This window comes from Leptonotus elevatus, chromosome 13 (genome assembly GCF_054856555.1).
Source record: "Leptonotus elevatus isolate MCC_2025b chromosome 13, RoL_Lele_1.0, whole genome shotgun sequence".
Classification (NCBI taxonomy): domain Eukaryota; kingdom Metazoa; phylum Chordata; class Actinopteri; order Syngnathiformes; family Syngnathidae; genus Leptonotus; species Leptonotus elevatus.
In genome coordinates, this window is record NC_141251.1 from 21,360,126 (window position 1) to 21,504,304 (window position 144,179).

General features: G+C 40.3%; 1 protein-coding gene across 1 annotated transcript; it reads left to right on the plus strand.

Moving 5' to 3' along the window:
• Window positions 1-9,042: 9,042 nt before the first annotated feature.
• Window positions 9,043-100,339, plus strand: meis1b (Meis homeobox 1 b). Its single transcript, XM_086092861.1, has 13 exons — window positions 9,043-9,669; window positions 10,611-10,831; window positions 11,505-11,646; window positions 11,791-11,841; window positions 12,001-12,051; window positions 13,962-14,108; window positions 24,608-24,719; window positions 51,522-51,667; window positions 72,780-72,856; window positions 90,356-90,414; window positions 91,382-91,471; window positions 92,467-92,571; window positions 99,722-100,339. The coding sequence occupies exons 1-12, from the start codon at window positions 9,658-9,660 to the stop codon at window positions 92,523-92,525; spliced, it is 1,167 nt and encodes a 388-aa protein (XP_085948987.1). The 5' UTR covers window positions 9,043-9,657; the 3' UTR covers window positions 92,526-92,571; window positions 99,722-100,339.
• Window positions 100,340-144,179: the final 43,840 nt, after the last annotated feature.

Here is a 144,179-nt window from a genome sequence, read left to right on the forward strand (position 1 = left end):
CCAAAAGAAAGATTAGAGTATTTTCTATCTGTTTACGTTTTGCAGTAATTAGCATTAAACTATAGCTAAGTTTCATCATTATTGACAAATCTGTTTAGAACTGTGGAGAAATTAGATTGTTTCCCAGCTTGCCCTGGTTGATCTCTTATACTCTGCTGCCACCTGCTGGCCGTTTTTTTAATCACTACCATTGCTTCACCCGTTTTCTGCAGTTCAGAGGCTGCACCAAAGCCTTCTGTATGCTCTAGCATAAAAAAAACATTAAATGTTTTTTATAAATACGTCTTTGGGACACTTAAAACATTTAAAATAGAACGTATTTATACGTTTCTGGGAGCAAATGAGTTAAAGATACACGGCTAGAAATTACCAAACTAAGCATGTATGCTAAGGTTAGCTTGGGAAGCTTTAGAATTACACTTCACAGTCTCCACTTTGCTGCACAAACCAGGATTTCTTGCTGTCTTCTCCTATCAAATACAAAACTTCAATGTTTTTGTAACATTTCAGGCTTGATGCTCTTCTTAAATATATAATTTCCATCAAAGTATCAATTAATTAGCGTTATAATTCTCATGTACATCTTGTCTCTCCTCCCTTGAAAACTTTTAAGAAAAGTTGTTCTTGTATTTGTATTTGTGTAGGGAGGAGGGGTGCAAGGGAGTAGTGGGGGACGTCAAAGTGTTGCAGATGACGGTTGGCGGCGATGAGCAAAAAGGTCCCGAAGAAGAAGAGCGAGCGAGGGCCAGCGCAGTGCCATGGAAGGTTGCTGCTAATTCTTCCATATCTAAGCCTCTTTGCACAAACTCCCTTTGTCTTCCAAGTCGCTGTCATTAGAGCCTAATCCTATCAATCTGAGGCCACGGGGTTCAGCATCCTCAGCTCCACCGGCCGGCCCCTTACACACACACGCACACACGCACACACACCCACACACACACACACGCACACTCATCTAGAGAAGCCACCAGATACTCCAACAACAGTTTGTCTTGAACAGCTGCAACACTTTGTCATCCACGTCACTTCTGGTGTCTCGAGATGCACCAATACCACGTTTTTAAAGGACTAACATTTGAGTATGCGTCAGTACAAATACTTGATGGTGCCATTGTGTTTTGCAGTTTTGATGACAATGTGTTCTGTAGGCTTAATCAGTTCATGCAACAAGTCTCAGTTTGATGCCAGGATACATGTGCTTGCAAAAATGTGAGTTTTCAGGCATGGTTTAACCAACATGCAGAGAGGTGGAAAAACAACTTCCCAAGGGTATTCTAGTTTTATTTTTTCAGGCATGTTGATCTCTATTGTTGTAAGAGTAATAACAAACACAGTGATTCCAAGACCTAACAATGACATAATTAGATCAGTCAACCATGTCCGTCCCAAAAGCCATTCAAACTTTTTAAGATGTGTGACCTTTATCGTGTGTGTGTGTGTGATGGCGACACATCAATTCCCCTCACATTCCGGCACAGCCCGTTCTCCCTGGGCCATCATCATCACTCTGGTCTTTATTTCAGCGCGGACGACGGGCTCAAGATTAGTTATTGATCAGCCGGCATATAAATTATGCTCAAGTGAAAGCCAACAACACAGAGGCTATGGATTGGCTATTGACCCACTCCGATTTATCATCCCATTTTCACAGCGCCACCGACGCCCTGCCAGGGGCCTGAAGAAATGGCCGAATAATGAGTGGAGGGGGACGTTTACGACCAAGCCCGTACAGTTACTTTCACCTTTCAGATGTCAGAAACTGCAAAAAACATGCCGCATTGAATGTGGCGTCCAGACTGAGAACTGCTAACAAATAACAAAAGATTTACATATACGAAACATTTGATCCAAAATGAGATTGAGGGCAGCTGCAGCGGAGACAGTGGGTGTAATACTGCAGCACCTGTAAGTATATGTCACAGCAATAGGGTAAGCTAATATATATTGTTATTGTTGACATTCCTAGTTGTCTATCCTCAAATGTCATTTTACATTCCAGAGGAGAATAAAGACAGCAAAAAAAGAAGAAGATTTTCCTATCTACAAAAAGTCAGAAAGATGTGATATTATGTAAATGATACCAAACTTAACGATGTGTTGAGTGAAGTTACTGACAACCAAAACATGGTTAATTCTGTTGAAAAATCTAAAATTTTTGACTTTAATTAGGCTTTTCTGGCCAAAATTAACAATAGGTAACAGCTGGGAGGAAAACACACATCAATTGCGAAGATTCTCTAGGTGTCCTCATTGGCAACTTGTGATTTTCTTTCCCTCAAACAGACCCCTGCTGTTTGGCGTCTCGAGGCCGAAAAGAAGACTGCATAATTAACGCCATGCAGGTGTGCCGCCATAACAAAGCACGTCAAGATGGATGCTGTCACATGCTAACGACGGTCGTCATAATTAACGGACAGACAGCTTTGACAGTTGGCACCGCTTTTGTGAGCCGCCGTCGGATATTCTGAGCTGCGATCGCCAGCTCAATCCCTCACGCTTGGGAAGGTTCCTTATTGGGATCATGTCAGCATCACATCGTGTCACCTCCGACCTCTCGGTGAACTTTGCCAGAGATAACTTTGAGAGGGGTGGCTTTGGACACAATACCTAACCAGTACAGTATATGCAGATCTGTTATTGTTAGGATCCATGCATTATTCAATCAGAAATTAAGGACAATTAATGTTAGTAATTCAGTTCAAGAACTTAATTGATTTTTTAAAATATATTTTTCTGTTGAAGTGAGAAAACAATATTGTATTCACACCAATGTTTATTTTTATTTTTTTAAAGTCGTTTTAATAATAATAATAATAATAATTTGGTGCAAGCGGAAAAAGAGTAAGAAAAAGCTACAACAATATTAAAAATGTATGTTTCTAGTATTTATTGGAATTTTATGATAACAGTAAATCTAATAATTGCAATCATTAATAATTTAGTACAAGTTAAACATCTACAGAATTTAAAAAAACACATATATTTTAAATAATCTGCACCAATATTTAGTGACACTGACTTAAAAAAAAAAATTCAAATAAAATTTCTGATTAATCAATAAAAAGTAATAATAATAATAATGCTTCATTCATCTACACATATTTTAAGTGTAGTATGGGGGAGGGGGGGTCTTTTATCTGCACCAGTATTTGTTGGATTTAATAATAACAGTAATAATAATAGTAATAGTATTCTGTAAAAATCGTTTTTTTAAGGAAAGATTAGGTAAAAAATGGTATCCTTGTAATATTTTGGGGATTTTTTAATAATATAATAATGCATAATTTAGTTTTTAATTCATAATTAAAATGTCATCTAAATATTTAATGCTCATTACAATAAGCAACCAAATATCAATGAAAATTTAAGACAGTGCCTGTCTACAGAAAAAAAAAATCTGCTTTCATCCTAAAATTCATAACATAATTTACCAGACTGCCATTCCACATTCAGCCACCAGGGGCGCTCACACCTCAGTTTGGGAAGGGGTGTTCTCAGGCAACCAGAAAACAACAACAAAGAGTTAAGCCATAAAAATTGAAAGCAGTGACAGAGTACAGTTGTAAAAAGCTGATGAATACGCGGCTACATTCTTATATTTTCATATTAGCTAAACAGTCTTCCAAAAATAAGAATAATCTGGCATTTGCTTTAAAGACCCATCTGCTGCACAGTCAAGCAGAGGGGCTTTAAATATGAAATTATTACTCGGTTTTGGAAAATTAAAAATCTTTCCCTCGACTAAAAATAGTGCTTTTAATAGTGCAATAAAACTTGACGTTTTTGTGAGGTTTTATGTTGTTAAAAGTTTCATATTAGGAGTATTAATAGTGGGGATTGTATCCTAAATCATGATAGGATTGTGCATTATTTGTCTGTCATTGCTAGTGGTATCACAATACGGCCATTGGACGATAACTCATGCAGTGGGAAAACACCATCTATGCTACATCACTGCACATTTATTGTATATAACTAAAGTAAACTTTGTATAAAAATTATGTGGAGTAACTTGTAATATGATATCTTGATATTTTTCCAATGGTGCACTCTAAAAACAGTTGGGTCAAAAATAGCCCAACTATGGGTAAAAAATGGACCGATCCTCTACTTGGGTCAATTTGACCCAACTTTGAGTCAAGCAATTAGTCTTTTAGAGTGAAACAAGTCATGAATATTGGTCAGATCCTTTACTTGGGTCAAAAAATTGGGTCATTTTATACAAAATGTTATATATTTCATATATATAAATTTTATAAAGTGGATCGGCCCATTTTTTATCCATAATTGGGTTACTTTTGACCCAACTGTTTTTAGAGTGTGTCACGATACTGCAATAACTCATTTACTGTATATAACGGTGTTCACTTACTGTATATAACTAAGAAAGCTTTGAGTTTAATTTTTAAAATAAGGCAATTCACTGACGACATATGGTGGTATTGTTATTTAACCCCGTGAAGATGTCCTATCTGATCTCAAATCGTATGATTTTTTTTTAAGTCCGCCAGGCTTTTGCCACTTACACTCACTGCCATGAAAAGATGAATCTTCACACCTCCCTCCTCTTTCTCCCCCTTTCTTGACTCACCCTCTCTCCTCACGTCCTTCCGAACTCCTTTCTCACATCCCTCCCTATCCCTCCGAGGTGCTGATCAATTCACAGCCTCCCTGCGAGGTGTGACCACCCCTCACCCGTGCTCCCCGTCTGTCCTCAACACTTTTTGGGGAGGGGGAGAGGGCAAGAGATGATCTTCCTTGCGTGCGAGGCCATGAGCACACCTGAAACAAAAGCTACAGCGGCAAATGTTTGGCGAGGATGGAGGGAGGGAGGGCGGTAGGGGGAAGGGTAAGAGGGGTGAGGGTCATTCAAACCGTGCCTACTTACATTAGTTCCTCTATAATCTATACATCAAAAGTGTCTGTTTGTGGGGTTAGCAAAGCAGATGTGAATCTCATGTAGATTTGTGTGTTTGTTCAGGTGTGATGGACTGATGTTTTTGCACTCCTTATTATCAATGACGCCACACCATGCAGAATGTTTGACGCCTGGCGTGCACACTTCACAATTTGGAACTGGGGTTCCACAAATCAAAGCATATTAACAACTCTTTGTGTGAAAGAACACAGGATGCTTTTTTCCCCTTCCTGCCAAGTAAGCAAATTAACTTCACGGACACGCTTGACATTTGCAGTGAAAAGACAAACACACACAAGAGGCTCCGTTAAGACTTTTGAATTTTTTATTTGTATCAAAGATTAGCGGTCAAACAAACAGAGTTTATTGACACTAGACAGCTGCACCCTGTCAAAATATCCAATACAGAAATTACATAAAGTTGATAATACTCAGTTTTTGTATTATTTATTACAACATACATTCAATAACATGAATACATGCATACGTGTATATACACATACATAACAATATTCCACTGTGCATTACTGTTATTTGCTCCGCAAAATTTAGTCTTGGCAAAATATAGTTCTTATATTATTTTTTCTATTCTATTGTTTTAATTGTTGATAACACAAACTTGGAGTTACTTGTAACCCCAATTTAGTTAGAAAAGCCTTTCTACCCTATTCTAATCTATTATGATATTACATTACATCAAAAAGCACTGTACAAACTAAGTTATATTAGTAGTAGTAGTAATAGTAGTAGTAGTTTGCTAACTTTATTTTTTTTTCTAAATTCCAATCAGATAAGATCAGTATAAAACTGCACATTATCATTCTGAGAATTGTTAGCTTTGCTGCTAACAAAAACATTAGGGATAGCTCTCATTATGGCACAGTGCGGTTTTACATTGATCATGCAAACTTGTAATTGTTTTTCATTAATTACAGCATTATACATACATGGAGAAAAATGTGTGTGTGTGTGTTTTTCATATGGCATCTCCAACCCACCCACCCCCCTTCAATTATCTACTTTTTTATTAATTTTATCTGTATTCCATAATATATTTTGTTCAATCTGTAATATACATTTATTTGTTCCGTATCTCTTACTGAATACCTCTTATACAAAAACTGAGTATTGTAAGTAACGTACTGCTTTGCACATCTTGTGAGACTGTGTGGGGGTTCCTAATATTGTGGTTGTGAGGCCATCCAGTGTTTACATTGCAATGGGGTTGCTTGCTTGCACTGTGGCTGTCGTTCCCAACTGCTCCGCGAGGAGGCGCACACGATTAAGTATTCATGCGTGTGAAAAGTCAAAGGAGAATCGCACTCAAAACGCTTCAAAAAGAAGCCAACAAGACGTTATTAAAATGCAGCTAAACACCAATAATGTAATCATTTAAAACATAGATGGCGAGATCATTCATCAAACCAAAGGTAATATTTGTATTATTATTTTACACCTAAAAAAACTTAATAGTGTTTAATATTACAATGATGATCAATGGATTAAATTAAAAACAAAACACTACGTGAAAAAAAAATCTAATTATATTGCTATTTAAAATACGGTTATTTTGACTTGATTTAAGTTAGTCTCTCAAAGTAAAACTGACAAAAAAATATTTGATTTGACTTTATCTACTATTGAGATCAAGGCTGAGAACTTTAGTTTGAGAGTCGGGGTGCATGTTTGCACACTGCAACACATTTGACCTCACTTTGACTCTTGCCAGCGACCAGTTGTTCCTGTGGTATGTCAAAAATGCAAGCAAACCTCTTCGAAAATCATTTAATTTTTTTTTTTGTTAATACCCCCATCCCCCCCGAAGCACATCTTAAACGCAACACAATTATGACTTTTATGTGTCTTTTACGTTTATGACTTTTATTTGTCTTTTACGTTGATTTTATATTGACGCCTGTGTTGTCTTGTTGAAGCCCTTAAACGAGGGTGGAGAAAGTGGAGCACCTAATGACTTTAAAATGCCTTTGGCGTCACTTTACTGCAACGCCAGCTGCTCGTATAGGACCCCCTTTTGTGTCCATGTATATAGACCCCCTATAATTCCACTAAAACACACTACGTAACAAGTTAGTCACACTTAATATGCTTTAAAAAATAAAAATATGTATATGAATCATACTCACTGATTATTCCCAACTCTAGTAGATGAACGGTTTGGTTGTGCGTAAAGGTCCGTACGTCCTGTTCGGCTCCGAGAGGCTGACTGAAGAAAGAAGATCAAGAAGGAGAACCTTGCACGCCTCCTCGCCGCGTCTCGTCGCCCCCAGCCCGGCCTTCTCTCAGCCGGAGTCCCCGCTGAATGTGACGGACCACTTCCAGCCACCAAAGCAGTTACCCACCCGCCCCCACATTAATGTTAGCATAATTATCATGATCAATAAATACATTTAGGTATTATAATGACGTCATGCAGTGGACTGTTTAAAAGTCCATATCGTTTTGTACACAGAGATGATGACATTCATTGCCCTTTGCACCTTCGCTCATTTATGTTCTACATTATAAATAATGCATATACTGGGAAATATGACGTCACTATTACTGCTATCAATCTATCGACCTAACTATACGCGTAAATCACGCTTAGTGCACTACTTAATCTGCATATTTACTAATTTATATACGCTACAGTAATGCATATGATGGGAATTGTGATGACATCACAAATCAAAGTCCTAGAAAAAACATCTTATTGCATTTACTACTTTAAATTAATTTAAGATGATGACGTCACTTGCTAGTGGGATCTAGCTATATGCAGAAATCACATTTATTGCATTTTATTTTACTACCTTAATGCATATACTGTACTAAGAAATATGACGTCTCTACGTCACCTGTATATATTTTACATGTGTGCTGTATATACTAGGAAAGGAACTTCACTTTTCCCCTCTGGTACATGTATTGTATTTTACCAGCTCAAATGACTACTTTATGCTCATATTTAGCAGCATAACATGAAGTTATTTGCGTTATCTTGCGTTTGCATATATGAGAATAACTTCATTTTTTATTTGAGGCAGCAAAATGTAGAGAACAACTTTGTGATAATTAAAATTATTTTAAATTGAATAAAATATATGACAAGGAAGAAAAACATCTAATGGAATAAAATGAGCATGCATAGGCTACAGTTTATTTGGTTGGAAGTGAGGTTAAAAAGTTAAATCGCGCGTGGGACAATTATTTTAAGTGGTGCATTTATTATTTTATTTCCCCATCAATCTGACCATAAACAAGCACCACAATGTTGTAAATAAAGTGAAAGTGTGCCCTGATGATAATGACGATGATGTGCTTGCTTTTGCACCTTTTCGCCAATGTGGCCTCGGAGCAATGAACAATTATTCCGCGGATCGATCGATGGAAGCAGCCAATCAGAGCGCCTCCCTCCAACAGCCCTTATCCGGGGCCCTCTGCCATTGGCCAGAACGCCGATGAACTGGACGGACCCATTCAGCTCACCAGCTGGGGTGGAGAAGAGGGAGAGTTGGCAAATTATTCCCCAATTGTGATTTAACAACAAATTAAGCCAAATAAACGCCTTCTTCAACTATCAACACTTGATGGACTCATTCTTCATTGTTACACGCCGTTAGACTTGACACGCAAACTTGAAAGAAAACTTTGTCGCATGAGGGAGAGAGCCCCCGAAACCTGCCGGACCGGACCAGTTAGGTGGCAAGAATGTCACCCACGCAACTATTACATAACGGATTATTCACAACAATGCGGCCATGTTTTGTGTTATTTAGCACCGTCGATTGTCGGCAAATAATTCGGCGTCTGTTGCGACGACACACCTAGTGAGGTTCTGTTAGTTTGGGACGTAAATAAGCTACAAATGAACACTAAAATGACATGTGTTTTTTTCAATGGACTCTGGCGTTTCACGCCCCCTCTCACCCCTAAATCTGCGCGTCACTTGCTCGGGTCCGTGTGACTTGTTTATGGCCTGCACTACTTCCGGGTTCGAGCGCACACGCACGCACACACACACGCACGCCCCCCCCCCCCCCCCCCCCCCACACACACACACGCACACACGCCGGCTCATTTCTATATACACACGCTACACGGCTCCTTTAAGAAAAGCCCCGAGCCGGAATGATGAATCCTCCTCCTCTTCCCCCACCACCTCCTCCTCCTTCTTCTCCTCCTCTTGAGCTCTTCCACACGTCTTTGCATAAGTAAATCAAGCCGCGGGAGACCGGGCAGCCAGCATTCACCGAAGCCAGGGAGAGACGCTTCATTCCCGGCCGTGATTGGGAGCGCAGACCCGGTGTTCGACCCAGCGGACCAAAGCCAGGAGAGGAACCCCGACGACGAGCAAGCAACGCCAGACACACGGAGAGCATAAAAACGAGCCACGAGAACCTGCGGGGGTCTTTTAAGGCTTCGAATTTATTATTTTATTTTTTTCGGGGTGGTGGGGACTCACAGCGAAAGAGAGCCGAGGACCGACTCTCCTCAGCCGGGTTCAACTTGGCCGGCACCGTGGTGACTGGACCAGAGGGGGAAAGAGCCCCAAAACAACAAACCCAAAGGATTTTTTTTTGTGTTTTCTTTTTTAAATGTAACCACAGAAGCCAGGGAGCTTAATCACCCCCCCCCCCTAAATTTTTGTTTGGATTTGCTAAATTGCCGTGCAAGGCTGGCTTCCGAGCGGATTTAAGTTGGACTCGAATCACGAACGGCGGGCAGCGAGGAGGCTTATGGCTCAAAGGGTACGTACAACCAAAGAAAGCAGCCAAACACGCGTGGACTTGATGAAAAAAGTTACTTTTGCTGTCTTCTTTTGGCAGCCACATTACGCACGGACGAGCTGGTTTTGCTTTGCGCCCCCGCCCCTTTACTCACATACGCACCCATCCACACACACTTCTTTCGTGGACGTGTTTTTGCAGATGACTTGTGACAGCACTGCGTGGATTCTCAGGGTGACAAATCTCAAACATTTGTCTCGTGACTTGAGATCTCCACGCACCACACAACACATCAACACACATTGAACACACACTCTTTGAATAAAATGCACCGAAAATGCTATTAAAAAGCCATATTTTGTAGCGGGGCGACGACAAATATGATTTGATTTACACATTGTGTGTAAAAATCTGTCACGCTGACTTGCTTTTGCACCTCGTCGCCTGGAGGCATGCAGATCTTGTTTTCCAAATAACTTCCCAATCATCATTGGAAGATTCTTAGTTTATTTTTCTAAAGCAGCACTTTATGTATGCAAACATTGATGCTATCTTGCAATAAAATGCATTTTATTTGCAAAGGTTTGTACTATTTTACGCCTTGGGAAAACTTTTAGAAGACACAATTATTTCTTACTTAATTGTGCTAATTCCACGAGTCCCTAATTTGACGTTGCTGCATTAAAGCAAAACTACGTATTAAAAAGTTCGATTTTACGAACAACCACCTGCAGTTTTAATTTAACAAATCTTAAAAGCAACCGTGAGTGTGTTTAAATTAGATCACTTGACATGTCAGCAACTTCAGCTTGCATATTTTCTTTTTTCTGCTTTAAAATGCTTAAAAAGTTGGGATAATTTGCACACTCCCACTTGCTTAATTGAGTCAAACACTACTTGAATAATAATTGCATTTGCGAGTGTGTATAATTCGCGCATGTGTGTGTGTCGCCCCGGTGCAGTACGAAGACTTGCCCCACTACGGGATGGACGGGGTGGGCATCCCGACCACCATGTACGGAGACCCGCACGGCGCGCGCTCCATGCAGGCCGTGCACCTCAACCACGGGCCCCAGCTGCACTCGCACCAGTACCCGCACACGGCGCACACCAACACCATGCCCCCCAGCATGGGCTCGTCGGTCAACGACGCGCTCAAGAGGGACAAGGACGCCATATATGGGTACGAGCTCCGGAGGGATTCGGGTGGCGAGAGTTTCAGCGGGGCACTCGGCTCGCTTTGCCCGGGGACAGTGAGGGCTTGCTGGGCTCGGCGGGTCGCTGAGTCCGAGTGGATCTACGTGTACTTTTTTTTTTTTAACTTACTGCTTATATTTTATAATTTGTGGCAATATACACTTTCACGCATTGTTATAAAACTATATTGCACTTTTAACTTTATCTTCTAATTTTACCCTTTTAATCGAGTGGAAATAATTACAATCTATCGGTAATTTAATTAATGGCAGCTCATTAAAAATGAAATATGCATCACCTTTCACACTGGTGCTGCCTATTTAAAATGTTATGTATTTTTAGACTTTACATCAAATGTTTTGTTACATAAAGTCACTAATTAAAAAATATTTCCCAACCTGTTAGCATTGCTGAACGTCACATATGTATTCTACATAATAAACCCACTATACGTGCGCAGAATTGTGTTGCACTTTACAGTCTGCATGCATGCGTCCATGCAGGGAGGCTCCCCACTGGCGAGTTTCTGCAAAAATAAATATAAATATAAAAGATGGCTGCCTAAATCCAGCCTGCGGTCATCTTGACCCCAGCGTTGAGATTTGCTATTGTGTGCTTATACTCTATAAATGTGCGTGTGTGTGCGTGTTGCCATGCAGGCACCCCCTGTTCCCGCTGCTTGCACTGATTTTCGAGAAATGTGAATTAGCGACGTGCACCCCCAGAGAGCCTGGCGTGGCAGGAGGGGACGTGTGCTCGTCGGAGTCCTTCAATGAGGATATCGCTGTGTTTGCCAAACAGGTCAGCAAGTAGCGCAAAAAATAATAATAATAAATACAAACTTAGATGAAAGTTAATTGGGAGGAGTACATGCCATTTATTCCCACTGATGTTAGTATGTGATGTGCATTTGACATAATTTTCACTTGACTGCTTCATTTTTAGATTCGTGCAGAAAAACCTTTATTTTCATCAAATCCAGAATTGGATAATCTGGTAAGTCGTTGAAAGTGGTTTTATTGTGATATTTGTGTGTTTGCATCTTTGTTAGTGTACATTGTGTTAACAGTGCATGACGTCACTGCATGTGAAGTGTAGGTAAATGAAAATAAGGCACTAGTTATTTTAAATTGTATTATTTTTCAATTTCTGCAGATGATTCAAGCCATTCAAGTATTACGGTTTCATCTGCTGGAACTGGAAAAGGTAAGGAAAAAAAAATCTGATTTCATATATTTTTCTTTATTCCTAATTTGTATAACTATACTTTTGCTGGTCACTTATAATTAGCGTTCAAATCAATTACTGCACGTTTTTTCTCTCCCTTCATCCTCCTTGTGGGTGTTAATCAGCATTACAGGACCGGTTCTGACGAATTTCTGTTCAAGTCTTGCTTTGAGATTTTCAATTAAAACCAAGAGGAGAAGGAGAGGGAAAAAAATGTCCAAAAGTGCACGAAATCTGAGCGTCACGCGGGGGTGGCTGCTGGTGGGATTTTTAACACGCGTGTTGAGTGCGTCGTGGCCCGTGTGAGCTCTCGTGTCACTGCCAATTTTCGTGGATATCTCCATCCCGAGGGTGGGAGGGGGGCAAAGATACAGTCATTTTGCACCGCCCTGGTCGCCAGATTAGGTACACCTGCACCCAAAAGGCCTGCATGCACACATATAGCGTCACAGAATATAATTGTTGAGAAATGTGATTATTATTGTGGCTAAGAGCTGAGTCTGAATATTAGAAACACATCAGAAACAGGACATTCTTGCACCTTTGACACACTTTGTAAAGTTGGGTGTATTTTTCGTCAAAAATACAATAAAGGTGTGTATAATATATTGGCTCGGAATAAATATGAATTGTTAAAAAAAAAAGTTGCCTGGATATACAGTAATCACCTCTACCACGTGTTACAATGTTTATGTGTAATTTCCTCAGGCTTGTTTTGTAGGTTTGATAGCTGTTCCTAATAATTTGATTGGCACACTGTGAAGCAAGATTCATTTTTAGCTTATGAAATCAAGTGCGAGTGTGCCTAATATTTTGACCAGTGATTGGTTTTATTGTTATGAGTTTTTAACATTATGTACTCTCCGTTTGTGTTGCACAGAGTTTTATCATGCCAACTGTTGCAGCGCAATTGTTTTGTGGTGTGGTGTGTGTCAGAGCTGTTCCTAATATTTTGGCTTACAACACAATTATGAGAGAAGGGATTTTAGCTTGACAAGTACAGTGCAAGTGTGCCCATTATTTGGACCAGCGATTGTTTATATCCTTAGAAATAAACATACAAAAAGCTGCTTGAACGCAATCCACTGTCCTTGTGCAAGATTATTTTTATGAGTAATTTCTTGCAGCTTGTTTTATGCTTTGAGGTCTGTTGCGAATATTTTGCTTGAGACACTTGATGACTGCATTTGGCTGGCAATCGGGCCAAGGGTGAAGGGTGTACCCCGCCTACTGCCCGAAGCCAGCTGGGATAGGCTCCAGCGCCCCCCGCGACCCTTGTGAGGACAAGCGGTTAAGAAAATGGATGGAGACATTTAATGAAGTTTCATGGATTTTTTTTTTTTTACTATAATCTACACTAATTGTATTAGATTTATTTTTAAGAGTAATTTCTTACCGGTTGTTTTGTGGCATGAAGAAGAGCTGTTCCTAATATTTAGCTTAGCACACTTTGTGAAGTTTAATTTTTAGTTCGTGAGATGCAGTGCAGGTGTGCCTAATAATTTGACCAGTGATTAGTATTATTTTTATATATATATTTTAGAAAAAAATGTTGCTTTTACTTTGTCTATAATCTGCTCTCCTCTTTGATTTAAACACATTTTATCTAGTAATTTCTTGCAGCTTGTTTGTTCCTCTTCTTTTGGTTAACTACACAAAAATGAGGGAGTGAGCCAACATGTTTGTAATTTTTCCTCACGAACTACAGTGCAGGTGTACCTAATAATTTGACCAATGACAAATCCTATTTTTCAGAAGTGTTCCTTGAATATAACCTACTCTACGTTTTGTGTCAGATTTAATTTTGCAAGTAATTTACCTGCTAAGCGTGCATGTGTTTGTTGTTTGTGTGCACTTGTGTGACGTCCGCCGTCTTTTCGCCCGTGCAGGTGCACGAGCTGTGCGACAACTTCTGTCACCGCTACATAAGCTGCTTGAAGGGCAAAATGCCCATAGACCTGGTCATAGACGACCGCGAGGGGGGCTCCAAGTCAGACAGCGAGGAGATCACCCGTTCCTCTGTGGCCCTCGACCAGGTATGAGCGAGCGAGCGCGCACACACACACTCACACGCGCCCCCCCCCCACACACCCCACGCACGCACGCGCGCGCGCACCCCCCCCCCCCCACACACACACTCCCCACCCCCCATTTCCTCCAATCATCCCCTCCATCGGAATGAGACATTTTCTGCATAAATGCTCTCATTGGCTCATTAAAACTTGACCCGCTTTCCTGTACATTTGTACATTTATGGGGCTCGTACCCACCCTCCCTTCACCTCTCTCAAGCCCAGCAGAGCGCGGTGGCGGCGGAGTGCGAGGAGGCGCACCCCGGTGCTGCTTCTGCTCGGTTCCTCCACTTTTTTCCTCCTCCTACTCCCCCTCCTCCTCCTCCTCCAGTGCATTCACGCTTCATTAGGCGTCTTGTCAGTGTTTCTCCTCAGACATGAGTGCACATTGCTTATCGAGAGACCACCACCACTTCCCCCACTCTCCCACCACATCACAGCCACTTTTATTTGGATTGCACAGCAATGAGGCAAATAGAAGTCAGAGGTGGGAAAAGTGCTTAATTGTGTACTCTTAACGATAAGTGAAAAAAGATAAGTTGCTTGTATAGTGGCACCTTGACATGACCAAGCATGAAACAAATATTTTCAATCCACCCTCCACCAATAAAAAATTTTTTTTTTTGGGGGGGTTATGTGTTTTTAATGGAGAAAGTAGCACTTTGTTTATTGTATTAAAACACAAAAAATAATAATGTCAAGACATGGTTTTATAAAGTGCAATTACTGTAGTATTTGTGTATTGGATGGGTGCCCTTAAGGGGCATGGCCTAGTGAATGACATCAGGAACTGGAATCGGGTTAATGTTGTTGTGAACGGCTGAGTGTGAATTGTGGCTCTTTGCCAGTGTATTCATTTTGTTTTTGCGTCTTGGTTTTCTCGTTCAGTTATTGGTGACTGTGGCTCTCCTTTCCCACATACGAGGGCATACATTATCTTAATTGTACCATTTCTTTTTTCACTTCACTCATATGGTGGCGTAGCTGGAGCTTGCTCGTATAGAAGGAAGAGGAAAAACTGTTTTCTTTTTTAGGGAGTCAAAGTAAAAAGTTGGATAAATAAACATTCAAGTAAGGCATCATCAAGCAACATCTACTTAAGCACAGTAATGAAGTATTTGTACTTGTTTTGTATACCGCCACGGTTCAATGTGTTCACAGGTCCTCCAGAGACAACAGTGTGTGTATATTCGCACATTATCCATACACTGTGTTTATAAATATAGCAGGACAGCAGTAAAATTCTGCATTTGTGCACGACGCAAAGGTGGTTGCTGGTAAATGAAATTAGAGGCACATGCGACATAAAAAAGTCACCAGGCTAAATAATTTAAATCCGTGTGGCGTCCATATGGGTGAGTGGTTGGGAGAGGCTGGATGGCAGGGCTGGAAGAGAAGGCTTTAGAGAGGGAGGGAGAGAGGAAAAGAGAGGGTGGGGTGGGGGTGGGGGGGTTCTTAGTGTGTGTGTGTGTGCGTGATTATGGAAATGAAGATCAGCCTGCAAAGATAACACAGCGCCTTTTAATCCAGAAAGAGAATGAAATAACAAACTCCAAGTGTCTCTTTGAGGGGTCTTCGTGTATTCTCTCGAGGTTTTCTTTTTTTCTCCAAAGTGGCCCTTTTTTCTATTGACAAAGCAGGTCAGCTGAAGCAACCCTCCTGTTGTGTCACGGGTCAGATTGACCCATTTAAAGAATGTTCTTGGAGATGAGAAACTTCAACATGGACAAGGCACCATGTAATGAATTCATTTTACAATTTTTTCAACAATGTTTATAGCTCCCCTCTTACTAATCATCAAAGAGGCCATGGGTCAAATTGACCCAGGGATGTTGTTGCTGTTCCAGAGACACAAACTTAACAGGAGAGTGAAATATTCCTCAGGTTTTAAAGGTGGTGATGATGTTGCTAAACCCTCTGGTTATGCTTGTTTATTTAGTACACCAAAGATGATCATGGGTCACTATGACCCGCTGCAACTTTCACTATCAAAACATTTTGACATTTCTACCCTCCTTTTAGCCTATGGGGTCACTCTCAGGTCAATGTATATTATGACAACGCTGCTGTGCTCCTGAAACAGATAGTAAACCCTCCTGTTATGTTTATTTCTTTGGTTGAAATGTTTATGGGTCAAATTGACCCGCTGTATGTTTAGCACTCAAAATGTCTACCCCTCTTTAGCTGCTAATGTCAATATAATAGAGTCAGTATAATACTTAGTATGCCATGTAAATTCGAAAATATAAAAAAAGTGAATAAACTATTAAAGGTCAATCTGACCATACATAAGTTGATAAAGGATCTTATCAATAGAAAGACAAATAAGTCGTGTTCAGTCTTTAAGTCATTAAAACCCGTCTGGTTAAATGTGCTGGTCAAATTGACCCATGCTGAGATTTCATATTGTACAATACTACATATGTTTTATGTTAATTTTAAACATCCCTTGTAAATTAACAATAAAACATATGTAGTATTGTACAATATGAAATCTCAGCATGGGTCAATTTGACCTGCAATGTAACAGGAGGGTTTTAATTGACTTCAAGATGAACACGACTTATTTGTCCTTTTCCTATTGACGGAATAAGAAGATACTTTTTCAACATAATGCTCACGCATACTTGCAAAGTTCTATACATTTTTTTAAATATACATTTTGTTGTCTATTTTTGCGTGACATCTTATCCGCACTGGTGACATCCTTAACGAATTGGCCTTGTGTGTGTGCGCATTATCTCACCCCCCACCCCCATATGTATTTTTAATATATGTCCCCGGGCATAAAGTTGAAGAGCAAGAGCGGCCTGCAAATTTGCACAAAAGCAGCAAAGTTAACAAGAAGGCACATTTATTCATAAAGCAATTTATTCCGGTGCGAGGCGAGTGTAGCAGAGAAATAAAATGTCAGGAAGAGAGAGTGAAAAAAAGACTTTGAATTTATTCAACTGGACTTTTTTTTACAAGGCTTGACAATGTTTGGGAATTATGCCCCCGCTGTGCATGTGTCACGCCGCTAATATTCTGAATATTTAAGCCGTGTTGTTCTTAGCCTGCCCGAGCAGGCCGGCGAGCAGAGGTGAAAAAGTCAGAGGAGGCTGGTGAATGCGACCAAGCCAGTTTGCTGTGTGTGTGTGTGTGTGTGTGTGTGTGTGTGTGTGCGTGCGTGCACGCGCCTACAAGTGTGTGTGTGTTGAAACTGGCCTGATAAATGCAGCACCCCCTCAGGTGCTGTGTTGAGTGGAGTGACTGGTTAGCACCGGTTGGACTGAGTTAACTGTTTCACCGCTGCTGTTCATTCTGCTCCCCAGAGAGATTCCCAAAACATTCACGTCCACTTGCACACTCTTGCCAATCCTGGGAATTCTTACTGGGGGCTTGAAAATGCTTGAATTGTAATGTTCCATCATTTAAACATGCTTAAATTTGAGATTAATATGCTTTAAAATGTAGGTAAACAGTTTTTCTCGTCCTAAGTAGTATTATCAGTCACAAAACACATTTGCCCCAAATTTTTGTGGGTTAAATAATCATTTAAATCTATTCTGCAAGTTGCAAAGTTACTTTAAAAAGCGTATGAATCCTGACCTAAAAGCACATGAATCACGTTTGGATGCAAAAAGTTGCCACCAGTGCTCTTAATTACAGGGTTGAGGGTTGGCGGAAGGGGCTAACAAAGTGGGAGAGTGAGGCTAATAGCGCAAAGGACTCTCTGGGTGTCTGGAGAGCCTCTCCACTTTATCAAGTGGGGCTGGAAATAATTGGAACTTCCCTTTCAAAATATTCTGGCGTCTGACAAAGTCGATCCGCCCCAGTTCATTTACGAGCCAGGAGGTATTTTGATTACGCCCATATTTTTTGTTTGTTTTTGGAGAATTTAATCCAACCTAGTCCTGCTTTGAGGATGTGGTTTGAGTCACAGATTAGCTGTTACCTTAACGCAAGGACTGCCAAATGGTTGATATGGTGAAGTGAGTGGTGCTCATTTCAAGTCATTTAGACATTACCAAATATGGTTATTTGGCATGTAAAGGGCCACAACAAACCGTACTGGGGTGTATGTGATTTTTTTGGTACAAAATATAAGATTTGTTGTTTGTTTATTTTGGGTGAAAATTCATCTGATATCTTGATTGTGGTTGTGGTAGGGTGTAGTGTCAACTTGTGGAAGCCCCCTACAGGGCGTGTGTGAGAAAAGTAAAATGGTGACCTGGTGTAAAAATTCCTCATTTACATTTGGGATGCGCCAAATGATCAATATAGTGATGGACCATATAGTTCTTGCATATGGCGCAGTATTGATACACCAGTGTGAGGTGCAAGGGGTGTGCCATCTCTGTCATCATATCAAAGGAGTGGCCTTGGGAAAGGCTTGCTTGAGAGCTAAAGTCTTCTTTCAGATATTTTATTTATTTATTTTCACGTAACCTATAATTCAAACACGGTGCATTTTGGGAAAGGTTGGCTTTTTTCCTAACCAAAGAAACGAAATATGAACTTTTTCTCAAGAAAAAATGGGGGGAAAAATGCAACGCTAGAAAAAAAAGTTTAAGTTTGTTGCAGGTTTTAATAGTTAATTTGTTGAATCAGTTTATGTAATCTTGGTACTTTTAGTGGTGTGTGTGTGTGTTTGTGGGATTTGTGCGTCCGGGAAGACTTGTTAATTTTTTAAAGTATTTTTTATTTGGAAATAATTAAATAAATACATATTTTCAATAGATAGATGTAAATAAATCAAATGTAACTATTGTATATATACATTTTTTGATTGATTTTTATTAAATTATTATAAAAAAGTAAAACATTTCTAAGGTGAAATTTATTATTTTTATTTTTAAATAATAAGTTTATTATTTATCTTGGTAATTAATAATCAGATACAAAAAATAACTAATTAAAACTAAACATGATGCCTTGAATATGAAGTTCTGTATCAAATTAAAATTTAATTTAAAAAAATTTGTTTGCATTAAATTTAATTGATCTTTTAGAAGTATTATTTTCTAGTATTTATTTTGGCAATTAATTTGTTGTATCAGTTGTATTTAGTGTAGCTTTAAAACTAAACATGCTGCCATTATTGATGCATGTTTTTAGGTGGGGGGGTTACGGAGGGTGGATGTCTTGATGGGGGTGCGTCCGGGAACGTCCACTTAACCACTATCAGACTATCTTTCGGCAACAATCGGCTATATGCAGTTATGCAACGTGTCTTTCCAGGTCAGCAATGTTGGTTTAGGTAACGCTGCTGGTCAAAGGGTGACCCCCCGCCCCCCCACTTGAGAGGGATGGGGAGGTGCGTCATCCACCATTTTCCTAATCTGGTCGGCTCTGCTATCGCTAATCTATTAGTTTGCCCCCGCCAAAGTCACACGCAGGCTTCTTTTTGTGTGTCTCAAACGGCTCCTCTCAAGCAAACTTTTGAGTCGCAGCGGGAGGGGGTACACGGGGTGGGGGGGTTTGTTGGTAATGGTGGCTTTTGTGGCGGCATAAAGGGGTGGTTTGACCCCCCCATTCTTGCCCTCCCCCCACTTTTTGGGGCGCCGGATTCAACAAGTGGCACAAAAGAGAGGCGACCACGTGACTTGTGTGCGTCTTAGCCTGCTGGAATAGCAAGTAGGTTAATTCAAAGGAGGGTATAGTCAACCCCCCCTTCCCAAAAAAAAGCAAAAGTCCATTTTGTACCCCCAAAGTTGTGACGGCTGACGTGCGGCCATATTTGAAGTTAGAGCAAACAATAACGTGGCTTGTGTGTACTTAGCTAATGGAAAGAAACCCCTAAAACCCTCGCCCCCCCAAACCTAACCCCCTGCAGGCCTTCCACAATGGCCATCGTGCCGAGCTAGGCTAAGCTAATGAGGAAATGGGAAGCACAACATGTCATTCACAAATCTAGTCTTTCCAGGAATGGGGGTCGGGGGTAGTGGAGGGGTCCCAAAGTGTAAACAAGCAACTCAAGGATGCACCAGGTATGCTCTGTTTTATTTATTTTCTTTTTTTGGCGATACTTACTCCAAAAGGTGGCAATGATTACACACAGTATGTAATGCAGTTTGTGTTTTCCTGTCGTAATCTGACGAGACTCACATCCTAGGCAGATATGCCAATCTGACTCACACACGATCACAACATGGATACAATTGATAACAGAACAATAATCACATAGTCAATATTGGGGAGGACGGAAAAAAAATCACAATTAGATTATTTTTCAAAGTATTTCCTTTTAGTGTTGTGGGGAAATAACTGCAGCAGCAAAGCATTATGGGGAATGGAGTTGCGTACGTGTCATCTTCGATTCACATGTACCTCTGTTGAAGAGTTAATATATGTGTGTGTGTACGGTGTGTGTGTGTGTGGGGGGATTATGTATATTTACGCCTGTGTCTCTTAAGTATGCACATATGATTATTCCTGCACCCGGGCCGCCTGTAAATCAGCACAACGTCTCAAAAAAGATTTCAGCACCTCTACCTTAGCCGTTATTATTAATATTATTATGACTGCAAATCAATCGGAGAGGCGACGTTTCTTCTTGCATGAGTGCTTGCTTGCATGAGGGAACCCCCCACCTCCCACCCACGCACACTCACACACATGGAATGAGAGTGCAGTGGATTGGAATGCAGAATCACAATTTCCAGCAAGAAGAATCTTTTCATGGCGAATTAGGGAAGAAAAATGATGATAAAAAAGTGTGTGGGGGTGGGGGTGTGTGTGCTCAACTCTTGATTGGGTGCGTCTGTGCGCTTCCCTGGGCGGCAGATTTAAGAAGTTTAGCAAAAAGCGAGGCAGAACAGAAGCAGGGAAATTGAATTTACTTGACAATTAAGCGTTGGAATACAAGCTAGTGCACATGCAGCAAAGTGTGAGAGGCTGGGATCCAGGGGGAGATGGAGGGATTTAGGGAATATGCAGAGGGAGGAGGAATGGCGGCTCATTAGGAGAACATAGAATAAACCAAGTGTGTCGCTTTGTGTGCAGTCAGATTGTCGCCTTTTTTCTTTGCAGTCCACGTCAGGCCTGTTCAAACTTTGAAATTTGTCACCTTCTGCACTACAGTAAAAACAATGACATTGAGAAGCAGCCTACACACAAAATTGGTGACAAAGCCAATATTTATTTGTGTTAATGTAATATATAACATTGACCATGTCTAAGTAATTTTCCCTGGTACCTTCATTTTTATTTTATATGATTTTTTGTTGTTGTTGCTTTAATACTCCATAATGATCTGAAAATACACTGTTTTTATTTTTTTGATTATATATATTTTTTCCGTATATATATATATATACATATACATATATCTACATATATTAGGGGTGTTAGAAAAAATCGATTCGGCAATATATCGCGATATTACAGCGCGCAGCATATATAAACTTTCCTCCATTGAATTGAAAAGAGAAAATACTCTGTTGTGCTGCATTTGCCAAAGGGTGTGTGTGCACATGCTATGTGTGTATGGGCATGTGTGTGTGATCTCAGCATTAATTGCGCGTCAGATCAGCGCTCGCATCTAAGGGCGGCCTGTGTGATTATAAATAACCACCCCCCCGTCCCCGCGGAGATGCCATCCAACCCCTAGTTGCAAAGTCCCAAAACCCCCCTCCCACCCCCTTCACCGTCCCCCTTTCCCCATTGGGCCTGGCCGGCAACCTCCCAGCAGGCACTGCGCTCTTTTGTTCAATTACAGCAAATGCACAACTTTGCCTCCCAACTCTCCATCCTCCGTGTTCTAATTATATTTTCAAATTAAAACACAAAGAACTTGCAAGTGAGAAGATGGAAGTTATTAATAATAAAAAACAAATTCTAATGCTCTAGTCTTAACTGTCATACAACTGTAAAATTGAGTTAACCGCCATATAATAATAATAAGGTAAAATTGCTCAATTTTTGACAATTTTTTTTGCAGCATTTTTGATAAATTAAACCGTATTATATCTAGAAGCCGGGACAAAAAAAGAAATGCTCTACGTTCTATGTTCTAGTTCCAATTTATTTTCCGTGTGCTGAGGATGTAATCCGTACTACCTGGCATCTGAAAACGCCTCTTCAGTGGCGTTTATCATACAATTTAGAGGGACTTTCATCATCATGGACTCATTTTGGGGGAAACAACAGTCATATTGTGCGTGTAAGCGCACTTATAATCATCCTATAGCCTGCTGACATCAAGCCAAGCCACCAATGTGTTGAATTTGCAGCATCCATCGTGAATATTGTCCTTTTGTTCCCTGGTTTTAACACTCTCCAACTGTCTCCAGTTGCGCGGCATAAAAGGAGACAGATTAAAGCCAGTTGTTTTTCTTTTTTTCCTTCTTTTTGTAATATCCCGCCATTCTACCAATCTTTTCGTCCTAAACCACTTTCCATCACTCACTTTTGTCATATGGGGCCGAAAGCAAAAAACTCAGTATCGGCTCAGTTCTGGCTTTCACAGGTGGTGCGTTGGCTCTACTGTGTGTGTGTATGTGTGTGAGGGATGCCGTGATAGAGCCCGTTTGAAGTCCCGCCAACCCTTTCAGAAGCGGAATAAGAGGTAACATCTGGTTTGGTTGCAGTGCGATGCAGCCGCATTGGAGAAGGCATTTGTGTGTGTCTGTGTACTGATACACATCTGAAGTGTGTGTATGTGTCTGAAAATAACACGGTCAATGAGAGGTTCCCCTGAGTTCAGTCACACTTTGGCAGCGTATACATCAAACTTTCGCTTCAGTTTTTTCACAAATAGTTCTGGGTCTGTTTGAGGAGAACTTCCTCAATTCTGGTCTGGCTCTGAGGGCTACTTCTATACCACAGAAACCTTTCTTCCCTTTTTGGGTTTTTGAAAAGTTTGGACTAAAGACAAGAAAAGGATTCATGCAGAACTGCGGAGACTGGAAACATTTTAACACGGGTTATAGAATGTGACGTATTTAAGTAATGTGCTTTTGTGAATGTGCACTTTTGTCCCTTTCACGTAGCGATTTTATGCCACATTCAGAGACATAACAGTAGAGCCGTTTTTGTCGTTCACAAATAGCCTACTAGAACATCTGAACTTTGGGTTTAATCGGAGGCATATTAACTTGTGGCAGGTGTGCTGACTCCAGCAAGTGAGAGTGTGATTGGATAATTTTGAACAAAGCCACATCCCCAGTTAAGAGGGTGTGCACATTTATTTCACCATTTTATCTCAATAGTTTTTTTTTCTTTTCCTGCTCTAATTATTTTTTCAATTGATCTCTCAGGGGATGGTGGTTCGTTTTTTGTTGTCATTAATTATACATTGGTGCCCTAACCTGCCTGCGAGTGTTGTCATAACTACCACAACATAGATGCCAGTTTCATTAGCCCCCCTATGGCGTTTTGCATTGTGTGTTAGCATTAAGCTAGCACACTTTTGTCAGATAGGTGGTTTATTAAATACACAATGTGTAATTATTTTTGAGCTGTGAATGGAAGCAAACAGCTTGAAGCAAGCAGTTGGTTTCTCTTTTGATTTACACCCTTATCCTGATTTTCTGCTCTACCCTTTAACACAGCTACCGTCCCACCTCTGATACTAGCTCAGAAGCTGGAAATTTAGTGGATCTGTTCCTTTCACACAACAAATTAATGGCTTAACAGGCAGTGTGGCTTTTGTAAGAGAAGCGTCACAAGTACTAACATTTTGCTAGTGTTGTAAGCTAACACTTGTTAGCTCACATTTAATCCATTTTGACATTTAATGGTGTCGCTTTCACACTTTTTACACGTCTAGAGGGCCATATTTCTCGACAAAGCTCTTCCACGTTGCTGTATATATTTGAATGTATTTCTTTGTTGATGACATCACTTTCGCTGGTTGCTCGCTGTTGTGCTTGTTGTCATCTGCTAGCAGTTTGTCCCAAATGGAGACAGACGTGGATCGCATGCTTCACAAAGCTGGGAACTCATGCAACATGTTGGCTCTTTTTTTTTTCTTGCTTTCTGTCTTTTCTTTTTTCTCAGCCCTCATTCCATATGATGGTGTCATGCACACTCGCTTGTGCCTGCATGCCCTTATATGAGTACACTACTTGCCCTGTATGCAAAAAAAAAAAAAAAAAGGCATGACAGCGCTCCATCCACCAAGGCTGAATGACAATAACACAAAGTGTATCCAATTGATCTTGTAATCGATATTGTTCCACTCCAGTCCTGTAGATGGTGATCATGTTTTTTTGTGATCATGTGCCAGTTTATTTTATTGTCAAAATTAAATCAAGATAATAAATAAATAATCCAATAAAGATAAGGAAATAATAACATTTTAAAGTGTTTTTTTAAATGATAAAACTAGTGATTAAATAAGTTGATATTTACAGTTATGATAACAATTAATGGAAAAATTTGCTTTGCACCCACCTTGATTACCACATCCACATCAAAATTGGAACACCTTAACTCAGTCAAGTTCAATAAAGTCGTCCGTTTTCTATTTCTTTGCAGACGTCCTGGAACCGAGACCACGACGACACGGCGTCCACGCGCTCCGGGGGCACGCCTGGCCCGTCGAGCGGCGGCCACACGTCACATAGCGGCGACAACAGCAGCGAGCAAGGTAAGAGCGGCCGCTTTGTTGCATTTGGCGCTCGCCGCGTTACATCAGCCGCATCAAGGTCAACTGGACGGGCGGGCTTGCAGGCTCTTTGCAAGAGTTGCTGCTCAGAAAGCCTTGTGGATCCCCGACACATTCTGAAAGCGACAGTAGGCTGTTGAGTGACTACAGAAGGTTCTGTGCTGGAGCCTTCTGGTAGTGATAGAGAGCGGTAGAGAATGGTTTTATCTTTGACTTGCAAAATAGTGATATGCACAGTCTAATATGCTACAGTAGCCGTGTACCTAACCCTCCTCAATCTCTTCTAAAATATAAAATTGTAGAGTTAGAAAATGCACGGCTAAAAATGACAAAGACACATGCTAATACTAATCTTAGCTTAGCCTGCTGTATTATCCTCCATAGTCTCTAGGTTGTTGCAGTGGTCCAGTTTATCACAGCCCTCAGTCTCCTCACAATTTTACAATTGCAGAGCGGTTGTAATATTTGGGCAGACACCTCACAATTTTACAATTGCAGAGCGGTAGTAATATTTGGGTAGACACCGCAAGAACATGCAAACAGGCCTTAGTGCTGGATGCTCAAAGAATACGAGTATGTTCCACTGTCTCTAATTTGCTGCCGTGGCCTGGTTTCTTAATGCTCGCAATCTCCTCTCAGTTATAAAATAGCCATGTGTTAAAACTTAGCTAGACAAAAAGTAAACTCACATCCAGGAAGCTGCAGGATTATGCTCCACAGTCCCCACATTGTTGCCGTAGTCTGGTTCCTTGCTGCCCTTAGTCTCCACTTGATTGTAAAATTGCCGCATCTTTGTAACATTTAAAGATTACAAAAAGTCAAGTCAACACACGTGCTGACATGCTTTAGCTCTTGACTCTGTTGTATTATACTCCATAAGCTCCACTTTATTGCCACTGCACTCATTCTCATCTTGAAATTTTCAGTATTTTCGTAACATTTAAAGATACATGCATCTCGAAATGACAGCAATTACACCGTAACACTTGCTTATTTTGTTGCTGCACCTGAGCTCTGGATGCTGTAAAATTATATTCTACAGTCTCCACTTTGTTGCAGCGCTCCACTTCCCTTGTCATCTCAGTCTTTACAAATAAAATTGCTGAGTCATTGTAGCGTTTGTGGATACACAACTTGAAAAAACAACACACTTGCTAACTTTCCTTTGTTCTGCATCACCGTCTCCACTTTAATGCAGCGCTCCTTGTAGTATACACCTTGATGGTGAGGCAGTTGAATGACAGTGTCAATCAAAACATTGTTCTCGATGGCACAGCAGAGTTATTAGAGTAGCTAGGGTGTACCTAATAAAATGACCGCTACAGTATAGCGCTAGAGTAGAATGGGAACAAAAGCAAATTCATATATTATTAAAGATGAGTTTGCAGGGTTGCCCGTGGCAGGGAGTAGACGCCGCCGCCATCATGGCTTCCGCTCCAATGAGTGGACAATTTGTGTGCGTGTGTGTGTGTGTGTGTGTGTGTGTCTGTGTTAGCAACACGTATAGTGTCATTATTGTCATTCCTGGTCGCAGACTTGTTTGGAGAAATACCTTGTTCCTCCCGTGTGTGTACTTTTGGTTGGCTTCGCTTTAAGGGTGTACATATGTAGACAAAAAACTGCTTTAGAATGCTTTTAAGTCTGAACATGAAGAGTCGGGAACTTGTTTTCTACACTTTAAGAATGTGTAAAGGGAAAACATTAGCTTAACACTATCAATTTTTTCTTGAATTGATTATCCTATTCATTGTTCGATGGACTAATTGAATAATCTGATAGATTTGGTATCATTTTCTGTTGTGATACGGCCACTGAAAAATGATCAAACCTTATGATGTATTTCGTCGTATGTATTTGTGCAATTGGCTGTTTTTCAGTTATTGCGCAATTGCTGTATCGTGATACAGTCGATATTGTCAAAAAAGTTAACGTCATAATATTGTAACGTGATCAACTGTGAGATCCTCTATCACTAGCAGTAGAGCGCTACAATTAATTATTATTATAGTTATTGTTCTTTTGTTATGTAATGGTAGGAATGCTGAAATGTTACTTTTTAAAACCAAAAAATACAGATACAGTATAGTGATGTTTGATATCATTTTCCGCAGGGTTACTGTATCGATACACCCACATCAGATATCGATCTTGCCACCGGCCATTTATTTTTTTGTGAAACACTTAGCAACTGTTTTTTTGTTTTGTTTACCGTAGAGTTTATATCACACAATGGCCCGTATCCTGATACTGTCAATATATGGTAGTTTAGATATATAGGTACAATTTCGACATGGAGTTTTTCATTGTACATGTATTTTGTATGAGTAGTACTGTATAGTACTGTTGTGTTTATAGTGTTCCAACCTTTTCCTCTATGCTACATACAGTAATTATGACGTAGAGGCACTTCATAAGCTTATGGTGGGCCGCTGTCCAAATATTTTTGGCCCTCTGGTTTGTCTTTCAATTATGGAATTATAGTATATTCCTAAACATCCTTCCACTTTCCAGCTTCTAATCATATACTCGGCTATATCTGCTGTGTTTTCATGCTAAATTCTGCACACTGTTGTGGTTCTGCGGCGTGAGGCGTTCAGGCTCCCTCGTGCTTTTCGTAAGTGACAACGTGCAATATCATAATTATAATTTTAAAAAATGTGAATATATTCTGTCTACTTTGTTATGTACAGTTTACAGGAGGCGTGTCCATATCATGCAATAACATGATTATTTCTTCCTTAATTGGGTTAGAGACTGTTAACATGTGCGTAGCGTTGTGTATTGTCTTGACAGGGTTCATGTTGCATATGTTATTGGGACACGGGTGGTGTGTATTACACACACGCACGCACCCCCCCCCCCCACACCCCCGCGCGCACACACACACACACACACACACACACACACACACACACACACACACACACACACACACACACACACACACACACACACACACACACACACACACACACACACACGCAGAGACAAGAGTAAGTACCAGAGGCCATGTTGGACGCGTTTCAGTATTTATGTGGGTTAAGAGCGCTCGCCGCCGCGTCATATTTGCCTCTGTCAGTCACACTGTAATCCCGCTAAAACAGTTATTTATCTGTTTGTGGCATCCCCCCTCCTCACCCCAAACGCTTTCATCTCCCACCTACTCTCCCGTGTCTCGCTTTCATTTCACTGACGATTGTTGGGCCTCCCACTCGCTCACCGAATCTCCACCTTTTGTTTATCTTCACCTCACAACTTTCTCCATCCTCCTCACATTTGATGCATATCTCCTCCTTCCTCCTGCTTTTGTTGTTTTCGCTCTTGATTTCTTCTCTTCCTTCCACTCTTCCGCCTCTGATTGAGTTCTCCCTGACCTTTTCCCTCTCCCACCTTTCTCATCCCCCCTCACCCCCCTTTCCTCCCGAGAAAGATGTCGGCTGCCCAAGTGCTCCCAGCATTTTTTTCTCTCTCCCTGAACGCCTCACTGGACACCGGTGGAAACATCCTCCACCTCTCTGGTGCCAGGATAAACGTCTGGGAAGGACATAAATAAACTCACATGCAAACCCACCTTAGCGCTGTTTGCTGTTGGATTGTGCTCCACAGTCTCCACTTTGCTGCAGTCACCCTGTTTCTGATTGCCCTCTCTTCTTGATTTTTACAGTTAGAAGGTACATGGCAAGAGATGACAGAAAGTGAGTACGGCTAACTAATACAGTTACCTGGCTAACACTTTGCTGTAGTCGCCTGGTTTCTTGCTGCCCCCAGTCTCCTTTTGGCTATGAAATTGTCACGTCAATGTAATAATAAAGGATACACTCATAAAAATGACAAGAATCAACACACATGCTAGCTTGGCTTAGCACTGGATGCTGCATGGTTAAGTTCCTCATTCTTATTTTTATTGCAGTAGCCCGTTGTTTTGATGCCACATGATTATGCTCCACCCTCTGGTTTCATGCAGTTGGTCGGTTTCTTGCTGCCATTAGTTTCCTCTCGATTATGTAATTGTCACATTCATTTAATGTTTGAATATACAATGCTAGAAATGACAAAAATTAGCACACATGCTAACATAGCTTAGCAATGGGCGCTGCATGATTATGCTTCACAGTCTCTACTTTGTTGCAGTGGTTTTGTTTATGTCTGTCCTCATGCAGTTTCCTATTGATTTTAACATGGCATAATAAGAACAAAGTGTCAAAAAGTGAATGTTAGCTTAATCTGTATCACACTCCGCAGTCTCCACCTTGCCCGGTTTCTTAGGTATTCTCAGTCTTTTAGGGATTCTTAAATTCCCTTTCGGTGCTTTTCAGGCATATAGGGGCTCCCCAGAAAGGCCATTGACGGGGGTTCTCGGGCCCTAACAAGGAGGCTTAGCCGCACTCTTTCGCCTTTAGTGTCACACACTAAGCCTCGCACACTCGAGCGTAATGGCGAGCCTCGCAGGGAGCTGTTTGCCTTGGCTCTGGCCCGCGCTCTCCTCTTTTACAAATGCTGTGGGTAATTGGTGATACATATCTAATATAGCCAGTCATCGCCTCGCTCCCTGGATGCTTCTGACAGGCGGCGGAGGCGGGAGGAGGGAAGAAGGAAAGCTGTGTGGCGTTCCAAAGAAGAGAGCAAACACTCGTCGGTGTGTTCTTGTGTTTCCTCCTTGCACACCAAGCAAGAAGGAGCACTTTATTCCCTCCGCGGGGCCGCCGACGTGATCTGATTTGGACGTTCTTAACATGTCATACGAGTGTAAAAGGGAGTGTTAGTGTTGCCAAAATAAAATCCAAAGAAAAAGTAAAAGGCACAAGCTGGGTTCATCATTTGATAGTCATGAGGGAAGATTGAAGTTCTGAAGTCATTCACTGTAAATGAAGGATAAATGCAAAGTAATCATATTTAAATAATTAGTGTCAAGGAAGTTAACAATGTTCAACTTGTACCACGGTACTGTATGTACCCGTATATACAAATCGGTTAACGGTTACCCCCAAAATTAGCACTTTATTCCCTCCATCCTCTCATATGTGAGCCGTTGGCTTTTACTAGTGCTCGTGGTTGCTAAACAAAGGGGGACCGATGGCGGCGGCTAGATGGCAAACAGCTGGACTAATATTAAGGGACTAATTAACGCCACCATCACCGCCATTGCTGCTGCTGCTGCCGGCGAGGAGGGAAAAAAAAGAAGGCTCTTTGGAGACGCTCCTTTTTAATGACATGTGCCAAACAAATGTGGTGTTTCTTTCAGTACATATATGCCGATGGAATCCAGTGAAATAACTGAGGGGGGAAAATGGCACTAGTAGGCTTGTGGTCAAGGCATAAACACCCGAGCTGGGAATGCGGCGTGGGAGCCACAAAAAAAAAGTGGTTCTCCTAATTGCTCACAGCGAGACGGCGGCAGTGCCGTGTGTAAAAAGCCTCGTTAAAGTTGGGATTTTATATAAAGTCACATTAGCAGGCTTGCGCTTACGCACGCCTTACTTTGGCCACTTCAAAGCGGGGGGAAACACGCTGAATTTGAATACAGCACGAAAGAGAAAAATACAGCCTTCTCCCACTATATCCCAGTTCAACATTCACACTATAGTGGATGCGGGGATAGGGACAGGGGTTGCCCGCATAAAAGTGATGGACATTGAAATACATTAGCTTTGGAAAAAAATAAAAAATAATTTTTTATCCAAATAATTCTTCAATATAAAAAAAATCAATATGTGTTTCCCACAAAAAATCTGGACAAAATCAGAAAAAAAAACCTCCCCCCCAAAATATATTTTTAATTTTATTTATTTAGTTATTTTTTGGTCTGTCTATTATATCTGGTCAATATTAGCGCTTTTAAAATCCAATAACACATAACATAACACAAAGATAATGACATTCAACCCCACCATCCCCATCAAAACTTTGGCCCCTCATTGATCCAGCCGGCCTATTTTGGATCCATACAATCTAACCTCCGCCAAGGTCGGTCGTGGCCGGATCGAGCTCGTCCAATGGTTCGGCTCGGCGTGGCCTCTTCAAAGCGGCAACTAATGGGTGCTGTTGTCCAGCAGACTGGAAGGGAGAACTGAGTGTCTCTCTCTCGCCCCCTCCCCATGATCCTCGCTCGCACACTGTCTCCTCACTTTCGGAATCAAAGCGTGCGGAATTAGCTCCACTTTAACAGGCCATCAGTGTCGAAAGAACACAGGGATCGGTCTTAGCTGGCCGGCACTTAAGCGTAGCTTTGGCGGACTTCCATGCTTCCAATGCAAACATGGCTGCACTTATGAAAGTAATCGTAGATTTTCAGACAAAAATAAGCTATTAGTAAGTCTAAATTTGCCTTGGCCCATGCATGATTACCTCCCTCAAAGAAGTTATGTCATCACGAAACAATTTATCACAGTGGAAACAATGTACTGTAAAGTAAAGTGATCAGTTTTAGAGTCAGTGTGACATCCAAAAACTGCCTTGTATGTTATCGACAAGATGTAGACACACCATATGTACAGGAGGCATGTAATAATAATAATAATGATAATAATAATTTATCAGATTTATATAGCGCTTTTCTAGACACTCAAAGACACTTTACGATGGAATGGATACATTATTAATGCACTCACACATTCACACTACGGTGGCGGTAAGCCACTTAAAGGGACTACCATAGGTGTCAAACACAGCTGATATATGATCAGCTCATCAGCAAGCTCTGCATAAGCCTGATAACGATCCTGCTGACTGGAATCAGCTTGTGTTGGAAGAGGGAAACCTCCAAAACGTGCAGGACTGCGGCCCTCGACCCTCGAGGACCGGAGTTTGACACCTATGGACTACACCGTGGTATTTTAAGCCCTTCCACAGTTAACTATTTTCCTATAATGATGAAATCTTACCTTTGACACAATCGCAATGTAATTTCTTATGAAGTATGAGTTATTTCGCTATTTAAGTCAAACGCTCGGGTCAGTAGAACCCCGCCTCTTCCCCTCTGGCTGCCGCGCCCCTTTCATGACGTTGTCCGAGCCGGCTGCTTCGCGCAACGGCCACGAAACATACAGATTTTTAAAATGGACTCTAAATTTCAGGGGCTGCTACGGTCACGCAAGCCATCAATTCTTGAATAAACATTTGAAACACAACGAGTCCTTGCCGCAAGAAATCATGGAAGAGGAGGGGAGCAGAGAGGTTAGAGGAAAGGAGGAGAAAAAAAAAAGCACAACAGTGGGTCGTGAACCCGCGCTCTATAGCTAATGGGGCAAACGCACTATCCACTAGACCATCCATTCATTTAATTTCATTAGCGCAAATGTTTAATAAAATAATTCAAATGAAGAATAATTGATTGCTTTGAATTCATTTGGACAGAACGTTTATTGATAGAGGCTACTTTTGTCATTATCCCATGGATGGAGGTCTCAGAAAAAGTGGGCGTGCGTTTAGTCCGCAGAGGCGGTGGGGTGGGGGGGCTCACGCAATGACATCAAACCGTGCCAACAGCTCGTTTTCTCAGGTTGGGAGGGGCTGGTGCTTGGAGAGCAGAATAACCTAGAATTTCTCATACAGGGGCGAATGGAGGAAAACACAACTTTGGTTATGTTTTTTTGTGAGGAATTAGCATTTTAACATGGCTAAAAGCTCCAAAAAGTTAATTTTACATGTTGCAGTCCCTTTAAGTAGTCACAGCTGCCCTGGGGCAGGCTGACTGGTGCATGGCTGCCAGTGTGCGCCTACGGGCCCTCCGTCCACCACCACCAAACATTCGAACCTTTCATACACCAGTGTAAGTAGCACTGGAGGCAATGTGTGTGAAGTGCCTTGCCCAATTACACAACGACACATGCCTTTGGGAGAGCGGGGATCGAACAGCTGACCTTCTGATTACTGAACGACCATCTCTACACCATGAGCTACATGCATGGGGATACAAATTATAATTGTTTGGCTAGGGCGGCAATACAGAAATATATTTTTATATTTATTTGTCTCTTTAGTGTCCAGTTATGTTAATAGTGTAATTAAACACGGCAGATAAAGGTGAATAAGCCATAAAAGTCTTCTCATGCTGTTTGCGGCGGCATAAACACTTTTGAGGAAGCAGCTAGTAGCGTTGTTTGTGTGGAATTTAGTGCATGGCAAACTCTGTTTATGAGCTCACCTGGGGAAGAAAAACACTTTACAACTTCTCTGTCAACAGTGGCAAATGATAAACACTATTAAATATTTGATATCGCGAGCAGAGCTATAAAGACGAGCCACTACACGGGAATGTGGGAATATGTGCAGAGGGTGTACCTGATAATTTATCCAGTGAGCGTATATGGATGTGGAGCAGCTTGTGATTACTTTTCACATGATGGTATGGTTGTAAAAGTGAGGTGAAAAAGAGGAACCGGGGGTCAGGTTCTCACGTGGAGGGTTTGCCTTGAGGATGAGCGGAATAACACGAAAGAAGCGCGATTAGCAAGGACAAACAAACGGACAAACAGACAAACGGACACGTATGTTCAGAATCACATCAGAATTGCTGAAATATGCCTACTTTCAGTTCATCCAGCCTCTCCAGTCTGCATTCGTTATGGCTGAGTCACCAAATGATGAGAAACAGCTGTCAGTACAATCAAGTGCAGTTGGACATTACGGAAAATTACAACCACCATGATAATAATAACAACCAGGATTTTTGCATTTATACCCCTCTGACTGAGTGTATCACAACTCAGTATTTTTTAATGCATTTATTTGAATCTTGTTTATGCATATTTTTTTAAAGAACATACATACATATATTTTAGATGAAATTTTTAATTAAAATGTCTTCAATTTATTTGAATAAATAAAAACCCATCCTTAATTTTTAAGTATTAGTAGTAGTTTATGTATTTTTATATGAATAAATAAGCGATCATATGATTTGTATTTATTAAAAAAATATTAAAAACATATGAGAAAAATATATTAAAAACGTAGTTCTGCATTTTTTAAAACAAAATTAGCCTCTTTAATTATTGTAATAAATACATTTAAATTATTAAGGTGTTTTTTTTCATTAATGAATAAAAAAAATATATATTATTTATTAAATGTAATAAGAAAGGCATGATTAACATAAAACAATACAACAAAAATAGCAAATTTGTATCCAAGTGTATGTAATGTATTTAAACAATATATATATATATTCAAATTGGCACACAGGCAGTTATTTATCTATTTTGTATTGGTTAAAGTTAGAGCTGTGAAAAAAGTTGGCAAACTCAGTTTCAGTTGAGTCGATCACAAAAAATGGATTGTAATATATATATATTTATGTCACTCTCTCTCTCTCTCTTTTTGATTTATTATTTTTTTTTTTTTTACAAAATATGCTTTTTAATGTATTTCTACTTAAGATAAATGTAAAAAAATATATATATATCTTGTTTTTTTATTTATTTAAATGAATGCAAATTAATTTTTATTAGTAATTATTTGTAATTTTTATTAGTAATTATTTTTTTCAGGGTGCGCGCCATCAAATCTCATATTTTTAACTCCTATATTGTAATTTTGGGCCTACTAATGATGCATGCACATTCTCGCTCATTTGTTTACAGGAGGCGCTCTTCTTTAATTTGAGAGTGCCAATCCTATATCTAATTGCTGGTGTTTTGCTCAAAGATACTATTTACACACAACAGAGTTCAGCGCGCAGCAAAGCTCATTGTGGAATGGGAACTTGGGTCGCGCAAGGACTCAATTCTTTTATTTAATATTTTGGTGGACACCATAATTAGCGTGCTTCCTTGGCCAAATGACTGAGTGAGAATCCTTTGATTGTGAAAATATAGATATATAACACGGTTCAAATGTGGTATAATGTCCAAGTGAAAGGGTTAGCGTGGAGCTTGCACCCGTGGGAACGCTGAAGTGTCACAGAATGACAGTACGGCAAGCGCAGAAAGACAACATACAGTATGAAGCTGCTATGGAAGACAACATTTGAAGTAAATATCTATGAATCATGAATGTATGACACCAAAAAAAAAGAAAAATATTTATTAACACCAACATGTACAAGCAAACAAAAGTCTCTTAGCTTAATGCTAATGTTATTGAAGTATGCAAGTCATAGTTTTGATATTGTGTCAATATGACCCCACCAAAAGGTCCAGTTGACCACTGTCATGGTCTCATCCACCCCGTGATTGATGGACTAAGTGCTTTTTCTCAATACTTTTGTCCCCATTTGCACTGAATATGTCAAACACACTTGCACATATGTTTATTTAGCCTTTGATGAAGAGATTAGTGTCATCATCAACCTACGCTCTTAAGCCAGCCAGGAGGGGGTCCATGTTGAGGAAATCCAGGATTTCCTGACACGCGGGGCTCTCGGATGGCAAAACTGCGACAATTGCGAGACACCCACGCAGCTCCTGATGGGTCTGTCATGTCCTGGTAAAAATTGGTGAAGGAACAGGAAGTGGTGTTGCCAGCTGGGCTCTTCTTCTTCTATTGTTGTTGTTTATTATCAGGCCCATCACATTGGTCTGGCTTAGAGCTACAAACAGCAAAGTGCTAATTTTAGCTTCCAAAGAGGATGATGAAGGATAAATAGCCTGCTGCCTACCACTGTGCCATATGCTCCTCTCCCTATTATATTGTCTCATGGATATTTGCGCCTCCTCGTTACCCCCAACACCAACACCAACACAGCACACAACACACAACACAACATTTCCCAAGGTATAAAAAGACACTGTTAGGGGATCAAATGCCTTTGGTGCAGGATCAGCCTCAGGAACAAGTAAAGGTTTTTGGATATTTTAGTGGACATGTGGCTATAAAGGGAATACACTTTTCAGTTGCTTGTTACTGGGATGTCAAATTCCAGGAAATTTTACTCATTGGTACTAGTACCAGTATTTGGACCTAAAAAGGCTCTAAGCTGCAGAACCCACCACCAAAAAGTTATTGGGCCTCTCAAAAGTACTTCAGTCCTTGCAGCAGCCTCTTTTGGTATTGATAAATTAGCCTGGAACTAAACTTATGGAATAGTTTCTGCTGTCCAAATTAGGCATGTGCTGTTTATCGGTTTTAAGATATATTGTGGTTTTAGCTCACAAATAGTCTCCTGGATCTCTTGAAAGTACAAAACTCTATTTATTTCTAACCTAAGGACTAAATGTAGACACAAACAGACAATGGTACTCCCAATGGTTTTTGTTTCAGGGTTAAATTTATACAATTCAAATAATATCTGAAGTTGTACAACTCTTTTTTTGTTTGTTTGTTTTTAGTACTTTGGTAAACTTTCAGTCAGATCAGTTTAACGCAGAGAATTCTGCTCCAAAGGTACCTGGACCATAGCCCTACCAGGGTCATCTAAATTACCCTGGAACTAAATTTACACAAAAGTCCTCACGGTCCCAACACAGAATGGTCCTTGGAAAGTTGTGTTGATAATACCTTCTGTGTTGCATGTAAACTGAAATTGGGTTCATCAACTGACTCAAGAAAGAATTTTCCAAAAGTGGTGATAGTAGCGTCGAGGCGTTTGTTTCCCTTTTATTTGCTATCACTTCCAGCTGCAAGGTATCATTCAACCCCCCCCCCCCCCCCTGCCCCCCCACCCCTCTGTAATCTCCTGCAACTTACTTGATATTCCTACTTGTAAATGTGAGCCTGCAGTGGAATAGAGATGAGCACTCTCTCTCTTTCTCTCTCTCGCCCTCGCTCTCCCTGCATTATTCTCTCACAAGCTCGCCCTCAAATTGAAATAATTCAATTTATGGACACAGTTCCAGACCTCCCCGGCTAAGACCATTATGCACGGACCCCCCTTGCCACGCCGCCCCTCTCCTCTTTTTCCAACAAAAGAACGGGAGAATTTACCAGCGGGCTCTCCAAAACGACACCCACGCAAAGCCAATTTCATGCCAGCCCAGAAGACCCGCGAGAGGCGCAATTTTAGCCCCCCCCACTCCCGTTTCCCCGCAGGATTGTTTTTATCATCCGATGTGGGTCGATAGCGCTTTAAATTTATTCTTATGGATTATTTTATCACTTCGCGCCGCCAAATAGAGAGGGCTCCTGCTATGATGTCGCCGGTTTGATCCCCTCAATAATCACCTGATGTTTTCTACTCACTCAGGACAAACCTGACACTTAAAGGTGGAACGATAGCGCCTGCTCTCATGGAAATTTAGTAGGATTTTCTGCCAAAAGGGCACAAATTGGTAAATATACAGTACTTGGTAAATATAAATGGGTAGATTTATCAAATTTGCATGTATAAATGCACCCATACTCCTAGCAGTCACATTTAATGAAGAGAGAGCTTAAATTTGGTCGATTGTTTCCTGAAAAAGTAATAAATTATGCTTCTTTTAAATCTGCAACAAAATATTTCAGAGTATAGAAAAAAATGTTACAATATACAATTAGATAAATTTTTGCACATTGGCTTATTGAAATATATTTTAATTATACATTTTGTATTTAACATTTTTATTTTTAAATTGAAAAATAATTACAAACAAATAAAAGAATGGTATTGCAAATGTATTCATATAATTAAAAAAATATGAATGTTTATGTATACATTTGTCATTTTAACTGGCAGCCAATATATACTTTTTCAAAATTTGACTGTATTACATAGGGAAAATTATTGTCACAAAAAATATATATCTTAAAAAAGAGCAGTGCATATTAATTTTCTTCCCCCAATAATTATAATAAGATATTTTCGGGGGGCGGGGGGCTTAATGAAAAAATTGTACAAAATAAAGTATTGTATTAATTTTAAATATATTTATTTATAAATTATTTAATATTAATATTAATGTAATGGCGAGAGTTTGTGCGTATCAGCAGGGCCAAAGCTTGACCTGAGGCTGACCCTCAGCAAACATGCCCCCCCCCCCCTCCCCCTGCCCCACTGCATCTAACACACCCTCATCCTCACCCTCCTCACCTTCCATTACCTCCCATTAGGCCTGCTCCCCTCCCCTTGTGCTCCCTTTGACATGGATAGCAGCTTTCGGACTTTAAGTGGGAGATAAAGACCTGAGTGAGTTGCGTGTTTAGAGGAAAGCCAGGGCCAGATAACAAATACCTGTAGGTAAACACACAGGAGGGTGGTAGTGGTGGTTAGGGGCGGGGGTGGGATTGGGTGGGGGGGTGTGGGGGTTACAGGGGTGTCTTGGGGGTCTTGTTTTGTTTGTGTGTTTGCAAAGCAACACGAGGCAGGCCACTTGTGGCTTGTGATACACACATTAGGACATAACCCGATCATCCGCTGCTGCTGCGAGTCAGTGAAACTCAAAGAGATAAGAGATGCTCACCTGAGATAACCTCCTGACACAAACACACACTCACACGACGCACACACACGGGTGAGGATCATCCTATTACAGGAAGTCATCCCGCTGCCTCCAGGAAGTGACTCCACAGGGCCTTTCGGGGGGTCATATCACTCAGTCCACATGTAGGAAGTTGGCTTGTAAAAAGCCAGCTCACTTCCTGTTCCTTGGTGAGGCCATGCATGGATGAAGGGACTTGATCGGAAAAAGTGTGAGGGACTTCTTTTGGCTCCAGGGCTAGATTTTGACAATGGTCTTTAGGAAGTTTATAGGTCTGGAGTAAAGTTCTTGTGGATTATATGCCGCCTAAAGTTCCAGGAAATCTTTTGTTTTTAGTTATTGTAGTTCTTCAAACTAAAAAACTCCAATGGTTTCTAGATCTCTCAGGAGCACTACCCTCCTCAAAGCAGGGTCTTCTTTTGACCATGGAACTTAAAATTTAGGCAAAGTTCCCAAAACAACGGTTCTTCAAAAGTTCTTAAACCCTATGTAGAATGCCTGGAACTTTATTTTCTCAGTACTTCAAGGTCTTGGAATCAAAAGACTCCAATCAGATCTGTCCAGAGCTTCACTTTTCACCAAAAGGTTCCAGGACATCCAAAACTTCTTAGTTCCTGTAGTACTAAAAGGCTCCAATCAGATTGGGTCAGTGCTCCAATGGTCCTTGGACCTCTCAGGAGCACTATACCCTTGCCAGGTCTTCTTTTAATTCGAAACATTACTCCAGAACGAAATTAGACACAAGTACTGCGCTTCAAACAAACAATAGTCCTCCAAAAATTCCTGTTTGTGACACCACAGTGTCGTTTGCCGCCCACACGGGGGTCATATCGCTTGGTCCACACGCAGGAAGTACGGCCATAAAACCCCAGCCCACTTCCTGTTTCTCGACGAGTCCTTATCTGGTACGCATGGGGAGACTTGATAGGACTACAAATCCCTCCCGCCTCCCGCCGCATCCTGCGCCCGTCAAGGACGTGCTGACAGCGAGGAGGAAGTTGAAACGTTATATTTAATCCACACACTGCAGCCCCAATGTAAATGAAACAACAAGATGTGAAGCAGCTTAGCAGGTCTGACCTGTTTATCAGTTCCACTTCCCACACTTAACCCTCCTAGTGCCACTTACTCATAATAGCTGGCTCTTTGCACAATAGAAATAACAAGACCGACCAGAAATAATCCAAAAAAGTGAACTGGCACGTGCATGCACAATGTAAGTGTTGTAAGGAATGCGATGACGCCTATCGTCAGGCATCTTGTACAATAGAAATAAATAGAGTGACTACAAATAACGTAGAGTGTACAAAACAGAAATAGAAATCTCAGCCAAGCCTGGCACGGTTCTAAAGATGTGGTATGAAGATGTATTGATGAAATGTGCCTTCTCACGTTCACTCTCACAATTGTTTGGCTGCCTCTTAGATGGCTTTTGACACCTCCAAGCAAAGAGTGGCAGAACGAGAGAGGGGAGTCAAATGGAAAAGGGGGGAGGGTTGAGGGGCAGGAGTGGAGGCCATACAAAAGCCAAGAGCACTTAGCGGCACAATGGCACGGCGGCGGGCCTTTTACCAAAAGTTAGCTGACAAAGTCCTTGAATATGGACGTGGGACAAAGATGGAGACTCTTCGGGCTCAACTAAAATAAAGGGGGAAAACCGTTCCGTTCTTCTCCCCCAATTTGATTTAGTCAAGCTGGCGCTAGAAAAAGATGAGAAAATGACCTCTCCAAGGGTCAAGGACACAGACGTTTACACTGCCAGGACGTTTAGGGGGCATCTATAAAGTTGCGCTGTGGTAAAGCAGGATTTTAGCCCCCACCCCTCACCTATCAGATAATATCAGCTCAGGCTAATAGTCACACTTCCATTAAGATTATTTAGTTGTAACATTTCTGTGATTATTTCAAGTCATTCAAACAGTCAAAAGTATTGTTCACCTGTCAATCTGTAGACCTACTTGATCATGAAGCAAGGCTTGTGACTTTAAATTTCTAGTCGTTCTGAAAACTTTACTTTGGAGTCAGCCAGCCAATCCTCAAACCTGAGTTCAAAATGCTGCCACTTGCCTCTCAACTTGAACACGTAAAAGAGAGCACATAACTGCTATTCTGGATTCCACGGGCTGCCTGTTCACTGAAGAGTTCATTTTAAGATTGTGTTTATTTTCAAATTATGGTGTTTATGTCAAATTTTAAAATGCTCTTTTATTGCCTTAACTCACTGAGCTACTCCAGTCCTGCCTCAGGTCAGCTGACCAGCCTTGGATTTTTTAAAAGCTTCTTTTTTAACCTTGTGGATTGTTTTTGGTTGTTTTGTTGGTTTCTATTGTGCATTTTGGTGTTTAGCGTGAATAACTGGTGAACGAAGTGATCGCTTTTATCATAACAGGTACAATAATTGCCCACATGTGCTTGTGTCTGCTGCTGAAGTTTTCCTTTTCACTCTGTGGATTATTTCAAATCACCCTGTTTATTTATATTGTGCAAGGTGGCAGATATGAAGAGAGAAGTCATCACAGCATATGACCTGACATTGAGTGCATACATGTGCCAGTGTTTAACGTGGATTTTTGACTTTGTGGATTATTTGTAGTTGCTCTGTTTATTGTAGTGGTCATGAATAACTAGAGAAATGAGCATTCATATTTTTTTTGTTAATGACATGTATATGTGCTCAAGTGTTCCTTTTTGGTTTTATGTTTTTTATTTTTTTTATATTCTGTGGATTATTTCTTAGTCACTCTTTTTCTATTGTGCAAGTTGATAGTTATCATGAACAACCTACAACAAGAACAATTGCATTCATTATATTAGTACATTGACATTGTAGATTATTTCTAATCATCCTATTTATTTCTATTGTGCAAGATGGCTGTTTTCATGAATAACTGGCGAGAGGAGCAGTCACTTTCACTATATTGTCATACATTGCGCACACTCTGGACATTTCCTTTGATTGTGGATTATTTCAAGTCATTCTATTTATTTCTATTTTGCACGGTGGCCACTATCACAGTAACACAAAGGCAAGCGAGGGTTAAAAAAAAATCAATAGCTACACAGCAAAAGTGCTTGACATGAAAGGGTGAACTCATCACCCGACAATTCCATTTTAGCTTGTACCGTCGGCCCCTTTCTTCCGGAAGTGGGAATAAAAGCCAGTGACTGTGTTTATGTGTGTAGCCGCGTGTGTGTTTGTGTGTGTGTCATAGGTTTAATGTTGTGTCGCTGGCCAGCGCTCGGGGCCGTTTTGTGGCGTGTCAAGGCAGGCCCGTGGTGATGACCCTTTACGGTGGGGGAAAATGGCACCAAGAGAGCAGTCACATTTACGCTGACATTTTTTGCCGCCACCTATGGCAATGTCAACAGGATCCCCCGCCCTACCCGCGCGCACGCACACACACGCACACACACACTTAGACATGACAAGAGCCATACATTTGATGCCGTTTTAATCTAAATTCCTTAACAGTCGTTATGTCGTCAGTATATACAGAAATAGCGTTGACCTACATTCAGTGATAACACACACACACACACACACACCCCCACCCACACACCCCCACCCACACACACGCGCACACACGCACCCCCCCCCACACACACACGCACACACCAGCTGACCTTTTGCTACAAGCATAAAAGCTTTACACTACCTCCCGTTCATTGTGTGTCTCCATGTCTACATAAGAGTCACACTTTATGTATATAAAGTACATTTTGCACGATTTATGTGTGAAACAAGTGACAGAATCACTACATCGTCATCTCTAGTTGCAAATTTTTAGATCATATAGTGGTTTGCAAAAGTATTAATATTAACCCTTGTTTTTTGTTTTTTCCCCTCCCACATGGTGCTCCAATCAATCAGCTACCAATCGTGATCGGCCGATTCCTGTGGATAAATACTTGATTGCCGTATGTCAATCAATGTCTGTCAATGCTAAGCAAAATTAGCTGGAGAAGCTTCAACATACACCGAGACAAGTTAGTGGAAGATGCTTGGCTTGCGTAAATTAGTGATGGCGAGGCTTAAGTAATGTAAAGTAATGTGTTCATAGAAAAGAATGACAAACAGCTGGGCGCTACCATTGGACGATTCCATCAAGCGTGTGTACTATTATTGTGTAATTAGAAAGTTGCAAAAGTACACTTATTAACCACAACAACATGCCTTATATGTGACTCTGCAGCAAAGCAAAGTTGACCCCATTGCACTTTTTTGTCATGACAACTCCACTCCATCTTTTTTTGTTGGTTTTTATGTTCCGCTAAGTGAAGTCTACCCTGGCAAAGGGATGCGATCTGACCGCATTGCGATCCCAAAATAGTGGCGTGGGCAGGAAAGGAAAGTCTAGACGAGCCGCGCCGCACCGCACCGCACCGCCGTCTTGTTTTGTCCACAGCGCATGTCATTATGCGCAGTCGGGGTGGAGAGGAGATATTTCTCTCGCCTCTCCTCCATCTACGGAGTGAAAAAAATATGCTTTGGTCACAGAGAGTGTTTTGTGTCTAAGTGTGTGTTGTTTGGAATACTTTTAGTTCCCATTTTTGGACCACAGCCTTGTAGAATATCAAATGGGATGGGTGTCTGTTTTTCAGCGCCGTAAAAGGAGAGATGCTTTTGAAAGTGTACCCCTGCTTTGGAATCTCACAGGAATTCCAGCATGTTCAGAATATTTGGGAGATGGGCGGGTCCTGGAGGGTCCCCCTGTATGCACACCACTCACACACCCCCCCCCACCCCCACCCCGCTTTAGAGCTTATGAATGGCCTGAATACAATAAGCGGCACTTTTTTTCTACCCCACCGCCCGCCCCCTACTTCTTGTGAGCACTGCATAACCCTGTGAGGATTGCTGGGAATGCTGTGTGTGTCTATTGAGAAGTTTCTTTCTGTTCACATTGCCTTTATAAGTGTGACTTCCACTTCTTGTGGTCCTAGATATTTTGTAGAGCTGTGAACGAAATCAGTGTTTATTCGAATGGGGATTCGAGTGGGCGTGGAAAAGCACATATCAAATCCAAATTTTTGCATTCTCATCTCAGAATGAAATCTTACAATACCATGGTGTGTACTGTCCTTTTAAGGAAACTCAATGTGTATTACCTAGCTAGGTGGTTCCTTTAGCCATAACTGGATACGAGTGTATGTAAATAGTTAGTTAGCCAGATTATAAGCTTTAAATAAACTGTCTGGCAGTGGAACAAACCTGTGTTGTTAACCTTCTTCTCACCTTGTCACGCATGGTAAAAAAAAAGAAAAGAAAAAGTCGGTTGGCCCAGAGAAAATGTCTCATCAGCTAGTTATCTTAGCTTTAGCATGTCGCTAATGCCAGTCGGTGTGGAGGATTTATTTTCTACACCAATAGGCACAATAATTGACTTGGATTCTACCTTTAGCTACAATGTGGAGCAGGATCCTCGTTAAAGTAAGCCATTTTAAACTAAAACATTTTTTTTTTGATGTGAAAGCAGTAGCCTGTCGCTGTGCTTTCCAGTTCAATGTTTAAGTTCGCTAATAAGTGAATGTGAGGCTTTGTAATGCTCTTAGGGTACCCACCGTATGATGTTCTTGATACTTTACCATTTTCATCAAAATTGATTTTTCATCAGTTGGACTATGACATTTTTGTTGTTTTTCTTCAGAAAAGCACAATATGCAAATAGTTTAGAACACCACTTTGTGGCATTTATATGAAAGGAGAATGGAGATTTTTGGATTGAGTCCTAGTATTTTGATTAAAAGTTATTTTCAGATTGGATTTTGTTCACTTCAACATGGTCAACAAGTATTTTCCAATGCAGTCTGAACTGTTTAATCGGAAATTATCTTCCAACGATGTTGCTGTTATAGTGTGTCGACGTCGACCAGATTTCCACCGTTTCAACACCGGGTTGCATATCCGATCTTTTCCAGATTTGATCGCATATCGTTGCCAAGAAAAAGTCACACATTCACAACGAAAAGTAAATCCAAGCTGGTTGTGATTTTCCCCACTGCGTGAATGTTGCCTCTGTGAGCCGCACCTGGATTTCAGCTGGGTTTCTTCTCACCTGCTCCACAAGAGTGTAGCGCGTCTCCTGTGTGGAACACGATAGCGAGGCCCCGAGGCCTGGGTCTTGCCTGCCCACTCGCCGTAATGTGAGACGCTCTGCTTGTGAAACTCCAAAAAGAGCCGACCGGGGCCCATGGGAGACGAGCCCGGCGGAGGTTACTTGACAACAGAGAGATGAGCCTTCACGTGACATCACCTCAAAGAACTTCTTCTCCTTCTCAAATCGAACTCGCGCTCCATAAAATCTCACACAAACATCTCTCGAAAAAGCATTTAGCCATCTGTAAATGATCCCCGTGCTCATGACATCTGGCACAAAGCTAATATTCATCACCCTTTGTGCTCTTGGCACTTGTGGGGAAACAAATGGATGTATTAGAAAGCTTAAATGTCATAAATCTCCCACGTGGCGCCAGAAGCAAGACGGCGCAGTTTCGCACATGACCGAGTGGCAGAACTTGGCGGCCGTTAATTTTTCCAGGCGGCAAAAAAATGTCCGACACCTCCGACGTGACGCGGCGCGAGCAATTGCTCGTAATCAGATCATAACAGATTAGCCTAGATAGCGCTCGATAATGTCAGCATTCGCCTTGAGACGGAATACAAAAGAGATGAAGCGTCATTAGTTGTCTTGATAGTTGCAGATGAAAGACTGATCCATGCATTGTGGTTTTTTTTTAAAAACTATGCTGAATTAAGGTGTCTGTGTATTTGATACACATGGTATCTTGTAGGTGTAAATGTTTATTTGCAACAAGATAAACTGTATAGATGAGATATTTCTGCAAAGATGGCAATTTTGCAGCGTGCCCTAATAGGATCAAAATGTGCCGGAGAATCTTCTATCTGTAGATGTTATCTTCAATCAACAACAGCTAAATTTTATCAATGTTCATGAAAACTAACGATAAAATAAATGATAAACGATACATTTTCATTAACAACATAAATTAACTTGATTTTTTCTAATTCACGATCCTTTCTCCGACAAATGTGGAATGAAGTGGGAATTTAAAACGAAAAATAAAAGCCACCTGAGCTAAATGAGCAAGGAAAGGCTAATGCAAACAATGCTGGAGAAACGCATGGCAAGGCTAACCTACTTTTTTTTACGTCTATCTGTTGGCGCCCAGTGACTCTCTGTATATATGTATATGTATATGTATATAAATATATATGTGTGCGCGTGTGAGCGTGCGTGCGTCTCTGTGGGTGTGCGTGTGGGTGTGTGTATGTGTGTGTGTACTCAGCGTGTGAGGCGACTGATAAAATATTCTTTCCCTTGGTTGGCCCCGGGGCATTTCAATTGCCCCTGGCTCCTTCCAGTCACTGGCCTGCTCCTTAATTGACACACACACACACACACACACACCCACACCCCCACACCCACACGTGCACACACGCGCACCCCCCCCCCCCCCACACACACACACTGCCGTGCTTGGAAACACACATGCATAAAGAAAAGGCCGCACGGACACAGACCAATGCACATCCATGCATGCATGTTGCGCACATTTATACACACACGCGCGCGCACACACGCGCACACGAGAATATGCCTCACACCCCCACGGCCAAGAACCACCCTTCATTGATTTGGCCCTTCTTCAACCTCTTCCTCCTTTTCTTCCTTGTTGTTGTCATGTCGTGGGTATTCTGAGCGTGTTGGGGGCGTTTTGGTGCAAGGGTGGCCATCTTGAATGTGGTCACTTGATGCGTGATGATGTCATGATATCGCAATCTGGTTACTGTTAGGCCACACTGACTGTATTGACTTAGATTATTCACTTGTGATGTAATTAGTTTACAAACCAGAACCCTGCTTTCAAACTTTATTTTGAGACCCTAATCCTGGCTTCAAACCTGAATTTGCTTTAAATCCCCTAGTTTTAAATCCTAACCCCTAACATGAAACCCTTACTCCGGCTTTAAAACCCTATCTTGAAACTCTAACTCTTCTTTAGGTTAATTTGAAACCCTAACCGTAGCTTGAAAATACCTTTTCAAAACCCGATTCCGATTTTTTTTTGTTCAAATCCTAACTACTTTTTGAAACCCCAACTTTGTTTTGACACCCTACTGTGGAAGCATAACCCGTTCTTGAAACTTTATTTTCAAACCATAAGCTTACCTTAAAACCCCAACCCTGGCTTGAAAGGCTAACTTGAAACCCTAAACCTGCCTTGAAAGCATATTTATACATGTGTGTTGTATGTGCGTATATATGCATATATATACAGTGCTGCTCAAAAGTTTCTGAACCTGAATTTGGACTTTCCAATTGTTTCAACCTGATTTTGTTGTTCAATCTGAACCATGAAATAACAGGTGTAGGTTTATCAATTCAATGCATTGTTCTTCTCTTTTTTTTTTTAAAATCAATTGTGTAGTCAAAACTTAATTAAAAAGAGTTTTTGGTCAATTCATGTGAACCCTGAGCTGCATTGCTTAAAACAAGCAGTCAAGTAGGATCAGGTAGGACAAATTAGTAGCTAAACTAACCACTGAAATGGACCAATGAAATGAGAGAGGTTTAGTGAAGAAATTGTGCATCACTGACTGAAACAGAGACAATACCACGTCACTTTAGTCTTACCCAGGTGAACCCATACAGGTCAGTCATGCTGAGAGGAAGAGAAATCTCAGGGGACCGCTATGAAGTCATCTAAAAAAAATGAGCTTCATCACACTCCACTGTGATGCAGATAATCTGCAACTAGAGAACACTAAATATTTATAACAATCCTGCCTAGAAGTGGACGACTTTCTAAAATATCAGCAAAAACCACAAGAAAAATTATAATTCAGGTAAAAAACCAACTCGAACATCACATCAAGGGATTTGCAGACCTCTTTTGCTGCATCTGGGACACATGTGCATGCTTCAACAATCAGAAGAAAAGTCAATTGACAAGGCTTTCATGGAAGGCTTGCTGGGGAGAAGCCTCTGCTCACAAAAAAGATAAATGTTGCCTATCTCAACTTTGCCACTGAGTACCTGGACAACACTGAAGCTTTTTGAAAGTCCCTTTTGTGGACACATGAGTCCAAAATTGAACTGTTTGGTCACAACTAAAACAGTCATGTTTGGTGAAAAGTCAACATTGCATACCAGCAAAAGAACCTTCCCCCTAGGGTGAAGTATGGGGGTGAGAATGTTAAATTCTGGGCTGGCTTTTCATCCTCAGGACCTGGACAACTCTACGTAGTCCAGGGAATCATGAATTCAGAGGAATATTGTGAAATCCTGGATCATAACCTGAAGCCGTTCTTTGTGAAGTTACAGCCTGGTAGACGATGGATCATGCAACATGACAATAATCCAAAGCATTCCAGCAATACAACCAAGGAATGACTAAAGAACAAAATTCATGTTCTGGATGTGCTAAAATCCTGACTTAAAATCTTTCCAAATACTGTGGCGGGATCTGACGCGGACAGTTTATGCAAGACGCCCATCCAACCTCTCTCAACTGGCTGCATTTTGCAAGGAAGAGTGTCAAAAATTCCCCCAAAGTAGATGTGAAAGACTGATAAATCACTAAAGAAAGTGTTTGGATGAAGTTCTCGTAGTAAAAGGAGGTGCCATGTCCAATTAAGTGAGAGGTTCACATATTGCATCCATGAAATGTTTCTTAAATCAACAACTTTTGTTGAAGAATGATTGACAATATTATCATTCTTTTTGTTCAAGTCCATTATTTTCAATGTCAGCAAAGTAGATTTGGGTATGACTAAACATTTGATAAGGTTATTTTAATATTTTATACAAAAAATTGACCATGCCTGCAGGGTTCACAAACAGCACTATATATATATGTTGTGTATATTTCCATTGAATCCATCGTTAATGCCTTTTGTGAGGAAACACTTTCTCAACATGTCAACCACCTTCCCTCCTCCTCCTCCTCTTCCTTCTCCGTTTCCTACTCCTGAAGCAGCCGCTACTCCCTTTGCAGAAATTAGCCCCAGACCTGGCCGAGGTGATTGGTATCAAATTGCGGCAAGAATGGAAACTTGATGGTGCTTCCTCCGTGGTTTGCCTGCTAGCTAACCGTAAGCATAAGCGTCACCAAAACCAAAACCATAAGCATAAGTGCAATAGCGTAATGTGCTATGCGAGGTTCACCCTGGACATGAAAGTCAGGAAGAAAGCTTTTAGTTTCAACACAAATGTGGACTTTGTAAAGATATGACGTTTGTCTAAACCACCTTTTTTAAATCTTATTGTTAAACCTTCCTTTCAAACCTCAAGTCTGGCCACATTCAAATCCCAACCTACACTTGAAACCCTAGCTTGAAGTCCTCAACCTGGTTTGAAACCCTAATTTGAAACCAAACCCTGTCTTGAAACACTAAACGTGGTTTGAAGCTCTGATTTGTATGTATGGATTGAAACCCCACCCCCGTCTTTGAAACCCCACTCTTAATCCGTAAACCTGGCTAAAAACCCAATTTTAAAAGATGGGCTTTGATTGCCTGTTGAGATATGAAGTGTTTGCGTGATGTAAGAGAAGGAAACAAAAACAAGGCAAGCATCTCTTAACGCGTTGTTTGCCACGACTCCCTCCCTTTCCTCGTTCGCTGTCTCACTGGCTGGCCGTCGCCGGCAAGCCATTTGCTTCTGTTTTCACAACTCACACGGGACGAGCCCCTGGGTTTGTTATTGTAGGCTTTGCTGAACATGAGCTGGTCTTTACAGCGGATTCAGAGCATTTGCTTCCAATGAAAATCTGTTATTGGATTACAAACACCGCGACACACGGACAGACCCACCCGTACACACACGCACACACACACACTGTCTGAACTTCAGGGTGCTCAGGAGCACCCAAACAAAAAAAATGAAAATAAAAATAAGAAATGTTGACAATGGAATACTTTCCATATGCCCTTATTTATTTTAAAAAAATTTTACTCTTTGAGCATACCAAACTTTCTCACAAGCAAGCCTGCAAGAGTTATGAGTGTCAGTATTAGCTACATGGCCTCAGACCTGCTGTTGCATCCTGGGAATTCTAGTTTTACAAAGTCATTTGTATGTGCTATATTAAAGGTTTGATGAATTTGGTGGTTCCAGGGTTTGTTTTATATCCCTGCTAATTTACCCCAAAATTAAATTTAAGCAGTAACAGATACAAGTTTGGGAATAAAGCTCCTGTCATGCTACCTGAAGTTTAAGGTACCTGTAGGTACTGGATCTAATAGGTACCAATGTTTAAATGTCCAGAGGCCACTCCAAAGGTTCCTGGACTTCTTCAAAGGACTACCTGCCATTATCCCAAAAAATTATCCCAATTTTAGACAATATTTCAAAACAGACAATGCTCATCTAAGAGTTCCTATTCCTAGGGTAAAGGTCATGTGGTTAGTAAGCTACCTAAATATTTAGTTTTTATATTTGTTGTTCCTGGAATTGAATTTAGGTTCTGAATTCCAGCTCAATTTTGGCTTCCTGAAGTCCAAAAACACAGTGGTCGTTGAAAGGTTCCTGGTTTCTGTGGTAGTGCTGCCTCTTGAATATAAGTTTGACAAGTTACAGATACTAGAACTAAATTTAGACAATAGTTTCTGCAATCCAAAACACACGGTTCCATGAAAATTCCTGAGTCTGGGCTTCCTACTGTAAGAGTTCCAGGAAGTCCTTGCTATTTGTCATTTATGGGACTCAAAGGTTCCAATCACATAGTTTCAGACGCCCAAGTGCCCGCTCTTCTTTTGGTGCTGTTGAATTACCCCAGAACAATTTTTTTTGACAAACTTCTAAACAATCAATGTTCATTAAAGAGTTCTGGAATTTTGTTCCTGGAACTAAATTTTGACTCACATTCCAAACCTACAATGGTCCTGCAAATGTTGCTTCTCCTGTGGTTGACATTCCTCTTGGGTACAAGTTCGACAAGTTCTTGATGCTAGAACTAATTTTAGCGAGTAGATCCTACAGTCCAAACAGATGGTTCCTTGAAATCATTAGTTCTGGGGTAGGGTTGCTGAAGCTTGAAGGATCCAAACAGATATATTCCGAGGTGCTGGGGCTTCTTTCATCCCTAGAAAATTTCTCTGGAACTAAATTTAGAAAATAATTTAACAGTGGTCCTCCAAAAGTTTCTCGTCATTGTAGTCGAAAAGCATCAGTTTTGCTGCCATCTTCCTGCGCATATGTGCATGATTAATGTTCGCACTTGCGTTTCAGGAACCTTGCTTTATCACCGCGACTTCATTAAGAAGCTCTCCATATGTGTGCATATGCATCTTGGTGTTGCGGGAGTACCAATCGTGGCGCCTTCGCTATCCTAATGGCGTGTATAATTCAGGTGCCCTGCAGGCGCGCTTTTGCCTGAGATAATGGGGAGCAAAGGCCCCGAGTTTTAGGCCCCTGATTATTCCGCTGATGGCGGCGGACGTGGAAAAAAGTCATCTCCCGCCGGATTAGAGCCAACATCCCCATTAATTATCAATGTGCTGGGGGTTTAGCGAGGTGTCGCTCCGGCGCCGCTGGAAGCCGAGCAAGCTTTAGAAGTGCTTTGTGTGTAATCAATAAATAACCGCAGCCAATTCTCACCGCGCTTTTTATTTGTATTTTTTTTTCTCCTTCGCACTGGCAGCTCAGCTCAGTCGCTTGGTTACCGCTCCTTGTGTTTCTTTGAATGGCATCTACCTTCTCATTTTGAATACTGATAGCAACAATTAGGCTCATATAGAGTGCTAACAGTAATTGGTGAGACACACTTGTGTATATAGAGGTACAGTATATGCGTGAATGCATAGAAAAAAAGCCTTTTAACGCTCTCCCACCCTCTTTAAGCTGGCTTCCCCCTCAGGTGAGGTGAACTGGTCTTAATAGAGCGCCTTATCGAAGGCCTACAGGTTGCTGTAAGCATCCGTGACGCCATTGTTATTAAAAGCAGCTAGCTTTGTTAGCGCAGTTTTTTTGCCGCTACCTTTTCTTTGGGAGCCTTCCCTTTTATACCGCCGTGTTACTGTTTTCTAGCTCGAGTCAAATGGCGGAATAACTATGCGCCCCCCCCTCTCTCCCCTGCTTCCACATGCAGGATAATAAAGACTTAATCTCTCTGTCAGTTTCAATTCTGCGCGGGCCAGGATGGCTGAGTGGGGAAATGCGACCTTACAAGTCTTTTGTGCTGGGATGCGAGCTGTGTTTTGACTGTGGGAGTTATGAAAGGCAAGGATATTTATAAAAGTATCAAAAATGAATGCGTTTAGGATGCGCTATTCACTTTGAGCTATTGTTGCATTTGCGTTCAAAGACTCCCTCCCACACCGCCATCCGCATGGGAATTCCTCACTATTTTATTGCCCTTTGAGGTGCTTGACATCAACAAATGGCGCGTCTAATCTCTCGCCTTCTAATTATTATTTTTTTAACAGGCGACGGCCTGGACAACAGTGTGGCCTCACCGAGCACGGGCGATGATGACGACCCGGATAAGGAGAAGAAGCGCAATAAGAAGAGGGGCATCTTCCCCAAGGTGGCCACCAACATCATGCGGGCGTGGCTCTTCCAGCACCTAACGGTGAGTTTGGAGTGACAAAACCCTCCCTGACTGGATATTTTTTTCACAGTAATTCATCATTGAATTCATTCTGTAAGCACATAGTTCTTGTTTCTCTATGGCTCCAGTTTGTCTTTTTCTAAAATTAGTGGTATTCAGTATCATTTTTTTTTTAAACCAATACCATTACGAGTATTTATGATATGTAAAATATCAATTAACACAATGACAGATCATTCTGAACAACGATCTTTCTGTCTTTCTGACACACATGATCTCTCATTTGATGTGTCAAACAGCCGTAGCGTAGCACCAACTACTGGCAAGGAGCACTTGCTCAATGTCAGATTTTTTTTCATTTAGTATCGGTGGCTGGTATCAGCATCCTTAATGAGTACCCAGTACCTTGAAACAAGGTTGGTGTCTGATACCAATTTCTGGTATCGGTACTCGCCCATCTTGGTTCCTGCTTGGGTTTTTTCAGTCATTCCTTTGACTTAGTAGGCATGTATTATTCTTCTATCTGGACTTGGGTTTCTCCAAATACAGCATGAAACTCTGGGATTTTCGGAAGTTTGGGATTTAAGCAATACATCCAGTCACTCATACGACGTGTACAATGTATTACTCCCCTTCCTGAAACGTGGGTTGTTGTTTTTCTCCAGAATAGTCAGCTTTTAAAATAATTTCATTCACTTAGTCGTTATGTGTCTTTCTGAGACTTGATTTTTAAGAGAAACACTGGGACATTAAAATCATTCTATTCACTTGGTCGGCATGTGTTAGCTTCTGTGTTTGGGACTTGGATTTCTCTTTTTTCCCCCCGAATATATACGTACAGTACACATTCCCATTGAGAATTCACTCACTCAGTATTGCTACACTTTCTGAGTCTTGGTTTGTCTTTTCACCATACATAGAACACTCAATAAAAAAAAAAATTGTTTAAAAGTGTGGCATGGGACCTTTAAAATGATTCCTTTCACTCAGTCGGCATGTGGTACTGCCATTTTTGTGACTTTCTGTTTTGTCCAGCTATATAGAATGCTTCCATCTTGAGAGAATATTTGACTGTTGACACATACTGCTCCTTTCTTTGGCTTAACTCCTGTAGGATGATTGCTACTTTGATTTGAAGCTGGCATTTTTCTTGAATTCAGGCCAGTAATATTTTAAAAGCAGTCATTACTGTCAAATGGCAGTCGCCAGTCATGTATTTTCATCCTCAGTTGCTCTCAGCGTCACATTTCGTGTGAAAACATCTCTACGCCACCGCTGCCACTTTGGTTATTAGCACGCCAAACAACACAATGCTCGCCGGATCACAGCGCCTCTCATTTTTCTTCTTCTTCTACTATCACGCTGCACCTCTCTCTCATAAACGCACACTTGTGTTGTCATCCGCTCCGAACCAAGCGGCGTCCTGTTAGCGGCTTGTGGAGACGCTTTGACGGCGCGATTATTAAAAACAAATATTTAATTCTTTCAACGAGACGGCGAATGGTGAGAAGCAGCTTGTGATTTCACTCAGTGTGCTGATAGCGGCAACGGCAGCAGACCACAAGATCACTCCAGGGCACTTCCTCGCTCAGTGAGGGCTTGACGGAGTTCATCTTTACACTTGAACTCATCCAACCCAAAATGTTACGCCAATACTGCAGGCTAGCTAATGCCACACTTACGAGCTGCCTCACTGTTTGAGCTGCTGCTTTTTGTGTTACACCAATTGGACACATGCACACAAACAAACCCCCCATTATCTTTCAAGTGTATTTAATAATTGAGCGCACATGCAGGAGAAGATGTTGATACAGCAAAACTAGACTGGTGCAGCGAGCCCCCCGTTTACGTTCGGGCCCTCAGGGGAGTCGCCGTTGTGCCTGAGTGGAAGGGAAAGTGGGTGGCGGGATGAAGCTGCCAGAATATGTAGGAGGAGGTGGAAGGGGGCATTCATCCAGCATCCAGCTGTTTGCGCATCTTAGTTAAGCTTTTGGAGTTTGTCGTAAGCACAATTTTAATACATTTTTTTATTCATTTCTAAGATCAGTGGTCATCAGATGTAATCAATAATTTAGACGTTCAGTGTGAAAGTATTAAGCTAAAAGCCATGTTTCCATCCAAGCAATATGTAGTAATTTCTGGACTACAAGCATTCACTTGCATTCGACCCGGCTAATACAAAGGTGTGGCTGATCCATCAGATCACAAGGGGGCGCACTATAAAGAAAGCGCAAGAGCGTCAGGCAGAGCAAACCAAATTAAGTGAGCCCAAATACAGTAAGAGAGACAGAACAAGAGCGAGACAATTTGCGCCCTCATTATGGAAAAGAAAGTAGCGGGAACCCGGTGCGGTAACATTAAAAACACCTGTGGCTTACACTTTATTCCCCAAATTTAGCTAGTGCAGCTTATAGTCAGGTTCGCCTTGTAGTCCAGAAATTACTGTAGTTTAATTCATAATGGTTATTGTATAGGTACATATTGCATGGGTGCGATATTCTTTCAGACTCTTTACAATAGAAACTGCAAATAATATGACAGACAGTGTGGTACCTGACCCTATATTGCTTCTAACTTGTGAAAGGTGCCAAAACTGACGTTTCCATGAAATAGTGTAGTTCGGTAAATCAGGCTGACGTTTTCTTGATAGGCTGGATGCTGCCAGAAAAAGTAACTAATCCAATCGACCAATCAGTGGACAGCATTGCTTTTAGCCACACAACATGCAAGTGAATTGTACGTACACTGACTAAAGTGGGCTTAGGCAAAATAGGCCTATCACACTGTGTGGTCATTTAAAATCAAAATGTATGAAAGTTGGAGTTTGAATCAGATGTTTTCTTAACACAATTAATCCAAAATAAATGTGATAATAGTGACACCGTTTAAGGCTGATACTGAATTTTCTTGAACTTTCCATTGCACTATGCGACATGGAAGAGACCAGTGGACAGCAATATATTTAGCGCCACCCTATCCAAGCAAACAAAGTGCTGAAAAATGTGTGGTACAATCAGGATATTTTGTGACTGTTTCCATTAGAAATGGCAAAAACTGCAAGGGGATTAGTGTTCACCATTTGAAATTATACAAGGTGAATTTAAGTGGACCTATTGGCGGAAACATGGTGACAAGTTACTCAATGCCTGTGAAGCCTTGGCATAAGTTTCAGAGCTGCAGCGCTGGCCTCTGAGGAGGAAACCTGGTACCGCCTCTTCAAAGCTTCCCATCATGCATTTGGAATGGACACCCTGCTGCCCCTAACCCCCTTTGCTTTTATCCAAATGGTATTTTCTTGTTTAATTTAACAAGAAATAAGTAGTAAATGAAAGCTCAGACCTCCGATCCCCCGACGCGCCGCTCCCCTCTCCCCTCTGAAAAGGCAATTTGTGAAATTATGTGATGGAGTAATTAGATGGAATTCACAAGCACGCCTCAACAGCCACCCCCCCCCTCCCCCACACCCTTGCACTAATGCCCCTCCTCTTCCCCCCTCCATAACAGTTATTCACGTTCATGGCTGCCTGCCTCGAACAGGGAGGGGCGGTGGTGTTAGCTGGCAGACTGGGACGCGATCTAGCACACATTATCGCTAACACTCCCGTTGCTGGCTGAGCTCCCTGCCTATTTGTACACACGGGCGGTGTAACGAGAGGCAGCCGCGATCGCAGCTCGTAAACGAAGCCAACCCCGCGATGCACACCCTCCTTCCCCCCTTCCCTTTCCACCATCGCCGCCACCTTTTCTCCCTTTTAAAATGTATAAAACGCACGAACAGAGTGTATAAGAAAAAATCCAACTGGAAGGCATAATCCACCGTTAATACAATTAGAGGCTAATTTAACCGCTTTCGTACGCACATGTACCACCCCTTACCAGCTCAAACCACACGCACACACACTCTCACACACACACAAAGTGAGGTTTTGAATAGAAACAGGTGTGAAAAGTGACGTAATTCATTCATAAACTGGCAATGATAGCGATAGCAATATTAATTCTATAATTCATATATTTTTTGTTGTGTTAAAAGGAACCCCAACTGTAATGACAAGTTTGCTCTATATCATTTATTTGGTTGTTACTAACATAACTATGAGATTCATTTTTCAAAAATAATTTCCAGTTTAATACATTTTGCAGAAACTTTATTTGGACGTAGGCCGCCATTGTTATTTACGTCACAACGCATTCAGTGTCGAGCAATGTGAAACGCCTATAAAGAAAGCAAAGTAAGCTTCCGTAGCGTTCCTAAAGGGACGATCAAAACACTTGAATGCGTCTGGTGAAATACAAGAGCACGGCGCGGTTGAGGGTGACTCTCCCGATAGCATGTTGTTTCTTTAGGAACGCTACAAGGTTTACCTTGCTTTCTATATAGGCGTTTCACATTGCTTGGCAGAGAGCCAGCCGCCATTCTACATCATTACGCACTGAATGCGTTGCAACGTAAATAACAATGGCGGCGTACGTCCAAAATAAGTTTCTACAAAATGTATTAAACTATAAATTATTTTTGAAAAATTCATTATAGTTATGTTAGTAACAATTAAATAAATAATACAGAGTGAACTTGTCATTACAGTCGGGGGTTCCTTTTTTTATTCATTATATATATTTAAAAACAATTATCGGACAATTAATCGTTAAATTGAATTTTATTCTGCCAAAAATAGGAAGCGGCATCTGCCTAAAAAAATCCATATGTTTTATTTTAAATGTAGTTTCTCAAGTCAATCTAATAAATGTACTGTACAATTGGGCTGTGACAATATAGATATTCAAGTTGTATTGATCAGTGTATTTCAAAGGATAATGATACGTTTCTCAATGGACTGTATATTCAAGGTTAAATTGTGATTCTTATTTTTAAAATGCACAAAGCTTGCACATTTAGGCCTCATGAATCTATTTGTAATGCTTCTTTTTTTGCGAGCAGCACTTTCAAGGAAATGTGCCGCTTAACAAGAATTAAGCATCCGTAGTCGTGCGAGCCCTAACTGTGGCGTGTAATTCTCGAGATAATCGGGATTGCGCTGTTGCTTGTCCGTAATCTGTCCCCGATCGTTGCAGATATGCCAAGCGTTCCTGCAGGCGCCAGAAGAGGCCAAAGTCGACCTCAGACGGCATCAGTCTGAGGCTGTTTATTGCTGGAGCCTGAACATGTCATCACCGTGGTCACCTGGGGCAAGAACATCAGTGCGCCCTCTAAAAAGCGCCGCTCTGTACTTTTTTTGTTCTTCATTACAAGGGCTGACCGCGTGGACAAAAGTTCTCTTCATCAGTCGACCCTGTTGTCGTTCCTCCTCAATCTTAATTCTTCATCTTACTAAGAAATTTGGAATGCTGCATTCCACAATGCTGGGAAGTCCCAAATGTTTGACATAAAACAGCGAGATAACTGGAAGAAAAATGGGAAAATAACCCCCCCCAAAAAAAAAGAAAACTCACTAGAAACCTACAGTATAGTAAATTAGTTCACTATTTAACATCATTAGCTCTGCATGGAAATTGGTGTGTTAATAAATCTAAATGGTCACAATTGAATGAATGAATAGATCAGTTAACAAATCATTCCACATTTTATTTGGCTTTATATATTTGATTTACCATTCACCCAAAAAATATTTAATGAATTTTTGGTCAAACACAAAGAATAAAAAATATCTTAAATGGAATTTTCCCCAAATAATGGCTTTTATTATTCTTAAAAATGACACTTAATCCTTTAAATTTGCCATTTAATAGTCTTAAAAATGACACTTAATCCTTTAAATTTGCCATTCAATGGTCTTAAAAATGCCACGTGTCTTAATTGCACTGAACCAGCTCAATCAATCTTACATCTTGTAAAAGTGTAGTTGGCAACTTTGCATTAACAGCTTCATTGCTGGTCATATGGTGGGTGCGCATCACTCCACAAAAGACGATTCAATACTGTTCTCGATACACGGGGTACGATACGATTCAAGAATGTAACGATTTGAAAATGTAAAAATTTGGTTTGCGTCAGTGTCTTTTGTCATGTTTATTTCTTGCAGCATGTAAAAGCTTTCCAAAGTCAAAACTCTCCAAGTTAATTAAATTCAAAGAAACAATAAATCATCGGCAACGTCAAAACGGTTTCTACCTGGTGTACCTCTCTCATAAAAGACAATTGCATACATATTTCGATAGGTAGCGTGCGATACAATTCAAGGATGCAACGATTAGATTTGGTTCGTAAAATCAAAACTGAATTTGCGCTTCCAATCGTATTTTTTGTTTTTTGCTACACCCTTAATATAAATATATACTGTAAACGCATTTTCACCACAATACACATACTTGCATAATTGACAAGCCCACCACCGTTTGAAAATGAATACATTCTCTCATATTCTCCACAAGAACGTCTGCCAATTAAATGGCTGACTGCTTGTTCAATTTCAGGCATGGGTCATTGACTCTTTGAGCCGTAATGTTATGAAAGACATCCACCCAATTTTATATTGATTGGTGAAACTGGTTCAAGTTTCCAGTTTCCACCACTTGATTGACTCTTGAACCTTAAAATACAACAGTATATACACCCAACTGCAAAAATTGGCGAGTTTTAGCGAAGTAGCCAAAATGACACCAGCGAACTCTATATACTGTAAATGAAGTAACTATGTAGGGTGTATGTTGTAAAGTTGGTATCTGTAAATGTCAGAATTTGGGGATTTTGTCAGGATTCGTAAAGAATTGCAAAGGTTTCCAAAGGTTTTCTTGTTGCAAAGACATTTTGAACTGTTTTGAAATGTTCGTGACAAGCAAAGACTGTCTGCGAACTTTGCAACCTTGCAACGAAAACCCAAAATGTGCTACTTTAGAAAGTGTCTGCTGCTCAGTGAGATACCATCTTAACCAACACAAAAAGAGAGCTGCCTATAGGTATAAAAACAAGCAATGTTCTCAATATCTACAGGGCACTACTGAGTTAGGTTTTGGTGGTTGTATCTGGGAAAATTAAAAAAATGTCACCAGGTTATCCTCACTTCATAAAACTGGCAAGTTTTCGGGCAAATTTAGGCCTCCAAAAAGGCCATTCATCATCCCAAGACTTGGAAAGTCTTCCTGTTGGCGGTTGATAGGCCACGTGTCCCAGTGCTGCTTACCCCATGATTTTTGTTGTCTTGTCAAGGGGCGGTGGCGGGGTGGGGGGTGGGGAGGGGGGGTGACTCCACAACATCAGCTGACCGTCTTTAGCTCCCATCAAAGAGAGACAAAGACACAATGTCCATCTTGCCGCGTGCTGCGCAGTTGTGTTGCCTCCTCACGAGATTACGATCTTAATCCAGTTTAAGTGGCCGTCAGAATCAGCGGCGCCAGCGCTTTGACGCTTTTCAAAGAGACGACAGACAGCGGCGCACATGTGCCAGCGGCCTGGCGTGACGCTGGAGAACAAGTCGGTGTTCTTTGCTCGCCCTGAGATGCTTCATTTGAGGTGGTGGAAATGCCTTTGGGCCGATTGTGTGTTACACTACATGTTTGTTTGTCACTCGGTGTGTGTTGTGGTGTCAGTGCTACCGCGTGGAGCCGCATGAGAAGAGATAATTTGATGTTGGGTTAGGCGATTTTGAGATTTTATTGATTAATTGAAGTTAATTGCGCAGGAATTTTTTTACAAATATTTTATATTATATTATATATATATATATATATATATTATATTATATTTTCTTTCATATTTATTTGTAGCTTCTGTAACGTTTTTCTCTAAGAAATACAAATTTGTTATAACATTTTTAATTATCTTCTAAACAAAATAAAAACGATTTTTTTTTTAGCAAAACTTTTTGAACCATGTCATTGTCGTTTACAAAAACTTTGTGGGGGGGAATCTAAATTAGTTTACAGCACAATTATAAGTTATCACGCCATTTGGTGTCAAGCAAGGAAGGCAGCTGAGTCAACCTCACACACACGCACACACACACGCACATATGTGCACACTTTCTGTGGCCCCCAACCCCCACATTGGCCCACACCTTGTAATGAAAACATCATCAATTATCCCTCTTGACAGGCCCTAGAGACCAAAGGCAGGCAAGGGGGGCATCTTTTTTGTTGACTGACCCTCACATAGACACACATATGCACAAACGCTCACTTGTGTTTGTGTATCCAAAACACAATAGCACGATGAGCCATTTTTGCCAAATAGTGACCCATGGGAGTGTGTATGCAACTGGGATTGTGTATGCAACTGGGGGTGATTCAGTGTGTTTCATGAGGTCTTGGTGGTGGTGTTGAGGTACTGGGGTGAGGGGTTGTAGTACAACCAGGGCAGAGAGGTAGCCGGCAGTCCCCACACAGATTACATGAAAGGCCATCTGTTCTCTGATTGATGGACAGAATGATGGATGGATCTTTTTTTTTTTAAACAGGGGCAAGGAAGCATTTTTGGTAACCCGAGTGGGAGGTCAGAACGGATCCTTGCTATGAGGCACTGTGTGACCTCTCCCGCTTAAAACGAAAAAATCACAGCAGGGTTTTCACGGGTCGTTAAAAAGCTCATTAAAGGGATTTTGCTAAAATGAAGGCCTTAAATGGCATTAAGAAGCAACAAATAGAATTACGATGTTGAGAGGTATTAAAAATTTAAATACTTTCATACTGCATTAATACTGTATTACTTTCTCTGGTTGACCTTCATTTCCAGAGGTTTGTTTACATTTGTTGTGGCTAACAGTAGCATAGCAACATGGCCAGCATATTGACATATACTTAACAATTAATGTGTTTACTTACTTGCATCATAATATGTTTTGTGGGTATGTGTGTACTTATCAGCGACGTGATTGATGGTTTCATACACACATGCTCTTTCATTATCAACTGTGTGTTATATACATGCCTGTATGTATAAGTGTGTGTGTGTGCATGTGTGTGCTGGTGAAAAAAAAGACTAATAACTCTAGAATGACAAATCGTTCTAGGTAGTACGCTTACCGCACATACACACGCACATACGCACACACGCGCACATCCCCTCAACTGTGACATCAGCATATGGGTGGGATGCGGAGTTCCCCACCATGGTTGTGGTATTTATTGGAGAGTGAGTGCAAAGTCCAAGTCTGGAAAATACGGTCGCAAATTAGCAAGTTAGCTCGCGTCTATCAAAATATCTAGCATTTTTCAGAGGCCTCTGCCAAAGCTCGACAATCCTAATTTGATTTAGCGCCTCCTACAAATTTGTCATTAAGATTTATGCTTCGTTCAGATGAGAAATTATGACACCATCAATCAAAAAAAATGGATATCATTTCAAACGGCTTTCCATAATTTCCACTAACCTTAACCCAGGCTAAAGTTTGCGTTTGCACCATTTTGTGGTATCTTTGGGTAAATCAGAAATAGCAAAAAAACAACTAGATGAATTTGTGAGTTAATGTGTGAGCGTTAAGCTATTGCAACATTGGAAGAACGTGGCTTGATCTGCTTTATCCAGTTACTCACCAAATTTCAAAATTTTCCCTACTAAGCTTCAGTTACTTTTATTTATCAAATCAGCAGTTTTACATTAAAACTCCTTAAATGAAGTTCAGCGGCTTTGAAGAAAGTTTAGCATAGCCTTAGTGTGTGTGTACTGTGTGTAGCAGCTTGGTTGTGTTCAGCCAGCGATATATTAACTCTGCTTTAGTGTGAAATCACATTAGCGCTAGCTGTTAGCCGCTATCCATTAAGGCTGTTTTGGTGATCCGCGGGATTGTTGGATCTCTTTTCTAGCTGGAGTCAGCAGCTCGACACCTCGTACTTATATTGCCACTGCCCCACATATACTACGTGTGTGTGCGAGTGTGTGTCCCTGTCACTTGTGTTATTTCTTTGTGTGTTTGTTTATGATTGATGAGGCATTTTGACACGCTAATAATTGGCATGCTCATTTATCAATGGGCTTGCGTTGCAAGATTGTGAATCATCACCCATTTACTCAATCTCATGTGATTGAGTATTATGGTATTTTTTTTGTTTCTTGTTTTTTTAATTCACACATGTGTAGTGTAATCTTGTAACAATCAAGCCACACAGAGGAGAGACAACTAATCACATGCACATTCACACCTATGGACCAATTTAGAGTCTTCACTAAAAGTAAAAAAAAAAAAAAAATGCGGGGGGGGGGGGGGGGTGGAACAAAACCCTAGAGCAAACCTACACAAGCACATGGATAACATGTCAACCCACACAGGACCCAAGCCTAGATTTGAACTCAGATCCTTAGAACAATGAGGCAGATCTGTTAAACACTAGTTCACCGTCTACCCTGCTCCTGTGATACTACCTCTCAAGCCGGTATAATAGATGGTTAGTGTGTGTGGGTGCGTGGGTGCTAATGTGTGTGTTGAGTGTTGTGAGAGAATTCCTATATCCAGTTAAGCAGGTGGTGAATACAAATGAGCAGCACGTCATGATGGTAGAATTCGGAGCACGAGAAAAAAAAAGCATGACATTTTCTTTACTTTCTCCCATGATGATATTTTCTGTTTTTCTTTCCCCCCCAACAAAATTGAGTTGTCTTATTTCCTGCCTCTTATTGTAAATATTTTGCACACTTCACCTCCGTCCTGCAATCAGGAGGCGAAGCAAGTGCTGCTCACTTGTTTGTTACGACGGATTAGCTCATTGATTTGTCATAGTGGTGCACTGATGGAGAAGATGAGCAGGAGGAGGAGAAAGAAGGCAGAGCTCGGGCACTTATAGGCAACTAAACAAGAGGAGGAGGAGGTAAATGGAAGGAAAATAAAAGAGGGGGAAGGGAAGGGGGTGCTGTAGCGTGAGAAAGCTAGCAAAAAGCTAAATATAGAGCAGATGGATGGAAGAGGGCATGGGCAGGTGAGAAGATCTCTACTGCGTGTAGATGTACTTGAAACGAGACGTCCCTGAGCGTCATCTTCAGATGCATCAGGGAGCAATTGTGAAATTACCTCACCTACTTTTCAGCGTTTACCAGCCCTCCCCAAAGCTGACTTTCTAATTAAAACGTCAGGGGCAAAAGGGTAATTATGCTAATAACTTAATAATATCGCCAAGATTATTAGAGTGTGCCCAAATTGCTTCCTCCGGGCGATCGGCTTTCGGCGGCAGTCAAATTTCTTTCATAGTGGGGTGGAATGAACGACGCAAAATAAGTCACAAACTCAGGAAAGCTCCAACAAAGCAGCATTGGATAAAGAAGTGAAGACAAATTCAAAGGAGCTAGTCAATGTCCCAAACCCTCTTTCTTACTTCTGCCAAGGTCAAACAGTCCAGCACCAAATCCAGACAAGATACAGATTTTAAAAGTTAAAACATTAGCATTATAATCATGTCGGCGTTAGCGATGGCTGCTACATTCTTAGCATGAGTTGTTTGTTACTAAAATACAAAATGTCATGGGTTTGTAGTTTGATTTTTCAATCAATTCTAAACCAAAAATAGTTAATGAACTTAAATGTCAAGCAGAAATGTTTTTTGCTTTTTCCCTTGCTCTGCCTCTGTTTGCAAGTATGCCAAGTTGTTAGCAAACAAGGGATATTCCAGAAGATTTTGTCTCCGGAGCAACAGGTTCTTAAAAATCTGATTTGGGGATTTTTATTTTTATTTATTTTTATTTATCATATCATTTTACTAAGGTACTAGTGTGAGGTTTATACTGACAGCTTAGCAAATATGACAAAAGTGAGTTATTTGAAAACTCAAAGCTACCATTTTAAAGCTCTGACGTCATGAAAACTGTTATCAGCATGACACTAGTTGGGCTATTTTTTTTTTAAACTGCAATTGTGGAATTTTTAGCTCAAAGAGTTGACACATTTTCTTTTCTACTGCCAATATATTGGTTGATTTCATGGATTTCTTTTATAACTAGTCACATCTGATTTCATATTAAGATGTGTTCTTTACAGTACAGTACACCTTATTTAGAGGGATTTTCTGAGATATCTTAAAATATTCAAGTATTTTTAAAGGCAGCTGGCGTGTTATAAAGAACAATACATACATACTTTATTTGAGCCAGTCAGTGGGAGGGGGTGTGGCATACTTACCTGAGCTAATGATCGAAAAGGATGGCCTCCATTTAAGCCAGGAAAAACTCTGATGTGCTCACATGCATGGCAAAGGTAATGACACATAATTCCTGTTTGGCAGACGCCACAAAACAATCGTCATTTTTTGTAAAGCTCAGCGACGGCTGCTGTTCTACGGCGCAACCCGCTGTTACCCTCCATAGTGGCACATCCCCACCTACTAGCCCCCCACTTTCATGTTGGCCCGGCCCCCTGAAGTAGCGGCGGTGCACCTCCAGCTGTGGCTGCCGTTCACCGATGCCTTTTGGAGTGCCTCCCCTCGCTCAAATAGGCAGTAATTACAGGCTTAAAGAGGTTTAGTGGTCCAGCAAACTACATAATCACCCCTTGAATTAGCCCCGGCTCATCAGGCGCAGTCCAACGAGCAGCCCACCGGCGCGCCATAAAGGGGCGGCACGTGTGGCGAAACATTCGGCCCACCTCCGACGATGCCTCCCCTCCTGTGCTGGAATGGCCACAGCTAACGAAGCACACCCTCGTTTTTAGCGCAGACCAATATGGAGCCTTGTCATGACTTGACTGTCAGTGTAGAATTTCAAGATGATTATTGTCAATCCCAGTTGAGTTTTACTGTCAAACTAAACATAAAACAGAGAATTGTCATTTGTGTGTTTAAAACAAGCATGTAGTTTTGCCATTATTGTCTGTTAGCTTACTGCTAACACATCATGGGAAACACAATCGTCTATGTGGCAGTCTTATAACAGAATGGATATATTACTGCAGTTGTGTATGCATGGCTGTATATTGCCCATTGGTGACCAAGTCACCCAAGCCAGAAGGAGCCACTTTGATTTGATTTGAATTTTTTAGTCTATTTAATTATTATGTTGTGTTCTCAGCTTACAGTGTTATAGAGTGCTATTTTCCTTATTAAATAACACATTACAACATTTTTGTTTTGTAAAAAAGGCAATTATATGCACAACGCCATGCTGATAACTTGAAATCTTACTACTTCTAATCTGTTGAGACATCGTCATCAATGCTACCAGGAACATATTCCACTTCATAAGTTCCCAAGATGTCAATTATGATGGCAACTTAATAAAAAATATATAATTAATATTCTTCCCTTTATTCAAAAATAGGACCTTATTTCAAATTGAAAGTGCAGAAAATGCACAAACATAAAGTGATAATGATTCAGTTTCTGTTTCGGTCAGTCAGAAAATCAACATGTTAACTGTTTTCTAAAGTAAACGCAGATGTTTGCAAATGTCATGTTTTGAAAAAAGATCATCAATTTGCTTTCATGGAGGACTCGTGAAATCAGAGCACATTTTCTGTTGAGAAGATGAAATTCCAAGGATTTGGACAATTTCATATTAAACAAGGTCTCTAAATTGTTAATTGATTATCAAAAGTAATTATCATTTCATTTGATATTTGATTACTTGTTGATTCATCCGTTAATCAATGTACCTCTAATGTCAATCTCTGATTTACTTGACCACTCTCTATTAATGTATTTTTTTTTCTTGCGGCGTGTTATCTTATGCAGAGTTTGAAAGAGTAACAAGCCTAAATACTGAAGTAAATTACAGAAGAATCTGCTTTAGTGCAGCAACCAAGTGTTTGTACTTTGTTACTTCCCAATACTGTGAAGCAGGATTTTGCACGGTACAGAGTGTGAATTAGACAAACGTTGCCGATGATGATCAATTACCCGAGATGAGCTACGCTTTCCACACGCCGCTAACTCCATTTGTTTCCCAAAAGGCCGCAGCATTGAGGGAATTCCCTAAACCAACAAAAGCTGTTTGGGGGGAGGGGCTCGAGGAAAAACGCTCATTAATGCATGAAAATATCTGTTTTTCCCCTTTATCTCCATGAGATATGGAGAGACACTCGATGACAAAGTGCCAAATGCTGAATTATTCATGTTACAAGCTCGGAGACGTTTAAGCGCGTTTTTTTTGTTTTGTTTTGTGTGTGTGTTATTATTTTTTAGGGAGGGCTTTGTTTTCTTGTTTTGTTCACTTTCTTTTTTTTCTCTTTAATCCTGTCTTTTTCTCTCTTGCTTTGTTTGTCGTTTGCCCCCCCCGGCTTCCTTCATCAAGTCAATGGGGACGTCGGCAGACACGTGACAGCAGTCTTGTATACGTAAAAGTATCAAAATACCTTCACGTCGAAGAACAATTTTTTTTTAAATATTTCATTTTGAAGTAATGAGTAATGAAGGGGGAAATGTATCGAAGTAAAAGGATGTATTTTGTGGGGGGAAAGCAGAGGAATAAAATGGAAAGTTGACATAAATAAAGAAAAAAACTAGAAATATTTCTGCGGAAATTTTGAATGGGCCTGCTGACTCTTGCAAGGTGGAAAGACGCAATACTTTTTGCAATAGTAGTAGTAGTATAGTAGTAAAATTACTTGTTTACCTTACAAGACTGTTGCTACTAACGATGATTGAAGAGGAAGCAAATTTGGGGAGTGTGCACAGCTTGTGTTGGAAAGTCTGCACTTGCTCTCAATTTTGGCATAACAATGTGCTCACCTCCCCAAATATTTAAGGAAACGTCATACTGGCCTGGCAGCACTCGCAGTAAACAGTGCGTTCCTGAGTGTGTGTGTGTGTGTGTGTGTGTGTGTGTGTGGGCGTGTGTGTGTGCGTGTGTATCTAACCCTCGGGCCAAAAAAAGCCCCCCTCAGATTAGCCGTTTGGGAGCGGGCCCGCTGCTCGGTTTGTCGCTCATCTGCCAAGTCAACAAGCAGGAATCAACGTCCCACTTGTTGATTGTTTAAAAAAGTCTTTCCGAGGCAGCCATTAGCGGCATGCTAGCTCTTGTCAGTGTAACACCGTTTTGATCCTCCGGGGGCACCCCAGTGTAAAAGGGGTCACGGCCCAGGCAAAGTGAGAGTCACACTCGTAGCATGCTAAGGAAGTTAGCATTAGCTGGTGAATTGATAGAGGTGGGAAAAGTACTCACAATCTGTACTCATGTAGAAGTACAGAACAGTTACTACAGTTCCACAAGTGCCAGTTATTAGTTAAGAGAAGCAAGTGGCAACAAAATTATTTGTTTGTTTATTTAATTAATTATTCGGTTCTACCTTTACAAGTTGTGCAAAAGTTACTGCTACTTTGTATCTAGCTATACTAATTAGTGAAAGTGTCAGCATTAATAATAATAACAATGCATTACATTTATATAGCGCTTTTTTGGACACTCAAAGATGCTTCACAGTGTTTGCATTATTCGTGCGCTCACACATTCACACTGTGGTGGCGGTAAGCTACTTAAGTAGCCACAGCTGCCCTGGGGCAAGCTGATGGAAGTGTGGCTGCCAGTGTGCGCCTACGGCCCCTCCGACCACCACCACACATTCACCCATTCCATACACCAGTGTGCATAGCACTAGAGGCAGTGTGTGTGTGAAGTGCCTTGCCCAAGGACACAATGACACATGACTTGGGGAGAGCGGGGATCGAACAGCCGACCTGGTTACTGAACAACCGTCTCTACACTCTGAGCCACGGCCGCCACAACACTGACCCAAAAATCTAACAAATAAATAAACCAAACTTGCTTTACTGTTTCACTTTCATTAAGCAAGTTACACTTTTACGTCATTTAATAATGGGCTCTCCCCAAGGAGCAAAAGTCACACAAAGTAGTCCAGATGAAAATAGACCAAGAATGTTAGCCGTTTGCATAACAATCTAATTAGCTAAAGCGTCAGTGTCAACATTGACCAAAAAAAATAAACAAATCAGGATTGTTTCATTAAAGTTTTTAGGAAGTGCAAAATTAATCAAGAATGTTAGCCATTAGCTTGACATGCTAATGAGCCAAAGCAGCAGTGTTGACATTGACAAAAAACAACAAATCGAGCTTGTTTTATCCAAGTGGCCTGGAAATGCGAAATGAAGCCAATTGTTGCGACAACTGTGCACTCACTAGCTCTATATGACAAAAACAATCAACATCCAACTTTAAACTTATTTTGTTTAGTTTTTGAACAGCAAAGATTTGTGGAATGGATTGAGGCAGCACTCCCTAGGACCTGACCGATTAATCAGCCAATATAAGCTTTTTTTAAATCTTAAGATTGTTAATAATGAAGAAAAAAAAGAATATGATGCTTGTTAAAATAGCCCCTTAGTGAAGAAACAAGCAAAATGCCACTCAGAAATTGAGCCACTAACAAGTTGTTTACTGCAATTATTGGCTGCCATGGCTGGCATCTGGGCGCCTTGTGACAAAGCCGATCATCTGCTGATGAAACATCGCCATGCCACCACTCGTCCATGCAGCGTCATGGCCTCTGTTTTTTTGGAGGGCAGCCATATCACATGACTGTAACGGTGTACAATCCCCCTAACCAAAAACCGGCCCCAACCTTGCTCTATTTAAAGCTGAAGTGCCGTGTCGAGCCAGCACACAAGCTGGGTGAGCTTTAAAAAGATAGAAGCGCGATATCGCCACAACGCTAATATGCGAGGAGGCAAGACAAAGATGGAGTTGAACACGCGAGCAGACTTCGTCACACGGCGAATAAAAAGGTGTGTGTGTACGCCATTTGAAACATCACAGGCGCTTGTGAAGTTGACTGGATTTGGCAACATCAGCGTTTATGTTTCTTGTCAAAGTGTATTTTTGGTGCTCCTTGGGTTTTTTTGTTTGTGCTGACGTGGCGAGATGAAGACGTCGGTGTAATAATCCTCCTCCTCATTGTAAAATGAAGCATCTCTGCAGCAAAAAAAGTCTTTTATAACATGTGAGTGACACTTACCTCCCCGTAGGGAAGACTGTGGTTTTATCGCAATATTAAGAAAATGTGACATTTTTCTTTTTGCCGTAATTATTAATTTTTCCAGTAATACTTTAACGTTATGAAATGATGAATAAGTGAGATCGTACCATTTTTGATACTGGGGCAGGGAGGAGTGTCTCTGTCGTGAAAATATAAAATTAAGTCTTCTAATAAAGTCAAATTTTTTTTTTTGTTAATTTGTTGTTAGTTAACTTAGCATGCTAATACTTCCTGGTTTTAGAAAGTGAGATTGTATTTTTTTTTTCTTCATTATGGGGTGAGAGGGAAGTGTCTCTGCTGTGACTCCTTTTTATTGTTTTGACTAGTTTAGGATTAATATTTATCTGAAACATAATAACATAAAATATTTACAGATAAATAAAATTAAACAATGACTGTTGTAATGGTATGTTATGTACTATCTTTGTTGAGAAGAAAAAAAAAGTAGTTGGACAAATATGTGCAATATGAATTCACATGTACGATGGAACGCATGGTTTGCTACAGGGTTTAATTCTGGGGCCGCTGCTGTTTTCACTGTTTCTGATGCCCCTGAGTTCCATCTTAAGAAAACAGTGGTGGTTGTTTTAAAGTGCTCTATAAATATAGAGTTGAGTGATGGGAGGCAGCGTCCTAACTGCATGAATAACAATGTCAAGTTGAGCAATTCGGGTCCAGCAGAACTAACTATCTAACAAAACTTAAGGAACTCTTCCTTAAAATACATGGAGATGAGGATTACATGACACAACGCTTTTTCAAGGTTTTTCAAGAATTCAAGGTGAAGAGAGCAAGGTTCGATGAAAAGGCTGCTCTCCCTGTTTATTTTGTTCACAAGTTAACTCTATACCTATATATTGAAATTGAAAAAAAAAACATTTTATTTTTCAATAAAGAAGGGTTCGGTGAATGTGCATCAGAGAAAGCTGGTGGGGTTCAGTACTTCCAACCACTGTTTTGGAGGCTCAGGGCAAATTAGAATAGCATAGCAGCACACTGAGGCTGAAATCTGATTGGGCAAAAATATCTACTTGCATCCAAGAGAAATAATATTGTGACTAGATTAACAGTATTAGAATTAAGGCTGTAAATGTTGGTCAGGACTTCTGATAATGTTTAGGCCGCCTTCTGTGAGCCTGCGAAGGCCTTGGCGGAGGTCTACGCCTTTCCCCATTGTAGTTTGATTTGGCAATGTCCCACTTACTTATATTAACAGGCAAAATAGCAAAGTCAGACTGATAAGATGAGGGAAAACATAACCCTCCCTCGTGTCCCTCCCCTCTGTCCTGGCAACCACATGCTTGCAGCGAGCAGGCTGTGAGTTCTCATGAAAGCGCTTGTATATTTGAAGAAGACATATCATTAAGATAGAGCAGAGGGAGCAAGGGAGGATGCGCAGAAACTTTCCATCTGCTCCTTTCAAGAACACGTTCCCTCTCTCGCTCTCTCTCGGCACGCTGAATCCAAGCCAAAGGCCATTAGGAGACACAGTATCACACACCATATTAAAACTTCACAGTTGTGACAGATTGGAGTTCATTTGGCATGCTACAAAAGCAAGAGGGGAGTATAAAAACACATTGTGTGCTTCAGTGTACTGTATATATGTTGTGTTGTTGGACTGTTCTGCCTATGGTAAAAGCATTTCCTGTATAAAATTTACTTTTTATCATAAACAAACAAACATACTCTACCCAAAATGCTCTTTAGCTACAGCCGGTAATATTGTATATAGTGACTCTTTACTGGCTATGTACTACATTGTTTTCATATTTTTGAAGGGTATATTCAGAGGGGGTGTCTGTATGTTGAAGCTAGTCCGTAACTTAAAACATTTGAAGAAAGTCTAATGTACTGTAGAAGAAGCCGCCGGATGTGTGTATGTAAGCTAACCACGCAAACAGGCTGCATTTGTTCTGCGCTGCAGTCTGTGGCGTGGACCCTCCCCATTTTGCGAACTACCCCATCATACATCACGAGTGAGACTCTGCTGCACTGGCCGCGATTGCCTTTTGTTTTGTCGACTGGGCGACGTATCATACGCTCACATGACGAGGTGCGACATGCTAGCGGCGCGTCATTTGTACGCTCCTGTAAAGCAAAAGCCTAAACAATGGCGTTTTATGACGTCCAACACATGGAGGCGGCAGAGCGGCGCCTCGTATCGGCCGTCCTTGCGTAACTTTGGGGTTGAGTCTATTTCTATGTGTTCCCATTTTCCGATATAGAACATTGTGTACGCGGCATACTGAGTTACCACACAAATCATGTTATGCAAGAAGTACCTTACCTCGTGTTCTTGTCACACATTGTAAATAAAAACAGAGCAGCTCAACTTCAGGCTAGTGGACGTCATGGCTAACTCCATCCATCCATCCATCCATCCATCCATCCATCCATCCAATTTCTGAACCACTTATTCATTTATATCAAAATTTACACTGATTACTTAATAAGAAGACAAACTACCGATGTTGCACTTTGCATTAGCATTTTTGTTCCCTGACTAAACCCAAAGGGAACCAAAGCCGTGATCTTAAGATTAATGTATGTGCTGAATGAACCCTGATGCTTAGCATAACATTGCACCCCTAATTTTTATTTTATACTGCATAAGTCCGCCTAAATATAGCAAAGGTAAGCCGATCCAAAAAAAGCAGATTTCTTATAAAACAATTTTATAAGATTTTTGATCAGATATGGCAAGCGGTTGGCAGCTAGCTAGTCTGTGGCTAGCTAGCAGTTGACGGGAGATGCTAGCATAGTCTTCATTTTGACTCAACTTTTTTGGGGGGGGACTTGATTGATTCACAACAAGAAGATCCAAATTAATGTCCTTTTGTCTCCCAAAAATACTCAATTTATCAACTGCCTGAATGGGGATAGAATCACGAAGAGGAGGTAAAAATTATGCAAAATAAAAGCAGCAAAAATGCTAACATTGGTCGTATCTGACTTATTTTGGGAGTGATTTTGTCCATCCATACATTTTTCGTTTTAAGCGCATAGTGTGGTCATGGGTGAGTAGTTTTCTTTGGTCGCTAGCCAATTGCAGGACACAGATAGACAAGCAAGCATTCCCATTTATATTAAGTAATGCAATGATGGATGATTAACTAAAATGTTTGTCTTTATGATCTTAATTTGGTTTGTTGGTTTTGGTGATTATTCATTGTGCTTGTGATAGTAGCTACATGAAGAAGAGGCAGGTTACACCTTAGTTATCATCCTCTTTAATGAATCTGGCAGAGATTCAAACTCAAAATTTCCCATCTTGATTTAAATGGATATTGTGTGAAGCACAGAGGCGACAATGCAATTATAATTTACTGCATGGAATTAGCCTCCATGTATCCCTACTCTTTCCTCCTCCTCCTTCCCCACAGCCCATCACATGGACAAGGGGAATGCTGGGCGGGGTTGGGGGGGGGCGGCCTTCCCCTCTGCTGTCTGCCGCCCTTCAAACAAAACACAGTCCTGTTCATTATGTGGCATGAAAGACAAAAAAAAAATAGAAATAAACATGCTGGCGCCACACCAATTTTACACGTCTGATTGTTGTGTTCTTTATGTACGAGCACACACTGTCAGTGCACACACACTAATGTCGCTCAGCATGTGTCAGCATATTTTCACTGTCATATTTTAACGCGTATTGAAAGGACTCTTAAACAGACCTATAGCTGGAAATATACACTTTCTATTAGGATCTGGAAATACAAAAACACCAAATATCTAGTGAGTTTAGTTAAGTCTAAACAAGCGTGATTTCACAAACTACCTTTATAAATTTATCCAAGTTCCTTAACTTTTCAGCTTGGCAGAGGTCTCAATCCAGTCACACTCAAAGCAAAACCAGAGTGCACGAACATTGGGTGTGAATGTTGTATTAATTTGAGTCTTTCAATAATTTATTTGAACCTTAGGGTAGAATGATTATACGACATTCATCGTCATTGATTTTTCTAAAAACGAGAAAAAACGAGTTATAATTTGTTATGGATTTTCTCTAATCAAGAATGATACAGGCTCAAATATATGCATACATTCACGTAGATCTTTTAATGAGTTAAGTAGAGGAAGGTTTTAGAATGTCAGAACTTCACAAAGCCCACGTTGGATCAAGCAATTCAAACAATTGGAGAAGCCGAGGAATTTTAGATTTACACAACAAAACATTTTCCATTCATGATGTAACATTGAGGCAACATTAATGTGAGCGACTCCCCAGACAGGAAGTGAACTAAAGCTCGCTTATTTTCTTTCCCCCGTAGCATCCGTACCCGTCAGAGGAACAGAAGAAGCAGTTGGCACAAGACACGGGCCTCACCATCCTACAAGTCAACAACTGGTAAGAGAAGCTCGACATCATGCGTATACCATCTCATCCTTCCCTCAGGCCATGTCGGCTGCCGGTGATCGGAATTAATGCCACCACTCCAACATCAGCCCCTGCCGTCCTCCGCCGCCGCCCCTTCCCAAACACAGAAATACTCCGCTTACGGAATCACGCTGGTGCGGATCAATCTAAACAGATATGGCCTGAAGTCATTTTCCGAAAAGCAGCGTTAATTAAGAGTCAAACAAGCATCGGAAAACATTAGAAAAAAATTATCAGGCACGCAGAAAGTTAGCAGTGGTGTTTATTAGCACACGGACAAGGCTCGATTTTAAAGTGGACTTATTTTCACGTTTTTAATGGTGTACGTTAAAAAATGCTTTGTTTTTTTTTAGGGACCTGGTAAATATTTGATTGGTACCCAATTGTCTGAGACATTTTTCATTAGCTTACTTCCTGATGTATGAAGTGCATTTTTTTTCTTATTTAGATTTTATTGTTTATTACACTTGGTTGCATTTTTTAAAACCATTTCGTACCTTAACTCAAAATTGTTGACCGTTAATGATGTTTCTTTGAAGATTTGTGGCCTTCCTGCTTAAGGTTTCTTAGTATTCTTCATTAGAATTCCTCACTTGCTGGTTGGCTTAGCTCAAAGCTTTTTTTTTTTTTTTTTTAATTGGGTGCCAAGTTTGACCCTAAACAAGGCTTTTAACCTGACCTAGCTTTGGGAAGAGGTAGAAAGAGGGCCGTCTGTCTGTGCAAAGCGCTTCTCTTGGGTTGGATTTACACTTTTCCAAATCCAAGCGTTCCTTAAAATATTTGTCTATTCACACATTTTTAAGTGATTCCTATCAAAGGCTGTCCGACTCCCTCTTTACACCTTAACTCTAAATTGTTGACCGTTGATGGAATTTCTTTGAAGATTTGCGGTGTTTCTACTTTAAAATTCACCGTATATTATTCATTAAGATTCTTCACTAGCAGGTTAGTTTAGCTGGAAGGGGCCTCTTTTTTTTAATTGGGTGCAGAGTTTGACTCATAACTAGGCTTTTAACCTGAGGTAGCGTCGAGGGAAAAGGTAGAAAGAGGGTCGTCTTCACGTGGTCTTATCAGAGAGATGCCTATCAGCACAGGCTCGCCGTTATTAGCTGTGGCCCCCCATTTGATCTGTAAAAAATGAATCCTTGAAAGTGAAGGAGAGCCAAATTGAGATGAAAAGATAAGGAGGGAGGAGAGGAGATTAATCCCTCTAATGATGTTAACAAGATGCCCGCCATTGTTCAACGGGAAGAGCTCCAGAGACAGGCAGCAGATTAGCATGCCAGGCAGTCTATGGAGAATTTAGCGCACACGCACACACGCACACAAAGGGGTGGAATAAGGACCGCAGGGAAGCCCATGTGGATGTTATCACATAAGGTGACCTCGGTGAAATCCATCAGGGGATCAATTCTTTTACCACAGATAAAAGTGTGTGTGTGTGTGTGTGTGTGTGTGTGTGTGCGCGCGCGTTGCCTGACTCGCCCTTTTGTAGGCCACAATATGCATGGAAACTCACCAATTTTGGCAAGTGTACATATCCAGGGCAATTTATTTTAGTGGTCCTGAATACAACCCCTCAAAATTCACTCAGTGGCGCTCCCTGGAAAGTTCAGTAATATGAAATTTGGGGGACATGTCTGTCATAAGACAAAAAAATAATAATAATAAAAAAATAAAAATAAAAAAAAATAATAATGAAAAGGTCTCAAGGAACCATGTCTGAAATTTAACAGGAAGTTTTCCCATTTTGGGTGAATTCCAGGGTTCGTACTTTGGCTAACTCCTACTTGTCATGAAAAGATGCACGCAGTAGAGAGTGGACCCAAAGGCGAGGCGACACATCAGGGAGACAGGAATTGTGAAAAAAAGGAGAAACTTTATAGAAACAAGTGGGGACGAGTGAGAGGACGAGGACTGGGAAAGAGGAGTCTGGTAGCTATGACGGGACTGAGCGAGAGGAGGCTGGTAGCCATGACGGGACTGGCTTGACCGGGCTGACTTGGGAAGCTTAGTAGGAACGTGGAGAACTTAACTGTGACGAGGACGACTAGACTGTGTTGTAGACCACTAGACTAAGATGTAGACTCGACTGAAACAAAGACGACTTAACTGTGACGAGGCTTAGCTTGGCGCGATGGGAAACACACAGGACTTCAACACCTGACGTAGACAATGATCCCACACAGACTAAATACACCAGCACTAATGAGACAAGTGGGGAACACAATAGGAACAGGGCACCGATTGGTCAAACACACTGGGAACGGAACAGGCACACAGGTGGACGTAATCACACAGGGGAAACACAAGACAAACACCAATCACAGAAAGACACAACAAACACACCAAAATAAACAAAACCCTAACCCATACAAAACCGAAACGTGACTGAGTTGGAGACCACTAGACTAAGACGTAGACAACTAGACTGAGACGTAGACAACCAGACTGAAACAAAGACGACTTAACTGTGACGAGGCTTAGCTTGACGCAATGGGAAACACAGACTCCCACACAGGACTTCGACAGCTGATTTAGACAATGACCCCACACCGACTGGACAAACACAACAGACTAAATACACCAAGACTAATGAGACACACCAGGGGAACAAAATAGGAAAAGGGCACCGATTGGTCAAACACACTGGGAAGGGAACAGGCACACAGGTGGATGTAATCAGACATAACGAGACAGGGGAAACACTCAGAAACACAAGACAAACACCAATCACAGAAAGACACAACAAACACACCAAAATAAACAAAACTAACCCATACAAAACCGAAACATGACACTACTAGGGAATCTAAATAGCCCCAATCGGAAGTATATACCCTTAATGCTAAATGGCCAATATTTTTATGTCTATGCCTTCTAATGTGGGTGGAGCTTGACGTCAAAGTTTATTCATTATTTTGAGAATTTGTCAAATTGGGAGGGGGGAGGTGGAATCAGCCATTCCAAATCTAAGTTCAACCTATCAACATGAAATTTGGTCACAACAGAACACACTAAAAAGTCTAGAAGACACCTGCCTGAAAAGCAATTGGAATTTTATAGCTTGTTTTTCTTCAATTGTCAAAAATGAATCAACCAAAATGAACCAGATATACAAGTTTTTATTTGACAGCATATTGTCTAGAGGCTAGACACACAACCTAAAAGTGTGTGCGCACACACAGTGTGTACATCGTGGGAGGGTAATCTCTGTTCGTATGTGTGTGCGTGATGGTAGCCGTGTGTGGTTAATCTAGGAGGTATTAGCTGTTAAAACCAACATGCTCGAATCCTGCTGCCCCCTTATATTGTGCGTGTGTGAGTGTATTGTTGTTGTGTGTTTATATTTTCCATGCACTGTGGCAGGAAAGCACAGAACAACAACAACAACAACAACAACAAGAGTGAGACAGGTTACACAAGGCAAGATGGAGAGAAAGCACTGCCATTTCCCTGGCATGTTGTGTTGTCGTACTGCCCTGGAAGCTCCGTTGCCATTGGGTGTCGCCATAGCAACCCCCCGGTGATGTTACCTCCTGACCCTCTGATTTGGTGGAGTCAATTTGCCTGGTTGCCACACGCACGCACCCCCCCCCCCCACACACACACACGCCCCCCCCACACACACACGCCCCCCCCACACACACACACTCACCCCCCCCCCACACACACACACTGAAAGCCATGTAAGAGGGCCGCGCAGATGTTCCCTTAATGATGATGACTGATGGAACATTTTTACTCTCGTAGATTAATTTTAATACATTCTTGCATAACTGTAAGACTCACACAGTAAATTAATTAAAACAACAAAGTGTACTGTTCTTTTAACTAATTCACTGGCATAAATTCATCAAAAAAAGATTATTAAAAATTAGGGGCGACAGGCAATTAACATTTTTAATTGTAATTAATTTGATATCTGTTCTAAATGTACTATGAAAAAAAATTCTAGGTTTTCATACTCTTGTTAACAAAAGTGGAAAAAATGTTAAACTAATAGAAATAGTTCAAATGAATTTTCAACGTTTATAGCCGTCAATGGCAATGAATGAATAAAAGAAAAAGAAAATAAAAGATTAGGTGATTACAATTTAAATCGTAATTAATCGCATGACTTCACTAGTTAACTCACGATTAATCACAAATTTCATATCTGTTCTAAATGTACAATTTAAAAAAAATCTAGCTTTTCATACAAAAAGGGAAAAAAATAAACTAATAGAAATAGTTCAAATGAATTTTTGACTTTTTTAGCCAACAATGGCAGGGAATGAGTTAATCAGAAAAATAGCACTCTATGGTATTGTACTTCATATTTGAACAGTTTTTGCATCAATTCAATGGACATTGTGCTGCTCCCTCTGGTGCGCATGTATTGGCCACTTGGGGGCAGTACAATAGAGCCAAACTGATTTACTGTACATGAAGCAGATCTCAGCGCCTTAGTAAGCTTTTATATTAGTTAATATTAGTTGTTCTTCACAGAGGATAAATAATATATGCCTTTGAGTATATTGTCTGTTTACATGTGGCTCTATTTTCTTAAGTTCAAATATCCGTTTCTTAAAAGGTTATAACACTGTGGCACAAATGCTATTCACTAGCCCGTCTATGGTATTTCCCATTTGGTGTTAGCATTAAGCTACTGAACTGTAAGGCAAAGTTATGTGGTTGTTTCAAATGCACGTGTTGTCCTTTTACGTCACGTCACTTGTATCTCAATCTCAGTGATCTGACAAGATATAAAGAATATAAACTCATCTATAATCTTATTCAGATCTGCAAAATGTTATTGAAGTAATTTTAGCTCTAACAATGACACATCCTGGCCCACAATGTCCCTCACGTGCACTCGGGTGCCGCGTGGATGTGTTAACACAGGTCGCTGTGTATTATTGATGAGCCGGCAGCAGTTGTGGAGCTTGGCGGATTAAATAAAAAATGCTAAAGGCCGACAAGGGGCGCAGGTTACTCATGAATTATTGGCGCCGCGACGCCACACCAGGGAGGTTCCCCCTTTGAACAGAGGAGAGGGAGGAACACTTTACACCACCGCCGTGTCCTTAAAGGGACCTGCGCAGTTATGTGATCAGTCAGTGCCAAGCCCTCGGTTAGCCTTTAGCTTCTTGAATGACTAAACATATTTTTGGGATTATTTAAAGAAAATCCCGTAGGAAATAAAGTGTACAATTAAGAAAGACGCAGTGAGCAAAACTAACTCACCATGTAGTTTTGTGTTTGCCATACACTCCATTACACAAACTTTCTACTACCTATTACAGGCAGACATTCTTTTTCCTTTTAACACATGCTGGTATTTCCTGAGTCATGTCGAGAAGTGCACACCGTCATTGTCATCATCTCCTTGTGGCTTGTTGTTCATTTGGCATCACTAGGCACATGTAGCGAAAACACACTCGCACACCAGGAAGTGATGCTTGTATTGTAACAGACACACATGCAAGCAGAGCAGATTTTCCCTAAATTGCGCTTACAAGCTCTGCTGATGTAAAAATCAATGCAAGGGTCATCGGGTTTCTCCTTCCTGCGTGCAATTTAATCACGGACCTTTAAAAGGCGGCGTTTGAGCTATTGTTTGGTCAATAAGGCCGCTTTTAGCAACATCTTAAAAGCCGGGAGAAAGCGAGCATAGGCTACTTAAAGCGGGAGAGGCCCATCACGGCCTTTTTGGAAGGGAAGAATCAGACTCTTTCAATTTCTTGTGTAGCATTAGGAGACAACACACACATCCTTGCTTCATTATTTGTCCATTACTAAGTGGGTTGACATGTGTGAGACAATGGGGAAAAAAAATGTCCATGTGGATGGAGAAAACAGATCTGATCTGTCTGATCTAAGGCCCAATCTTTTTGTATGTCTGTCAGGTGACTTATATTGATGATGTTCAGTTTTAGGTTAACCCAAGCCATCCCCCAAACTCATCTGAACACACCTTTTTATGGTATGTCCCAATACTTTTGTCCATTTAGTGTACTTGTCTTGTGCTTGGTAAATTACCTATAAAATGGACGTCATAAGAGAGAAGTGGAGCTAGTTTTTTTACATTTCTGTGATCATCTTACGATATAAAAATAAAAGAGGCAAGCGTGACTTCTGGTTTATCAGGATTTGACATCAGCTCCCGGGGAATCCCTCGGCCTGGCTGAGACTAGCAGCCAGACGATAACAATGATTGCTGCAAACCGTGAAAAGGATACGTTAGTCAAGACCTGTGCGAGGACCGCTTAACTGGTCCGGTGAGTATGGTCATCGGGTTCTGTCTTTCGTGTGTGTGTGTGTGTGGTCTTGTTTTTGTTACGTAGTCGGGCCAACATTTCGGGATTTAACAGAGTTGTGGTGCCCACCCGTCCATGTGGGGCCATTTTGCTGGGCCCCACAAGTTTAGACCTCTTTTTCAGGGTCAAGACTTGGTTTTAGAGTTTAGGTTTGAATTGGGTTACGGTTGAGGTTAGGGTAAGGAGGAGGGGTAGGCAATAATTTTTTATGGTTGGAGTTAGGGGAAGGGGCTATGTCAATGAGATGGCCCCACAAAGATAGTAAAACAAACTTGGGAAAAACAAAATGGGCGAGTCTACACCCTCGTGCAATGTTTTGTGAGTGGAACATTAAAATTTCCACTCTCAGAGGACTGTCCGCATTATAAAGGTGGGCCACACAAAGACAGAAAAACAAGAACACACATACACACATCCACTATTAAGTCACATGTGGCGTCCCTCATGAACTTTCATCTCACTCTAGCGTCCTAGAACCTTTAGTCATGTCATTACACTTTGTCCAATATCATCAATCGGTGTAGCGTGTGTGCGTTTGTTATGAATTCCTCTCCTCACTGCTCATAAATCACCTTCATCTTCACGGCATGCCAGCCCGCCGGCTCACAGCCTGCCCATGAAGAGAAGAATATCAATTCATGCACGCGTATTAATAGCAATACTGTCATTTTTCTTGCACTATTAATAACCGCACTGTGTAGCTGTGAGTTATGTTTCCATATTCATCCGGCAATTTCACTGTCGCGGATCATAATGTTTGTCATAGACGAGGTTACAGGGTGTGCTACCTGCAACCTGCAAACCTATAAACACGCACACTCACACACACCCACACGCATAAAAGTGCCCACATTTAACAAGCAGAATGTGGCGAGGTGAGGCGGGGGTCACCTGGCTGGGCCAATGCCAGGCTGTTATTAGTCAGGAAGCCTTGCTGGCTGTGTTTAGACATGTGAGCAATATCTCATACACACACTTACACACTGTTGGATCCTGCTCCTGCTAACAGGAGGCGGAGGATTACGTGCATGTGGTGCGGGGAAACATAAGAAAAGTGTGAAATTTAAAAGGGGCTTTAAAGTGAGAGCTGCTGTGGGGGTCACCTAATCCCACCCAGCCCCACCCACCCCCGTCTCCACATACATACACATGTACTCGCATTTAAAACACACACACCGTGCGCTTCTCTGCATCAGTCCAGCATCCATTAGAAGTGCTGTGAAGCTAATGCGAAACTGGTTTTACAGAGCGGGAAGACAAGTTGGACAACCAAACACACACATACACACACAGGCATATTCACAGACATGCATTTGTGTATAACTGTGTCCATGACAACCAACTTCTTAGAGTGTAAACATGACTCTTGGAAGTAATTTTCCTTTGTAGGAAATACAAACTTAAAGAAATAATTGAAGTAATCCATTTTAGGGTCAAACAGTTTCTACTATGAAACTTTTATATAACAGTCAAGTAAGATGTTAAAGTAATTTAAGCAGCGTTTATATTCAAACATCAAAATAAAACAAAAACACTCAATCTTGACTTAAAAGGCAAATGGGTAATGCAAGGATGATTTTTAGCACATTTAACTGTCATGCAAGTGTAAAAATTAGTTAATCACTAGGGATGGTCGAGAACCGATACCAGTATCAGTATAAGGTCGATACCAGGCCTTATTTCAAGGTGTCAGTACTCGCGACATTGGCTAATAGCAATCAGGCCGCCCAAATGTGGCCGTTTTACGATTAGGAACTAGAAATGAGAAATTAGAAGAATAGAAAATTGCCAGTAGTGTCATGCAATATTAAAGAAGTGGGGAGGATGTTATGTATAAAAAATACTAGTGATATCGGTGACTACTCAAGGTATAAAAAAAAAAAGTGGTATTAAACATCCTTAATCATTGTCATAATAATAATTGTAAATCATATGCTAAATTAAAATTAAAACAATTATCAAAAGCTTGTTTTTAAATGACAGGTGTGTCAAGAAACGGGTTGTGTCAAAAGTTTCTCATTTTTAATTTTTTTAACTGTCTTGCAGGTAAAATGCTGATCACTTTTAATTATACTTGAGGCAATTTCCTGTGATTGAGTGTTCTCCTTTTGGAGTACATGCACGACAAATAAAAAGAAAACTTAGACTGTGGAATTTAATTTTTATGGGAAAAAAATTAATGGAAGGGAAGGGGGAGATGGTGGGACCATACTTTGGGCCTGGGAGAAGGGGTGTGATTGATGTTAGTGTCCGATCTGAGGCCTCTCTTGGGCAGGCAATGATCCAGGAAGGCCTGGCCCCTGCTTCTGGAGCTTCTCTCCACAGATTCTGTTCAATTAGTGAATACAAATGTATTTATTTATTTTGTTATATGAATGTATTTTAATGAATTTTTGTAATTCATCATTTTTTAACATATGGCTTTTGTTTGTGCTTTATTTCTATACTCGAAAATCAAATGAATAGAATGACAAAAAATTGACAAGGTCCGGCTCGTTTGGAATATTCCTGAAAACAAACAGGAAGCTGGAAGGATGAGTGCTATGCCCCACAAATGTCAGCACGTCTTTGCATGACACACACACACACACAAACATGCACGCACGCACGCACGCACGCACGCACGCACTGCTTGATTGCAATTAGGCAAGTGCCCAGCATCGGTCGCCATGGTAATTCCAATAACAAATTCCCAACATTAGGTCATTCACATGTTGTACTGTACATACACACATCATCAGCATGTTAGTCTCATTTTTTATTTTTTTGTGTTGTGTGGATATTTTGTCAACATCACTCACACACACACGCACACACACAAACCCATACAGCAGACATATGTGAGGCAAATGAAGAGAAAAGCAGGTGTAGCCTCAGGTGGTGTTTAGAGATATAAGACTGGGGAGGGGTGGGATTATGGGGTTCAAGGGGTGCTGTAGGTTGGACACCTCAATGTTTAAAAGCACATAAGGCAAGTTGACACAAGCTCAATAACGTGTTTTAAAACAAACAAACATTTTTGTCCCAATTTGCGCGTGCAGTTTTAAAACTATGTTGCTACTAATCTAATTTGCAAATTGCCTCTGTTATGTTGTTAATTAATCTGTCAAACTAAAACAAAAGAAACGTGAGAGCTGTTTATTTGTTTTATGGCCATGTGTGTGCACGTGAGTGCATAAGTGAGTCTCACGGGAGTCTTTGGCCTTGTACTACAATATAATATAGTATTGTTGGCTACGCATCGTAATAATTGGCTTTGTGATACTGTTTGTTACATATCTCAATACTTGAAGGTATGTTGATACGATCCTCTCGTTGGCAAAACATTGTGCTTCTGTCTGTATTATGACACTATCAGTATTGTTGGAAACTTATGGATCTCACTCTGCTTCATCTATCCTTACTTCCTTTCCTTAGTCTTTACTTTGGTCTCTTGAGGTCTCCCTAATTTGTTGGAATTTAGATATTTCTGAGGTTGGTGAAAGATTGTGGTTGGTAACCCGGTGGGTAGTAGGTGCTGGGTTTCACTTTCCTTTCTTTTCTTTCCTTCCTCGGGTCTCCTGACAACCTCACGACTCTAGCTGGATTCTGAAGTATTCGGTTTAGGTGAACGGTATGGTATTTTTAATAGGTTTTAGGTGAATTAATGAGTACACACTCACACGCATGCACACATGCATACACACACACGCACATGCACATGCTCACGCACATACAAAGAAAAGAAAAAGAGAAAAAAAGAAGAAAAAAACGAAAAAAGAGAGAGAGAGCAATGATGATGACATGTCGAATCGGTAAGATTACCGAATGAACAATACTGAGCTTTCTCAGAAAGAAAAAAACGGGGAAAAAAAGGAAACTTATCGTGATACTATTGGTATCATTAAAGTATTGTGATACAGTCGTGTTATTGGCAAAATATCTCAATACTATCAGAATTTGTGGCAAGTATTGATATCAATGGCAACGTATTTTAATTCTATCGGTATCATTAGCAAAGTTTAATTTGATGAACATCATAGGCAAACAGTACTATTGGTGCAAAGTATCTCAATATTTAAAAATACTGTGTTACTCTTGGTATCATTTGGCAAGTATCGCAATGCTATCGGCATTGGTGCAAAGCATCATAATACTACCAGTATCACAATATTGTGATACTCTGAGTATCTGTGGAAACTATTGAAATTGTTGACAAGATATTGTGATTTATTTTCTGTATTATTGAAAAAATATATTTCTGTCTGTCGTAGGCAAAGTATTGTGATATCTTTGGTGCAAAGTATCATGATACTATCTCTAGCATTGGTAAAGTGTTGCGACATTATCAGAATGAATGATACTAAACTCTCAGTATTGTAGGAGTGTTGCATTACAATATTTGTGATAAACTGTGGCAATGTATCGTGACTATTGGTGGCAATTTTTTTAATCTTTCAGCATCTTGGTGAAAATATCGTGATACTTTTGAGTGGTATCATATATCATGCGTATGAAAAGAAAGTAAACTTTCTGTTTACCTTGTTATGTGCCTGAGAATTATATTATTATACAAGTGCAAACAAAAGCCTTGTGTTTTTCTGTCGATTCATATTTGTCCCTTATAAAGTGTGACAGATGAGCTATTTTCTTACTCTTTGTGTGTACGTGTACATGCGTGTGCGTGTATCAATTCTGCTACTAAATCCTGTCATGTGAAAGTGCTATTATGCGAATAAATCATCTTTTTTTTCCCAGTAAAAGTTTAACCAGTTAGTTTGTGTGTATAATGTGTGTGTGTGTGAGCAGGAAACACATGTGGGCGAGGCGTTAATTACGGTTTGAGGAGCAAACAATGGATGTCATCCACGCACTGACAAGCTGACGATAAGCGGCCATGCGAATCCTCGCCTTTTCCTTTTTACTCTCTTAAATCACCTTGAGTGGCAGCCGGCGGGAGCGTGTGCGTGGTGGCGGCCAGTTATTTCCAGCTCGCCCAGATTTTGAATATGCATCGTGCACCTCTGTTGGCGTGTGCCCAAATAGGCCAAAATAAGTCCTACTTAGTTGTGTGTGTGTGGTTATGTGCACCATTCTCCTAATGTAATATTGCTAGTTAGCTCAGTGTGTGCGTGTGTTTTTGTACGGTGAATTTAAATGAGCGAGCTTGCCGCGTAACCTTTTGTATCTCCAATCTGCATTTTTCCACCAGCTCGTTATTAAATTACCTCCCGATCAGTCACAGCGGTGAGGCAGCTGATGAAAAAGACAATTTCTTGCTTTTAATTGGCCATTTCACGTGCGCCACACGTACACCTGTGTGCGCGTGTGAGTGTGTTATATAGTTTGTGTGTGATGTCATGAGAATAGGACATTAGCTTGGCATGGTCATACTCCACGTGTCTTTGCAGACCAGACATAAGAAGTAGTTACAAAAGTCAAACACAATCCGATTTGTTTAAATTCCAAAGTATTTTTTTCTCCCCAACACAAGTAATGGAAAACTAATTAAAAAAAAACGTTTTGTAAACTAAAAATACTTGCTGATTTGATGAAAGTGTTTGTGCCCCTTGTGCTGACACTGGAATATAAAGTATACTCCCAGTTCTCCCAGTAAGTTGCAATAATAGTAGTCATTCTTCACAGAGGATAAAGAATATATGCATATATGAGTATTGTTATATGTGTGTGTATTGCTCCACTGCTTGTGTTCAAATATCCATTGCATAAAGGGTTATAACACCGGACGCTAATACTCTTTGTTAGCCCCTCGGTGGAGTTTCCTGTTATGTATTAGCATTAAGCGTTTATTAAGCTAATGTTGTTGTTTTAACCACACGTGTGTCTTTGTTTATTTTTTGTAAATTTCAACTGGACGTTAAATTAAACAATCTGTGGACTCTGTTCCGGAACAAAAAAGGCAAAAGACACTTGTGGAGTTATGCTGACGTATACGCCTCGAAACACAGCTTTGAGGCGTATCTTTCCGCCGCCACCCGAAAATATTGGTCCTCCTCCAAGTTGTACACACTTTGAAGGCCTTGAAACATTGAGGTCTCTCTGTATTCTGGAGGCCCATCAACAAAGACCGCGTAGCGTCCTCAGTTGTGGCGCAACACATGGATGGCATGTGTGTGTGTGTGTGTGTGTGTGTGCGTGTGCGGGTGTGTGTAGGTGTGTGTGTGGGGGGGGGGGGGGTGTTGTGTGCGTGCGTGCGTGCATGCGTGCGTGCGTGTCCCTGCTGGGACTCCCAGGCGCTTGGCTCCCACGACGAGGCTATGGGTCTTCATTTTTATATGAGGTCACTTCATGTGTGTGTGTCACCCCCTCTCGCCCTGTTTTGGGCCAAAATAGCCCGACTATTGTGGCTGCAGTTGAATAGTGAGCCTCCTTGTGTTGCGTTGGGGGAGGCCGTAAACACTGGGCATGTACGGTGGCTCGGGGGTCGTGCAAAGGTGAAGGAGCTCGCCGTTTACTCCTCGTCTTCTCATTCGGCTCGGCTTGTTAACGCTGGCAGTGAGAACGCCTGCTTTCCTTTTCTCTCTCTCCTTCTTTCCATTCTCCCTCTTGTTCCCCCGGCTGCTATTATGAGAGGCATTTTCTCCTTTGTTCCAGGCACTATGGTGCATCTGGCCTCAGATACAGGCACGTCGGGGACAGGAAGCTGGCGGGAGAAGGGAGGAGGGAGTTGGGGTAGGGGGGTGGGGGTGGTGGGGGTGGTGGCGGGGAGGTTTGGGAGGGCGGCTGTCCAGTATGGGTCGAAACTGGACTGACACTTTCCACCAGAGAAGGGAGGCATGATAAGGAGTGATAAAACAGGCAGAGCAAGCAAATACATGAATGGGGGAAGGAGACGTGACATTCAACAATTTTCTCTATGAAGTTTTGTACGTACAGCAGGAAGAGTGCACATTTTAAAAACATAGATTATCTATCTGTCTGTCTGTCTGTCTTTTGGCGTCATTGGCAAAGTATCATGATGCTTTTGGCAATGGTGACAAAATATTGTTAGGCTATCAGACTATCATGATGCTATCTGTATTGTAGGTAAAGTATTGTGATACCATTTGTAACGCTGGCAAAAGTATCATCAACTATTAAAATATTATTTTACTTTCAGAATTGTTGATAAAATATCATGATGTATCATTGGTCAAGTATCACAATACTGTGGATATTTCACTGTATCATGATTTTGGTATAATTGGTGTATCATTGGTATGGTTGGTGCCCTGCAATTGCTTGGCAACCAGTTCAGGGTGTACCCCGCCTACTGCCCGAAGCCAGCTGGGATAGGCTCCAGCGCCCCCCGCAACCCTTGTTGAGGACAAGCGGTTAAGAAAATGGATGGATGGATGGTATGGTTGGTAGAAAATTTAGTGAATATTATTTCTATTAAATGCAACATGTGTCATGTTTTTTTTTTTTTTACTGTAAGCCGAATATGGTAATGATATCAATATTTTTGATAATATATGGCATGACAGCCATGGCTCAGGGTGTAGAGACGGTCGTTCAGTAACCAGAAGGTCGGCTGTTCGATCCTCGCGCTCCCCAAGTCATGTGTCGTTTTGTCCTTGGGCAAGGCACTTCACACACATTGCCTCCAGTGCTACTCACACTGGTGTATGGAAGGTACGAATGTTTGGTGGTGGTCGGAGGGGCCGTAGGCGCGCACTGGCAGCCACGCTTCTTCCGTCAGCCTGCCCCAGGGCAGCTGTGGCTACTTAAGTAACTTACCGCCACCATAGTGTGACTGTGTGAGTGCTTGCATAATGTATCCATTACAATGTAAAGCATCTTTGAGTGTCTAGAAAAGCGCTATATAAATCCGATACATTATTATTATAATCAATATCACGATAGTGTGATAATGGTTGCAAATTACAATGATGCTATATCCATAGTAGGTGAAGTATCATAATATTTTCAGGAACTGTTAGCAAAATATTGTGATGATATTGACATTACAGGAAAACAATTGCGATTATATTAGTATCATTAACAATGTATCATGACAGTATGATTTATTTGGTAACGATATGTGATATCACTATCATTGGTAAAGTAATGTGATGCTATCAGTATCGCGAGCAAAGTATCACGATACTTTCAAGATTGTTAGCAAAATGTGATTGTACTGGGATTGTTGATACAATATCATGGTAGTATCGTGATCCAGTCAGTATCATTGGTAAAGTATGTTGGCAAATTATTGCGATACTATGTATTGTCTTGAATATATTTAAAATATTTAGAATTATATCAGTTTTGTTGGTGGGTATCATGATACTAGCGGTATTGTGATACTTTTTCACTGATGTCATTGTTTTCTATGGATTTTTTTTAAAGAATTGTAGTAGCTACAAGGAATATGAGGCATAATAAATGCAATTTTCACGTTACTCTCGTAAATGGAGGCAATACTTTTATGTAGTATTGTATGTGCAGTAGTAATGTTGCTCTCTAATATGACTCAGATTTTCTGTCTTGTTTTGTTTGTTTCTGTCACAATCTACTTGGAACAAATACTGGCTTTCTGAGAAGTGTGCCAAAAGCTTCCGTCCCACATCAGCCTGTTTGTGGATGTGATGTAGGAGTACGATGGTGTATTAGGGCCACGCAATTACACCACGCAAATTTGCACGTTTTTTTCCTCTGAATACTGCCCCCGCCCTCTTAAAAAAATATTTTTATATGGGGCCCTAATACGCTGTCGTACAGGAGAGAATATAAAAAGGAGGCTTTAAAATATATTAATGGAGGGGACTTGGGGGGGGGGGGGGGTGAAGGGGGGGATCGGAGGTCAACAGTTAGCTAGCGCTGGCCCGCAGTTGACCTTGTGAAAAAGGGCCTGCAAAAGAGAATAGTTAGAGGAATGCTCCTCAATGCTCCCATATCTCCCCCCGTGAAACAGGCCCCCGTCAGGGAGGGCTGGTGTAGGGCAGGAGGAAAGGGGAAGGAGAGGGTGTTGGTGATAAAACTCCAGACATTCCCTCATTTGATGGTGTTCTGCCATGTCAGTGCATTCTTGCATTCCTCCCGCACTGTCCTCATATCCCCAAAACAGACGCAGAATTCCCTTACATTTTGGTCCAACAAAGTTGAAAAAAGCCCCCAAAGCCAGTTTTATGAAACAACGTGAAATTTTCCCACAAAAAGTTTCAAGAAGCCATGTCTGAAAAGATACAGGAAGTCTGTCATTTTGGTTTAAACCAGCCATTTTGCCTCATTTCATAGGGGCCTTTAAAATATTTTCCTTTTGGAATAGTTTAATAATTCAGCCCCACCAGCTAGTGTGATGTACATAGGTATATGAAATTTGGTAAGTCTGTCTATCATGAGTCGACCCACAAAAAAGTCTCAAAAAGCAAGCAAGATCTGAAAAGACACATGAAGTCTGCCATTTTGGTTCATTCATAACTTTAACAGAACTGAATATTTTGAAAATTCCGCCCCTAAATCCAGTTTAACTTGGCAACGTGAAATTTAGTAGACACATCAATCATAAATAGAACAACAAAAAAAGTCTAAAGTAGCCATGTCCAAAATGACAAGGAAAGTCAGCAATTTTGGTTTAAATTGGTCATTTTATGGTCAAAGATGACATCTCCTACCGAAAGATTTTGAAAATCCGCCCCTAAAATACGTTTCACATAAGCAACATGAAATTTGATAAATGTCTTCATCATATGTAGACCCACAAAAAAAGTCTCAAGAAGCCATGCACAAGAAGACACCAAGTCTACCATTTTGGCTTACAGCCATCATTTAACAATAATTTTGGTAATTTCCGCCGGTCAATGAAAGACAAACTAAATATCTTAAACATTTTTCAGCTTGCTATCAAAGTTGGTAAGTCTGTCTATCATTATTTGGAGGGATGGCCCTTAATCCTTCACTACACATCTCGTGTTTGTTTTTTCTGTGAATTTGCCAACACTTTGTATTCAAAATGAGACATGCCCCTTCAGTAATGTGGGGTCAAACGCGTCCCTTTTGTTTTGTTCCTCTCCTCCTGTTGCTCTCCGGGGCCCGGCCCTTGAAATGCTCCCTTTTGGTGGGGACTTTTGTTTCCTTTACTTTTGGCTAATCCTCCCCTTTTAAGACGTGAAATGCAAGAGGGCAACAGCAGGAACACATAAATCAAGTCCCCAAATCCTTGAGTGGCTGAGCTCTCCTCGGGGTCATCGCACTGGTCAAAGGGTTGATTCACCAGGGGTTGGGTCACAGCAGGTCAGTGTGTGCGTGTTCATGTGTGCGAGTTCGTGCATGCTTGCGCGCTTGCGTGCGTGCGTGCGTGTGTGTGTGTGTGTGTGCGTGTGTGTGTGTGTGTGTGTGTGTGTGTGTGTGTGTGTGTGTGTGTGAGAGAGAGAGGCGCTGGGAATGAACAAACAGATTAAAAAATGAAAGTTTTTACTATAGTTACTATTATATTTGAATATTTTTTATTTATGATGGTATGGCATGTCACATGGTTAAAGGGAAGTTCCTTGTCGTAGTATTTTTTTTTGAATGTCTTTTTGTCCATAAATATACTCACTAAAGTTCACTACAATGTTTGTATTATTATTTTTTATTCACTTTTCAACATTAAAGAAATTTAAGATATTTACATTAATTTATAATAATATTTGTTTTTGTTTATTTTAAATATGTTTCAGTTGTAATATGATAATTTATGGACAATTTAGTGAAATTCAAAAGGCTTTCCTGGGGTTACATTTTTACTTGCAATACAAAAACAAAATAAAAGATGATTTAAAAAAACAAACACATTATTATAGTTCCTAATAATGTGAATGTGATATTATGTGAATATTATAAATGAATGGTCTTCACTGACTGGCTGTGAGACATCTGATGGTTGTCCTGCTTCAATTGAAAGGCTCCAATATGTTAATCCTTGACTCTAGATTAACCCCACTTTACTATCAGTCTATTGGTTGAGCCCCCCTTTCCTAAATTAGTTTTTCCCTTTTCCGCACGCCCTATTGCTTAGGAGCTATAGCGCCACCTGTCGCTTTTGCTTGACAGTACCATTTTTTAACTGTTTCTTACTTACATAGCAATGTGCTTTCATCTTGAGTTACAAGCTTTTCAAGGTTGTTTTAGCAGCTCTTTTAATCTTGATTTCTCTCTTTTTCCCCCTCTTCCTCCTTCCTTCCTCTTCCTCTGCCTCCTCCAGGTTCATCAACGCCAGGAGGAGAATAGTGCAGCCCATGATCGACCAGTCGAACCGTGCAGGCAAGTCTTTTCATGTATCTAGCAAGTTGTTTGGCTTTTTGGCTCCGGACTTCCTTTCTGCACTCTCCCTGCGAGCTTGTCCCCATTTTTTGGGCCCTTTTAGGCAGCGGTTATCCCCCCTTTACACAGCTTAGTTTGGGCTGCTGTAAACTTTATTACCTGTAATAGGGGTGAGAGGTCAGGGCATTATTAGGGGCCGCAGTAAAGTTCAAAGGCATCCAAAGGGGCCGAGATCTTGTTTCTGCTCCAGTTGACCCACTGACGGCCTCAGTGGGAGCTAAGTGGATTTCTATGAGGGCGTCACAATGGGCGAAGCAGTCTCGGGTTGCACTTATTCTCAGAGCGCTCCCGCGTCTGTGCGGACCCCTAATTTATGACGTGCACACTTTGGCTTCTCCAGCCAGGTGTTTGCGTTAAAAATGCAACAATGTCCAAGCATAGCATAACAAAAGAAGTCTTTGGAAAGAAATGTGTACCACAAAACAAAAACAAAATCATCTTGTTGTGTTTATTTGGAATAGCAAGAAGAAGAAAAAGAGTGCAAAAAACGCTAACTAAAGACAACAATAACACCTGTTGGAACCTTGTTGGGCAACCTGAGAATAGATAAAGAAAGAAAAGAGAGTAAAACACAATGACAAAAGACATACTGGCTGCTAATGCACACACACTGTCCACAAAGTCTTTTAATGAACTACTGCATTTTCTTTTTTGAATGGGGGATTATGTAAACTTGTAGTGTGTGTGTGTTGGTCAAAGCTCATTAAAGCCCACCAGGAGCTTAGCGGTGTAAAAAGTCCGTTACAAGACAACGGGAGCTCCTGCTCCCGCTCGTGCGTGCAGCGGTTGGCAGATGAGCCTGCTTCGGCCACTGAGCCTTAATTACAAGCGCTAATTGACCACTCTGCCCCCCCTCCTTCTGCATATATCCTCCCTCCTCCCTTATCTCCTCCATACGCACAAACAGTAAGTCAAGGAGCTCCCTATAATCCAGATGGCCAGCCGATGGGGGGCTTCGTCATGGACGGCCAGCAGCACATGGGAATCAGACCACCTGGTGAGGCTTTTTTGTCGTCTTCCTGTTGCCGCTCACCTGCCTTCGTGCATCATATACAAAACGCCGATTACATGTTCAAGATGGCGCTAGCTGCGACAAAATGGCATGATGTCATCGTGTGATGTTATAACATGGCGACCCAGTTACGCTAATAGCATGATGTCATAGTGTGAAATTGTAGCAAGGCAACACAGTAGCAGTCCACTGCGTCATAGTACATGACGTCCTAGCAATTGTTAAAGTCATAGCTTAAAATTATAGCATTGACGTTGTAGCATAATGTCGTAGCATGGCATCGTAGCATGAGTGTTAGGGATGCAACAGTATCAAAACGTCACAATATAATTATTATCACGATCTTGTGGGGAGGTTGGCGATGTAAAAAAACCTTGCAATATTGTAAGTATGTAGTTCAGAATTCTGTTTGGCTGAAGCAAGCCCCCCAAAAATTTGTTGACGTAGTTGTGCTGCTTTTAATATCGTAACATGACGACGACGATATTGTGGCAATTTTAAAATCACAATATCGACGTTATCCTTACAACCCTATCATAGTAGTGTAACCGCTGTACGGTAAAATGTAGTGGAGCATTTTAGCATAACATCATAAGCATAGCATCATAGTGTAACATTGTAGCATAAAGTCGTAGCTTGGCATTGTAGTATAACTATATAAGATGACATTCTTCAGGATGACAACAATCTAGTGTGATATCATAGCATACGACGTCATACCAAAACATCGCAACGCAACATCATGCTTGCATGCTAGAGTGATGTCATATCATGGGATCATAACATGACGTCATACAGTCGCCAGTCTTCGGGATGGTGCTAAGCAGACAGTTACGTAAATTTAACAACATAGCATGACATGACATCATCGCACAACATTGTCATCACGTTGTAGCGTGACGTCAAAGCACGGCAATACTTTTTTTGTTTGTTTGTTTGCATTGTATCCTATTGACGTGTTTTATTGTGGTGTTCCTCAGGACCAATGAGCGGCATGAGTATGAACATGGGCATGGAAGGTCAGTGGCACTACATGTAGCCCCACCCCCTCCCCGGGGCCGACCAATCGCAACAGCGAGGCGAACGTAAGTCTGCAATCTTATCCTCACATAAGTTTCCATTGTTTGCAGTGTGCTGGCTGTTTTACTTGCACACAAAACATTTATTTGAGGGTTAACTCTGAGATTAGGGTCTGACGAGAGATTATTAATGATTATTTCTGAGATTTCGGGTCCTTGATGTACCCGTCGATGGTACTTTTTGACTATATTTAAGGTACTTTAAGATACTTGAAGTATGTTATCTTAATGCCTTTATTGCACACAAAAGGTGATTTGAAGATGCTGTGAGATTTAGGGCCCTACACAATTTGATTTGGGAATTATTTCTGAAAATGAAGGCCCTTGATTTACTTGTTGATGCTTCTTTGTGGCTGTTTAGGATACTTCAAATGTTTTTTTTGGGGCACATTGCACGTGATTGGAGGATTATTACTGAGATTTGCACTCCTATGAGAGGGGATCCGAGGTTTATTTCAACGATTTATTGTGCTTGATTTACTTATGTTACTACATTTATCAGTTTATTTGAGGATTTCTGAGATTTAGGCTCCAAGATTTACGGTCCTTGATTTACTTATTCATGGTAATGATTTATGCCGTGTACATTTATCACAAGAGGTGATTTGAGGATTTATGAGATTTAGGATCCTACAAGATTCAAGGTTGAGATTTAGGGTCCTTAATGATTTACTTATTGAGACTTTTTGGCTTTACTTAAAATACGTTAAGATATTCTGCTCCTCGGTTTATTTATGAAAACGACTGTAAGATATTGCTGTATGTCTGTCTACAAGTATAAAACTATACATCTATTTAAAGTGTGATGTGAGGATTATTTATGAGATTCCTTGGTTGACTTACTTAAGGAAGTTTTGTAGTTGCTTGTAGGGCTATCACTAACCAATCTTTTTAGAATTGATTATTGTATCAATTATTTTGTTGATTACTCAAGTAATCGCCTCCCTGTTTGGAAACACGGAAAGGGCCAAACATTGGTTCCGGGCATCGCTAATATGGTTTTCAAATGATTTATTAGTGTATTATTTTTTGTGTTGACCAGTTTTTGTGGTTGACTTAAGCAAACTTACCAAAGTAGCCAACTTTTTTTCCCCCAGCCCTGTTTGCATGAACATTCCTTCAAATAAGTGTCATAAATGGTCACACATATTATGACCGCTCTTTCTAACGTTCCCTCACTTTGCAGTTTTTCATAGTAGGTCAATTTTTGCAGTTATTTCTCTCCCTCTCCATCCCTCCCTCTCTCGCTTGTCCTCAGGCCAAATGGACTCCCACGTCATTCCGGGACGTACTGTACAGTATACGCCGCACTGACGCTCGGGTCGTCTCGTGTTTAGAAAACACACGTGAGCATCTGCCAAATATAAAGACATATCAAATGTTTGTGTGCGCACGGATGTATACGTGCATACGTGTGTGTGTTTGTGATAATAGGATTACTGCTGGCACAGGAAGGGGTAACGCAAACTAGTGCAAAAAATGGAGGAGGAGGAGGTAGCCAGCAGGCTATGGAGCTTAGCGGGGCCTAATTGACTTCATCCAAATTAAATATGCCGTCAGCGGAGGTGTGACCAATGGATTTGACTTATTCAGTTTACCAAAATGGACGGCATTAACCCCTATGCCAAGTGTGCCGCTATTTAAAAAAAACAAAGAGGCTCATGGTGATGAGATGTAGTTATGGAAACACTGTGTAGGTTTTGTGTGTGTGTGTGTGTGTGTGTGTGTGTGTGTGTTGGGCGTGTCCAAGCAGCTTCAGCTTCTCTCTCTCTCTCTCTCTCTCTCTCTCTCTCTCTCTCTCTCTTGCTCTCTCTCTCCTGGTCGCTGGTAGCAGCTGCTCGTCTTCCCAGCAGACGTCGCTTTAAACAGCCTCAATTTGCCTGCTCAATCCCATAATTGGGCCACCAGAGGAATCCTGGCCCAGCCAAGACAAGCAAGAAACATGGAGGGAGATGAGGAGGGAGAGTCAATGACGAGGAGGAGGAGGGAAAGATGGAATGGGCCAAAGGGAGGAAGGAAGGAAGGTGGGGGGTGGGGGCTTACAGCTTCATCAGATTCTATTGGTGGCGCCTTTTCTAGGTCAATTAAACGATGAAAGTCTTTTGTGGGCAATTAAATTAATAGCGTATGATGATGGGGGGGGGGGGGGCAAAAAGTTCATTATGTATTCGAAGCATTTTTCATTAGCTTCTTCTGCTTCTTGTTCATTGTAGTCTTCATCGCCACATTGGAGCCAATTAGTGTTGCTTAGTGACGTTCCACTTGGAGCCTCCCACCCCTTGTGAAACAATACACCTGTCAGCAAGTCGGACAAGCCAAGCAGAAGACAACCCCCCGACCCCCCCACCCACACCCCACCCCCTCGCTCTTTGAACGCCGCCGAGGTGACTCACATGTCACCATTGGCCCCGTTTGCCGTCTCCAAAGACACAAGCTCCAGACCCAAATTTGGCTTTCTTATTCTGCAAAATGACATATGGATGATTCATAAAAACGTCTGGCAGGAGCTCACAAACTTCAAGCTTGCACTCCTCAATACGCAAAAAAAAAATTTTTTAAAAGAAAGACAAGTCATTGAGCTTTTTTTTAATAAGTGTTTGAGTGTGTATATATAAGTGTGTGTGTGTCAAAATAATCACGTTATCTCGTTAACTTAAAGTGCCTAAAATTAACGCTCGATTAACAACCACCCGTTATTCGGAAAGCCTCTACTGAAGTGAATTCCAGTCATGACGCAGCAGAAACGTCCACGTCCAAACTACCCAAAAGAAATGCACTAGAGCTAGAACACACAATGTTTAAGGGGCAGATTGTTGGCGTAGAAGAGCCATTTGGACTGTGTAGCACTTCCACCCATTCCCTGCTTTGAAAGAACGCACTCGGTTAGCCGTTAGCAACGAGCTAGCTTGCTCCAGCTCTCTCTCCAAGAGGTGTCCATGGGTACTCTCAAAGCCCAGTGAGAGCTGAATGGACGCCGTCTTGTCAGTTGGAGTGACCCCAAGCCACTTGATCTTTAGATATGAAGCGTGTTTTTATGGAGGTACAAGGTACAAGCTATTGATCGTATGTTTACACTGGTAGGCTTCAAATCTTGAAATAAAAATCGTGACTTCAATGTGTTCAGTTTTCGTGACAACAACATGAGATGAGCTAGCTAGCTAGCACGGAATTACGAGCTATGTTCGTACAATAAATCTTACCTTCATACTAAAACTTCTTTCTTTCTGCCCACTTGAAGTGCTCTGCATATTGAACCATGTTGAAATGCTCACGCCTGGGATGTCATCTTCTTCCAAAATGACACGTAACGCCGTAAACTGGTGTGGCTACTCTGTTTGTTTGGAATTGCGGACTTGTGCATGGGCGTCATTTGAGTTCAACCCACTGTCGTTCGCTCAACCAATGAGGTTGAACTTTAGCCCGCCCAAATCTTCCAGAGCCCGCCCTCTTCTTCTACGAGTACAAATCACGGCGCTCTACAAGTACGAATCAGTTTTGCACCTTTTGTAGCGAGATATATGGTGCAAAACTCACGTGACTGGACAGCAGCAGAAAAACCACTTGTGACTCCTAGTAGCGACTTGTTTGACTACAAGTTGTCATTTCTACAGGTACAAATCACAACTTTTACAAATACAAATTTACACTTTTTGTACAGATACAAAAATAAATTGTACAGGTACAAATCATGACTTTTACAGGTACAAATTTGTTTTTACAGATACAAATTTGTTTTTTACAGGTACACATTTTTTTTACAGATACAAATATTTTTTAACAGGTACACATTTTTTTACAGGTACAAATCACGACTTTTACAGATACAAATTTAGACTTTTTTCTACAGGTACAAAATTTTTTTACAAGTTAGTTTTGCACCATTTGCCTCCATATGTTTTACCCAGCAACCGCACAAAATAGCTCGTAAGGGTTAAAAGTGAAAGAGAGAATGTGTTCGCTTGCAGTAGAGCAGTGTCACAGCGCATCCGAAAAGCGTTCAAGGTCGTGAAAATAAGTCACTATAATACAATTTAGCAGTGATAAATTAAATTATACTAAGTTACTTCTTGTTTAAAATTAGATTTCTCTTAATATGGAAAGAACACGTCAAATGTTTCTGGTTCCTTTGTAGTAAAGTTGTGTCATTTATTTTTGTAGTAAAGTTGTGTCATTTATTTACAATGTGCATCTGTATTGGACTTAACAAAATAAAAGCATTAAACGTTGTGCAAAGGAGTTTATCAGTAATAAATTAAATAACAAAACATATTTGTGGGGACTGGGGTCAAGTTGTATTTTATTGTTTTAAAAATGTGCATAATTTCACAAGTTACTTAATGTTAAAAATTAGTCAGCTCTTAATATAAAACGAAAAATGCACTGAGCTGTCACCATTGTCTTACAAACGCAATTATGCCATGTAGTGATATATATATACACACACATTTATATATACACATATATATCCATCCTTGTTGATTCGGCCCCTGTGGACTCCAACATGGGAAGCCTTAAAGCTCTGTGTATTGATTGGCTTATTTGTGGAAAACCTTATTAACAATTTGTGCTCCTCTGAGCTCTTTATTGGGACGGGACTTACATTGACTTCACGTGCATCGACTATCGCAGTCAGCGTGTTCTTGTTAAGCACGCCGGCCCACGTGCAAAATATGGATTTTTCTTTTATTGCCACATTTACATGCTCTGCTTTGCCACCACGGGTGACCTTTTTTTTTTACAGGAAAACAATCTTAGAGGGGATTTTACAAAATGTGCGGCTTCACAACATCCTTAAATCTCAGTTTTAAAGCTATTATGCCACAAATACAATAAATGTTCATATATTTTCACCACAAGACCAATTTTTCACACTGCCATGCAGTCAAGACCAGTGACCTTCGGAGGGGCAGGTGCTCAAAGTAAAAAAAAAAAGGGGCACATGATAATGTGCCTGGCCTGCACTGTCAACTCACTTGGGGTTCGAACTTCGAAGACATGTCATCGAGCCGCTGTGTGTCGGGCGGGGAGCTGGGGGGGTTGAAAAATTGATAGTAGGTGTGTGTGTGTATGTGTGTATATATGTTCGTGCATGTGAAAAAAAAATCCATTCTTAAATGAAATAATGGCTAAACAATAAATCACACAAGATGAAACTGTTATTTTTCTGCAATGCCACTGCCAATCACCCACAAAAAAACAGTTTTACCATTTGTGCATGAATAATCAATTATGAACAACAAATTTACATAAATAAAAAAGATTTTGTAAAATTTACATACAATTTACATTTTAAACAAGACAAGTAGTGCTATTATGATTTTAATATAGTGCATGTAGCGTAAAAAAATCATATTTTACATTTAGCTTGACTCAGGTAAGAGCAAATTATTACTATTTGTCTGTATGGTTTTTGAAAATCTTTAGTTATTGCAACTGTACTCAACAATTAACTGCCACATCTAGGCACATCTGTTCTTTTGAAAACACTGTGATTATATTTTATTTGAATCTACGATGTCCCGCTAATTTCTGAAAACACTGCTACCTATTTCTTAGGACCACACTCTGGCCGCAAACCCCACAAATGTAAAAAACAAACCCGAGTTGTTGGTTATAATAAAAACAAAGATCATGTAGCAATTTCCACAGATACTTATACAAACTCCTAACGCTTGTCAGCCGTGTGAAAGTACAAGAAAACATGTAACTAGTGTTTACATGATTAGCATCAATTCTATGTCTGCCTCGTAAGATCCGCCTGCCTTGTTGAGTTGGAGATCTGACTTCAGGAAGAGGGTTGATTAAAATTCAGAGGTACAAATTCCGACAATTTCTGTGTACCTTAAACACATCAATAGTTCTAGCAGATAGGGGAGAGGAACATTTGCTTTACCGGACATTTTTGCTGTGGCGAAAGTGGATGGGAAGGATCGTGGTCTTTATTAAACTGAGGGGAAAAAATTTTACACAAAAAACTGAACTTTTTTTCCACAAGAATACAACTTTATTATTCTCCTAAACTCTGAAATAAAAGTTTTGGTAAGATTGCTGCATTTTTACTTTACCTACAAATACTTTGTTCTCAAAAAACACATCTTGTGTGCATGTTCTCAACATTCTTGTAGTATTTCATTTTTAATAAATTAGCTACTTTTTTTGTAATTTTATATATATATTTAAAAAAAATAGCAACTTAATTCCAATAAGATTCTTATTTTTTTAATGGAAATAAACCTATATTCTCCCAAAAATTAGGACTACACTAATATTGTAACTATTTAACCCCCCCCCCCCCCCCCCCAAACACACACACATCAAATCTTCATAGGATGACAACTTTTCCTCATGTACTTCTCACAAAAATGTCTATGTTGTCAAATAAAATAAAATAAAATACTACTTTATTCTTGTAAAATTACCTCTTTATTTTGGTGAAAAACATGAACTTCTGTTTCCCCAAAAATACAACTTCTTTCCCTTGAAAAATAGTACTTTCATTCTCATATTATTACTGTTTTTTTCTGGAGAAAAATATGAACGTGAACAAGGAAGTGATGAAATGCAATACATCCACACAGGCGAATGGTTGAACTGATGTAGGAGGGTGGCGTTTGGGAGCGGAGCTCGTTTATCACATCAAGTGGATCGTGTGTGTTTGCTCGCTAAACTAGCTCCTACTGCTAAAGTAGCATTAATGACGTCGCCGGATTAGCTTGGAAAAGAAACCGCTCTGAAACTTCCCAGCAGCAAGAGTGTGTGCAAAGCTTCACGTCATCCGCTATCTGCTTTCAGCTGACTTATCACATTGCCAACATCTTCCTGGAAATCTGAGGTCAAATTTCATTGGGATCATGTGCAAAGCACCCTTGCGTCACTGGCAGCCCTCAAAACTAGACCAGCCCACGGAAGTTGATTTTGTATACTTAATTAAATAAATGCTTTAAAAGACTTTAATCATAGGTTTTGGGGGGAAATCATATTTTTTACTCTTGGTGATAACTTCAGTTCTGTTACCAGCTTCTTCCATTTGCGTGCAGCATAACAGATAAATGATGCTGCACCATGTTTGCTTTGATGCATGGCTCTATTTCCTGATAGGCCACAAGGATCACGATGATGAGGATTATTGACCGTGTGTTTTGGTGTGTGTGTTCAGGACCGCAGGGCACAGCAGGAAGTCCCCTGTCACGCAGAGGCGTCCGTACGGATTGAAGGGGACGGGATCCCCTCCGTCCCGACCGCAATGCCGACCATCTTCCTTCCTGCGCACTTCCGACACCCCTTCCACTTGTTTATTATCACCCAGCGGCCCGTCTTTGAGGCTCCAAGACGAGCCCAACTGCCCTCCCCCAAGTCCGGGCAGACCAGCCCCGTGCCCCGGTTTGCGTCCGCCGCCCACTTCCGGACTCTTTTGAGACTTCCTACGACGCTCCTGGAAAAACTCTTTGCTGGACGAGCAGGACGACGGCTGGAGACGGGCGCCAGGACAGGCCAATGTCTGTAAATCTTACAGGGCACTTGAGAAACCAAAAAAAGAAGGTGCCCAGTTAAAAAGAGAAAAAAAGTGAAAAATCAAGAGAAATGCGGCCGAAGGAAAGACGCGGAAAGTATAAAAAGAAAAGTATATGCTGGTTGTTTGGGAAGCAAGTGAGAGGAAATAAACTGTCAAGTGGTGTCAAACCATGCTGGACTCTCACAACAACTATTGTAAATGCTATTGTATTGTTCTGCATATTATGTTGTTTCTAATAGAGTTTAAAAAAAAAAGCCTCAACTCTTCTTTTTTTTTTCCTTCCACTTTCTACACACACGTGGATTGCTATTAGGGATGTGCATCTTCCCGATAAAACACAATTTGATAAAAATGCATAGCAGTACAAGTGATACAAATCTACACCATATGTTGTCCAAAGAACTTAATCTAGCCTCATATTCACTTTTTTGAAAACATATTGGAGCGTACCAACACTGCAGCCAACATGCTAACGTAGCTGCGTCAAACAACGGAAAGGTTTTCCTTTTTACTTTAAAATAACTTACTTCAACCTCCACAATCCCTTGCTGTACACTGGCCAGGGGTGTGGGTATTTTTTTGCCTTTGGTAAAGTTTTAAATCTATCTGTGTCACCCATCCATGTCATATCTGTTGTACCAGCTAAGCTACAGTGAGAGGGTTCGCCTCTACGATCCTGCCTCCAAGTTTGCAAACTCCTTCATGCTAGGAAAGGCCAACAGTGAAGTACGGCTGTTGATACACTGCATAGGTGACATTTATTGACTAATTGCATAACGGTTTAATAAAAAGTAGTGCTTCACACAATGCTGTGCCTCCCCCCCCCCCCCCCCCCCCCCACACACACATGTATTACGTCACACATGTTGTAATCTGATTGGGCATCCGTGTGTAAAGGCCATTTCGCATCTCAATTCAACTCACCACTGATTTATGCACACATACACACACACACACACACACGCACACATGTATATACAGTGTATATACAGTGTATATATGTATATATGTATATATGTATATATGTATATATATATATATATATATATATACATATATATATATATATATATATATATATATATATAGAGAGAGAGAGAGAGAGAGAGAGAGAGAGAGAGAGAGAGAGAGAGAGTGGGGGGGGTGCGTGTGGGGGTGTGTGTGAGTGAGTGAGTGTGTGAGTTTCAGTGTGAGTGAATGAGAGAGAGAGGCTGAAGCTGCTTGGATATGCCCAACACACACACAAAACCTCCACAGTGTTTCCGTAACTAGAGAGAGATCCTATAAGAAAGCTCATGACGTGACAGTTGCAAATAAAATCCAACTTTTTGTCAAAATTACAATTTTTTTTCTGAATAAAAAAATACGCTTTTTTTCCACTTGAAATAACAAAGAAGAAGAAATCAACAACCACCTTTTTCTCAAAGAAACAGGATTTTTTTTAAAAAGTGTTTTCAAGGGGGTGTTTTCAAAGGGGTTGGGAGTTGTTTCTCAAAAAACTAAAACTTGTTTTTCCATGAATTTCCCCCCCTTTTTTTAATTAGAAAATATTGTTGGAAATTGACTACTTTTTTCTCGGAAAATAATTTCTTTATTCTTGGTGAGCGTGTGTGTGCGTGTGTGTGCGTGCGTGCGTTTCCATCTTCTTACGGAGACATGCTGCACCTTTGGCACATGTTGCCGAACTTCATTGTCATTTTCAAGTACCTGGCTATCCTCCCGCCTTTAAAACGTCTCGGCTACTTTTGATTAGACAAATTCGTTTTAGAATGTCCCAAGAACAGATCGGCAGTGTTCGGCGATGGTTGCGAGCAGAGTTTGAGGCTTGCTTTGGCTGCCTGCTTTGGAGCAGAGAAGGTAAAAGGGGGGAAAGGCCGTTTTGGAGCGCCCCCTGTAGGGAAGCCGCGGGACAGTTTAGGCGCGGAGGAGAAACTCACCCTTTGGACCAGAACTCTCGTCTCAGGAGAACTCAGTCCAATAAATTGAAAATGAAACCCAAAATTCGAAGGATCATGTCATTTTCTAATGTATAAGAAGTGTCCCTTTACAGTAGTATTACGGAATTATCACTAAACTTTACATTCTGAACTAAAGACTCAATCAAATGTAGAAAAAGTGATTTTAATCACCTTGATTACTAATGCATATTTTGTTGCAGTTTGAATTTGTTTATGTAATTATGAATTATTTCAATATTTATCTTTACAGAATTGTATTTTATAAACATGTTTTATGTGTTTAATCGTATTGGTCCGTAAGACTGCAGTGTTTTTATTGCTCTGACGTCATTGTTTTATTTCCTATATTTTCCACTTAATAAATAATGTGCTTTCAAAACAAACATATTTTGCAAACAAATCATTAACAATGGGAATGTGTCTTGGAGGGGGGCGGTAATGCATACGTCACACACACATTGCTGACCTACATTTCAGCGTGGTTGACTTTCAAAGTCGTTTCACTATATGGCTGTCATTTTATTATTTTAAGTCTTTGAAAAAGGGCAACGCACAAGATGTAGGCCTATATTGTTTCATTAAACATACTTTTCTTTTTAGGTGCGCGTGGAGGCAAGGCCCTGTGCATTCCGTGGTCACTTCATTAGGTACACCTGCTCAGTCGAATTTAAAAAGTCTCCCTAATACATGAATGGCCTTTTTGAAAGGGAAGATTAATGACTGCATTAGACTGAACAATGCTAGTAATGAGGCAGCAAAATGTCACAAACAGGAAGCAAACATCAAGCAAAAAGAGGGGGGGGGGGGGTTTAAACGGGGGGGGAGAAACTGCCACAATTTAGACAGTTTTGATATAGATTTACAGTTATTTAAACATCAATCATTTGGCTTGTGAGAATCATTTAATACAGAAAACGTGCACCATTTCAAAGCTTACTTTTTCTAATCTAAAACATGATTTGGGGGACTCTTTTTCTTCATTAAAAATAAGTTTTCTTGAAAATGCACTTACACATGTTCATTGAAAAAAGAAAAATTGAATATGTATTATCTGAGAGAAAAAAAACATCTTGAAAATGCAACTTTTAAGTTTTAAAATATATACATATATTCTATTATTTTCACAAATATTGCATGCAACATAATCTCCAATTTCATATAAAATGACTTTTTTCTTTAAAATAAAATTATTACTATGTACATAAAAAAGAAATACTAAATGTTTTTTTTAAACAATACAGCCCCCCCCCCCCCCAAAAAAAAACCCCAACAACAACAAAAACAAACAAACACTTGTATAAAAAAATATTTTTAATGAATAAATAAATACATCAAAACGTTTCCTTAAAAGAAAAACTATTTTCAGGAAAAAATTAATTGATTTTAATTTATGTAAACAAACAACAAATTTTAAACCCACCCCAAAAAACAAATCGTTTCTTTGTTTTTTCTTGAAAAAGATCATTCTTGAATTTTGTTTTTTAATACAGCTTGGAAGAGAAAAAAAACATGGCATATTCTTGGTAAATTTCATTCTTGAAAAAAAATCATGACAAAAATTTACTTTTGACTTTTTTCTCTCTGTATTTTTTTTTTTTAACAAATATGAGGGCAAAGCTTGTTCTTGAGTAGCTCTATGTGACTAATTATTTTTGTAAAGTGAGCATCTCCAAATGTGTGTGTAGTGTTTGCTGGCGATGTCAATGGATGGTTTCCAAGGTGCAAGTGCTTCAAGCGTGAGCAAAACCTGAACTGGTCGTGGATGGTGCAAGTTTTGCAAAGCTTCCTTTGGCCAAAGGTCAGGCGGCCGGCAGCTGCCTTTGAAACAAAAGGAGCCCTCAGAAATTGGAAAGGAGGCCGTGTGCTGGGAGGGGGCCATTTTGGATGTCATCTGTCTCCTCGGCGACGGGCCGCGCGGCGGGGCCCTCACGGGCAGGTCCCATCCTCTCCGAAACCCCTCGGGCCGAGCGAGAATTGTTTGCGAGGTGGCTCGTTTATCAGCGTCAGCGCATAATGATGGCCCTCCCGCTTCTTATTGATGTTTGTGATTGCGTTACCTCATTGGGCCGCGATCGATGGAGGCGGCGGGATCGCGGGGGCACGACTGCGCAAAAGCAAGAGCAGAGCTATGTGGTAGCCATGGTCACTCCTGATCACGCTCATGGCCACCCCCATCTAAAAATTTGGATATATGTGACTTTCTTTGTGGCTTTTGCAATTCAATTCTGTCTTATGGGTCGAGTATAGCTACATCGATCCCCATTCTTAGCTACTCCCTAAACTTTCCATTTTTATGGTTGTGCAGATGATAAACAAATGCAAAGGTTTAAAATTAGGGTTTCAATGCATTGTTTGGATTTTTTGTTTAGGTTTCAAGCCTGCATCGTTAAGAGTTTCAAACAAGTGTTAGGGCTTCAAAATAGTGTTTCAACTCTTAGGGTTTCAAATTAGAATCATAATCTTTGGTTTGGGTTTTTAATTTGGTCTTCTAACATGATAATGGTTTCAAGGTTTTCAAGGGATACAATTTAGAATTTGAAGCCAGGAATAAGATTTGAAATTTGGGTTTGTAACCACGGTTTGGGTTTTAAATTAGGCTTTCAAAACTGGGTTAGCATTTTAAATTTAGGTTTCAAGACTGGATTAAAGTTTGAAACAAATGTTAGGGTTTTAAATCTATCATAAAGTGTTAAATTAGGGTTTGAATCCAGAATTAAGATTTCAAATTAGGCATGACAAATAAGGTTAGGGTTTCAAATAAGGGTTTCAATCAAGAGTTAAGGTTTCAACTCAGGGTTGGGATTTCAAATTAAGATTTCAAACCAGGGATCGGGTCTCAAATGAGGCTTTCAAACCTGGGTTGCAGTTTAAAGAGTTTTAAACAAGTGATAGGGTTTCAAAACAGGGTTTTAAGTCAGGGTTAGGGTTAGGGTTTGTAACTTGAAGAAGCTGTCATGTAGGATAAATCTGTCAAAGGTTTGACTGCGGCCGTGCATGCATGTGCTGGCGTCCCGGGTTCGGCATTTGGGTGCACAGTGCCGTCATTGAGCGCAGGCCGGCCAGAGGCCTCCCAAAGTAAACAGTGTCTGGGATTGGGGCAAGGGGGGCTCTGGGGTCTTGATTTCAGCACTGTTCTGACAAAGTGCCTCTCCACCCCCACTGCTCTTAGTGACTCGTTTATGTGCAACTCTTGCGCACCAAACACACAATGCTGATGGCCCAAAAAGTCTAATTCGAGCAACACACATGCAGTTACTCAATAGATGGATGACATCACCAGAGCATTTGCTACTTTTTTAGGCAAGACAAAAAAAAAAGAAGGATTTTCTGAAGATACTATTTAAAGATTAAGTTTATCAAATTGTGCCAATAATAAAGACTTTCATGGCTTGTGTTTAGCGGATTTGTTAATTTATTTCATTTTCTATTTCTAAAATATATTGTGTTTATGTTTTCTGCACTCACAAGCTAACAAGCTTACAATCTTGCTTGACCATGGCAAGGTCATCTAATATGTTAGCACCATGGTCAGTGCTGTTGTGTGTTATTTACCACATAACAGTAATAGAGACACTTAACAAAGTTAACTGTATATTATGTTCACTCACTTATATAAGCTGACAAAAAAGCAAGCTAACGAGCTAATGAGCTTGCTTTATCACAACAGGGTCATCCAATACATCTGTTTGGTCTCAAATTTACAACACATTTTATTTTTACTTCACAGTGGCTTTAAGCACAGGAAAAGTCCAGTTCAATCTTTTTCTTTGCTTTTTGACTAAATTTGCACACAAAAACCTCGCCATTGCCAAACTGTGATATCAAAGTGTCAGTCTAATTAATCGAGAACAACTGGCGCTTATTAATGTTCCCTTGTTAAATGAATTAATGGCGCCTTTCAGGGTTTACGCTGGCAGTGGCGCACTCGTCTTTTAGCGAGCGTCTTTCAGCTCTTCAAGGATGGGAAGGCAGCGGCGCTGGCTGTACGGCGTTCTGCTCTGCGTGTCATTATTTATGAAGCATGGACAGTTTATGCAGAGCAATGCAGTCAGTCAATGAGAGCGGGGAAGGGGTGGCGGCGCAGGCGGGCAGGGGGTGTTTTCCATGAAAGAAGCTGTGTTGTGGAATAACACACTGTGATAAAGACGTTTCCCCTGCGACATAAAACAGCAGGGAGCACCAACGGCCACTTTCTCTTCCAACCGACTGTGAGCCTGCATGTGCTTGCGTTGCCTCATATGCTCGCTCTCCCTCGCTACAGGTTACATCATCACGTCGTTTACTGCTGCTTTATTGTTGGTCTTCAGCAGTCAGTGGATGGCTGAAGGAGAGGCCTTCCTTGTCCATCAAGATAATTGAAGGCTTCAATTTATGACAGGGTCAGATTTTGAAACCAATGTTGGGCTAGGTTTGGGTTAAAATTAAGGTTTTGAATCAAGGTTAGTTTTGTAATTTAGGGTTTTTAGCCATTGTTAGGGTTTCAAGTGAAGATTTCAAATGAGTTTCAAGACAGGGTTAGACTTTATAATTAGAAGCTAGGGTTATCCTTTACAGTTACGGATTCAAATTAGGGTTAGGCCTTCAAACAAAGGTTTTGGCACTTCAAATTAGGGTTTCACACCAAGGCTAGATTCAGATTAGGGTTTAAATCTAGGTCTTGAAACCAAAAATGGAATTACCATTTTGTTTGAAGGTTTAAAATTGGGGTTTGAAACCAATGTTAAGGCTTCAGATGAGGTTTTAAAGAAAGGTTGGGGTTTTAAATTAGGGTTTCAAGATAGTGTTAAGTTATCAAACAAGATTTGGGGGTTTCCTATTACGGTTTTAAAACAAAATTAGGCTTTCAAACCAGACTTGTAAAACAAAGTTAGGGGTTCAAATTAGGGTTGCAGATAAGCGTTATAATTTCAAATTAGGGTTTAAAATCATGGTTAGGGTTTCAAACAAGTGTTTCAAACTAAGATTGGGTTTCAAGCCTGTGTTATTGTTTCAAAATGGGGAATAAAACCAATGGGTAGGACTTCAAATTAGGATTTCCATGTCTGGGTTCTGTTTGATTTTGTCATGTTTCTTTAAGTTTCTGTCATCATCTGTTGTGTTCTGTTTTTCCTTGTGTGTCTCCCTTGGTCTAGTTAAGTGTAATCCTGCCCTTCCTTGTGTCAACCAATCAGTGCCCTCAGACACTTGTGTTTTGCTTCAGGTGTGTCTTGTGTTGTCATTAGAGTGTGTGTGTATTTAGTCTCCTGTCTGCGTCGATCCATTGTTGTTTTTTGCCCTGTTCCCCCCACGTTTTGCATTGTTTGTTGTTTTTGTTTAATTATCTTTTGTATTATTATTTTTTACGTCACCTCTGCCTCCTTGCCCTACTTCCCTGCATTTGGGTCAGAAATCCCCACCTTACCGTAAACATGAGGTTTCAAGGTATAATTTCATGCCACTACAATTTCAAACCCTACTTTGAAACCAACGTTAGGAATTCACATCATGTTTCTGAACTTGGGTTAGTGTTTTTTACTTGATATTCTTGCGGGTGGAGAGTCATTAAATAAGATGAGATGTTCGTGTTTGGGAGCATACAAAAACTTCTATTGCTCTTGTCCGTGCTTTCTTCATCCGTCTTGTAAAACGATCCTCTTTGTCTTGGTCTCCATCCTTGTCTTTCTCAGTGACCCTGAGCGAGGCTTCATCTGGGCGCAGGTACTGCCATTTGTCCTTGGCGTCCCGAGCGGCGTTAACGGTGGTGGTGAGTTGTGGCTGTGCCGTTAAAAGTGCGCTTCGGCTACAGTCAATGTTTATGTGCACCAATCAAAGGCAATGTGTTGATGTTATATGGTATTATGGACAAGGAGGCTGTGTAAAACACGCAGGGTCGTGGTGGGAGGCAGCGAGGGATTGGGGGAGGGGGGGGGGGGGAGGGGGGTTGAGGGCGGGGGGCTTTATGGGCCATTGAGCTTTGGAGAAAAATGAAGTGTTTTGCTGGAAAAGCAAATGCGCGGACGAGACAGTTTGACGTTCAGGGTGCAGACACACCAATGGACAAGGGATTTATTGGAGGATTTATTTGGAGTCAGGGATTTATTTGTGATGAATTTCCGTCTTGGGACTTTTCACAGCATGTAGCAGTCACTCAAAGTCTCGAGTCTGTCATAATGTTTGAGGATCAAACTGTGAATTACATTTTGATAAATTGCAAGTAATATGCCTAGTTTTCATATAATACTTCAAAATATTTCAATTAATGTACTGTATGTCCATTTAAAAAGATAAACGTTCTATCACAAATGCAAAATCAAAACAACCTTTCACTTTAAATAAGTTTACATTTTAAATAAAGTAGCCTAAAAATATAAATGATAAACAATAAATACATAATAGAAGTTACGATATGATATATAGAAATATATTTATTATCAGTATTATTGACATCAAGGAAGCGCAGTCCACCAAAAGTGCTCATCAGTCTGCCTTGTCACTCATGAGTGCTGGCAACCAGGAGGACAAGCTAAACATTGTTTGTGGCGCCCGCATTCTCCGGACAGAAAGTTGGCAGCTGCACTTTGTGGTTGCCGGGCGGGAAGAAGGATCGAGCATTTTGCAGCGGACGTGTCTGGCGCCGCTTGGAAAAATGTCCAATTTGTAGCAAATTGGACCGCACTTCCTCCTTAAATTTCTCGCTGAATTTCCTTGTGATAATCTGTGAGATAATCGTGCTATCTGGGGCGGTCCTGTTGGAGTTCTGCAGTGCACAACTTAGACCAAAAAAATCTCCCCACATAACTGAGAAGTCAAAAACTTTTGTCTCTTTTTGAACAGCGTGCTTACTTTTTGTCCAGTAAAGGCCACCGTAGTTGTAGCTACGTGGCTAAGCTAACATCCGTTAACCTGCAGTTTTGACAATGGTTCTGCAAAATTTGTCCAACAGAGGTTGTGCTTGTTTTGTTTACCAACCGGTTATTGCTAGTCACCAACGTGGTTGCCACTCAATGAAATTGTTGGAAAAAAGTTCGAGGACCACTGCAATAAATTAGCCAAGTTTAACTATAACACTGAGCGCAGTGTCACCTACACCCAAAGATCCAGACCCCTGTAACAGCAGTGACAAACTCTAAAAGCCTTGAAAAACTTTCCTGGACCTTGTATGTTTTGACAGGTGCGACCAAGGTGTGATTTTTTCCCCTCAGATTCAGTTGGACTTTTTCCCCCAACGGGCCGAGGGAGCGCTCGAAGCGAGACAAGAACGTTGCTGAAAATCGCTGACAGTGCGAATGATGGCATCAAAGCGGCTGGAGTTATTGCAGAGGTTGATATCGGCGCGTCAGGGAAAATACGACGCAGTTTGTTTGCTAAAAGCATGAAATATATCTGGGAAATTTCAAGCGCGCACATCCATCACGTCTTGTTGCCTCCCCTTATGCCTTTTGCGCTTATCGCATGTTCCACATTTCATCAAATGCCGCATTCCTCTGCAACAGTTTATGTTGTTGACTTTTATCAGACCCTTTTAGGACGGTTTTAAAAGGAGTTTTCCGCTTATCCCCTGACATGGGAAAAAGACGGCTTTGATGAGCAGGGTGAAAGGGGCCACAAAAGTTGAATCAAAGTCAGTTTGACAAATTGTTGAGCAGAGTGAAAGGGGCACAAGACTACAAGGCAACTTGAAGACAACTGGACTTTTTTCTTTCCATGTTGATCACTTTCACACAGTCCAATGACATGGGGAAAATATGCCATATTGGCCAGTGTGAAAGAGGCTTAAGATTGACAAAAGTTGAGTCAAAGGCTGGATTTTTTAGAGGTTGTTGAAGACATTTTAGCCAACTTTCCACCATTCCATGTCAGTCCCTTTCACAAAGTATACAGGCAGCATGAAAGGGGCGACAAACCCCAAAACAGTTTAATCAAATGGACTTGTTTAAAAAAAGAGAAAAAAAAGACAGGTTTGACGGCAGTGTAAAAGGAGCTGATGAAAAATAAAAATTTAATGCAAGGAAATGTAACTTCTGATTGGTTGTTAAAGAACTTTCGATCATCCCCCACCATTCTGTCAGTACCTTTCCTACAATCCAGAAACACAGTAAAAAGCAGCAGTATGAAAGGTATCCCCTTTCACGGAACACGATAAAGTTTAAGTTGGAGGGGCTGCAGAATTTGTTAGTTTTTTTTTATTTATTTCAATTTATTTTCTTTCAAATTCAGATGTTGTTTTTTTGCTGTCGCTAGCCTGTTTAAAAGGTATCTTCACAAAATGTATTGAACTCTACTTCTGGAGGTAGAAGAGACCCTTTCACACGACTTGTCAAAGCCATCTTTGCGTCGAGCTTGCCAGCCTGGGTGAAAGGTATGGAGTGGGGGGTGGGGGACTTCTAAATGGAAGGCAGTTTAAGACCCTTTCACACTGTTCATTAAAGTTTCCCCCCTGCCACTGTTCTGTTTGAAAAGTGACACAGAATGTGGTGTCTAAGACAACCAGCAAGTTTCCCCGCCCCGTTCACGCTTCCCATAAAAGTCAGCTTCTTTCCATCTTGTTGGTCTACAAAAAAAGGTATAAACAAGGAATTGCATAAATTTCTAGGCTTTCAAAGTAGCACAAGCCCCTTTCATACTGCCTGTCAAACCTGGCTTATTTTGCAAATTTTCCATCTTTGAAGATATTATCAGAGATGAGACTGCCACTGTGTGAAAGGGAATAGTGGTGAGCATCCAACGTTACTGGCAACAATATCCCACTTGGCCGGTTTCTGTATAAAAGGCACAGACAAATACAGTAAATACTCTACTGTTAAGTCTGCGTAAAAGAGGCATACAAAATAAATTTTTCAGCTCTGGGTGGTCAATGAATGTTATCGTTTAGTTTTCAATGAGTCCAAAGCACAATGTCACATGTTTATAGATGTGTTATATCACATTCACAGGACACAGTTCCTTCAGTTTCCATTTGCTCTCAGTGCAACTGTTTGGTCCCTCATCCAGAGCCTTTTGTCTCAAAGTAGATCCCCTTTCTCCCTGCTCTCATTTTTCCCCGCTCCCCACAGACAGTACGAGCCACAGAACTAAATCCTCCCAAGGTGCTTCCAGACATAACGTTGTATGTCATCATGTCACTGGCAGAGCCCGACGAGAGCTTGGGAGGACAGCTAGATGCGAGCAGACTTGGAGGAGGTTGCACGTTTGGGGGATTTACTGTGGCGTATTTCATGTGAGGCAACGTCGGGGCCTGTGTCGCTGTCTGTTTTGCACTCTGCAGTTGGGACGTCTCACGGGAGCCACGTATGGACTGTGGCGCTTGGAGTGTCACTGTGGTGATGAAGACCAAGTTACAAAGGAAACCTAATAGCCTCACTTTGAGTCTTTAATGGATTGATGTCATCATACTGTTGTTAAGTGTAACCAAAAGCTGCCAAAGCAGTATTGGACTGACACGTCAACATTGCTCACAGTAATTGATGGTGTTCCACAAGTGTCTATCCTAGGACCACTGATTTTCATTCTTTGTGCAACTATATTTTAATTCTATGGGGGGGTTGTTATGAAAGAGTAACTGTTCCGTGTAGTGCACCTGCAGCTGGTATAACCATGCCACGCTTGCATCCTCTCATCTGCTGTTGAAATGGCAGATTGTAAGTGTCTGTTTACTGTGACTGACTGTACACCAATAACTTTGAATTCATGAGTGGTCTGCCTCCTCAGCCGATCAGACAGATGATAAAACACTTATAGTGATACTTGACACTTGGAGTTGCAACAAAAGAGAAGAGAAAAATAAAATATTTGAGAGTATCCTTGGCTGCCGCGTAGGAAAACGTGTTTCCTGTTTGCAGCCGCGAGTCAAGACAGGATATAGAAAACCACCCAAAAAGTTTTTTTCAGGGTTGAAAGCATTTTCCCCACAGAATCTGAGCGGCTTTAGTGTCACGCCGGCCGGCTCTTTTTGCAACGTCAGCTGTAAAGTCCCTGAAATTTGACATATTGTGCTTTTTTTCCCGAAAAACAGTTCCCAGGTGTCTAAAATGGGTCATATTATGTAGAAGTGGATGTAATGGAGTTGAACCAGGCGAGCGGCAACCACGGAAGTGAAACTCAGAGTGTGGAAAAAAAGTGAGTGCCCATAAAGACAATAAAAGCTTTTTCATTTGTGGTGGCAGCACTTCACACACTTGTCAACATCGGAGTCTTAACGAACAGCAAAACTCATGGCAGCTTTGCTTACCATTTGGTATTGACATGGTCATGATTCAAAGAGGGGGGCGGTGTTATGTTAAGTAGCTGTATTGTGATGTCACAATTGGAATAGCTACAGAAAGACAAATGATCAAAAATGGAAGCATAATTTGAACAGTCAACAAAACTCAGTGCAGCTCTGCTTACCTTTTGTAGAGTTTTAGACAATACAGTATGGCCATAGCTTGAAAATTTCAGATCATCTTCCAGCCTGGCTGTCAAGTCTTGGTCGGATAAACTCGATGTACGAGCAGTGTTTTGTAAATTAGCCAAATTGTGACACAACAATTCACACACAGTCCCTTTTTCCAAACTAGGGAGATCACAAAAACTTTACTAGGTTGTTTAATTTCACAGTTGATGCTTGAATAGGCACTCCAGAGACTCAACTATTTGGATACAAGCTATTAAAAAGTCAATTTGACATGATGATTCCCAGGATGTAAACAAGCACACAGTGCAATTGGAGGCTGGAGTCAAAAATGAAAGATTATAAAATCTTGAAAGCTCTTGAAATAAAAGTCAGATCTGGCATCTTCTCCCGTGAGTTATTATCCCGTTTCCCCCGCGCTTTCCCAATAAATCACGTGACGACCGAAGAGCGTCGTGCGCTTCAAACTACAAGCCGAAGTGTCGGGGTGAGGTGGAGGACAGCGCGTCTTGTAAAACATATGCACTTAATATCCAGCTCATAAAACTTGTACAATTAAAAGCTATTTTGGAAAACAGAGAAAGAGAGAGTAATATTTATGAGTCTGGCGCTGGATAGAGATTGTTTTATGTCGGGGCAGCGAGGACCCGCTGGGGCACAGGTAACAACTGTCAACAGGCTATGGAAGAGTGCTGAAACTCTGTGGGGGCTCACGGCGGAGTCCTGCCAGATGTGAGGGCGCCTTTTCCTCTTTTTAACCCTCATATACGCTTCAATTTCCATGCAGTGATTTGCTGAAAAGGACTCAGAATCATCTCCATTGGCCAATTATGTAAAACCTTTTTGTATTACAGTCACAAGCAACTATGACAAAGATATGACACAGAAGTAAAGAAAATCTTTAGGTAATGTAAATGTACCACTTGTGCTGATTACTAGTCAAGTCCACACAGAAGCAATGTAACTAATTTACGTGAAGGATGGCAGAAGGAACAGAGGAAACGACAACATGTGACTTACAGTCAAAAATGCACGACAGCTTTCACCTCACATTTACATTTACCTTACAGATGATGGAAAATGAACAGCTATAATGATGACATAGTTGTCATCATAGCTGTTGGCCTAAAATTGTCCACATTTCAGCCTACAATATCTCTTGTTCAAACTTGAGTAATTTCTGTTAAATAACATTCCCGGAGGGCCATTTTTTGAGGCCATGTTATTTTATAAGAGTTTAATTATTTGTTTTAGTTAAAGTGATTTATTGGGCAATATCTGAAGTTGCACATTCCTAGTCCACATTTTTTTCAATTTGACCTTCATCCATCCATTTATCTTCTCAACCGCTTGTCCTCACAAGGGTCGCGTGGGGGGGGGGGGGGGGGGGGGGGACGGTGTCAGAAGTTGACCTTCATGCTCTAATAAAAAAAAAGAAAACTAGTTTGGATTCCTTTTAGAGCAAATATGGAATCTTAGTAAATCAGGCTCAGAATATCCTCAAAAAAACAAAGTCTCAATACAATTGTGACCCACAGATATTTTCAAAACATATTAAGAGCCTGTCTTGTGTTAATAAATGCATGTTTAAGCCCTAATCAATGTTTTTCAAGAAAAGAGAAACTATATTTTTTACATCACACAAAAAAACATCTACACAGTAAAAAAAAAAAAGTGTTGTTCCTTGTATTGAATCCTGACCACTTTCCACCATAAATTATTGTTTTAGACCCTAAAATGCAAGTTGTGTTTTTTTTTTTACAGTGTATTCTCAAACAACGTGATGTCCTGTTTGACCCAAGACATGAAAAAATAACAGCTATGATGGTTTTGATACTCTTTCACTGTTTCAAGATGATATTTCTGTGAACATGTGGAAAGGTGGTGGAAACACAATTAGTTCTTCAAGCTTCCTCTTGACCACTGTTACATAAAATAATACATACATTTATGTTTTTTTTTTTTTTTTTATAGTTTAGAGATTGTTATCATGCTCAATGTTTTTCTTGCCCAGTCAAATTTGCCTTAGCATTATATAGGGGTTCAAATGGCTGTATGTGGACAATGAGGACATTTTTTAAACGGCGTGAGATGTCCACCACAAGCTATGTACAAAAAACGTTTAAAGTTCAAGTGCCTTTGCAGCTACTGATGAAGAGTTAAAAAAAAAAAAAGCAGTCAGGTTGATTGAAAAGCTGCAAAACCCAATTCTGAACGTGAGAATGTGCAGAGCCCTCGTCGCTGTGGTCGTAGCGGACGGCAAACATCGTAAATCTGGCCGCGCTCTCTGTTTACGTTGCGCTGACCTCGCCGTGCCTTCCAGGCAGGCCCGGCTCAACATGATCCTCCGAACTGTTGACGTACGTGCGCCTGCTAGACAATTTCAAATGCTGTTGACTGAAAGTCATCAATATATGAAGGCATTAAACTGTACATTGTTTATTATTTCAATTTTTGGCTCGTGCTTTGCCCAGATGGCAAAACTAACAACATGTACTGTATGTAAATGTTTAGCTGTGTGTCATGTATTTATTATTTGCAGAAGTATATGCAATTGCTATATATTTTTTTTACTAAGATTTTTATTGTTGTATGTTTTAGTTTTTTCTTGGATTTTTAATTAACTGTTTTCATCTTTTTGTTTCTTTGTTCCGTATTTTTCATAGTTTGTATGTCGCAATTTTTGTCTTTTTTGTGTTTGTTTAGACTTTTTATCTTCATTTTTGAATTCTTATTGTATTTTTATTCACCCTTACTTTTGTATTTCTAATTAAGTATTTTTACATTTTTATTTTTATTTTATTTCTATATTTTTCATATATACGCATATTCTTGGGACATTCCTGGAATATATTTAGTCTTGTTTCAATGGTACTTCACTGGTGGAAAATCTAGATAGACCTTACATTTAATTATTTTCAATTATTGCAAAATACAGCATTTTAAGTGTTGCTGGGGCATGGTTCTCATAATATTTTGCACAGTACGTATCATAGTTAGTTGAAAACTTAATCATTTCACAACCCATTCTACCTAAACCTTACAAACACGCACAGTAATTAGTGAATTTTACAGTACATTAAGTTACAAGACATTATACCATCATCCAAAACACACATTTTATTGAGAATATGAAAACAAAAATAGTGCCATGTTTAGTAGAAGTGACATCATCTTCACTTTACAATAAATACTCTAAAAAGAGTTGGGTAAAAAAAACAATTTTTTTATAATAATTGGGTCAAAAATGGAGCAATCCACTACTTTGTCCACTGCTACTGTTTCACAAAATGACCCAATTAGTGGGATTGTTTGACAAAAACAACTCAAAAAGTTGTACCCATACGCTTAAACTATGATCAAAATAACCCCATTTTGATCATAAATTGGCACAACACACTACTGGGTCATTTTGACCCAACTAAAACAACCCAGAAAGTTGGGTCAAATTTGGGTTTTGTACAAAACAACCCAAATAAAAAGGGATGTTTTGATATAAAACAACACAAAGTTGGATCGAATTGGCCCAGTAGTGTCTTGGTCCAATTTTGGGCCAAATTGGGGTATTTTTGGCCCAGCATTTTTAAGAATGCAAAGAGTGGATTGGTCCTTTCTTGACCCAAATTGGGTTATTTTTGAACCAACTGTTTTAAGAGTATACCTTGCAATTATTTCAAATTATTACAAAATGTAGTGTTTTAAGTGTTGCTGCAGCATCTATGTATAATGCCATTTGGATCTACTATAATACCTCTGACTTTTTTTTTGTGGGATTAACAACTAAAAATTCTCTAGAGTACATGTGTAAACTCGTCATTTCTGTCCATGTATGCGACTTATACAACTGAGGGACCATTATGTTTTTTGCAATAATGACGGAGGGACACACAACCTCTTCTTGTTGTAATAAACCACACGCACACACATACACACGCACACACAAAGGGTCGTGCACACCTCAGCGCGGTCCAAAATGCCGTAAAAATTTACGGGCTGAACATTCCTGCGGGGTCAAGCAATTTATCAAATGCTGCACATTCTGGTTTCAATTACACAGGCCAATATTGAGCGAGCTCGCTTTTAGCAGGTTGATTCGGTCCAGTTGCAGGACCCTCCGAACCGACGGGCCCAGCGGCGGCCATCTTCCCAGGAAACACATGTTCATCCCTCCTCTGAAAGTCGGTTTTTGTGTTGTCTCTCCCTTCCTTCTTTTCTTTCTCTCTCTGAGGTAGAGTGGTGATAAATCCACATTTTATTGCCGCAGAATTCCTCTCTCCCGGCAGGGCTGACAGCTCCCCACCGCGGGGGACGCGGCCGGGTCCAAACTCGATGCCCTCCCCATCCTCCATCACTCCATCCTTGCCTCCATCTGGCCCTGATTAGGGGCAGAGAGTGGAAGGGTGGCAGGGCGTGGTCCAGTGGAGGAGGAGGCGGAGGCAAAATCATGAGCACAAGGTGAAGACAAGCGCGGTCGCATAGGGAGGTCCGCATGAATGATACGAGCACCGGATGCAGATTTTAAAGTGGAAGTGACACGTGGGATGTAAGAAACAATGATTGTGATAAATTAGTAAACACTGACACTCGCTTACTTTGCTTATATGGCTGTAAATTCAAAAGCGGCGATAGCTAACGAGGGAGAAATTATGCGAAAATGAGGAATGGCAACAATTGGAAAGAATAGACTATTGTGAAATAGTACAGGTGGGACCAGAAATTATGGCTTGCTAAATTAACGATTTTGTAGGTTAACAAAATGCAAAACATGAAAGTTATTTTCTTTAGTATAAAAAGAAAAAAAAATCTTGATGTTTACAATGCTGCTTGTTGTAATGCCTTCAATAAATGAAAGATCCTAAAATAAATGAAATGATGTATATAGTTATTTAAAAACTATCAAATGCATTTTTTTTCTTCAACACCAATATTGTCTTCTTTTTAAGAAATAAACAATGCAGACAACTTTAATTTCATAATCTGACATCTTAAATGTTTATTTTTGTGCAACATCAATGATTTATCTTCTTTTTAAGAAACAAATCAATTTAATACTAAATAACTGCTAAACTGATTAATTTTTTTACAATTAACTTCAATGGTGAGATAATGAACCATGCAGACAAGTGCAAGTTAATAACATATATGAGCTTCCTTTTTAGGAAAGTGCAACATCACACACTTCTTTTGAGGAAAATACCTTCTTTTTAGGAAACAAACAATGCAGACAAGTTCACTTTCATGATCTATGACAGTTTAGATGTACATTTTTAGATAAACACCAATAGATTGTCTTCTTTCTAAGAAATTTATAATTATTATGACTGCTTAACTGATTTATTTTAATGATTAGTACATTCATTAGTTAGATACTGAACAATGCGGACAAGTACAAGCTATCTTTTTAGGGAAATGCAACACCAATGAGTGTCCTCTTTTTAGGAATAAACAATGCAAGGGAGTTTAATTAAAACTTAATTTTTGTTTTTAGCAAAGTGCCCACATAAATGGTTTGGCTTCTTTTTAGGAAATGAACTGTTGTAATAAATAACAGAGCAGACTAAATATTTTCTTTTAGTATAACATTTGTAATTTGTCTTTCTTAAAAGAAGTAAACGATAAAGACAAGTGCAATTAAATACCTCTAACTGTTCAACTTAAAAAAAATTGACTTATTTTTAGATATTGAATCATGCAATTTCATAATATATAGCAGCTTCATCATGTTATTTTTAGGAGCGTGCAACATCAAAATATGTGTCTTCTTTATAGGAAACAAAGGACGTAGACATGCATCTTCAATCTTTTCTTTTTAGCAATGTACAATTTTTTTTAAATGAGAACAGTAAACTACACACCCAGGACGAGTCGCCAGTCAATCACGGGGCACATAGAGACTGATGACCATTCACACAAAAGTCATATTGTCACAAGTGGGAATTGAAACCCTGCTGATTAACTAACAGCAGTTAACTTGTTTGTATACTTGCAGGGCAGCGAGTAAATATAATAAAGTATTTCAATATCTGGATCACTGTACAGTATACACAGTACAACTACAGTGCATTAAAGGAAGAATACCTAATACCCATAATTTCAAAATCCATACGTCAAAAAGTGTAGTCAGAAATAAATAACTCGAGTTTGCTGTTGAAAACAACCTTTACTTTATTGTAAAAGAACTCAACTTCTCTTTACTGCTTGCTTTTTACACAACGATGACATCTTTATAAGCAAAGTCACTAGGAAAAAAAATCAATATCATAAAGTGTGGAGTGTGCCTGTGCTGCTGCATGATGTGCATTCGCTTTGTCGTGGTCCAAGAAGAGTTTGTAAAATAAAGATGATCAAACCGGGCTGCCAGAAACACTTTCGATTAAATCTTTACGACGTGTGAAAGGTTAGCAGACGTAAGCTTGCCTTCGCTAATTCTGTCGTACAGCTGAGACGTGATAATGACTTCATTTGGACGCAGGGTGTGTGTGTGCGTTGGCAGCCATCATGCGCCATGCAGGCCAGTGTAATAAACACAAGTGCTTTGGACAAGCTGGTCCAGCACATCAAATGCTACATAATGTACTTTGGCAGCCTCAGCTCTACATTAGTCGAGCAAGTGTGCGTGGGTGTGTGTGTGTGTGTGTGTGTGCGTGTGGTCAATTGAAATGGTGTCAAAGTTATTGTGTGACCAAATCATCTGTGAGTCTGCCTTTGCAAATAGAATAAGGCTCTGTTTTATATCGAGAGGTATACAACAGGTAACAATTTTTTATTACTGTACAACAGTGCAGTTAATTAGCAGGTACTGCTGCTAATTAACTGTACAGGAGAGGTTCTGCGATTGGCTGGCAACCAGTTCAGGGTGTACCCCGCCTACTGCCCGAAGACAGTTGGGATAGGCTCAGGCGCCCCCCGCGACCCTTGTAAGGACAAGCGGTTAAGAAAATGGATGGATCGATGGATGGATCATTTAATGCATGTCATTTTGAAATTATTGATACAAAAAGTAGAAAGAAGAAATAAAAAAAATTGGGAAAAAACAACAAACATCTGTAATAACTTTGACAAAATGCAATTTTTTTGGGTAAAAAGCGGTGTAAAAAAAGCATTAATTCATTCATTATCCCAATATCCATATTTACGAAACGTAAAACACAAAATGTTTAATGCAAGTGTGAAAATAATGTAACCACCCTTGATAATAAAATGTTAAAAGTTTAACTTCAATAAAACCTAAGAAGACACAGAAAAAGCAAATTATTGATATAATGGTGAAGGTTTAACAAAATACTTTGTGTTTGAACCTTAAGCTATTTGCCATAAAATAGCTTAGCTTAATTTTGATGTAAATCTTCTCATTTCATATTTAAATGCTGTATCGCTATATAATATTTCACTTAAATGTTTGTTTGTTTTAGATTTTAGGGCGTTTTTTGTTGTTGTTGTTGTTAGATGTTAAGCTTAAGCACTGTTAAAAGTAAAATGCTATGCTTACTAAAATATGTGTCAGGAAAAAGATGAAGCAAAAGAAAATTGCTGCATTTAACAGAGCGATTTCACACTTTTAAAGAAAATATTACATGACATTATTATTATTATAATAGTAGATAAAGCACTGTTAATAGCAAAAATAGTTGCTACTCCTTTAAGAAAAAGGTATGCCCCCCAAAAAAGAGCCAAAGCAAAACCCACAAATACTTAAATAACATTGGTTGTGGTTGTAATGGGACAATTCCTGTTTATTTTTCAAAAAAAATATCTGAACGTTGACATAGTTTTTAAAATCTTGTATGTAGTTAATAGCAAACATAGTTGCTGCTGCTTTACGTACAAGAAAGCCAAAGAAAAAGAAAAATCTGCAGTTCATTCTGTGAGGTAGCTAAAATTTAGCAGGTCATTAGCTAAGTATTTTTATTTAAATTACAATCTCGGGGGTGTGTTAACAACTGTCACATTTACCCGACATTTCCTTTTATTTAAACGTAAACTCTCTTGTCTAATTGAGACTTGCTAAGAAAAAACCCCAGCAGAGTATGATTTCTATTCATTATTACATGTCCATTTATCTGCAAGCGGAGACGCGGCGGGGAGGACGGGGGTATAACTCTGAGGAATAACAATACCATTAAAAAGCCTGCGTGGCAAGTATCAATCATGCTTGCCGTTAATGTCCCTCCAAGCCTATTCAAGCGGCCCCCTCTTCTTTCTTAATGTCCACCCATCTGTGTGTGGGGGGGGGGGGGGGTGTGCGTGTGTGTGTGTTACATTCAAAGCCCTCTAATCAACAATCGCTGCATCTGGGACAGATAATGAATGGCATTGTTTATCACTTCACTCCTGCGCTAGGTGATAAATGCGATAATGCCGTCATCTGAATGGGAAATGAGAGAGGTGCTTTTCTTCTTCTTGTGTGTGTGTGTGTGTTTTTTTTTTTTTATCTCCAGGAATGATCGTGTTAATAACATTTTCGCCGTGATGATGATGACGTTATCAGGCGGCCTGTCGAAGCAATAAAAGCGACAGGCATGGCAAATGAGTTTACGGAGTAATTAGTTTGATTTAGGGGGTAAACGAAGACAAATATCCGACAAGAACAACTCGAAAGATGCTTAACTTAGGCGTTTATTTTTGGGTTTTAGAGCGTGCTACGCTGTGTGGTTGCAATGTGTAGTGACGGGTGATACCACATAGACTGATACTAACATCGATACCAACATCGAAACTTGACTGGTATTAAATATAAACTATGACTAAAATGTCACTTGAAATACATCAATTGAGATATATATATATATATATATATATATATATATATATATATATATATATATATCCAGTATAACAGAGGCTAAAATCAAGCCTGATATCAATACCGATATATATATATATATATATGGAAATCAATACGATAAGTATAAAAATTAAAAAAAGATAATATCAACTGGAGCTTCTTTAACTCAACATGTTTTTAGAAGTTAATATTCAATTTAATTATGTAAAAAAATAATGATATGCAATGATGGGCATTATCACACATTTCCTTACCAATAACAAGCAAAATACAGGCTGGACTCGCCGATACAGATATTGATACTGAAACAAATATCAATACCAATACTACCAAGATGATACAAAGTATGCCATCATCAATCAATAAATTGAAAAACATTTAATCAGGATAAATATGACTAATTTGATTTGACAGAATAAATATGAAAAACAAATAAAATGTCACTTAAAATCCAGTCCATTTAGTTAAACTAGTGATTGGCAATACCACACATTTCGTTACTGATACCAAGTCAAATAGAGGATAGCAATTGCTAACTAAAAACAAAAATTCATCGTTATATTGCCATCTGAGCTACATGTGTGGTATACATGTGGCACAACAAAAGCAGCCAAAGTTATGTTATTTTGTCCTAGGAATCCATCCCAGTATCAGGTTGAAGGCTGGTATCAGATAATCAATATTCCCATCTCAACTAACTAACAATGTGCAAAACTCAAATTGATATGAGAGATGTTGCAGGGGGGTGTTATTTCTCTGATGACAGTTAAATTAAGACAAAAACAGTATTGTCACTGACTTTCACATTTGCATTGTTAGATCCCCCCCACCCCCCCCCCCCCCCGGAAATGTAAAAAAATATATATTAAAATTTGCAACAACAACAAAAAATTATTCACACGATCCAATCTTGTAAGACAGAGCATAACACCTTTGTTTTGTGGTTTTAATACTAACAGTGGTTAAATTGTGTGAGTTTTATAAGACCACACACAGCCTGTCAAAAAGAACAAGGAATAAAAAATAAAAAAAATCTAAATTCTACTATTTTTATCCCAGTGGAACAACAGGGGCTCCGTGTCAGAACCCTGTGGGACGCCTCAGCGGAATACAGACACCAGCAGCTCTCTCAGTAGTTCTTAAGCTGTCAATCAATTGAATATCAAAGTTAAATACAACTGAACTGCAGTTCAGAATCATTTATAGAGATAAGGGATGTCAGGCGATTAATCACAAATGTTATATTTGTTCACATAGTACAATAAAATGTACATAGTTTCATACTCTTGTTAACATAAAAGTGGGGGGGAAATGTTAAACTAATATAAATATGGCTGCAACTTTTAGTAATTGATACAGTAATTTTATAATAGTACATAAAATGTAGTTAACATTAAAAAGGATTTACTGTACTGTAAAATATGTGTGACATTGATTTGTGTTGGTCATTTTTCTGCCACTAGATGGCATAATTGCATTTTTAAGACGTTGGTGACAACTCTTTTCTTTTCATATTAAGAGCTATCTAATCTTTAACATGAACTTGTGAAATTCTGCACATTTTAAAAATTGTAAAATACAACTTTACCCCAGTCTCCACAAATATATACATTATTATTAAATGTATTACTACTCAATTTTGACATGGACGTGTCTGCTGCCTTGCGATTGGAATTCCCCCAGTACAGGCTTTCCAAGTAAGGGCGGTCATTAATCGCACGTAAAAAAAAAATTGTGGGATTAAAGGAACTTTAAATTAATTAAAAATTAACACACTAATTTTGACACCCCTGATAGAGATATATAGATATGATAGATAGCACAGATGTGATTCAATATGAAAGACACCAGATACATGGATCTTCAACTGGTTATAAAAAAAGATGTCCTCCTTGTGCAAAGCGAGCAGCGATGTCCATGCTCAAATTTGATCAATGACACTTGTAAAGGGCTTCATGATGGTTTTAATTTAAGGCTCAGACACTCAGAAGACACTGCCTCAACTCTTCTGTCCCCCCACTACCACCCTATAACTCCCCACTCTTCCTCCTCCTCCTCCACGCCAGCTGGGCTTCGGCAGGCTGATGCCGGGTCCCGCTAGGTGCCACTGACAGCTGAATTATCCCACAGGCCGCGACGCTTGATTATCAGTGGAGAAGTCATCAGGGCGCATCGCCGCCTCGCACCCCCAGCCTGCCCCCCCCCCCCCCCATCGTAACTCCCCTATGTCAGCCCTCGTCAAGACAGGGGCGCCTCCTCTTGACAGGTAATCTCAACAATAACAATTACCGCCATTACTGGTGTCATACACAAGTGGTGCATCTGCAACAAAAGGCCTTTCTAATTCAGCGTGCAGACACCAACAGGTAACAAGGTATCGGCGCAGAGGGGATGCACGCAGGGGGCACTGCCAAGGTAAATTGAAACGCAAATAAGAGCGAAGTTTATGGCATTTGGGAGAGGGTTTTCGATCATTTTAAAAATTAACCATACATTTACTTGGATAACAAGTGATGGTGTCAAATGCTTTTTAAAAAGATGCATAAAATAGCTTAATCCGCGATTTCCCACATTTTTAGGCCACACACTCCATTACATGCTGATGGATATGGTGCACCCCCTACACACCCTCAAAAAAAGGGGAAAAAAACAGAAGTAAAAGGTTATGGCTACCCCTAGATAAAAGCACAGCTACATCAAACTAAATTTTGGGAGATGAAGACAAATAGTAATGTGTTTTCTCAATATTAACATTCATTGTTGTGGTGGTGACGTCACTCGGGATAGCAACAAAAAAGGGAGTGGGGCAAAGGAAAAACAAAACGTGCAGGTGACTCTTGAGGAGCATTTGCAATAAATAAATAAATAAATAAAAGTTAGTTGAATTCTGAATCCTATGAATTGATAAACATCAGAACATTTGTTATTTATGAATGTTATGACTAAAATAGCTGACAGTTATAGTTCCCAAACCTTATAAGGGAGCCCCCACCTCTCTCCCTTGGAAAATCCAGACAAAACATTTATAAAATATCACAAAACATGATGAAAACACATAAAACATCAAATATGAGATAATCACATAGCTATATTGTTGTATTTGTTGTCAAAATTGAGATTTTTCTATTCAAGTATTTTCTCTTTTATGGTTAAATGTAAAAGTTTCATTTAATGTAAAAATAATAATAAAATCAAAACTTGTAAACGCCCAATGTAGATGTGACATTATCACAACATAAACATTTATTGGGAATCCCTGGTTTATAGGCATTTTACTGGACACAATTCAAATTGACTGCAGGGGTTTGGGAAAGCTTGTGTTGTCAGTATTGATAATGCAATTTGATCAAAGATTCTCATCGATTGCGTGTACTTTTATTGATTTTTATGAGACAAGTGGAAAGCACAGGAGGAAGGAATGACAAGTGAAGGCATCAAATAATAAATATCTTAAGGGGCATAAAGGGGGAAGCTAATAGAGGACACAAAAAGATGGCACTTATTGGAAAAGAGAACACAAAACCAAATTACTAATAGGAAAAGTGTCGATTTACGATTTACTTGTTGTTTTCGTGACTTGACTAAGTACGTGTCGCCATTCACGCATCCAAATTTCACTTATAAATACTCCGCTTAAATTCGGCGTGTGAATAAACCCGAATCACACAAGCGTGGTGGAGCGGAACCGCAAAGTAAACAAGGCCCGCGGCGTCAACTAGTCAACGAGAGAACCTAATGAGAAGACGTGAGCTTCAATTAACACGCGTCACAGTCCACAACATCACATGTCACTCGCATTCTCCTGGCTAACAAAGTCAAAACACTCGGATCTACTTTGTTTGATCGGCGGAGGAGGACGGCCTGGATGTGGAAAGGAGTCCGAGGAAAATTGCCACAACGGAAGCATCTTTATCATTTGCTTTTTTCCCGTTTTTTCTTTACGTTTTTAGTCAGTTTTATTTTTGCATAACAACTAGCTGCAAACCGGACAGGGGACAAAAACAAAACACGTCTGTTGTTTTTGTTTGTTTGTTTATTTATTTGTTGTTCTTGTTTTTTTAAGAGATGGAACCGTTGAAAAACCTGAAATATACATTGTTAAATTTGACATTACAAAATAAAATCTAAAAAAGCAAGATATGCTGTTGGTGTCAATTGTGTAGTCGAAATGAGCAATTATCTAGTGTAATAAGCAAAAAACAAAACAAAACGTATTATTAAAGTAGTAGTTTATTTTCTAATACTAAAATTAAACAGGATTTACAATGTTGAAGATGTTAAATGTAGTGTAGAAATAATGTGATCATTGTACAATTATTTTCCACTCAATCTAAATTGTTTTACATGAAATAAAAATAGGCAAACAATTATTTAAAATTGTCAAATCAGTTTCAAATAACTATAATTCGGTGTGCACAAAAATATACATGCTTTCACATCACTAAACAAAAAAAGGCCTCCAGATAGAAATAACTATTTTTTCCAGCATTGTTTTAAATGTCATCTTTATTATTAGAATAAATACAGCTCACATCACTTACATTCAAAAAAACATCAAAAACAAATTCACTTACTGTATTCATTTATTGTTTTCTTTTATCGCTTTGTCAATAAAAAGGCGGGAAATTGAAAATGTACCTAGCAACAGCAATTTCATGTTCACACACAGGCCGAAAGAAACATTTTGGTCTTAATGTTAGCGTTCTCCTGACCTGAGCTGCTTGTCTTCCTCGGTAGCTCAGTGGGAGCTTGGCCGGCGTTTTTCTGGGATCCTATTTTTAAAATCGTACGCATACAATTTAAATACGATTTTCAGCACTCTGACGAAGCCTGGCTGTCACATCCTCGCCGCCGCTGGACCGTTAGCTTCTCCACGAACGATTACGGCCGGCGGAAACAAAAGGCTGAGGAGAAGTGCTGCGAGGAGGGAGAGGGAGGATAAATGAGCCCTCTGTGTACCCCCCCCCCCCCCCCCCCCCCCCACACACACACACTCGACAAGCAGCCTGGCTCTATACGTGACTCTTGAACCAGGCTGCGTTTTGTGTTAAGCAGCACCCTCTCATGACAGATCTGCGGCGGGGTCGGCGGTCAAAGTTGAGGACCGGGTCGTGGAAGGGTTGTGGGGGGGGTTTGTACTCTGCAAACTCTCCACCCGCATGTCTTCCTTCAAGCCACCCTCCCCCGCCCTCCGCCCCACCAAGTTCCCTTCTGGCATTACGTCACTTGGCGGCCCCGAAAAACAAAGCACACGGCTGAATGTTTACGTATTTGCAGACATTTTTCTCGCAGCCGTTAAAAGCTCGGCGAAAAGCAATAATTCACACACTGGGTCGATGTAAACACGCTGTCGAGGCTGGGAGGATGTTAGCTCGCTCTCGCTAGGCTCAACACTTTGCAAGTTATTTGCATTTAAAAGCTTGACTGCGGAGTTGATGACAGATAATACCGCAAATTTGATGTGATTCCAAGTAATGGTGTCAGCAATGTTTTACAAAATTTTGCTAAGCTCAAAAAGAGAAACCTTCATTTCATCATCAGTTCAGCATGTCAATTGGTACAGAAATTTTCAACACCAAGTCTGACTCCTGAGCTCAAAATGATGGTTCTGTGGTGGATGCAAATCAACAATACCACACATTTCCTTACTGATGTGACACCAAGTGAATATGTTGAGTAATGTGTAAAATAGAAAAATAAAAAACCTAATTTCATCATAAGTTCAGCATGTCAATATAATCACTCAAATATGACTAATAGTCGCGAGTTAGCGACACCACAAATGTCTCTACGGAAATTATATCAAACGGCTGGTTATCATAATACTGATACATTACAAAAACAGGTTGAGAAAAGTAAAATATTCAATTTCAATTTTCTTTTGAAAATAGTTGACTAAAGTTGATATGAAATATTTAAAAACTACTACTGAACTTAAAATGTCCGACCAATGGAAAAGGGCGATACAACAAAATTCACTGATACGTAACAAAATCATCACTCATTTCATTATTATAGGTTGTAATTATCACTCAAACATGTATCATATCACTTCTTTTGAAAACAGAAATGTTATGGGAAAAACACTTTTGGTTTGATTTTTAGGAATGTACACATTTCTAGTTATACAAGGTGCTGTAGTTGTGTCTTGCACACATACATACACACACGCGCGCGAAACACATAAACACACTTTGTTTGATATAAACAAAGGCGGAGACAAACCACATGAAGCGGAAGACCGCCGACCACAAGCAGAAAGACGGAGGGAAAGCGTGATGGAGTTGGACTTGAGGATCAAACAATAAACAGTCCATTAAGTGTGTGGTGCTAGTGGTGGAGGTGGGAAAACAATGGGGGACAAGGGGGTTTGGCCAGAGTTGGGGGGTGGGGTGTGAGGGGCTCATATCTTGAGGGTAGCGGAGGAATGATGGGAGTTTATTTAAAGCACAGTGACCCCGTGGCCGATGGCTGCCTCAGTGCAGGGATGAATAAAACTTTAATGGCTCATAAAACAGTGCGACCCCCCCTCCTCTTCACAAGCCCCCACACCACACACTCCTTTCTGTGAGACTTTGCTGCGTTTATTCCCGCCGGCCAATCAGATTGCTCTACTCTCCAAACACCACTGGTGAGAGAGAGGAGTGATGGAGGAGGTGTGTGTGTGTGGGGTGGGGGGGGGGGGGGGGGCTTGGGAAATTACGCCTGGCAGTGTTAAACTTCAATACGGGTAAGAATCCACACGCTGCTTTTCAAAAGCGTGTAACTATGAAATACTGTCACGCTCCACATGCAAATCTTGTTTTGATTGTAAAAATTACAGTTGTGATAGTCGATCAATACCAATGTAAATTTTATGTTTAGGGTGTGAATCATACTTTGGTTATGCTTCCAGAGGCCTCATTGGTAGCAGAAGTTATATTCACAGCAGTCGCGTTGATACTGGTTAAGGATAACGTATCATTGGTCGAAGCCACTTCTAGATTTTTAATCTGCGTGAACCTAACGTCATCAAGTCATATAGAAACAGGTTATCTGTCTATTATCTGAACCACTTATCCAGTTAAAAACATTTAATTTCTTACAGTAGAATGTGATGCTAATGCTAAGATAGGCTAAATGGCTCCTGATAGCTGTATTTTAAATGAAGGACAAATGGGAGATTGTTAGCATGACAAACTAAACTATTTCAACTGAGAATACAAACAGTTAAGCACTTGGAAGTCGACCTAAAGTCCAAATGTGGGTTCAAGACTAACATAAGAAAGATGCCTTTTTTCTGTATGTATATAACCCTTTGACAAGGTTATCAGTGATAAGTTAAAGGTGATGATGGCCATTGACCACGGAAGTAAAAACAATAAAAAAAAAGAACTCAAAGTGTTACTCAAGATAAGGTTAGCTACATGTTTTCTTTTCTAACTATTAAAAACATAAACTTGTTTATTGTATTACTTACTTATGTGAAAAAGTTGCTCACGTTACTGAAATCATTACCATAAAGTACAAAGTTTTTTGGTAAAAGTTAAATCGGCACAAAATATGCCAAAAAACAACAACAAACAACTATGGTGCTGTGCTTTATATCTTATTTAAAAATAAAAAAGGCATAACCAGTTTTGACATACGACTGCAGAATTCCTGTTTAGAAACAGATAGGATGATGAAAAAAAGTATGGAAGACAGGAAGTGAGGACAAGGAAGACAGGACGTCAAGACAGAAAAGTGGCGAGAGGAGGAAGTGAGCGATGCACACCATTCCTCTCCTGCTAAGCTTTCACATACACGTGGAAATCACTCAACCTTTCCACCTTTTTTGAAAGAAAACTGTGAAGGTTTGAAGTGTCGTCAGCAGTCAAATCAAAACACAGCAAAAAGAAGCAAGGCCAAGAGCCCGTTTGCCTCTTTGGAAAACGGCCTGAACTGCTCTGGACAGGTAAACAAGATGCGGAAATGTGGAATGTCGTTAAAATGTTCTTACTGACACTTGACTGCAGCCAAGTAGTAGCAAAAATACCTAATATGAATTATTTATTATTGTTACGGTGTGGTCACGGAGCGGCGTGGTGTCTGTCGCCGTATGAAGTGGAGGACCCAAAATGCAGGGAGGCAGGAGAACCACAGCAGGAGTGCGGGCGAGACTGGCGTGCTTTATTTGACAGAAAACACTGTACTGGTTAATGCTAACTAAACAACAAACTGAAAAGATACAAAATCAAAATGACAGACAGAACTCCAGTGTTGACCGTGACAAGCAGCAATGATCCCACGCCGACTGATCACCACCCAGGAATTAAATACACCCACACTAATTGGGTAACTAGCCACACCTGGGGCCAGGCACAAGTGGCTGAGGGCCCGGATTGGTCAACCCGCGGAAGGGCTGGAACCCACTCAGGACCAATCAGGACCCTCAACCAAAACCAGATCTTCCCAGACATGACAATTATATTGTTGAGGTGGTTTTTAAATTATTGTTAGCCTTATGGCATAGTTTCCAACGTCAAAGTATGATTTTTAAACAAACAATTATTTTGCCTCGATTCAACTTCTGCGGATTGCTATGACCTGGACAACTGACAATCTACACGTAGATATTTAATATTAAAAAGAGAAAAAAAACACCCACAATTCATAATAAACACGTTGATATTTTTCTTTGATATTGTTAGCCTAATAGCAAAGTTATTTTTAACTTACAGTACTATCACAGTTTAAAATAATACCAGTGTGCTTGCTAATCATGAGTAAGTATAATAAAGTCATGCAGACAAGAGTTTCACTATTACTGTAAAATACTCAATCAGCTACAATAAAAAAAATTCGCAAAGGAACAAAAATCCATGCCTGTGAGTACTGTTATCTGTCTTCATATACATGTGTACATAAAAACTAAAATAAATTGCATAATTGGTCTATCTCAAAGGCACCGCTATGTAAATCCTAATCTGTTGTTTTGGCCCACCATTTGTTGTTTTTTTGTATATAAATGTTTTTCATACTAATATTTGCTATCATTCTGATTTTACTTTTGTGTTAGCATGATGATAGAATACGTCTCGTTTAAACGTTCACACAAATTCCAGTAACTTCGTCAAAAACCGAGGAACAGGGGCACAGTACTGGTGTGGTCCAGTAATGCATTCACGTCAAATGGAATGCGATGGACTTGACTCCAGCAAAGCCAGTGTGTCATTGCGGGACTTCCTGTGCTAAATTACATGTAATTATCGAGTCATTTAAACGACTTGATCAAAGGTGTGAAAAGTGGCGTAGAGTAGGAACGTATTCTCCACGCTTGACAGCCTGGCAACGGTTTAGGGCAACTATCCCAGACCAAAATCCAAAATCTTGACATCATCTCCCGCACTGACTTCACTCCACGTGTGATCTCGGCAAGGCGGGAAAAGCTTTTGCCAGCCATTATGGTGTCATCAAAGTGTCGGAAAAAAACGCCGCTCCCCGGAGGCTCGCACTCGCCCAATTATCTCTCTGTTATGTCAAGTGCATTTGAGCCCAAAATTGCTGCGAGTTGGATGCTTCAAAGCTATCGGGTTGCCGTGTGAAAACACTGCGACCGTGACATCACTGCCACTCAAACACACATTAACGCACATGCAGGCACACACACTTTCTCTAAAGGTGAGGGAATAAATGTGAGAGCTACAAAATAACTATTAACAATATTTTATTGTCATAATAAAAGGTAGTGGTGCAATACGGTGAGATTTGTTATCAATACGATACCAAAATAACACAGGGGCAGAATCGCCAATAACTGACACTGACACTTTTTTAATAATTATGGTGGCTGCATCATCAAATTGTTAAATCTGAAGGATTTTTTGTTAGTTTTGTTTTTCTTAAGAACATTGCTTTATTGGTTATAATAAAAGGTAGTAGTGTGCAATTGGTATCAACATGATACCACTTGAGGACACTATTTCTGATAAGTGACAAAACGCTTTTTGATAATTTAGGTGGGTGAATCTCAAATTGTTGGAGGATTTTTGGGGGAATTTTATTTCTTCTTGTTCTTCTAGTTAAAACCTAACTATGCTATAACTACTAACGTTTGCTTTATTGTCGTAAAAATTAGTAGCATGCGATTTGGTGATATTTGGTGTATCGCTCTGATACCATGAAAATACATAAACAGCATCGCTGCTCATTGACAAGTGGGATAAAAAAAAAACGTATTAATATGACCAAACCTTTGAACTACGCAACGCTATAACTAAAAAAAATTGTTTTGTAATTTTGGTCATATGAAACATTTGTTATTGATCCGATACCAAATAAATACATGCACAATATCGCCAATGCCTTATATTTTTATAATAAATGTGGCACATGCCAAATCAAATTGAAAAATCTGAATAATTTTGGAGTAATTTTTAAATATTAATTTACACAGGGCAGTCTTTCGGCAGAGTATGTTTTTTTTCTCATAAATATGATCCACACAATTATCACAGAAGAACACATTTTAAAATATTTAAATACTATTCCAGGTACAACAATATGAACATTTTATTAAATAAATACCCACTTCATTGTACAGAATTCTTTTCTGGCTTTGAAAAAAATAAAACAAATTGTAAAAAAAAAAAAACACACACACCAAAAAGACAAAAAACAACCAGGGCCAGAGAGAAAGAAATATTCAACCTTTTAGAGCTGTAGCGATTGTTAACTTCATTAAAATAATGAATTGATTGCATTAATAAAAAAAAAAATTCTCACAATGTTGTACAAAATAGCACACAGGCTTCGCTGTCACCTTGACTACTGCTCGTTAAGCATGTGCATTAATAACACAATACGCTAATACACTCTTTACACCAACACACATTAAGGTCTGTGATTGCAGGATGTGAGAAGTTTTTCAGCATAGTGAAGGCTTCATCTTTTTCCCCCGAGATGGTTCGGACCATTACACACGACCCCTGACCCTGGCGGGCACCCTGAGGTGAAACATGCAGGCCTGCTCTCACTCAGCCGAAACCAGTAACAGTGAGGAAGGCGCCCGTCCGTGTATGTGAGAGAGGCAAATCTCAAAGAATGAGTCCACCCAGTGACTCGATTTTTGTTTTATTCTGTCTTTGAGGGTTTTCAATTTATTGATTTAAAAATGTTTTATTCTGAATAATAAAATCCAAAAACATGAATACATATATTTTTTAAAGTTTTCTGTTAATTTGTTTTAACGTATATATATGTTATTTTAATAATTTTTAAGCTACTTTTGTTTTCTCTGCTTTGCTTCTGAATGAAATGTGGTATATAAATTAAAAAAAAAAGAGAAAAGAGGAAAAAAATGATATTTTTAATGCATATAATCACCATAATTATGACTTTACTTCTGCGCTAGTATAGGCTAGTTACAAAATTGTTGTTTACGATCGTAAAGACAAAACTGTCATAAACTGAAGAACCCTGTAGAAGCAATTAGTTTGTTAGTTGGTTAAAGTAAAAATAACTTACAGTAGTCTTGAAAGACTACCCAGCTGCTCCAAAATGCTGCTGCTTGAGTACTGACAAGAACTAGGAAAAGAGATCATAGACAAATAAAAAGTATTCGTTGTTTTGTCTGATGGCTAATTCACTATGCTCTGTTTTGTTTTAAATTTATCTCCTAGAAGTGTTTTGCATACAAACATAAACAAGCATGCACACTCGGCGACTGGAGTTGTTATTTTCTGTCGTCGACTTACAAAAAACTGACACGATTTTACAAACAGAGTGGACGTGAGAACGAAACACGAGTGGTCATCTGAGATGAGAGACGGTTAATTAGCAACTGTCCACTCTACTGCTTAACAGGCGACCACTCAAGCGTGGCCACCCTGCTAATTACGGCTTAGTTTAGCATACGCACACACCAACACAGTGAAAGGTGAACGAATTTGCTCGCCATGTGCAAATATTCTCAATTCATTATCATGGCTGCTTTGCTCTTGTAGCTGCAATTAAAGTAAGAGTAATTAATTCATACCATGTCAAAGTTTTAATTGATCTTGGGAGTGTGGATTGTATAGCATTAATTTTTAGCCATCATTTTTTTTATAGTGAACAATTATGTTTGTTTTGGTGCCGTTTTGGAATGAAATCCACTTGAGCTAATTTCCTCGGAATTAATGAAGCCAAAAAGTTCTCAAAAACACACACACTCAAAAGTGTGTACACTCCTCATGTGATGGCAAAGTAGGAAAATAAGTGTTGACACTGATTGAAATGCAAATATGGGTCAAGTCAAGTCTGCATCCGCCGGCGCCCACGCGCTCAACGCTTTTGTTTTGTGTGCAGTCACCCACAAACAAGAGGGAGGCTGGGGTCAGAGGGGGTGGACTTGAGGTGGGGGGGTTCTCCTTCCCACCAATGGAGGATGGGGGTCACTCAGAGAGGGTTGTAAGACAGAGATGGGTGATAGGTCAACAGCCAAAGAGATTGAGCGGTCGTCCAAATCGTTGTCCCCCCCCCCAAAAAAAAATTCACCCCATTTGCACTTCACAATCACGGTAAACATATACAACACACATATGTATGTCTTCAAGGTGCCTTGTTGACCTCATTGCTGGTTACAAACATGGTTACACGCCAACTAACAAAACAAGTCAATGAGGGAAATCCAACACAAAAAGTGCCAACGGATTGAAGACTAAATTCAATCCAATCATAGCAAAGGCGTGTTGAAGTGAGCTGGAATTCTCTCATCTGGTGGAGAACGTCCGCCGTAATGATGAAAGCCGCTCCGAGGAACTTCTCAACATCGCACAACTATTTTGGAAACAGTCAAGGACAAGTCATCGCTCGAGGGTGCCAACTGGCTTCGTGAAGCTTGCCATTAAATACATATACAGCACGCGGACACACACACACCCTGAAATCACAGATCATTATCTCTATTTCTACAAACGCACGCACACACACGGTTACACACACGTATGAATGCACCCAATTTTTCGGTGCACGGAGACTTCAGCGGAGCGCACGGTAGATGTGATGTAAAACTCTAAGCATAAATCTTTAACCCACTGAAAAAGAACAGGAGTTGCTCTTTGCTTTAACACTATGTCTATCCGAATTTTAAAACTACTAATTAGATCACCCAGAGCCGTATTTTTAACGGCTTGAGCTCTGGTAATGTCATTGCTTAAAATTATTATTACACGTAAATACAAGCCGTTTGAGTAGCTACTAAAGCTATTTTGTTTAATAAATTTTTAAATGTAAATGTAAATTATGTATTGTAACTGCTCTCCCGGGACGACTGGAGTCCATACTTTTCTGACACTGTTTGCTATTGAGTAGCGATCTGTTCCAGTTTTCCCCATTTGCACTAACAATGCTACGCTTCATATTAGCATTGGGTCTCAATTTTGTCTCCGTCGGCCTAAAAAAGTCAAAATTAAGACTCTTTTTAAGGCTATTCGTTCATTAAATATGACAATTAAGTAGTAGTATAAGCTCAATATTTCATTAGAATATAAAACAAAATATTAGAAATAGCTCATTAAAAATTTGGATTATTTTTTGGGGGGGTTACAGGATTTCTCATTGTAGTTTATACAAAATAGCTGATGGTAATTTCTCCCAACACCTCACATTTTCTTCCCGCCATGATCTGAGCACTCCAAACCTTCACTTGGGTTATGCTAACACCGGAAAAAAAAAAAGACAGTGGCCTTGAATTGACGGCCTGAAGGCCTGGAATGGACTCGAAAGAAACAGCATAAATAAATCCTGCAAAAAGGAGGAGTCATCTTTTAAAAATGTATCTCGGAGAGATTTTAGCCACCTGTTTTGTAACACACACGATTCAATTGATTGATGTTACGTTTAGTGAAATTTTAAATATACATTTGCACATGTGTTCACAGCGTATAGAGAAAAATAATCAAGCTGGTACTTGCGGTATATCCGAAGCGCAAAGGTTCCGTTTTTGAAGGCTGGGTCAAAGAACAACCAAAGGTCAGCACAAACACTATTCACGCTTGCTTAACACTAATTGTAAAAGGAGCAAAATTGACATACGTGTTTTTCACAGGACAGTGACAATATTTTTATGCTTCATTGTGTTAAGAATTTTCCAGCACTAAAACTGTCATTTGTTTGGAGGTGTTATTAACAATAGTTAACTTAATCCAACACTTGTTTGACAGTTAATGTAAAAAAAAAAAAGTTAAAATAAATTGTTTTTAAAGAACTCAAAGCAGAATCGTATATGTACTGTAGGCTTGTGTCACATTATGCTGGACCTATGTATTGATCGATAGAGGCAGGACGCCCTGTCGCTAAAGCTGGAGATGGTGCTGTGCAGTGTGCAGTAGATGCTGTGGATTGCGTTCCACAGTTCCTCAGATGTCTTCTTTGCTTATCTAGATTTGTCTCGACTTGTTTGCAGAACTTTAGTTGTCAGTCTTTGCAACACACTGGAGGTGCGATCGCAGACCGACATGCTTCCAGATGTCGTTTAATTAAAATGGCGACACTTTATTCACATCTGATATATACACACACACACATAAATGTCTGGATGAAATCCTCTAGTGGAAATCTGCATCACATTACAGACATCCCGGCAGCAAATGTGCAACGTTGACATTTGCGTGTTTCCCGCGTTTTCAACTTGTCTCGGGGCCTGTCTTTAGCGCAAAGGCTAATGACCTGTATATGCGTGTATGTGTGTGTTACCTTCAAACGCGTTGATGGGTGAAAGGTGCTCACTTGCTGACACCATGCACACTCGTGGAGAGATCTTGGCAGTGGAGATGAGGGTGCGACCTTGCCCCTGACATCAGATTTGACACCTGTCACGCACATCAACACACAAACACGCACACAAATGTCTAAATGATCATGCCGCAAAAGTGCCCCCGTGCAAAATCAGCTGCGTCTTCTCGCACTTGCTGAAAGACACAAACAACATTGTCTGCCACCTTAGCAGTTAGCACCCAGCTGTCGGGTACACATACACAACGGAAGACAGCGAGTGGATTAAAGTTAGTCAACATTGATAATGTAGAGAGCCAAGTGCTGCTAACTTACACCATTTTTAAAGGTAATCGGGACCTTTCTCTGTCTTATTTTGATAACTAGCACCCCACTTTCTTGGTACTGCGAGGGTTTAACCTACATCACAACAAAGGTAGAACGAAACAAACAAAACAGGTCAAAATATCAAGAGAATCCAGAGGGCTGGTATGTAAATATGGTAAGAAGAAGGTCACATTTAATATTATACATTAATGTAAGTCCCCTTGTGGTTTCCATCTTGGGAGGGGGGAAAAAAACATTGTAATATGACATTCAGAAAAGTGGGGCGATGGCTGCCCAACGGCGTGAAGCCACTGGGAAATGAAAGTCCCATTCTGATGTTCTTGTGTCAATGTGAGTATATAATATTTGACTTTTGTAACTGCTTATGCCAACATTACAGCCGCAAACAGAGGAGCTAGTTTACAAAAGCTACGATTATGATTTGTTTGTGATATTGAGCGACAAGAAAGTTCAGTTGTTGCCAAGAATCAGACAACTGACTGTTTAGCATACTGTAGATTGAAAGAAAGAAACTGTTACGGTTTTTAATAGCAGCAACAGAGTGTCGGAAAATTCAAATAGTCTTTAATTACAAAAAAATAAAGGGCCAAACAAAACTGCAAAGTACAAAAGGTGCTACCAATTGGGTAGGAGCATAAATTACAAAGTACAATAAAATCATGAATAATGCTAAACAAAAAACTCGGACTGCAACCCCAAGAAGACAAAAACTAGAATGCGCACTGCAAAAAGAGGAATGATCCAGCAACCTGCTGGTATGCTGGGGGAGCCTTAAAACAAGGAACTAATTGCCCACAGGTGTGCACCTCCTTGCTCAGCTGCCCCCACCTAACAGATCATATGAAAAGCTTGCAGGAACAAAACAAGCATAACTAAGACAGAACATAACAGTACCTCCCCCTCAAAGGCTGTATACCAGACGGCCTAAAAACAAAAACAGCCCATCAGGGCTAGTCTGAAGGGCATCCTTGACGCAACACAGGCGGCGAGGGTGGCCACCGGAACAGGTTTGGGAGGCAGCCGCAACTCGTGTGCCACCGGAACAGGACCATAAGAAGGGTGCGGGACGTGCGGCGCCGGAACAGAATCGGGAGGCAGCCGCAATTCTTGCAGCGCCGGAACAGAATCGGGAGGCAGCCGCAACACGTCTGCCCGCCGGAACAGGCTCGGGAGGCGGCCGCAACACGTGCGCCGCCGGAACAGGGTCAAGAGGCGGCCGCGACAGGAAGCGGATGCAGGATGTGCGCTACTGGAACAGGCTTAGATCGTGGCTGGAGGGCATGCGGTTCCGGTGCCAAGTGCAAACGGGACAGCTGACAAACCTTGTCCACCCATGTTCCCAGGACTTTGATGCTTGAAGAGAGGCTACCAATCACAGCCTTTAACTGCTCAAGAGTCCTTGTGTGCTTGTCAAGCACTTTACCACGGTTGAGAATGGCCTGGTATAGCTCATCTGAAGCTGCGGGGTCCATTCTTTTTGGCTGGATCATTATGTCACGGCTTTTAATGATTTGGACCCCCAAGCAGCAACAGAGCGTTGGAAAACTCAAATAGTCTTCATTACAAAAAAAAAAACTAAAGGGGCAAACAAAACTGCAAAGTACAAAAGAACAAAAGGTGCTACCAATTGGGTAGGAGCATAAATTACCAAGTACAATCAAATCATCAATAATGCTAGACAAAACAAACTCACTGCCACAAACGGGAGGACCGGACTGCAACCCAAGAAGACAAAAAACAGAATGCACACTGCAAACAGAGGAATGATGCAGCAACCTGCTGGTATGCTAGGGGAGCCTTAAAACAAGGAACTAATTGCCAATTGCCCACAGGTGTGCACCTCCGTGCTCAGCTTCCCCCACCTATGGGCCACTAACAGATCATATGAAAAGCTTGCAGGAACAAAACATACATAATTAAGACAGAACACAACAGAAACAATGTAAAACACACCAAAATAGTTGGTATAGTGGAAAAAACAACAAGTTAAAATTACAAACACAAGTTAGCATGGTTAGTCGAGGCAAGTGCCAATAAAGAGATGCTAACATTTAAGATAGTTTGTAGAATTTTGAGCAGAATTGACAGATAATAATATGGCAGCCACTACTATTTATCTCTAAAACTTTTAGTGGCATATTATGAAGCCCACCAAAGTATTGAATAAAAAAAGAAAAAGTGATAAAAATCAGCAAACTAACTTTGCTACACCCTCCCTTTCCTCTATATTATCAACAGAAACAGCATTGCTTGCCCCCTGTAGTCCATTCCTCCGCTGTTTAATTTATCACCTCAAGATTAAACTTGATGAAATCCAATATTTTAATTGATTTTGGTTTAGATGGTGCTCTGCGTCAGTGATAAATTTCCACTAGCACCCTGCACTGTCAAATCATATTCCTCACTACTAATTACATTTGCATAAATGATGCTGGTTGTGATGATCGTCGCAGGGTTGGTTCGCACCATGTGGTTGTATTTATAAAAAATAAAAAAAAGAGGCTGAGGAACAAGGAAGTCAACATAAGCGTTGATATCAACCAACTGTGACCTTTTGTATGAAATCAATGAAAAACAAATGGAGCTCCTCTTGATAATGCCAAGCTAATGTAAAAAACACTACGCTTTATAATGTGGTGACCTTTGCATGTTGTGGCTCGTTTGTCATATTTACCGTCAAGGCAACTCAATAAGTGACGCTTTCTGCTAATACGCTTGAAAACTCCAAATATGTTTAAAATTGATTTTGAGATGAAGCATATGCTCAGCGGTCACTTCGTTTGGTACACCTGCACATGTCTAAATCCAATACCATAACTTCCAGCCTAACACAAAATGGCAGCCATACAACACAATGGAGAATGAGCATGAGTTACTGCACACACTTCTACCTCAAAACAGTTATGAAACGTGCCTCAATTTCCCCCATTTTGTGATTACAGTGGACTAAACTATCAGCAGGGGAGAGACAAACGGGAAAAATCAAATCACACAGATGATGACACTACAATTGGACGGTATTTAAAAGTTAAACTTATATATTATAAATAGTCAGTATAAAGTCACAGACCACATTTATTAAAAAACAAATTTGTAAAAGAAACCCTCCCTCCCTTATAAGTGTTATACACTGTTTAGTGCTGTCAGGGAACATTTTCCCTCCATTCAGGAGGACTAAACCATTATAGGGGAACTCCAAATACAGTAGGTGGACACAAAGTGAACAATACAAAATTACACTGATAATAAATCGGGCAGTATTCAAAAGACAATTCTTCATATATTAGTAATAATCAGATGTAAATTAATGCAATTATGACTAACTAAAGTAATATGTGTACATACTAATAAAATTCAACAAAACTTTATACTGTAAAAGAGGAAACAAGCAGTGCAATGGTTGGTACATGATAGCAGCAGCCTGTGCTCCCCTGCTGAGCCCTTTGACAGACTTATGAGCGATGTCGACGGGTAAGGCGATGCCTGGGAACAGTAAGAACAAATTTGCGGTGTTGTGTACACTCCGCGTCACAGCTCTCAAGTGGATGCTAACCGCCGCAGCGGGCGGCCTGTGGGAACCATGTGTTTTCCAAAAGCGGGATGAGGAGGAGATGGACACGCAGATGAGAGATATGGAAGGTGGCCATCATTCCAGCTGTCAGGCCCACCCAACTCCCAAAAAGTTTGAGAAATTGAACATTTCATGATGGCCTAAAATGCTGTGTAACCTTTAAAGGTGACCTTGATTGATCTTCTCTAAACTTTTAAGAAATTAGATTTGAGACGTCCCTTACATTGGGGTAGCTCTGTTACATTAGGTTGGCTCAAGATTAGAAGTCTAGATGTATTTTGACAATAATAAGTAAAAATAATTTGGTTAGATACATTTAAGTAAGCCTGCTTGGTTAAAAACGAAGAAGGAAGCTGGTCAGCCATGAAGGTAAGAACATGCAAATTAATTCTCGCCTATTAAACTGCTTAGTCAGCTCACCTTTTTATTTATTGCATCATGTGTGGCTCTAAGATGTTTGAAAAAGAGTTTGAGAAGATAATATAACCGCAGTACTTTACATTTGTGACTTAATTAAGGTAGATAAATTGGTTGAGAAGTACAGCAAGGAACATTTGACAAGACTTTTACTGATTTTACGTGAATTTGAAATCTCAGAGGAAAATAGGGAGCGGTCACTTTTTCTTATGTGTGAGTGACATGTGCTGCTTCTTCTTTCAGTCAGAGAGTGTCGTTAACTCATCTGCAGCGTAAATATCTGCTCCGACGTCTTCTTCACCACTTTGGAATGTTCTCCTTGTCGCCCGCAGACGCTCCATTTCCTCCTCCTCCTTCTTCATCTTCATACTCTTCTTGGCTCTCACGCTGTGAAAAGTAATTGAAAGAAATGATGAAGTCCAATCTCCTGGGGGAGAACAACACTGTAGGTAGCAATAAGAAGCCATGTTGGCGAGGCGCTGACGGACCGTTACACAGCAGCCCGCCAACTGGGCCCGCTGCTTTAAATATGACCGTGTCTGCTTATAGTGATTGAGGAGGACTCCTGCCACACTCCCTCACATCCATGCGGCCCAGCAATGTATGACACTGCTGGACTGCTTCACTAACTATGTTTTATTTGATCAATGTCTTTATAGACTTATTTGTTCACACTCAAAAATATATATATATTATTGGTTTACTAGTGTACCAATTAATGTATTTTTTTTGTTTGTTTTATTTTAGCTTTTTGAGTCGCTATTTTATTTAAATTTAATTAATCTGATTTGAATGTACTATTTTTATACATCACACTGCTGGTCGCTAACTAAACTTTATTACTTTTATTTTTTTATTATTTGATAATTGTATTGTACTTTATATTGTTTTACTTTATTTTTTACATGGACAATTTGATTTTATTATTTCTCGCCTATTAAACTGCTTAGTCAGCTCACCTTTTTATTGTTTTTTAAATATTGCGCACAAGTAATACACACTTTTTTTTAAACTAAAACTAATACTGAAACTAACTAAAACTAAACTAAAACTAAGCATTTATGAAATAACTAAAACTTATACAAAACTAACAGAACCACCACGAAAACTAATTAAAACTAAAAATAAAATAAAAATAAAAATGAAATGAAAAAACTAACTAAAATGAAAAATTCCAAAACTATAATAACCCTAGTACCCACTAATCTAGTCTTAATGCCCTAACGCCACCCACAATTGTCACAAAAGCGGAAGATGTATCCTGCATTGGCCCCTCAGTACACGAGGGTGGGGTGAGCAGTGGCTGAATTGCATGAGACTGAACAGAGTTATCAATCAATCAATCAATCAATCAATCAATCAAACTTATACATCAAAAAGGGATAAAAAGAAAAAGTTATTCTTGTTTATTTTCTAAAGTACAATACTGTACAATACTGTAGAATGTTATATTTCTGGTCAAAATTGTTACATGTTACAAGAAAAGAAGGCATGGAGTGGGAGTGGAAGTGTTGAGACGTGGAACAGATTAATGGCATTTCAATTCATTCCAATAGGGAAAGACAATTAGAAATGCTATTTTTTTTAATTTAATTTTTTATTTTTAAGATTATGCCCTGTTTATATGTCCCAGGCTCTATTTCAGCGCATACGAGGCTCAGAAGTAACAAATAACCTAGCCCAGATGACAGCTAACACTGACATCTCAGTCTTTGACTTCATCAGTGGTACTTTCCCAGTTGCAAAAGTGATCCCCCCCTCCCCACAAAAGAAAATAAAAAATAGAATGAGTGTTATGTGGAGGAGTCGTACAGCATGCGGGAGGAAGTGGTGCAATTACACATTGTTGCTATCAGCGCCCTTGAACTCTGCTGTTTGTCAAGCTGACACAACAATGTAGCTAGCCGGGCAAGGATGAGCGAGGTCGTGCTGGAAAAACAAAATGGTGCATGGCTGGTGGGTTGAAGTCATGAGCATGTAGTTTGTATACATGCATACGAATATGAGTGAATGATCGGGTCCAAAGCAGGCCATAGAGAAACAAATCTAAGAATCTTTAATTATATAGACAATGAAAACTTCTTGTCATTATACTTTCCAAAAGTGTTTTAAATGTCAAAGCAACATGTGGTGCTATAGGCCCGAATTGAAGTCAATTATAATGGTGAGGCTATTTCAGCCAATCAGAAGCCGTAAGAAAGTAAAATGGGGAAAAGGCATGTGAGCTCATGGGCCTTGTGTGTGTATCTTTCTGAAAACTAACATCAGAAGGGTTGACGGTGGTGAGATGGCCCCTCAATCGTTGGGCTTTCCACGGTTGGCATCCTCCTCGGACTCACAGTCGGGGAAAGTTCAAAACCCAAATTCCTCTGGCCACCATTTATTTTATTTTCCATTGATCATCAGCTCTCTCTCTCTCCCTCTCTTTCTCTCTCTCTCTCCCTCACACACACACACACACTCACACACACACGCACGCACGCACACGCACACACACACACACACACGCACACACACACACCCACACACACACACACACACACACACACACACACATCCCTACACACACACGCACGCACACACTTCCTCGTATGTGGTCGTCCTCACATGATGTCTAACACGGCCTCCATCTTTCCTTGTCTGGGCTGGTAATAAACGAGGCTTTCTGGTAATTGGCCAGCCCGAGACGATCACTCATTCAGTTGTCCGATAATGACGCGCACACACGCGCGCACGCAGATCCAAATCATTGATCTGCACTCCTCCACCCTTCCTGTCTTTCAGAAGCAATGAGAGACTGGAGGACGTTGGAGGTTTCATGCATAAGGATAAGTGCACTCACGATGGTTAAAACTCTACTTTGAAGCCCTAATACATGGTTGAAACCCTCATTTGAAGCAATAATCGGGACTTCAAACCATAACCATGGCTTTACACCATACTTTGAAACCATAACTCTTTTTTCAAACCCTAACCCAGGCTTCAAACTCTAATTTAAAACCTTAATCCTGGTTTGAAACTGTAAAGCTCTAATTTGAAACCCTATCCTTGACTTGAAACCTTAATAACAATTAGAAACCCAACTTTTAAACTTTTAACTCAGTTCAAAACTCATTTCCAAACACTACTAACACCCTATTCGTAGTTTGAAACCCTAAATTGAAAATCTACCTTGAAACCCTAACACGGGCTTGAAACACTACTTCCAAACACTGACTATAAACTTATTCCATGTCTTGAAAGTGTAATTCTAACTTTATATCCTACTTCCAAACCCTAAAGTATCCCATGCTAGAACCCCAAATTTGAAACCCTAACCCTGACTAAACCATAATTTCAAACACCAGCCTTGACTTGAATGCCTACTTGTTATGTTATCTCTGGCATAAAATAACCTTAACCCTCATTTTAAACCCTAAACATGGAATTAAACCTGATTTCCAAACCCTAATTTTAAACCGTCAGTAGTTTTCAACACTAATTTGAGACTGTAATACAGGGTAGAAGCCTTAATTTGAAACCCCACTAGAAACGCTACTTTCAAACCATAAGATCTGTTTAAATCTCATTCCCAAACATTACTAAACCCCATCCCTGGTTTGAAACCCTAAATTGAAACTCTAACTTGATACCCTACTTTCAAAACCTAATTTGAAACCAGGACCAGAACTTGAAACCCTAATCTTTATTTAAAACCCTATCCCTATAGCTTGAAACTCTAACACTGACTTAGAACCCTACCCTAGACTCTCATTTAAAACCCTAACCCTTGTTTAAAGCTTAACCGCTTACCATTTTCAACAAACAGTATATGTATATTCGTATTACTCATATTTTTGTATGTAGTATACCTGTGTATTATATTTGTGTGGTACGTTTGGTCTCCCCGCCTTTCGGCAGGCTCATCCCAACGGCCAAGTAAAGATTGATGTTGCTCA

Excerpts from the sequence above, each read along its gene's own strand:
- meis1b (XM_086092861.1), top strand. Across the intron at positions 11,647-11,790 it reads TCGCTGTGTTTGCCAAACAG|ATTCGTGCAGAAAAACCTTT; the intron begins GTCAGCAAGTAG and ends CTTCATTTTTAG. Across the intron at positions 24,720-51,521 it reads CGACAACAGCAGCGAGCAAG|GCGACGGCCTGGACAACAGT; the intron begins GTAAGAGCGGCC and ends TTTTTTTAACAG.